This window comes from Neopsephotus bourkii, unplaced genomic scaffold (genome assembly GCF_033783945.1).
Source record: "Neopsephotus bourkii isolate Nb327-2 ecotype Australia unplaced genomic scaffold, CSIRO-AGI_Nbou_v1 NB_1189, whole genome shotgun sequence".
NCBI lineage: Eukaryota > Metazoa > Chordata > Aves > Psittaciformes > Psittacidae > Neopsephotus > Neopsephotus bourkii.
In genome coordinates this window covers 2,884,766-3,028,944 of record NW_026901674.1, presented here as the reverse complement: position 1 = coordinate 3,028,944, position 144,179 = coordinate 2,884,766, and the positions used below count along the sequence as shown (strand labels likewise).

Here is a 144,179-nt window from a genome sequence, read left to right as displayed (position 1 = left end):
ACCTGTTAGAATATAGCTTCCAATATCTTCATATAGTGGTTATTACTTGTACTTTTAAAAGTTCAGCAACTTTAATGAGATATCGTTTTTACAGCTGAGGCACTTCTCTTGATATTTGATGTGACATTAATGCATCAGGCAGACTGGGAGGATTGACAAGTGCCACATCAGAGCTCCAGTTTGACACAAACTTGGTGGAAAGTACTTTTTGTTTGGAAAGAAATTAGCACTTTATTTTTAGTTACTCAAAGCCACTTGTGAATTGCTGATTTTCTAACATTCCCTGTTATTCCGTATAACTGAGGATCCATTTTTGCTGGAAACCATGGATTTTTAAGAGCTGAGCATCGATTTCTTCATAGTTGCTAAATCAGTTGAATTCTTAGGTTTACTTTTAACTAGTGATGTATGGAGGCTGTGTTTTAGCAAGATGTGAAATTTCCAGGTTTGAAGTTTAGTAACAAATCAGATACTTTGGTTGAATTAATTTAACAGAATTAGCTTTCAAATCTACTGTAATGTACCCACCAAAACAATGATTGTGACCAGAGCTACTGCATTCTCCTATCCTATGAAGTTTCCTTCTCGCTCAGTCTTTGCCTGTGTCTGATGGTAACAGTGCATTGGAGGCTGCTTCTCTAGGACAAGATGAGTGAAACAGGGATTTTGAGAAGGTCTTCCCTGACCACCAATGCGGAAGTATGGCCTGGGAGCAAAAGACTTCCTGGGGTAGGTTTTTTTGGAAGCAAGGAAGAATCTTTATCTCAAACTGAATTCTTGAGGAATTCTGTTCTTTCTCAGCATAAGGATTGGATTCTTTCTCTAGGTCTTTGCATGGCTGGTAGGGCACTAATACAAGAATAACATCTGTGCCTACCTTTCCACCCTTCATCTTTGTGGCCAGTGTTTTGACATCTCTCCTGTATTGGCCTGGTATCGCGGCATCACTGCATGCTTAGCAATGCCAGTGCCTCAGCCAGGTTGGAAAGGGTGTGAGAGATGCCTCATCCTGCTGCTAAAATTTTGACAAGCAAAAAACAGTTACAAGGAACCTGGAACTTTTCTTCTTCATTCCACACCAAAAGCAGACCCTGGATTTGCTACTTCCGCAAGTAAGCTACAAAAATGATGGCATTTTGCTTAGTCCACAGTTAAGGAGTGGGTTGGCTGAGTTAGGATAGATTTACAGTAAGAATTTTACAGGCTTCCCTGGAGCTATCTGTTATGTGAAATAAAGGCACATTGATTCTTCAGCATCCAAACCTGGGGTAAGTGAAGTAAAAATGCAGTTCTGGTGTCCTCAACATACAAAGAACATGGAACTGTTGGAACAAGTCCAGAGGAGGCCATGAGAATGATCAGGGGCTGGAGCACCTCCCATATGAAGATAGGCTGAGAAAGTTGGGGCTGTTCACCCCGGAGAAGAGAAGGCTTCGTGGAGACCTCATAGCAGCCTTCCAGTATCTGAAGGGGGCCTATAGGGATGCCGGGGAGGGACTCTTCCTTAGGAACTGTAGTGATACAAGAAGGGGTAATGGGGTAAAACTTAAACAGGGGAAGTTTAGATTGGATATGAGCAAGCAGTTCTCTCCTGTGAGGGTGGTGAGGCACTGGAATGGGTTGCCCAGGGAAGCTGTGAGTGCCCCATCCCTGGCGATGTTCAAGGCCAGGTTGGACGAGGCCTTGGGTGACATGGTTTAGTGTGAGGTGTCCCTGCCCATGGCAGGGGCTTGGAACTGGATCTTAATGTCCTTTCCAACTAACTATTCTATGATTCTATGTTTCTAAAAATCAGACTCATTTGCATGCAGGGATTTGGTTGTCTGTGAATTCCCTCAACTCATTCTCTAATAAAGACATGTCATGTGGCTGTTTACAGCTACCAGCAAACAAAACAAGTTGCAAGATGGGGTCAGGCCCGGATTTGGAGTTTTGCAACATAGTCATACATTATTTTTCCTCAATTGGTTGCAGGAGCTGATTAGCATTGAATAAAACCATTTCCTGATTTGAAATTATACTCTGCTTGCATTATGATCTGTTTATGCTGTTGGCCATGCCATATTGTAATTGTTCACCCACAACTAGACGTGGCTTTGTTTTCTCCTTTATGCTCGCTGCAGATGCAGCTTCACAATGAGGTAGTCCGGGGTGCTCTCAGAGTCCTTGTTTCTGCTTAACATCTCAACAAGCAGAATTTGTTCCTGTAAACCCCTCAACGCTGACAGGCAAGCTGAGTTATGGAATTCACTACGTCCTAGCAGTGGTGCTGTCTAGTGACAAGGAATGCTGGCTGTCAGCTTTCCTTTGCAGCTAATTTCTTAAGAGGAACTGAAGCGTTACCTTATAAACAGCAAAAGCTGAAGTTGTGCGGAAAATAGGTTTCCATTTCTGCTCTTGTTCTATTTCACCTGTGAAAATATAAAAGTGCCCCAACTCTGAAAGAAGTGGGGGGAAAACACATGAGCAGGAATGAAGCCTGCCCATGCCACTAAGGTCATCACTTTTCTTCACTTCGTGTGCTTTACTGAAGCACTTAAAAAATATAGCATCTCCTGAAACTATAAAGAAGTTATACTGACAAGTGTAATAAAGCAGTTTTTGGCAGACACTGGCTTCTCTTTGTTTCTATTGAGGACAAAAACAGAACAGCATAATTTGTCCCTTTTCTTTAGTTGTTTCCATACTCCTAGTTATCTATGAGTAAGTTTGTGCTGTCAGCATTAACTTGAATCACAGTATTTGCAACCAGTTGGAAAAGTTATTTAGAACCTAAAAATGGGGATGAGCTGCTAACTGTCCATCTCTTCTTAGCAGGCATTAGTGAAACACCCCAATGACCTGTGGGCAACCCATTACTGGAACGGTGCATTAACTGCGGGCAGAAAACAAGCCTTGATCACAGAGAAGCACATGGAGCCTGGCTTTACAGTGCAGTTTTGCTCCCAGATTTATGGTGACTGTTTCTGGCTTCTTCCCAAAATGCAGCATTTTCTCTACCAGAAAATTTAGTGCACAATGCTTTTGCTCGCCAAGGTAAATCTCACAGTGAATATAAAGCCTCCAGTAAGGTAGGAAAATAATTTATGTAGAAGATAATGGGAATGGGTTAGTGAAGGCCAGGAATTGTAGCACATAAAAAAAATTTCTTTTGGATGAGAAATAAAAAGCAAACTGAAAACGGTAATGTGCATTTTGACCTTAGGAAACCCCTGCGTGAATGGCTAGAACAGAACAGTTCCTCACTTATAGTTTTCTTATTCAAAGTGATTCTTTGGGCAAGGAGTGCTTTACAGTGATTATAGGAGGATAAGGCGGACACAAAGCCTCCAGAGAATTTTGTGTCTTCACCCTTATTATGCAAGATGCTTTTCTATTATGGATGTTTGCTGTTACCATGGGATGCCTGGTTTAAACACAGATTAGCGGGGCTGTATTATGCTCAGCTAAAGCACCTCATGGAATACTGTTTTTCAGATCAAAGCATACCATCAGGTCATTCTCATCACCTCCCTATCTCTTCACCTCACAGCATCATTTATGTTATTCTCTGTATGTTACCTTTTCTTCCAGCACTGAAAACAAGTGGGATGTGTTAAGTACTCCTCCTTTAGTCCCCATCCACCCTCGTATGTGCATTATTGTTGGAGCTCACTGGAGTGTCTTGATTTTCTTCAGTTAGGCTGCCACTTTTTCCTCTTAGGCTGATAAGTTTCCATTATATGTGCAATCTCTGTTTTCATTACCAAACTGTGGTATTTTGCACTGTCATGTTTGGGTCAGTGGCTATGGGCTTGGGTCAATGATATGTCTTGGCTATGGGCTTTCCTGCGTAAAAGTGTCCCTTGTGCAGAGCTCCATCAACACCTTGATTTTTCTTTCTGACTTTTTTCTAACTGTCTCAAAATCTCAGCACTTCACTGGGTTTTTGTTAGCAGTGAACTCTATCTTGGGGTGATATTTAGATATATGCTTTGAGTTTCTTTCAGGTATACATCAAGCTGCTCACTAGTCTACATTTTTCACTAGTAGAAAATAAAATACCTCAGTTGAAGTGAAAGGAGGAAACTACGATGGAGACTGAAAACTGAATTCAGAAGTATTTTTTACAGGTAACCCAGTGCTCCCAGTCTTTCCCAATTCCACTCTCTGCAGGAACATTGCTTCTAATTAGAGCCTGACTCCAGAACGGAACACCTTATTTTTTACCTGTTCCCAATGCAGGCAATGTAGATAGACCCTGCCTTACAGGGCGCCAGTTTTGTACAGTCTGAACTCAAGTCCATACCAGCTGGCCCAGGATGGTGGTAAATCCAAACACATTAACGTTACAGAAAAGAGCCAGGCTGGCTAGGGAAGACTCATCATCTCAAGAAAACATTCAGATCCCAAGGATTGTGTTGTATTTCTCCTATGAGAGCCTGTTTAGGTCTTAGTGTCCTTACGGAATCACTTCCCAGCACTCCTCTGACCAGGGGCAGAAAGATCTGAGGCTGCCTACAACCAGGGTATAAAACACAAACAGCAAAGTCATTTTACTAAATAGACTATTATTGGAAAGCATGATTTCAGAGTGACAGGTATTTGTTTCAAATTCAGAGGTAGACGATAGCTTCAGTGAAAGAAGAAAATGCAAATGTCCTTAAATTAAAACAATTCCAGTCTTAAAGCCACTGGTCTAAACCATAAGCAACATGTTTTTGCTCAGCCTTTGTACCATGTAATGGTCCCCATCTTTCAGAGGCAGGACAAGGAGTAGTTGACACTTTTCATTGCTCGGGGAGCTGACATTGGTGTGCTTACAGATTTTTACACGTACTCCTGGCAGTCCTGGTATAGAGATTCTCTAATCCATTCCAAGCACATAATTATTCTGAGGAGCCTACTGAGGCTAGAAATGGAAAAGCCTAAGGTACAGAGGACCTGCTGGGCTGACATTACATGCCCAGCATGCAACCAGCATGGGAAGACCACAGCATTGTGGCCAGCACCAAGAGTCCCGTGGCTGCTGGCTGGAGCCCATTCATGTGCATCAGGTAAAGAACAGCCACAGCTGCTGCTCAAGAGAAGAAAATTACTTTAAGGGCTGCTTTATACGGTGTCAGCTTCTAAAGCCCATGTTTATTCAGCCCTGCTTGTAAAGTCCATGTATTGGCTGTGATGAGAAATGAATGTGCACTTGCAAAGACAGCCTTGTTTGTGGGAGGTGACTGTGTTAAATTAAGCAATCAATATTCATTTTATCCTTGGTAAATGTCTTGCTCTTCTCTGAGCAGTGAGAATGACTTTGGGAGGTGAGGTTTTTCCAAGTTCTTTTTCTCAAAAGCTTATAATCAAATCACTTTAAAAATCCCAACACTAATGGAAACAATTAAAAAAATCCCCTTTAAAAAAAAATATTTGCACTTCCTTGTATTAATATTCACAAACAGCTTCTGTTGTGTTTCCTATGGATTTATAAATGCATAGGTAATCCATAAGCAAAGGCAAAGATCCAGTGTTTACTTACAGAAGAAACTGGATCATCAATTTGTATCACTGTAAATCCTTCCAGTCCCTCCTGGTATTAGAGGGACCTCTTTGGAGGTCATGTATCTCCCTTGTGGTTTTATGCACTGCCCCAACAGATAGTAATCCACCATCCACAGCTGCTCTCCTTCCCTGCGCAGTTGAGTCATTTTAAACTAGGTTTCATAATGTGTGGTAGGAGCTGAAGATAATGGGAAGGGGACTCTAAGCCCACCATCCAAATGGTCTGTTTCCTATGAGGCAAAGGCCATGCTATGTGATTCCTAAAGGAAATACACAAGGCTGTGGGAATTCTTCTTTGCATATCTGCAGCTGCCCATCATCTCAGTATCTTGAATTTTAATTGCTATATTACTAAAGGCACATTCCCCTTGTTTTTCAACTCATAAAGAAAGCTGTATGTATCCAGATGTGTAAAAGTGAGGACATCATCATGTTTTATGAGAGGCAGTGGTGAAGCCTTATTTGGAGTTTCCTGTACAATGGGCAAAGAAGATGAATGTGAGAGGGAGCAGGAGCAGGAATATGGAGCTTGATTTATGGGTGAAGGCTAAAAGAGCTTTCCCCTTTGAGCACAACAAAATAATTTTTGTGAGGAAAACCAGCTCCTCCTTCTGGGCACATCCAGGTAAGATGAAACCAGTACAGAAAGCAGGGGACCAGAACATTAAGAGCAGGGCAGAAGAACAGGAAGAAAACGCCATGCCTGAAGGTGAAGGACTACAAGATTACTGATGTTTTCCTCTTGCTTTTCCATCAGAGACCATGACTTATGCTTATAACTTGTGTTGGAACATGCTTCTCAGGAGCAGGACTTGGCAGCTCCATCTTATCTTATCTAGGGGCTGTTCAGCCTGGAGAAGGTTGCATATAGACCTCATAGCAGCCTTCCAGTATCTGAAGGGGTCTATAGGGATACTGGGAGGGACTCTTCATTAGGGACTGTAGTGACAGAACAAGGGGTAATGGGTTAAAACTTAAACAGGGGAAGTTTAGATTGGATATAAGGCAGAAATTCTTTACTGTGAGGGTGGTGAGGCACTGGAATGGGTTGCGCAGGGAGGTTGTGAATGCTCCATCCCTAGTGGTGTTCAAGGCCAGGTTGGACGAAGCCTTGGGTGAGATGATTTAGTGTGAGGTGTCCCTGCCCATGGCAGGGGGTTGGAGCTGGATTATCTTAAGGTCCTTTCCAACCCATCCCATTCTATGATTCTATTCTATGATTCTATGATCATACCGCGCACTGGCTGTAGTCTTGAGCAGAGATCTGTAGGGTTAGTCAGGATATTTTCATTTATTCATGGCTGCACAGAGCTAAAATCAAGAAGTGCTGGTGCTAAACACGTTGAACCTCCCAGCTGCAAATTTTTGTTAGACAAGAGTGAAGAAAAAGGGGCTGAGAGAGATCATAAGCAAGGGAATCATGCTGAAAGAGAAAAGATGCTATCATATCCCATTTACTGTTACATGCCTATTCCTATTAATGTGTTTCTATTGCTTTCAGAGATCAAAGTAATCGTTACAGGGACTGGAGCAGAAAAACACTTAGCAAGACCTCATCTATATGCCACAGTTACAGCCATGCTTGTGTGGCAAAGCCACGTCTGCTTGTAAGGGCCTTCTTAGCAGTACGTTTTGGGGAAATCTAGGTAGTTTTCTCATATTGCTTCAGTGAGAGACTGAGAAAGAAATCTGTGCATATCCTGAGAACCAGTGAATGGAGCAGCGTCACCCAGAGGGTCTCTGTGACAGACTCCCAGCCAGTTTTGTGGAAGCATTACGGGCTATTAGAGTTTTCTGGAAGTGAAAAATCCCAGCCAACCACACCATGTTTCAGTGATCCCCATTAGGCTAGAAAGCATGTCACAGGAGTGCTCAGTAGAGTGATTCAGGCTAGGCAGGGTGATGTGTGATTAGTTGCCATCTTTACTCATATATAACATGTTGGGCATGAGCATAAGCTGCCTAGGTTCTACTTTCTCAATCTGGCATATTTTTGTTCATGGATATGGACAAGGACATCTGTCAGTTAACATCAGCCTTCACAGCTCCCAGAGCTGTCCTAATGATTGAGCTTTCTTCAGTGCACAAAACCCCCTCTTCCAGAGGGAAAGGGCCAGCAGACATTTTGTCAGGGTAATTAAATCCAACAGTGCTGCCAATGTTGCAGCAGTCAGAAATCACAAAAGAACCAGACTTGTGTATGCCTGGAGAATCACTGAAGTATTTTATGGCTTATCCAAACCTTCATAAGGAAGGAAAAAAAATCAAAGCAGGGGGCCAAAACATCTAAATCAAGGTGTTTTTTTCTGGCTGAATCTTTCTAACATCTTGGGTGTGAACCTGGTGGATGCTCTTTTCCCCATTAAAGTTGTGCTGAATGCAGTGAATTAGCTTATGGTACTCAGGGGCAGACTGAGGAAACTCCACAGAAAACTATTGGAAAATTCAAAGTCTCTTTGATGAGATGATGCTTAGTACACTTAAAGATGCTAGTGTTAAGTAGCAAAACACTGTCCTGAAGCAAAGGTGCTTTAATAAAGGAGAGAGAAGAGGCAAAGATGTTGATCCATGCCTCTCCTGTCAGCCTGTTTAATTAACGTTGAATTACTCAACTAAACTGTTGAGTAATCATCTCCAGTAAGTGATATGGAAATGAATATGCTTCAGCTAGATGAAATTCATTGACAAACATTAATATATTCTCATTACATGGCAGTGCTCTGACGGCTCTGTGTTTTCAAGTTTCCTTCCTTTCTTTTTCTATTCATACTGACAAAACTTTATTCCTGAACATCAAGTCTGGGTTCAACATTATAATAGCCCTAATCCTAATAAATATCAGTTTATGTTAGAGATAGGGTAGGTTTCTTAATTTTCTTTCTTTTATTGACTTTTTCCTCTGTCAGATGTGTTACTTATTTTGTATTTAAAAAATCATGTGCAAGATTCTGAAAATATATATTTTTTGGTTTTAACCCTAAATTTCAGATTGCAGCTCTTCTAAATTTTGGGTTGTATCTACATTTTCCAGCCATAAATACTATTTGGCATATTTTGTGAATCATTGAGACCAACTCCTATAAAACACTGAGACTTTTGGCATACATGAAAAAGTGCCAACATTTTATTTGTGGTTAAATACATTTGTACTTAATTTTGGTGCTCTCTTAGAAACAAATGAATTAGCTTCACAAAATTTTATTTCTTGAGTAAATTCTCAGAAGTAATTTGTGATGAGTTACTGTTTAAATCTGTGGAGCTGAACCTGGACCTTCTTCAATTTACTCAGTGGCTGTTTCTATAACTTAACTGCCAAATTGTATTAAACTCTGCTGATTTGGTGGTATCGGGCCATTTTTGGAGGGAGAGTGGTGTGTCCTTCTTTTAGTTTTCATTGAAAAACTTAAGATGAATTGCTAACGTTCATATTCATCCATGTTTTAATGGTAAGGAATTTATAAGTCTGCTTTGTTTTGATGTGAATTGCATGTTCTCAGAAGTGCTTCAAAAGAGGAGACTGGTCCAGAGAATATTTGGTTTATCCCTTTTTTCCAGGTGTCTGATTTTTAATGTTTGTAGAAGAAACAAGAATATCATTTTGTAGGATAGAAATGGGGATTCAAAAAGTCTTAATGTATGTATTTGTTTTCAGTGGCAATCACTCCTGGAGACTTTAGGGAGGATGTTACAAGGGGAAGTACTGGAAATCCCACATAATGACAAAGTGATAAAAACTAGATGTAGCATGGAGCTACCTTTATGTTTTCTATCATGGAATTTCACTGCAAAAAGCAAAGAGAAAACTGGCTTCAGTTACAACAGGGCAGAGAGAGATGTCAAGCATGGAAAATCCAAGTTTCTTTGAGATGAATGGAGGAAAATAATAGAAAAGATAAGTGAAACCTTTAAAAATCATAGGCATAAAAAAGTGCCCTTCAAATAGAAAATATTTAATCAGAATCTTCTGGAAATCTCTACAAGATTCCTAAGCAGACAGGGAGAAACTTTACAGCTATACCATACAAACTCCATGTGGTAATGTTTTATTGTCCTGCCTTATACCTACCCTTTCTCCATTCAGAACTGTGCAGTAATGGACTCAGTGCTATATAGGTAAAAAAGAAAAGCATACATATATATATATGTGTGTGCTCATGAGTATATATATTTATATATATATTTATATATATATGTGTGTGTATATAAAAATAAATATTTGAAATCCACATCACTAGAAATCACTTGCATCCATGGCCATAGCATCTACAGTCCCGTATCATATTTTCAGCATAAAAATAGTAGTTGCAGGGCCAAAGTTGACTCAGTGTATGTGTGTGTCTTTCAGGATGAACAGCAGCAAATGCCCAGCTAATAGGTCAAAGAAAGGACTTGGGTTTGCAGTGTTACAGCTATGCCTTTGATCAAATTCAGCTCCATTTATTCAGGTGTTGACAGCAGGCTCCTGCAAAAGTTTCAAGCTTCTTTATCTCTGTGTCAGTGCAGCAAGAAATGAAAAAGTCCTCAGACCTTTGCAAGCCCAACCCTTGGCAGGCCAATTAAATTAACTCTCTGCCTGGATGCATTGAAAATGTTTGCTGCAATTTCTTTTTATTGCATAAAACTTGATGAATTTTTCCAAGGTCATTATCTTCATCAAAACCAACCTGTTCTAATTAGACAAACTTCACTTCAAGTATGGTTGTTGTTCATTTGTTTCTGGTGCCATCTGCTTTTACTGCTACAATAGACGTTTCTGGGAAATTGAATATGGTAATGCTCTTTTTTTTACCTCCTGAGTAACACAATCTTATTTTAACGTGTCTCTGTCTGAAAAGCAGATCAAAATAAAGGAGAAAACAAACATGCAAGAAAAACGCATCTATCTTTCACTGCTGACCAGCTGCTCTGAACAGTTTGAACTTGTTTTATGTTTTATTTCCCAAGTATCTTGTAGCTGTATGAAAAACACCAAGTTCTCCATTTTTATTACTTCTGGGGGATAAAGGATCTACTGCCTGTGTACACTGTCAGCTTTCCTCTTTAGAATGATGAGGGTCAAATGGCCTTTATGAGAATGCAATTTAAGAGTGAAACTCTTCTCAGCTGCTTGCACTTGAATGCATATTCAAGCTGCTTCAGCTGAACGTAACATTTTTTGTGGAGTTTCATTTGAATTATTAAAAGAGGAAACTGTATTTTTCTGTTTTATACACAGGTATCAAAATGAAGCGGCACAGCTGAACTGTACTAACTTCCTGCAGCCAAAGTTATCAGAAGAATAATGTAACCTTTTAATATTATAAGGTTATTTTAACTCTGAGTAGATTTTGTGCTGTCTTCTTGCATGACAGTGAGCTCTTTGGATCATCATGGCCAGACTATTTTCCATGTTTGTGTCATCATTCTTATCCTTGTATCAAAAAGAAAACTGAATAAGGGCAAAATATCATTGGCTTATTAATATCCTAGTGTCAAAAGTTATGATCCATAATAGAAAAGAGGGCAGAGTGGCTATTTTGGAAACAGTTTCCTATATTCTAATGTGCAAGGTAACTCAAACTATGAAAGGGCAAGTAGGACTGTCTCACTTTCTGTCTGCAACATGGCAAAATGATTATATCTGAAGATTAGTTTTAAGAGAGGACTCAGCTGGCAGAAGTTGCATTGAGCAAAATAAACTGCAGCTTAGTCCAGTCAGGCTTAAGGACTTGGAAAACTAGCTTCTCAATCCTTCAGGCAGAATACATGCTGAAGATATCTCCCAATGGATGTTGAATGGCTGCCCAATCTGACCTCCTCTCAAGTCAAGATAGCCTATATAACCAATCAGGGTACATATATATGTATGGAAGTCACCTTACTGCAGCTGTATCTATTGCAATAGTCACGTTCACTTTTAGAGCTAGCATTAGTTGCCAAAAGCCTGAAATTCACAGATGAATAAACTAGTCCTTCCTCTCATGAAGAGGTTCCTCACAGCTCTACATCAAGATGTTCTAATGAGTGAGGTTGATGACTTGGTGTTGATTTTACCCTGCTGAAGATAGATGGGGAACAGCACTTCAGAGAGTCACTGAGCTCCCAGCTAGAATCAGGTATTTGTCAGCAAGTCCATAAACTTCTAAAAGTATTATACTTCTGTTAACTTTATCTGTTTGATAATGAACTTTTAAATATAGATAGCTCAAAACTTGATGACTACAGAGTGAAAATAACATGAAAGCACCATTCTCTCCCCCCCCCCCTTTGTAACAGCAAAAAGAAAATCATTATTTGGAAAGATGAAAATATACATAGCAGTGCCAAACATCAGACATTTTCTTTGCTCAAAGACCCATTAAATTTCGGTGTATGATGGTAACTTTACAACATTAATGAATTCCTTTGAGGAATGTACTTTTATCTCTCATAATAAATGCAGTCATTTGAATCTTTGAGTTCAGGGGTTGTTTTTATTCTTCACATTGTCTTTATAAAAAAGATCTTGGGATATTCTGTAGAATTAGAGGTTTGGCTTTCTTAGGTACGTAAAAATGCCAGCCATGTAGACTTTGAAATCCATGCTTGGTCACACAAATGGCTTGGTTTCAAAGATGATTCCGCTAGACATCTATGGCACCATGGTTTATATTTTAACCACTTTTAGCTAGATTACCAAAAATGCAATTCAACTAGTTTAAGAAACATTAGCCAAGATGTTTCAAGGGCTTTGCCTGCAGTATGCAAACAACTATGTCCGATTTCTCAAATCAGTTTCACAAATCGTGATGTCTTATTTTTCTCTAAACTGCCCCTGATTTAAAATACCCAGAGCCAAACTCTCAGATCTCACCCTTATATTTTGAACCTGAAACTGTATGGGTTTTGAAATCTTTGTGACTTCTCCCTCTAATTTTTGAGAGCCAGAACCAAGGTTCAGAGCAGCTGTATTCTGAAGGAATTGCTGTGATTTGTAATTCTTTTTTCTTTCTCAAATAAATCTTCTATGGTTTTGGTATAAACTTATCTCCTTTTCTTCTATCTATAGGAAGTCACATGCGGAATCCTATCTGTTCAGGTAACTTCTGGTTTTAGACTGAACTCATCTAATTTTAAAGCTAGCCATAGAATGTTTCAATTTAAGCAGGTTATTTTTAAGACAATTTACACTGCTGACCTAAACGTAAGTCCCTGATCCTGTACTGATATCTTCAAGAATACTGGACCCTACTTTAAGCCAGGTAAGTTCTTTGACAGTTTTAGGCAAATCATTTTTGTTGGTTTGATTTGGCTTTGTGTGTTTCCCACAAATCCTATACAATTATGTCATCTTTATACCTTCATGCCTTCCACTGGATGTGAATGCCCTAGTCTAGAAAGTTGGTACTGGGGCTAAATACAATGGTGTGTGTACCCAGCTGCTCTCTGCTCCAGGGTTAGGTTCCTCTCTTCCCTCATTCCCCAGTATGGCTGCATCTTCTTTTGAGAAAGCATAACTTCTCCATCTCTCACTCATCCTCACCACAGGAGCAGAGTTGGGATTTTTTAAGCAAATAGTGACAAAACAATTTTGTTCTGGTTGGTAGAATAAGGTATAGCAAGCTCAGGTTGCAAATAAATTCCTTTTGCTGTCACCTGGTGCAAAATCTTTTTGCATTTCAAACACTTGCACTCTTTTCTTACAGGGTCTCACTTTTTAGCGTAAATGGTATTACCAACATCCTGAAATCTTCCCTGTCTCTTCCATCAATTTCAACTTCTGACACAAATATCCATCAAAATAACTACATTAGTGTGTAGAGAAGAAGGGTGTCTTGCACATGTGCATGTGATCAAAATTACATGTCCTCACCAAGGGAAGATCTTGTCACCAAAAGGTTGAGTTGTTTTAAAGGAATTTAACTTAATTTTCTATAACTCTGTAATTTAATTTTCTGTAGCTCAGTTTCACAACTGCAAAATGGGAATGCAAAATGAAATTCTTGCTTTGTTTAAGCTGCTGTGTTCTTATTATTATGTGTTTGTATATCTAGATGCTGCTTTCATAGCAATTCTTTTCCTGTACTTTTGATGCTGAGCTTTGCAAACAGAAAACCAAATACAGGATTGGATATTCTGGAGTCATTCAAAACAGAATCTCTGGCACTAAAAGAAAATATATAGGGCCATAAAGTCAAAGTATTAATAACATGTCAATTTGCACCCTTCTATTTATGAAATAGAGGGTTTCAATAGTCATCCTTTTAGCTACTCATACTTTTCAGGAAATCCAGAGATAATTCTTACAAATTATAAGGTTTTGTCCAGGTTCTGGGCGGCCTCATGGGGAGGAGAAGATAAATGGGTAGCGAAAGCACATTTTGTGTTAGTATTAATAAAGATGATGTATTGTGCTAAAACATAAGAATCCCAGTCATGAGATCAGGACACGTTTGCACTAAGTAATCTCAAAGCCTGAAAGTTAACAAATTAGATGAGTTCCACAGCTGCAAAATGCACAAGCAATATCAATTGCTTGCTTTTTCTAAGCTACTGTGACTTGGTTATTCTGTATTTATATATCTAGATGCTGCCTTCATAGAACAACAAAAAAAACCAACTTGAAAAGCAGCAAGGTGGATCTGAAATTAGACTCTGTTTCCCTCAAGCAGCTCTTGAACTCAGCGCACAGATTTGCCTGTAACAGTTTATGAGGGCAGTAGAATAGATAAAGTATATTAAATATGGGATTAAAATCACTACATCATACTACCTCCTCCAGTATAAGCCATTTCTGCTTTACTAGTGGCATTTTGTTTAGCTAGAGGAAATCAGTCCTAGCAGGACAGTTCTGCACTAACTGATAATCTTGCACCTTTATAGTTACTGAAATGTTCTGGGTTTTGCCTCAGCACCAGTTTTCACCAACAGTGAGGAAAAAACCTGATTATATTACAACACCACCTCCCCCAAAGCAAAACAACCCAACAGCAGTCTTATGTTGATTGAACACATGTGAATGTGTTCGTGTTTCTGGCTGTTTTATGAAAGGCCACCCTGATCACCTCAAGGGTGCTGGACTTTGTCAAGTTGCTTCAGCGTGAGCTGTGCTAAACATCTCAGGAGCTGCTTGGTAACGCAGGAGCCTGTGATGATGATATTTGTGCAGAGCACAACGGGCGTTGTTAATTATTGCTTGGCAAGGCAATGCTGTTAGAACAAGCCAAGGGATTTTTCTGGCTTGGACTCTGATTTGAATTTGGCATTGGATGGTATTAAGCAGCAGTCTGCTGAAGTTTGCATTTAGTTTGGGGTGTGGGAGGTTGCTTGGTTTGTGGAATGTATTTCTTTTAAGTTTTTCCTCTCTGCCCTATTTCATACCTAAAACTTCACTCCTGTCTCTACGTTAATTTAACTCCACTTTCCTGCATAAGGAGTATTTGTAATCTTCTCAAAAGTGATGCATAATTTGTGAGACTTTGCAAAAGACCATGTTATTTCTATTAGCTTCTGTTGAACGAAGAGGGCAACACTACCATAATTTTGCTTACCTTATGGTAAAGCATTAAAACAAAAACTTATTGGCATAAATTTGTTATAATCTAAAGAGGAATCCCCCAGTCAGATTGACTGTCTATAACGTGGTGTTGGTAGTTCTGCTTTCAGGTTCATTCCTTTATTCAAAGATGAGTGGATGCTTCTAGTACCTGTAGCCACGTGAGGAAATCATGATGTAAATTAAGAATTAACACAATCTAATTTCCTAAGAAAAAATATCAAAGAGGCTTTGGGATCAGACAACAAAGGAGACAAGGGTTCATTTACCAACCATTTGCTGTTTAGCTCCACCACCATCCCTCCTCATCGATTTTCTTTCGTAGTAGCATACTCCTCATCATTGACAAGTCAATTCCAAATAGCAAATCCTCCTTTCCAAGCCTTACAGTCTGTCTTCCTCTTGGGCTTCAGAAATGCCTGCTCTGGTTTAATATGAGGAACTTGGAGCTTCTCCCTGACAGACCTGTCTGATTTGCTGATGATCTGGGATGCTTTCTCAATAACCAAAGAAAGATTAACACCCATTTTGACATATCTGATGAAATAAATCTGGGCTAAAGTTAAATGAGTTAGCTCTCAGCTTTCCCATTTCAAAGTCAACCATAAAAATGCTGTTTTCCTGCACTGCCAGTGACAGCCAATTTTCCCCAAATTTTTAGGTTAGGTTCTTTAATTCCATTTCCTAACAAAATGACAAAAATGCAAAAAAATAACAAATCTGCAGTTTATGTCAGATATAAAATCTTTAAATATTTTCTGAAGAATTTTCCTGAATCTGGAATATTAAAATAATAGTATCCAAATTTTGGATGTGGAGGAGCTTTTGCTTTTAAATGAATTTCTATTAAAATAGGTTCAATGGCAAACAAGTTATGTGTTTCTGGTGGTCATTTTTACACCTCAGTTTTTCATATAAATGTGGCTCCAGTTCAGGAAACCTCTAAAGCATAGCTCTGTTGGATCTGAGGTCGATGCAATAGCTGCTGTGTGTTTTGTGACAACCATTTAATATCAACATGTGCTTAGATGTGGAATTGTTTCATTTGCATGATCTGTTTGCTCCAGGGTAGCTCAGTATAGAGACGCATCTGAGCCACCAGTGTCAGAAACAGATGTGGACTGCTGAATAATTCACTTCCACCCTTAGCATGCCAAGTTTTAGGACACAAAGCTTCCAATTCTGAAGTATAAAGAAGGTGTGATGTATTTAGTTTAAAAAAGGACTCCATATTGGGTTCTTAAGGTGCATTTTGTGACTAGCAAGTTGCAAGAATGCAGAATTGAATGTTTTCCCAGGTGTACTCAGGGTTATCCTCAGATTAAATCACCATGTGGCTTCAGATGGGCATAAAGCAGAAGGATGGGTAGGGAATAAGTATACTACCCAGATGCCCCCTTTTTCAATAAAAAGCTGTGGTTTCCCATAGTGTGAATAAAGCAGTGCAGTGATTCTCTCAGCAGATCTGCATGACAGGCTTTTCATGAACACATTCCTTCTTTCGTCACTATAGATAGAGATCCTCTTCTCATTCTCTTGTTTTCCCCTGTAAACTCAGACGGGTTGTTCTTAGCATCATGAGGGAAGACCAGTAAGAAATAGCAGGGCTTGCTGCTAGCGGCTGGGTGAAGGACCATTCACATTCCCCACCATTCAACCGGGATGCCATCCAGAGCTTTCCCAAGTGCAACACTAACCCTGGTAGAGTGGTCACTGACCATTACAGGCATTTTCTTTCCCTGGACAAGCTGCAGTCTTCGGTAAGGTCGGTAATTTGGGCAATTGTTTCCACATCCTGATTATATAAGTTGGATTTTCAGTGTTAGAAAGCAATTGTCACACTGAAAGCCCTCATGACTGTCATTAGCAGACTTCCGAATGAAAAGATCATCTCAGACCTAAGCCTTCTTAAAGGCTGTAAATGCAGAGCACTCTTTCCAGCTCAAAAGAAAGAGCAATCAAGGCCCATTCTGTAGAAAAACCAGCTGTGAATTGCAAGAGTGGGTCAGAGTTAAACGATAGATCTTTACACGTCAAATTTTGGTTGTTCAAAATGATGGTGCAGGGTCTGACCAACCAAGCTGCATAGCAAGTAATGTCAGAGGACAGGTCATGGCTGATATTTGCTTTATCCAACATAACTGCAATAGAACACCCTCTGTTGTTCATGTGAGAAATCGAGTGGTGGTTGCGGTGGGGTGGAATCTGGTAGAGCACTCAGTGATGCAACTGGGAGCATGCACAGCAGATGGGATGATGGGACTCTTGGTACCAAACATGCTGGAATGCCTTGGGGGTTTTAAGATAGGATTTTAGTTCCTTCAAAGCCAGAGGACTTCATGAAGGGGAGAGAATTGCTTAAACTTACACCACATTGACTCTCAGTGTGGACAGAAAAATGCCACAACACTATATGTGCTATGAGAACTCAAACATTATTAGTACAACTGACTAATAGGAAAAACCTTAATTTTCCTGAAGATGATAATGCCTAAGAAGCAGGAATTAATTTTTAGATACATTTAGGTTTAGGAAACTTTTTCCCAAGCAAACGAGCAGGGCTGAGATATTTTGGAAGTGATTTATGGGCACAGAACACTTAGTCTTTGGTTAAAATCAAGAAAAAGCAGTTTTTCAATTCGCCATAGCAGTTCTGAGGAGATGTGACTTGCTCATTTGTCATGATTTGGCCTGACTAATGGAAACCCATGGCATTGCAGAGATTTAAATGAGAAATGTTAAAACTGGTCTGGATAAAAGTATGAATGGAAATGTTCATCTTTGAGAACTCCAGAAGAAACAATAAAGATTTAAAAGACTTATATGTATTAATAAATCTTGTCACATATCAGTGATACTGGCCAGACACTTCTGATGCACATAGAATAGAATATAATAGTTTTGAATAGAATAGAATAACAGCCTAGAATAGCACATGTTTGGGAGCTTGTGACTACAGGCATACAAGAGGAGTATGATAACTAAGTTTGAATTAAATAAACTAAATATTACCTTCAATTTCATGAGCTTTTGCAGTGAATTTCATTACATGAGTTTCCTACAGCACACAACAAATTAACAAGCTGTGGTTTAAAACAAAATAGGTGCTTTATTCCTGTATAGATTTGTTTGTGTATTAACAGTTAAATCCTCTTTGACCAGGCACCCACAGTCTTGGGTTTCCTGGGGTCAGATTATTTTACCTTTTTCTTTCATCTTTCCTATAAACTCCATCCTGGAAAACCTGCATGAAAAAAGTTTCGTCAAAATTGGTTTAATCTCTAGGAAAAAAATTCTGTCTGGCTCTAGTGCAAAATGTGACAAAAATAGAAACTACTTCTCACTGCTTTGCTTTTCCAAACAGAAATTGTCCATCATCTGTGCCAGTGAAAAAGATTTCTTATGGCGATCAGGAGCTGTCTGAAGCAGCAAACCAGAAGACATGATGTTCCAAACCATCGTGGCTGCAGAAGTCAACTTTCACCTCATGTAGTCCTGTGGAGCCGGCAGCAAAGTGGCTTCCACAGGAGCATCCGCCACAGGTTTGTCCTTGCTGAAAGCCAAAGGTGAGAGCCCTGAGTATATTCCCTTTTGCTTCTGTATTTGTTTCAGAAGAAATGTGGGTTCACTGCCTTCAATCTCTGAAGGACCAAAAGGGGGTTGCACTGAAGCAAGCACCGTTGTCACTGCCTTAAGAATAAAGAAATCTGGTGAGTACATGTTGTTTAATTCCCTGCCTCCTGCAAGTCAGAGGAGAGTACTGTTTTCTTGAATATGCCACAGCAGCTTAGCAGAATCAGCTAACATAAATGAAACAAAATAGTACAACTTTGGCGGTACCTGCTGTGGGCATAAGCAGGCATAAATAGCTATTAAAGAATTGCTGGTGTGGCTTCATGATCTGCTAGTGAGCTGGCTGATGGAAATCAGTCTGCACCAGTGGGGACCAGAGCCCTTCATTAGGGGGAAAGCATGAATATTCTGCTGGTGTAGACAGAGCCAGTAACAAAACAAGCATTAATGACAAGACAGTCCTGCCAGCAGGTGCCTTTCATTTCAGGCAGGCTACAAAATGGACTGGAATCAAATAAATATGATGGGAACACAGCCTCTGCAGAAGCCATTTCCCCCCCCCTCCCCAATTAATCTTTTTTAAACGACCAGTGATATAAAAATATCTCTGTGTATGGTGGAAGTGAGAGGAAGTGCTTTTAGCTTAGAGCTACAGCTCGCAGCAATATTTGACTCTAATAGAGCAGGGGAATTGCATGAGAAAGCTGTTGTAAACTGTTACCTGGCAGGAAACTGAGAAAAGTGGATCTGTGAAAAGAGATATTCCTTCTGCTGGGTTTTGGGGGAATCACAGACCCTTAATGAGCTGGAAGGACTATATGAGGATGATCTAAGTGCTGTGGATATTTAAAGATGTGGCAGAGCTGATGAAATGAAATATCACAGGGAGAGCCGTGTGCCTTTCCTCTTCAGCCCCAAAGGTTCATTGTGCACAGAGGTATGGACTGTAGCTCTCTGTGATGAGTGGTAGTGTACTGAAAGACAAAAACCACATCCTGGAAAATTAAAAAGTCCCGAGGCAGAGAGTCAGGAGGAAATTGAATCAGATAGAAGTGGCTGAGAGGGGATATCTGCTAAATAAAACAGCCTTCCAGAGATACCGACTGCGCCCTGGAGGGGCAGCCAGACACGGGTTAAGCACATGAGCTGTACATGTGACAACTGGTCAGTGATCTTTTTTATGGATATGAAATCGCACCGCGTTCAGTGTCAGGTTCTCTGGGCAGCTCACTTTAAAATCAATTCAAGTTAATCACAGATGTAGCTCCTTCTGGAGGCCTTGGTGCACTGACCCGCATATTTCCATCAGGAAACATCTGCCAATCTTGGTGTTGTGAAATAAACGGCCACAAAAATTGTCATAGGGGCATGACACCTTTACACTATCTGTGATAGCAAATACTAAACCAAATCTACTCTAAGTAAAAGTGAACTCCTTGTGATGCAGACACACGCTGGAGGACTCCAGATAACCTACTGAACTACATCGAAAGCAATATGGATTTGCCAGATTTCTCTTTAAAAGATTTGTAGTACTATCTTTTGTTCTCCTAATACATCTGCAGTGAGTGCTTCTGATGCCTTTGGAAAAGCAGGAAGCATGGGGGTAACTTAGACCTATATTTATGCGAGCTGGAAAATGTACTGCGTTAGGGTAAGAGCTTTTGGGTTCTGGCTACACAAGTACAGTGTGTGCACAGACAGCTGCATTTAGGATTTCATCTTTTTTTCCCTCTGAATTTCTTACAAAAGTCTCTGTATTTACCATAAAGAAATGTTTTCTCACTAGAGTACCTAATCCTGAAATAGAAACCCCTTTGCAGTTTTTGACATGCATTTTTGACATGCATTTTGACATGCATTCATGCCATTGTTTTGAGGACCAAATTGAAAGGAACTTGTTCCAAGCTACAGCAAAAGCGGAATTTCAGCCACAAACCCACTGCAGACCGTAGATTGTGCAAGGCTTAAAGTCAGTGCCTGAATCAAACCCCACCTGCAGTGAGTTAATGCTTTGCCATAGAGTATTTCTGTGCCATATCTGGTCACCTCCCTTTTTAACTTGCTGCAGACCCAGGCACATTAGCACAGGTTATTTGCCTTACACCAGTTTCCATGGCTGAGCTCACAGAGCTCATAACCCATGTCCAGGAAGGAGGTATAAAACCCCACAAAGCACATTTGGCACATTTGCCATGCAGAGTGCAGGAAACAGCTGCTATAAAAATGGGCAGCTGAAGTCAATAAGAACCCACCTGTGGCAAAGAGCATGCGGAATGGGAATATAAAGAGCTCTTCAAGAGGTAATAGTCTCACTTGAAAGAGACTGCTTGAAAGAGAAAGATTTATATAGGAAAAGTTCTTAGCTACATTTATTTGCTTATTTGGTTGGGTTTTTTGGTTTTTCTTGTGGTTCTTTTTTTTCTGTGTGTATTGCCTTTTTTTTCTTTTAATTAGAACATTTTAGGGTTCATTTATTTTTAAGTACATTCTTTTGTATAGTTTTAATATTATTGTTTATTTTTAAATCAGCACAATAGAATCATAGAATACTTAGGGTTGGAAAGGACCTTAAGATCATCCAGTTCCAACCCCCTGCCATGCATGGACAGGGACATCTCACACTAAACCATATTACCCAAGGCCTCTTCCAACCTGGCCTTGAACACTGCCAGGGATGGAACATTCACAACCTCCTTGGGCAACCCAGTCCAGTGCCTCACCACCCTTACAGGAAAGAATTTCCTCCTTATATCCAATCTAAACTTCCCCTGTTTAAGTTTGAACCCATTACCCCTTGTCCTATCACTACAGTCCCTGATGAAGAGTCCTTGCCCAGCATCCCTATAGGCCCCCTTCAGACACTGGAAGGCTGCTCTGAGGTCTCCACGCAGCCTTCTCTTCTCCAGGCTGAACAGCCCCAACTTTCTCACCTTGTCTTCATACAGGAGGTGCTCCAGTCCCCTGATCATCCTCGTGGCCTCCTCTGGACTTGTTCCAACAGTTCCATGTCCTTTTTATGTCGAGGACACCAGAACTGCACACAATATTCCAGGTGAGGTTTCACAAGAGCAGAGTAGAGGGGCAGGATCACCTGAGGATACAACAGTAGACCTGCTTCCTTTAACCCTGTATCTTACAACACAACTTTGATGTGGCAATAGAAAAAAAAATGTAAGTTTGTTTTAATTCCCTATATATACAGTGTAAAAGTAACAGGGATGGGATTTGTTTCTCTACTGAGTTCTGCATGTGTTAAAAGCATAACTTTTTTCCTTCAGTAGAATTTCAGTGGTTTTAATATTATGTGTTGATGCCAGCTTAAAAAACACTGCTCTTCTGCAACCCCTCATAGAGAATCTTGCCAGCTTTCTAAAGAAAAGTTCTGTTAGAGCTAAAGAAATTAAATTTTAGAAGCTAGTTATTAATTTTTAAATATTAGACTTGCGTAAGGACTGCGCAGGAAAAAAGAAATATTTTCTTTTATTCTTTATATAAATTCTATGGACTTGTAAAGAAATAATTTCGCGCTGCTTTTCCCCATACTCTTCACCTCACCACTTTTATCCTGGACACCCAGTGAGTTTCTATTTTCTTCAAGAAATTCTGACTTATCTTGTAACTTTTGGGTTGCTCATTATGTGTACGGATACTGCACAAGATTTAAGGCTGCAGCACCTGCATAAGATAAGATCCAAAGCTGTAGAGCAAACCAGGTTAAAGCTAAAGTGAAAGCCTGCACTTGCTCAGTGATGAATGATGCTCTTCTAAGAATCCTACGGAATGGAAAGTAGTGGAAAATCTTATTTTCTACTTGGGAAGGTAGCCCTAGTTAAGAATTTTTTTGTTATTATTTTTGTTTCCTTGCATGTTTTTTCCTTGGAGCAAAGTTAATGCATGGTTGTGGACGCTTCACGTTTTCAGGGTTACAAGGGTTTGAGTAAATTTAACCTTACCTGTTCCGCATCTGTGCAGATGTTTATAAAGTTCTTGACATGTCTTATTTGTGTACCTGTTACTATTTGATGTATGCTAAAAATCTTATTTTCCTCTGAGTATGAAGAGAATATTGGCAGCTCTAGATCTTGGATTTGATAGATTTGTTTCAGGTTGAACATAACTAGGAAATATTGTGTTATGTTGCACATCTTTTTATGAGTGGGCTCGGAAATCTCTTGGAAATAGGCAAAGAAGTGTCTGGTTTGGTTGGAGAATAGTTGTTCTGGTTATAAAGATGGAAGAAAAAGAAAAACCTTCTTGGAAACAAAGCTATTGGTGATCATAAAACTTTGGTCATATTGGTACATGCGCCTGTGAAGAGATTCTTTCTGAAATACATGCTATGTCAAGCAGTTTATCATTGCTTATATGTGGAGTGTATCTGTGAACCACCCGTTGAAGACATGCCTTACTTACAGAAATGTGGCCACTGTTAGCCTATCTCTTCCTATAAGATATTGTGAAATTCCCTCCATCAACATGCAGACAGCAGATTTATGCCTTATTCTGTGGTTTAGTATGTAAGATTCCATCAGACCCTTGTGTCTTCTTCTATATATCTCAATACCTTACTCTCATCCACAAGTTGGGGGGGGGGGTAAGAGAATACTCCTTGAACACTTGGGAGGAGTTGGATGTATCCCACTGCTTTCTCTGGGATGCTGCATCTCCTTTCTGAAAGGTAATCTGCCCCTGCCCCTCTATGGTACTTTTGAGCAGGATGCATGGTGAAATCTGCACAGAGCAGAGATGTGAGTCTGAGGCTTATTTCTATGTGAGAAACTGGTTTTGTTTAATCAGTGTTTGCTGGCACTGCCTAGTGAGGCTATTAAATACGGCTGACGTCTGCTGTGCTTAAATAGGGGATTGGAAAGTGAAGTAAATATTTTTAATTATATTTAATATTTGATTTAATGACTGACAGCTGCAGCAGCCCAAGCAAGTTTGTGTACAAGGAAAGAGCTAGCAAGTGCCTGGTAGAAACATAGTGGCACCAATGCTCTGAGCTGCCTCAAATCTCTACTATTCGGAATAATTCCCCAACACCAGAAAGAAAAATACCATGTTTGTTGGTCTTGGAGGTCTTCCTAATGCCTCAGAGCTCAGTGGGACTACTGGGGACTTCAAAATTCTGCCTCATTGTTAATGGTTTGGGTTTTGTTGTGTTAATGTGGGTTTGGGGGTGGGTTTTTTACTCCTAAACATATGCATTCTGCAATTTCTTTGCCATTGCACTTTTTACTGTATTAGGATAGGGAGAACAAGTCTTAGCTAATTCATTCATCAGCCTCCCCTCACCCTGGGCATTCTGTAGCTTATCAAAAGATGAAAACCCATTGCAAGACTTGTGATGGACATACTCGTACCTGGATGCAGTGTGGGCAGAGCTTCATCTCTTTTTCTTAGAGGAAGATAGGGGGAAAACTCCCACTTGTCCTTGCAGGAGGGCCCTGCTGCTCTCTCTTGTGGGATCCCTCCCTCTAAAGCTGGGGACCAGTGTCTGAAAGGGTACCTGAGGATATCCAGGATGTCCTTGACAGAGGCCACTCAGACTCAGTTAAGCAAATAAATACCTGCTCTTTAATGCTGTGTTATGTGCCCAAGAGTGTGTCTGTTTTTCCTGGATGTAACAGTTGGTGTAATAAAAGTCATTGCATTTTCCTGCAAACTTGCTGCTTTAGTATTCTAAGGGCATCTGAAGAGGAAAATAATAGTAAGAGTTGGCTCCTTATGTCTTTAATGCACATCTTCAGGCACTACACCAAGAAATGCAGCCGCCTCTTGCTTTACTCTTGGTATGCCTGTTTGAATAGAAATGACTGCAATTAACTCCAGGTTTCAAAATATCAACACATGGAAGTGTTTCTGTACCCTCTAAATGAGTGCTGCTGGAAGAACACAGACATTACAGGACGCTGAGATAATTCCCATTCACTAGGCAAATGAAAACATTAAGGAACTGAAAACAAATGGAAAACTAGATCTGTAAAATTATTTCAAGTAGGGGGAATCTTAAAGTAAAATGAAACCTTCACACTGAAATGCAAACAATTTGGCTTAATGGGGACAGCCTTATGTGATTAAAAACCAAGCCAAGACTTGCATTCATTATTGCATATGCTATTATGGTAGCACTGAGTGTATTTACCTTGAGTGCAGGCAAATGATGCTGAGAAACCAACCGGCTCCAAAGGGTTGCTGTGTTCACTTTGGAAATGTCAATTTTAGAGCTGCTGTAGGTTTGGATATGAAGAATCAATATATAGCTGAGCTGCCCTGTGGTGGGGGAATCAGCAGAGATCCCAACCTCTTTCATAGAGTCTTTGAGTCACAGTGCAGCTCTGGCTGGTCAGAAAGGAGCTCATGGTTGAATTTGCTTTGTCTTTTTTCCACTCCTCCTGGCGTTTTTCTGATAGGAGCCTCCAAATTGACCCTATGACTTCAGACACCGATCCCAGCTCTTCAGTGTGTCTCTTAGCTTACATAAGGCTGTAGGCTGAGGGGCTTGTGCAGAAATTACACCATCTGAGTAGAGCTCCCAGTGTCTTGAGCACCAAAATCCTAAATCCTGGCTGTGGCAGTCAGGAATAATTATAATAGAAAATGTAATAATAGCTATTACACAGTTTTGATTGTAACCAAAAACATTAGCACAGATGAAATGAATGAAATGAATGAAAACACCAGTAGGGGGCTGAGAGAACACAGTGTTGGCTTCTGTTATTGGATTTAATGGCTAACGCATTTAACTTCATTTTGTTTCTAATAAAATCTGTTTAAGGTTGTGTGCTACTCACGATTGGGCATAAGGATTCCCCTGGTGCAAGGCCAGGTATCAGTTAGAGGAGCATACAATCAGCTCTGCTGTTAATGGTCTGCCTAGAGTCACTGGCACAGGAGAGCTGGGAGAGCCGTACTTGAAAGGCAGCAGGTGATGGTTGGATTAGCCATTACTTAGAAGGAAAAGAAAATAACACAACTGAGCTACAGAAAGGATCCATTCTGTTTTCTCTTTGCATTCACTTTTGCAAGGGTAAAACTCACTGTGTTGACATCCTGGGTTTGACTTTGAAAAAAAATTAAGAAATAACTTATGGAAAGTAGTTTGCAAACATAAAACTAGCCCTGACCGTTGCCCCAAGCTTTTTCTTGTGACTTACAGAGCTCCTTCATCAACAGAAATACCTGAAATCTTTGACAAGTAGACCAATTCGGGTAAAATACTGGAATGAAGGATAGAAAAAAACCCCAAACACTCCATGAGCTCAGGTATCTGCTTCCCTTGGTCCACTTTTGAGCCTGCTCCTGATTCAGCATTCTCCCCAGTTGCCTCCTGGTGCTGATTTTCAGCAATGTCCTACAGACACTTCCATTTTCTTTCTCCCTGGGAAGTTTCTCTCTGTCCTGTGCGTGCTGATTTATCTGATCCAGCAATCAGCCAGGTTAATTAAGAGGAGTGCAGTGCCAGTCTGAGGCCACCTGATCTCATGGTGTAGTGCCTTAGATGTGAACCAATTTATCAACTGAGCCACCGTTGCCAGCAACCTTATTCTCATCAGTCACCTCTGAGACAAGTATACGGGACACCAATACTTAAAGAGGAGGGTTTTGGATGCAGTACAAGGGACTTGCACAATTTACCTTGCTCCAGTTGTTGGGGACAGCATGTGCCTGCAATGCTTGCACTGCACCATACCGAAAAAGCTAAACCTGAGTGCTTTTTCTGTTAAGAATTGTCTAATGTAATGATGGAGGAACTCAAGTGCCACCTGGGCCCAAGGCTCATAAAGGCTCCATATGTGTGTGACATGGATGGAGTCATCCAATAGTCCTGCCCGTGTCTTAAGGGCGCATCAGAGAGACCTGGGAATGCAATATAGAAAGTGCAGATCTGAATCCTTGTTCTGCCACTGGAACGCTGTGGCACCTTAACCAACTGCTTCCTCTGCTGGACACTGAAAATGGCCACCTTAATACTGTAATATTTTGAAAGGGTAAGTAATATGAAGGACTTCACTCTGTAAGGTCTAAGCAGAATAAAATGAATATCTATGAGAACTCAAGCTGCACTTTCATATCTTCATAAATAACGGCTTGCATTGATGCTCTTAATATAAAACAAAAAAAAAATAAGAGCAAAGTGGATTTATGTTTTATGTTAAGGGAAAAAGATCTGACTTAGGGCTCACTGTTTCAGTTTTGAAAACAATGGGAGAATTCGCTAAAGAAATCCTCAGCCAAACGGAAGTATCACAGAAATGTGACATTAGAGCTCAGTGTCATGTCTGAAATCATAAAATCATAGAATATTTAGGGTTGGAAAGGACCTTAAGATCATCCAGTTCCAACCCCCTCACCACCCTTACAGTAAAGAACTTCTTCCTTATGTCCACTCTAAACTTCCCCTGTTTAAGTTTGAACCCGTTATCCTTGTCCTATCACTGCAGTTCCTAATGAAGAGTCCCTCCCCAGCATCCTTATAGGCTCCAAATGCATGCGAGAAAGATTGACCAGGATGCTTGGTTAGCTGATAGCATTAAGCACATGATAAGTATGTTTACTGCATGGTAACTTTTATATCTTCACAAGAAATAAAAGGAAGGCTTTATTGTTCCATACTCCTTTGCAGCAGATATTGCTTATCAATAGTGCAGGTTTAAGCAGCACTGCCTGTGACTTGTATTAGATTCTGACAGACCTTTCAGGTAACCCTTGTACAGAGCAAGCAATGGCATCTCTGCAAGTCTTGCTCCCAAGCTGAGAATCAACAAAATGAGGAGTGGACAGTCAATATGGGGGATGGGCTCTTCATTTGGGACTGTAGTGATAGGACAAGGGGTAATGGGTTAAAACTTAAACAGGGGAAGTTCAGATTGGATGTAAGGAGGAAATTCTTTCCTGTTAGGATGGTGAGGCACTGGAATGGGTTGCCCTAGGAAGTTGTGAATGCTCCATCCCTGGCAGTGTTCAAGGCCAGGTTGGATGAGGCCTTGGGTAATATGGTTTAGAGTGAGGTGTCCCTGCCCATGGCAGGGAGGTTGGAACTTGATGATCTTAAGGTCCTTTCCAACCCTAACTATTCTATGATTCTATGATAATATGAGTCTCTGATTTGCCTAGCTTAAGCTGGGAACTCTGTAGCAGAGGTGCGTGGTGAAATAAGGGGGGGGAACGGACACGACACCAACCCAGTTCTTCATGACTTATTTAAACCTTTTCTGCAGTGTTTGTCATGGAAAGTTACTCTGAATACAGAGAAGAAAATGTTGTTCTTCTAGCCAAGTTAAGCAGATTAAATTTTAGGGTACGAAAATGCAGACCAAACACTTTCAGCCTCTTAAATGAAGCTGTGCTAACACGATTTTTTGGAGGCTAGGGGTTTGTATGCCATCTGCCCAGCCATTATCAACAGGCAGTGTTCTACATGCATCAAGAAAAAACTGAGTATTAAAGCATGAGATTTAGCCGGGGTAATCCTATTTGAACTTCTTTTAAAGTTCTAGTGTCCAATTCACATGCATAAGTTTGGGGAAAGTTCAGGGGTTTAACATCCACACAAATTGAAACAATCCTAAACCAGAAAAATGCAGTTTGCTTGTTTACAGCTCTGCAGCTAATCCTCTTAATCAACAGACTGCTCAGAAAAGTAGATGTTGTCAGTGCCTGGGTTTAACGAGTGGTCTTTCCTACAAGTGTCTCTCTCTTGCTGTAGATGTTGGGGATGCTCAACAGACCATCTAAAAGTCATGGTGTAGTTAGGACAACTGCACTTGAAAACGTTGGTAAAAGTGGCTGGCTCAAAGGCACGTAAAAATCTCATGGCAGAGAAGGGGAATAAGCACAGATTTCCAAGAGCTTTGCCTCCTGCTTTTGGGATAGAGTCCTTCCTCTTGAAATAAAAATGAACGGTCTGTATCCAAACTATTCACATCCTTTCTGTTTCCAGCCAAGTCTTGGTCAGTGTTTTTCACCAGTTATTTTTTACCTAAACCATTTTACTCTACCTTATTCTTCCGCATTTTAATGTCAAATCCTTTTTCCATCCTTTTTCACCATGCCAAAACCTCTTCTTTATCTGTCAGCCAATCACTTTTTCTGCTGTTCTCTCATACCCATCTCTATAGCTCAAAGACTGCACTCTTCTGTTATCCAATTCTCCACTTGCTGTTCTGATCTTCAATTTTTCCACACAGCTCCACCCTAAACTCAGTGTAATTTTCTAAATCACTGGTATTTATGACTAAAGCTCTAAATGTGCAGGTTTTAATTCCACCTCTTGCTGTTTTCCTCAATTAAATTTCATTCTCAGTGATGAAGAGGAAAGATGCCAAGTTTTATGGCAGTTCATGTCACCTACTAATTTGAACCTGCCAAGTGTAGCACCACATGTTGACATAGATGTACCCCTGGGAAAATATTTGTCTGCTTATGTACTGAAGAGAAGACAAACAATAATGAAACCTATACTGTTGTCAAAGAGCTGTCATGGAAGATCATCTATTAACTGTTTCCTTCCAGGACCTTCTGGAAAGCACTTTATTTTTTGCCAGAAAAAAACAACTAATGGGCTGCTGAATTGAAACCATTTCCTGATATCTGTACAGAAAGACCCTGATTACAAACATTCATATTCAAATATCACTATATTAAGGGCAACCATGTGAATGGAAAGTGCAATGAAGTATAAAAAAGTATCCAGATTGTTTTCTATTTTTTGACCTCTCCAACTAGCCAAAAGGTTCCTTATATTAACTTTTCCAAGCACACTGCTTAAGATAGTCATGAGTTGTGGTAGGAGATATAGGCAGGCCAGACAAGAAGAAAGGAATGTCAGGGTGCTTCTCCTGAGTATAAAGGTAATTTCGCGAGTTAGTCCAGCAAATATGAATGTTCAGAGCAGCTATTGAGGAAAAGCCATAAAATATCTGACTACACCAAAAGCTGCAGCAAAGGTTTCCTTTTCAATCAAAATAATTAGTAGCAAAAGAAAAGCCCCAAGCCATTGCAGCACAAAGTTTTTCATCTACCTTAATTACTTTCCATAAGGAAGACATTAGAAATCCAAATGGTCCTTGTCAGAGGGTTACAAAATGATGGTGCAAGAGCCCCAGGCAGTGACATGTGAATGGTTATTCAAACTCAGACTGATACAGTGAGACGGGGCTTTTTGTCTCAAGCGTTGTTCTTTGCTGTAGGTAGGTGTGTGCTGCTGGGTTTCACTCATGCACAGCCTTGGCACCTGCTTTCTGCAACAGGTAGGTTGTAATGAATTGGATTGGTACCTAAGAACTGAACCTCTCACTTTAAACAAAGTGCAAGCCCATCATCATTTCCAGAAGCTATATCTCAGAGAAAATGACCCATAGAAATACATATTCTGATGAGGAGAAAATCCATCAATTTTCTGAAAATCTCCAAGGTGGTTATGAGCATTATGTATGAAACATTGAACCTGGCTTGTTCAGTGCTGCTCAGAAAGGGAAAAGCTCTTTGTAATTCCCAGTGATCCAAACGTGCCTTTTTTCTGGAAAGCATATTTTACCGCATAATGACAAGGGGCCATGGGAATGGCTTCACTGCCACAGTCAGAGCACGTTGGAAGGGAAATCTTCCAAATGCAATTAAAATATACAAAGTTACTTAGAGTGAGTTTATAGCTTTTCAGAGCCAAGTAACTAAGGGACAACAGGGATGGGATATGATTACTTTACTGTGTTGCATCTAAATTGAGGAACTGTGGCTGTTCAAAGCAGAGGAGGGCAATGGAAGGGCGCAGGTTAGTAAGAAACTGGTAGCTAAATCAGAGAAAATAGTTTAACATGGACTTTCAAAACTGTCTGTGATGTCCCTTTTCATGGGGCTACCTGAGAGCGAAGCAGAGGCCAGAGGCAATCCTTGTGCCCCTATTTCCATGGGGCACTTACACACAAAAGTCAGGGAAGTGATATTTATTAGTCCGTTCTGTCTCCCTTGAAGAGTGAGGTTATAGCACAGAGAAAGCTGCTGCTTATCCATTTTAAGTTGTAGAAGTAGTTAAGGTTACAGAACTGCCCCCCCATGAACTATGAACAATGGGCTGGAGATGAGCTGAAATCTCTGAAGTCCAGAAGAGAATTCTCTTAGAGTAAATGAGCAATTGCAGGAAAATCCGTGGTACCTAGAGAATAAACAAACCAAAACCCTAATCACACATCTTGAAAGACTGTTTCTATAATGATGCTTGCAAGAGATTGAGAACCTAAAAGCTTAAACTCTGCCATCAAATCCTACTGTGACCTCTCTTTTCTTGATCTTTTTCCTGATAAAGAATGAAGTAACTTATATTTCCTACAAACAATACTTCAGACACATCCATCAGTTTATTGGCTTTGATGTACTTAAGTAAAAAAAGAAACAAAGAAGCACCCAGAAACCCTATTCATAATAAGCCTACAGCCATCTGTGGGTTATTTTTGTGTGCATTGCTAATGATTCTGTTTATTTAGTAGACCAAAATATCTCCTTGCAGAGAGTGCGCGTCTGTGTCTGAGGACTGTGAAGATGGCAAACAACTTCCCTGACACAGGATGCTGTACAAGCATCAACATAAAATATGTCTCTGGTTTATATCACTCTTTGGATCCATTGCACGTTGCAGCCATAAAGCAACTCATGCATTCTTACGCCACAAATTTTAACAAGTAAATGGATTATGAAATATTTATAGTTCTGAATCTATGTGCACCAGATTATAAAATCCTTTAGCAGAGCACTTCTATACCTGTCAATTTTGGCTCCTATCAGACCTCATGTTTAAATTGAAGATACACTGAAAATCTTCTCTATGTCAGGAATTAAACTGTATGAGCAGTGAGTGCTAATTAAAACACAGCTTCCTCCTTGTCTTGGTACTTCTATGACTCTCTACTTCAGGTTTAATATCTCTGCAGGCTGTTGCTCTGGGAAAGGACAAACTGCTGGGTTTAATTTCTTGAAGAATAGAAGTGAATAGTGGAAATAAGTAAATTTTAAATAAGCAAAGATGCTAGTTCAAAATATCTCTGTTTCCCACAGAGACAGATGCTGTGAACAGGAGCTGGTGTGAGGAAGTCAGCTACTTTGGGATTACCAGTGAGCTGGTTCTAAGGGAATGGAAAGTGGCAACACCTGAAAACAGATAAACAAATAGGAGAAATGACATCCTTGTAAAAGAGGAGTCTGTGATCAGGCTCCAGGAAACTGCTTCTATTGTGTTTGGCTTAGACATCTTCAGACTGAGATAGCAGGGAACCTTGATAGTAGTAAGTATGCTCCATCCTTTCATAAAACATAGTATAACATGCTCTGTTTCCCCACTCCATAGTTTTGATCTTTTATCTCTGCTTGATCACTTCTTGTTGGTTTATTTTCCAGTTCTCTTTATCAGTCTAATTTCCTCCCCAGGCTATTCTGGTCTGACATACACTGTTATTTCACCATCTCTTTTCACAGTCTTTCAAGTACATATGATTTCTGTTGTAATTTTAATCTCCTTTAGCAGCTATTTTTCCTTTCAAGTATCCCCTCTTCCTTCTTTAGTGAGACTTTTTTAATGGTCATTTTAAGGTTTTCAGTCCAGATCCCCATCCCTTTTCTTCTCTGCACTCTACCAAGCATTCTTTTGCCCTTTTGACTTTAATTTTTCTCACCCCCCAATTCTAGCATCTCCCTTTTCTTCCCCCTGCACTGTGTGATTAATTTTGGTTTGTCTACACCTAATCTCAGTACAATGAAAGAACTCCCATGTTCTTTCATTATGCATCATGACCATCTTAGGTAGAAATTGCATACAACAACCTAAAAGTTGTTTTGAATTCTGCCTTGTTTGTCTATACTCTGCCCTTATATTTAGCCTATGCCATGATTAACAAGGAAGATACCAAAGTATCCTTCAGCTAGGAAATAGTTCTCCTCATACTGTTAAATCATGTTTCACTTTTGTGTCTCTCAGCCTTATAGCTAATCATAGAGAGACACTTGTGTAGCAACTCCTTCAGGCTGTTTGTGAGATTAAGATTCTAAATTATCCTGGAGGGAGTTGAAGAAAGGTGAAACAAACTGGGAATTGTAGATAAATGTTCAAGTGTATTCCTCAAGAATACCTTTGTGATTAAAGGAAAAATGATGGTGAATGGTTATGCTACTCCCTACTGAATATGCTGTCCATAGAGCAGTGGCTGTTGTCTACATTACTTCACCAAGGTTTTTGACACTGCCTCCCATTACATCCTCCTAGGTAAACCTAGGAAGTGTGGATGCGTGGCCAGTGAGATGGACTGAGAACCGCCTGAATAGCAGAGCTTAGAGGGTTGTCATCAGTGGTGCAGAGTCTGGTTGGAGGCCTGTAGCTAGTGGTGCTCCCCAGAGGTCAGTACTGGGTCCAATCTTGTTCAACTTCCTCATCAATGAACTTGATGAAGGGACAGAGTGTAACCATCAGCTGGGTTGCTGTTGGTACAGAACTCAGAGAAGTGACTGGTACATCTGAAGACACTGCTGCCATTCAGCAGGACAGGCTAGAGAGCTGGGTGGAGAGGAGCCTGATGAAGTGCAACAAAGGTTAAGTGTGGTCAAGTGGACAAGTTAACCATGAGCCAGCAGCGTGTCCTTGTGGCCAAGGAGGACAATGGGATGCACTGAGAGGACTGTGGCCAGCAGGTAGAGGGAGGTGATCCTCCCCCTCTACTCTGCCTTAGTGGGGCTGGATCTGGAGTTCTGTATTCAGTTCTGGGCTGCCTAGTTCAAGAAAGACAAGGAACTGCTGGAGAGTGTCTATTGGAGGGACACAAAGACCCCTCAGAGGAAAGGCTGAGAGCGCTGGGCCTGTTTAGCCTGGAGAAGAGATGACTGAGAGTGGATCTGTGCAATGTGCTCTAGGTGAAGCTGTTTAGCATGGGGGATGGACTGGGTGATCTCCAGAGGTGCCTTCCAACCCCACCATTCTATGATTATGTGAAAGTACACCCCCCCAACAATTTTGAGGTTTAATTGTCAGAAAAGAAAGAAGGATTCTTATCCACTGGTTGACAGGCAATGTGTGTTGGTTTATTATGTGGTGCACAGCATAAGGATATTTGTCAAGGAAAGCAAATATAGCAGTTCTCATCACTATACAGTTGGTGCACAAGAGTCTTGATTTTAGTCAGAACTGAACAATGCAGAGCTGTACTTCCAGCACGATGTTCCCTGTTGAGGCTGATCTTCTGCTAAACCAATTCTCCCTGACTCACACTGTAACGCATCAATGTTTCACATTTCAGAGAGGTTAATGTACAGTAAATAGTCCAGAAAATTAGTAACAGTGGAAGAATCTCCACCAGCAAAATGGAAACTTTCTACAGTTGCTGCTCATTTATTTATGGGCAGGTCAATATTATAATTTGAGTTCAGGTCAGGAGTGAACTTTTGGAGCAACTCAAGAATTATCCCTCCCCTCACTGCTTTTAAGTTTGTCTTGTGGAGTGGTCTTGGAGTTCATAACTGGATCCTTTATGAATAAGAGAAATCAGAAGACGCATTCATACCACTAATAGATGTCCAGTTCATTGGACCAGACCAGTCTGAAGCACATAATGAAGTATGTAGAGTGAGAGCATCAGATCCTCAGACCAAACACTCTGTTCTGGTGACCATCTCCCACTTCACAATAATACTCACTGATGAAAACAGATCCTGTGCAAAAAAGGCGGCACTCAACCTGAATCAGATATGGAGATTACAAGTGAAAGGTGTTCGTTAGTCTTCCTGCTTTGGAGATCTGAATTTGCACGTGGTCGGTGTCTTGCATAACTTGTTGGGCGGCATGGGACAGTCATGTAAAGAGCAGTTTCCAGCAGAAGCTATTGCCTGAGCAGCATGGTTTTCTATACAAAATAGTGGCTGTGAACTCTCACAGGCTGGGCTTTAAGTCTCCATACTGTGTTATCATCTTAAGATATGCACTAGGCACAAGGCTTCATGCCTGTTCTTCATCTGACCTGTCCAGGTTGTGTGAGAGTGTGGAGCTTCCCCAAGGGACTTCGAACGTTCCCCTTTCAGTTATCTCAAAGGCTCAAGCAGGTGTGTCGTGTACTTCCTGTATCAGATGTGGGCAATAAGTAGCATTTGGCTCAGGAAAGGGCTCAAACTTCCATCTAAATGATTGCAGACACTCACCCAGGGAAGCTGTGAATGCTCCATCCCTGGCGGTGTTCAAGGCCAGGTTGGACAGAGCCTTGGGTGATATGGTTTAGTGTGAGGTGTCCCTGCCCATGGCAAGGGGGTTGGAACTGGATGATCTTAAGGTCCTTTCCAAGCCTAACTATTCTATGGTTCTAGACTCTCCAGTGAAGTCATTAACTAAAGTTGAAGGGCAAGAAGGTCCAAAGATGACAAAAATAGAGGCGCCTGTAAGTGCTTTCTTGACATTTCTATAAATTGCTATTTGTCCTTTGGGCTATATCTTTGACAAAACAATCTGACTTATTTCCAGGAGTTAGGCAAGAAGGACTGGTGGGGCCATCTGCTCACCCTTCCACAGCAAACTACAACAACCCCATGGCCTGCTCTGCCTTTGAGCTCTGCTGCCAGGAAGGTCGGCTGGCTATTGGGAATTGGCCAAAGCTTTGCAGACCTGACTGAAATGACAGCACATACATTGCTCTTGTGGTTGGGTTGGTACCTTTAAGTTCCCATCACAGCAGTTCTGGAGTTTTAAGAGTTAGTACCTGAAAAAGTCATTCTATGTGGAAACGGCTTTACAGCTACATAATCCCCCATGAATGTGTAATTCAGGGAATTGTATTATCAAAAATATACTAAATTTCATAATGATATGATGAAAGAGGAAGCTTAAGTAGTAAATTCCTATGGGTAGCCTGTTTTACATTCGGCACTTCAAAGCACAGTATATTAACGTATGTCTTGTGTGCTCCTGGGAGCTGCATAAATAATAACAATAATAGGTATTAAGGGAAGTTAGGGTAGTAAAGGTCATGTGTGTCTGAAATTAAAAGGTAATACATCAGCCTGTAGAGCAAGACAATGTGTAAAGGTTGAAAGATACATTGTTTTAAGAAAATTGCCCTGGAGGAAATGACAAAAATAAATCATTTGTGAATACAGCAGTGGTATTTATAATAAATCTTGTATGTAGGGAAGCTTGTAGCTGGCTAAAATGTTACAGTAGTCACAGTGTTTGGATCTAGCTTGAGACTGATGGAGTAAGGATGCCTGTAGCCAGTGCTCTGTGGTGTGGGTCCTGATTTCTGGATGCAGATGCTTATTATATTTTTTTTCCTGTTCACTAAATGAGGCTTTCTCAGCTCTTTTATGTATATTTACAAGCTTATGTCAAGTGCTCTAGAGTCAATGGAAGTGTTCAGTAAGCATCAGATGAGACTCACTTGTGAGTCCTCAACTGTATTTGGGCATTTGATTCTTAGTGGGGCTTATTCTGCAAACCAGATTTGGAAAATCAGTCTCATTTAAAACTGTTACTGCTTAACTTTCAGCTGAGACTCTAAAGTCCAACACTGTATGCTTACATAGGTCTCCTCAGGCAAGTTTTGCTGCCCTTACAGCCAGCAAGTCTGACTCCAGGCACAGCCGATGCTCTCACATACAGTACAGGCTTCCAAGCCCCGTTACATCAGCAACATAATAGGCTTTTGGATACCAAACACAACTATACTTACTGCTAGTTTGCTAGTGCTGTCAAAGCCATGTAAATAAATGAGCTCTGCAGTCAAGAACCAGAAGAAATTCAGAGCACCCTGTGCTTTATGAGCACTTCTAAGCCCACTCATCAGTATAGTGCTATTGACATCCACAACCCAGCAGACATGAAAGCACTTCTGTGAAAAGGTATAGCTGCAGGAACAAGGTTAATTGTCTCAGTTAAGCATCATGCTAATAGATACCACATTAGACTGGAAATGTATGTGTTTTGTCCCTTTCTGCTACATAATTCAATATGCAGTTCCTGTCACTTCTCAATGTCATTTGTTCAGCCCTTGCTGTCTGTATCAGTCCTGAATGCAAGTTCTTTATGTGGATGTCTTCAAAGATTGATTATGTTAGAAGTGTTGGGAGTTTTTTTTCCCCTCTCTGGAGGAAAAGAAACGTGCTGGTCAATGTTTCCTTCTGCAGTGAATATATATTGGGTGTTTCTGTTAAGCAGAATGCCACCAGAGATATTACTGGCATGAGCTTTGTTAATTAGAAAATGCATTGAATGTTGACCTGGTTGACAAATTCTATTGACTTCTAATGTGATCGAAAGCAAGAAATTTCATTAAGTACTAACAGTTAATGATTTGAATAATTGGCCTGAGAGAGGAAAAGAGATCAGTGTTGATACACAGAGAACTATGCTGGTACTAGCTCTGTAAAAATGCTGTGGGGAAGGTTCTTAGGTAACAGAAAACGTCCCTGTCTGCTTGTAACATGAAAATATTTTGGAATGTTCTGAATATTTTACTTTTAAATTTCAAATTTTGTTTGAACAGACAGGTCTGCGAGTCATGTTAGGAAATCCCAATTCCTTTTCCTTAGCTAGCTGTGGCTGTAACTCGCGCCAGGGAAGCTTTTAGATGTGAACTAAAACTACATGGAAACAATAAACTAGTAGAAGTGAAGGTGACAGATAACACTCCCAGGTTACCACAGGCTGTCAGTAATTAGTATGACTCCTATGAGTAAAACTCATAGCCCCAGCATCATGACTTTGTCCTTATAGGTGTTGTCCTGCTGTAAAATTGAGTTTGTGCAGCTCCATCCAGCTCACACATAGGTTTGTCCATTGCATGACTTGTCCTTGCCTGATCTCCATTCTCCTGCAGAATTTCACAAAGATGTTTCTTGCTGCAGTGTGGTCCTCGTGCCACAAAGGCCATCCTTGGCCACCAAGCTCTACACAGAATCTGGGGGTGAGCACAGAAGTACCTAGTCCAGAGCAAGATGCTGTGCAAGCAGATAGCTGCAGGGTCAGTGAACTTCCAGAGAGATTCCTGCTTGTTCATGGGGTGTCACATCTGGTTATGCACTAGGAAGTGCCACTGGTGAGAAAGTACAGAGAACTCAGGACTGGAAGCAGAATTACTTGATCATTTTATTTGTCCCTCTACATGATAGTTGGGTTGTATCACAGGAAAGATGGGATGGGTTTCTTTATCAGTAGCGGTTTAGGATTGTTTTATGGCAAATTCTCACTTACAGTCTAGTGTTCTTTATTAGCGATACACCTGTGTAGTTGTTCATACAAGAGCCATTCTGGAGAACTGAGATCCATAACTACCTCTGAGTAATTTTCTGCATGAATGACGTTGTGTAATTCATTATAGTTGCATGGGATATCGCTAAGAACCGGTCGGGATCTTCACAAGATTTACTTCTCTGCCTTAAACACTTGCATACTGAGCAGTGAACATTGATTTTGATATAACATCTCATTTTAGATTGTTCATCATCTTACACAATGTAATAATATGCTTATTGCAATCCCTTAACCTTTAAGTATATTTTCCACTGTCTTTGTCTAGTTTATTATTCTTTTTAATGATTTTATATATTACTGTTTTGCAGTCCCTGTATACTCAGAAATACACATCTAAAGAACATTTGTATTAGTTTAATCTGCCAAGCATAAAAAGCTGATTTAAAAAAATTGTGTTTATTACAGTCCAAAAGTCTTATCAGTTATTAAACCAATCTGAATACTTCTGCTTTACAGTGAAATCAACAGAGCTCAAGTTATGCTTTTATAACTCTATTAAATTGGAGGCTATTATTCTTGTGAAAAAAGGTATTAACTAAGGCAATTTGCAATGGAGTCCAAGAAGTAACTTTTGTGAGAAACTATAAATACAGGTTTCCAGGCTGAATAAAAAGGGAGCCAGTTTGGAAACGTTCAAAAATAAGGGACACACTGAGGTACCCAGGAGGCTGTGTAGACACCAGGCTCAAGCTTTGTCGTGCTGCTCTGCAGTGGGTGTCTCTCTGTGTGTGACTTTCCTTCTGCAGAGAAAGGAAAAAGGCCATCCAGCCTGGTGTTTCTGAAGAAGGTGAGAGGCCAGACTAACAGAACACACAGATATGCATACGGACTTCCCACTAAAATAGTAAACAAATCTCACTAGCTTCCTCTTTCCCAAAAGGTCTCTTAATTCCTCTTAATTCTATTCACTGTCCTTTTCAGATCGTGCTGCAGGAATTTTTCCACCTTCCTCCCATGTGTCCAAATACCTTCCCCTGCTTCCTCATATCCCCAGTTCCCTACCTTCTCTGAGACCAGCTTGTATGGTTGGTTTAGAGCTATGCCTTTGCCCAGCTGCCTCCCTGCCTCTTGGGACAAACAAGGGCTGATCTCCACCTTCCGTATCTCCATGGGGTTCTAACAAGGTCTCTGTACTCTCCAGCCACTGGATTTCCTGCTATTTCTTCTGTCACCTATTCAGACTTGAGTTTCCCTTTCCTTCTGTCTTGGCTTCTTGAGGACAGAGAGAAAATTTGGCCTATAAGTTTCAAGGAAATAATATAATAAAGGAAAGAGTCCAGAAGGCAAAGAGGTGGTAGCAGATAAAAAGAAATTAAAGAATGCCTTTAGGGACTAACTAGGAGTCTTGAGGAAACAGGCACCAAAGATCCAACTGGTCACCACCAAACTGTGGAGGAAAATCTTCTCTGTGGAAAAAAAGAAGGATTACATGAGGAACGATAATAGCTGTTACTTAGGCAAAAGCTGAATTTCTGCAGGAGGTGTGAGTGAGGATACATAGGGAGAAAAATGGGGTTTACCATCATCCTAAAGCTGAAAACAAGAACAGCAACATTCAGTGACCATATGTTAGAGGATTCATTACGTCTAATGTTCTTGAGACAAAATGTAGAATAGTTCATGTTCTTCATTCACCCCTGTAATTTGAAGCAATGGGAATAAGCTTCCTTTTCCAATATGTTCAGGCTGTGCTAAGAAAAGTTAATGATTCTGTAAAAGAATCTAGTAGAGCTGCATGATCACGTTTCGCTTAAGTATGGGAAATAACGAATCATGCTGCGAATGCATAAGGATAAGCAAATGCTGACCTACAATAAATCATCTTTCCAAACAGAATGCTTAGATAACAAGCATATGAATATACTAATATGGAGCCTACTATTTAATGGATAAATTTAGTTTGATTTTATGCAGGCCAAGGAAGAGGAATAAATATCTGCTACCAAATTCTAGGTCATTATTGCATCTTTCTCTGACATATACTTAGAGAAACTATGCACAGGAGTCAATGGCAACAGCCTGTTCTGCTTTGTTGGAAATGTCTAACAACTTTGCTGTGTGGCAGCTGAGCGCATCCTTTGGCTCACTGAACACACTGAGTCAATAAAAGCTGAGTAAGAGCTAAAACTGGTTTATATCGCTTGAGTGACTTTGTCTTAACAATTTATGTTTGCTCTCTCCTTGAACCATCCCAGGATTGTTATGTCTGAATTACTCAGTTACTCTTTAAAACATAAGTTAGTTCATGCAATTAAAGATCCCTTTCAAACAGTGAATGCATTCAAAGTACTCAGCCCATCTAAAAACCCATGCAGCTACTATTTTCAAGTGCTCTTAATTATTTGCTCTGTTCAGTGTCCTGTGACCCTTGTGAAGGATGTCAACAGTTCACTTTTGTGTGTCTTGAAAATATTTTACTTGTTTTAGTCTACCTAGCTCTAATAATTAACTCTTATCTACAGCATGCACTCAGGACATACAATCTGTAAGTGAAGTGTTTCATAGGAAACTGCCCTGGAATAAGCCGAGGCTGCAGCAAGTCCTATTTGGCAATGCGAAAAGATTCAGCCTAGGCCAGGCTGTTCTGCTGAGTGGGTAGATAGTGGGATGAGAAAACGATGAGGGGGGAGCTATAGTTTGATATAAAGTGACGTATTTTGTCTAGTTTGATGAGGAAGAGATAAGTGGAGGTTTGCTGGATTAGGAAGATCAGGAAAGCTTAAAGGAAGCTTTGGCAGAGAGTATTAAGAGGTTGGTAGCTGGGAGACTTGCAGACACTGAAGATGAGGTGGTTGCTCCTTGCCATGCTATAGGCTTGGTGGAGAATTGGGGTGATTGCTCCATCTCAGTCCCTGTAGCTTAGGTCACCTTGCCCCTTAGCTCTCTTTATTCAGAGGGAGCAGCTCTTTATTCAGCATCAGTGGAGCACATATAGCCTCTGGAAGGGGGCTGAGGAAAGCTAAGGGTTATGGTAGTGTGAATTTCTCATGTTTCTGGAGTGCACTAGCATTTTTCCATCCTGATTTACAGCCCTGGGGTGCTGTAAAAGCTCTGTGTTACCCTGGTGCATGTCTAAACACTCTGGAAATTGCTGACACTCAGCATCTCACAGAGTCCAGTCCTACTGCAGCTTGTAATGTCAACATGTGACTGGGGTGGGAACGTCCCTTCAAGCCTCAGGCTTTTAAAAGGATGAGGTGTACTACCATAAAACCGGTTATTTATCCAAGCACAGCACACTGGAAAAGCAATAAACTCCAGTTTTATTTTCACTGGATATTTTGGGAGAAGAAAATAGCCGAACAAAAATCAAACAGTTCTAGAAGTTACTGAAAGGAAACAAGTGATCTAAAATATATTCTTCTTGGGTTATTAAATTACAGTAAAAACATTAGTCCTGCACAGATCGTTACTTTATTATTAGCTTAACATCACCAGTTAATAAAGGCTTCCAAGGAACATTCATGCAGCTATCACATATTTTGTTAGGCTACACACACCCATGGATAACAGATGCAATCAAAATGCTGCCAAAACCATCATCTTGGCAACAAAGCTTTGTAAGTGTCTATCAGAGCTCCAACAGCATGGGTTTTTTGGTAGTGGTAAAAGGGTTTTAGCGTTATTTGTATAGATATTTGTTACCCATTAACCCTAATTTTGCCCATAGCATCAAGATAGGAAGTTTTCTGTCCTAAATGATTTACTGTTCTTGCAATACCACCCTGTCCCCTTACACACTTCAGGAAGGTGTACGTTTGACATATGCCACTGATAAGGAGGAGATGAGATGTATAGAAAAGGAGTAAGCATCTAAATGATGATAGTCCTCTAGCCAAATTATCATACTAACCTTAAAATCTTTTCCTTTTTATAACCTCTTGAGACTACAGTTTGTTTCAATGGCAGCTGTATCACATTTCAAGATATACTGTCCAGATTTAGCAGCTTTCTATCAATATGTTTTTAGCCAACAACTAAAGCATAGTTTAATCTTCTTATATTTGATTTTAGGCAGGTTAAAACTCTTAGTGGAAAAGATACGAATTAATTAAGCAGAGCTATCTTTATTTGCTCCTTGGGACTGCTTCAGTAGATATCAAAGAGCTCCTTTCATTATTTAAAGAAAGGGTAATCCCAATGAACCAGTTAACATTTACTCTGCTTGTTAACAGCACAGAATGGCACTGGTACAACGTACCTGGAAAACAGTGCCTGCTAGCTGCAGCTACTACTCGTCTGCTACCCTTTGAGCATGGTGAAGTCCCCTGACACGGACTGTATAAAGAAATGTTAGTGGTAGTAAATCCACTGCTAGTGGTCAGCAGAATAAAGAAAATGCTTAAGCACTAAAGAAGAATTTGCAACATTGCACCTTGGTTTGAATCTAAACTGCTTCAGAAATCCAAATCTGTTGTTTGGTTTTCAGAATGGACTTCTGAGTATTCAAATTGAGATGAAATTGCAGTGGGTACGAATTCAAGATATGTGCGCATCCCTCATGGGTTTTAGCCAGTGATTTGAATGACATTTTCACATGTTAATCTTTTTCCTGATGATGTCCCTTCTGCATGAAGTTAATGAGTTTGCATTGGTGTTTACGGATGATGTCCTGCAAATATATCATTCTACCCTTTAACAGCATTTGCAAACGTCTTCAGAAAATAAGTTTCCTGGAGACCACTTAGAGCCTGCTAGACATCATGGTACGAAATGAGAGGGTTTACATTCATACTCTTTGTATGCAAATTATTCTAAGTCACCATCTTAAAACTGAATCCTTGGTTGTTCAGTAAAAACACTAGCACTAAACAATATGAGTATGTGTCGTCTTCAGTTTGTAGAATACTTCTCCATCGGTGCTTCTAGCACAATGCTGAGACAGGACAGAATGGAGAAGCTAACATCAGTGTCTATATTCTCAATACGGTACCTTTCAGAAGGAACAGAATAGACTGGTTTGGAAAAACTTCAACCAAGCAATTTAATAAAGAAGCCTGTGCTGCTTGGGGATGTGCAACTGTTCTTTTGGTGAAAGGCTATGAAGCGTTCCTAGAGAATGGACAGATTTACTTGCTCATTGTTGCTCATCCCTTATAAAATAAAATGGAGTGTTTTGGAATTGGCAGGTTAGAGAGCTGTTCCTTGAACTGTACCATCTATCTGCAGGAGAGGAGATGGTGAGAGATGGGGGCTTCATACGTTCACTCCTATGTAGAGTGTGCATTACTGTTCACAGATAATTTATTATAGAATCATAGGATCACAGAATAGTTAGAAAGGACCTTAAGATCATCCAGTTCCAATCCCCCTGCCATGGGCAGGGACACCTCGCACTAAACCATATCACCCAAGGCCTCGTCCAACCTGGCCTTGAACACTGCCAGGGATGGAGCATTCACAACCTCCCTGGGCAATCTATTCCAGTGCCTCACCACCCTAACAGGAAAGAATTTCCTCCTTCTGTCCAATCTAAATTTCCCCTGTTTAAGTTTTAACCCATTACCCCTTGTCCTATCACTACAGTCCCTAACGAAGAGTCCATCCCCAGCATCCCTATAGGCCCCCTTCAGATACTGGAAGGCTGCTATGAGGTCTCCATGCAGCCTTCTCTTCTCCAGGCTGAACAGCCCCAACTTTCTCATCCTATCTTCATACAGGAGGTGCTCCAGTCCCCTGATCATCCTCGTGGCCTCCTCTGGACTTGTTCCAACAGTTCCATGTCCTTTTTATGTTTGCACAGAACTTGAATAAGAGAAACTGTAGGCTCTCACTGTTAACCTGCTCCATTGCTTTTTCAGTATTTACTGCTCTCAGTGCAGGAGTGGGGTCCTGGAGATGGAGGCCACTGGCTGCTTTGATCCTCAGAAGTGCCAGAGGACAAACTGCGAAGGCAGGCAGCCTAGAGTGGTTGTCATTAATTACCTACTGGCTGTGAATCTGTGGTCTGGTAGGGACAAGGAGAGGAACTCTTAGCCAGCTCACCTGAATTACCCCCTTGCAAATAATGTTCTGAGACTTCAGCAGGTCACTTCAAACAGAAAAAGAGGATTTTTTTTCTTGACATTCTAATTTATAATTAAATAAGTCTTTTCCTAATGTTCTTCCTGATTTAAATTGGCTCTTATGTCTTTAATGATGTGTGTGCCACATGGCCAGGACTACAGAATTGTGCTCTCCAGATTGGCAGATGCTTCTCATAATTAACCTAGTTTTTACCCAAAGAAGGAAGCCAACAGTTTTCAGAATTGTGTACTGAAGACCTATAAATAAACACCGTGTCAGGACAGTCTGTTTTCCAAAGGCAGTAAGCACAACCAGTATCTTTAAATGTGATGGAAAATTAGGTCACTTGAACTCAGGAATCAGGTGTGGATTTGAGTACCTAACTAAGCAAACCATCTTGAACAACTGCTCTTTCAGTTGGCAGCAAAGGGCAGACTGAAAGGGAACACAGCAACAGAATCACTTGAGTGTAGGTCGCAGCAGCACCACAGTCAGTGTGGGACCATGCTCCTCCTCACTTGTGAGGTTTGCTCATGCTGCAGATGGTGTCAGGGCTCACAGTCCTGAGCTACAGAAACTGTGAAGGTCTTACTGGAGACCTCTGAAATGAAAAGCAGCAATTCTGAATAGTTTCTTCCTCCAAGTTTTAAGTTTAGTAAATGACACAGACCAGGCACTAACACACTGCTATGAAGTTTATGCTTGATTTTGTTTGAAAATCGCAACAAAAAAGCATTGTGCACCAACGGAATTTCTATTAGCATATTAAAGCAAACTCAGTGAGCTATAGCAATGTATTTTGATTTAAGTCAACTTAGTTTCCTAACCAGAATTCTGTATTCTACCAACAATGTCTCTGAGTGGATTTTTATTGCAGGATTGCAACTGGGGAGCAACTACTCCTCAGGAATAGTAATAAATGCAAATGAAGAGCAAAACATCTCCAAGAATCTGGAAATGAGTTAGTTTTCTGAGATGATTAAAATGCACAGTAGGAATCTTAGTTTTATTTATTGGTTTTGGAGGAGTTTCAGAGAAGGGGCTTGCAAGGTTTTGGTGCTGGCTGTTGACAGTTCTTAGCACTTGCTATATTTTATTCCTCAATGTAACACTATTTCAGCAGTCTGAGGAGAGAACTGGGCTCTTGGAAGGAAACTGGGATGTTTCAACTGAATTAGCCACAGAGACATGTTGAGAGGCTTTTCAGCTCTGTGTGCAAGTTAAAATACTTTGCACAACATAAGTGAAGATAACAGCAGTTTCTGCAGTAGTGAGGATGCTCGTATACCTGGAGACAGTAAAGAGGGACATTTTGATAAACTAATCTGTAATTTAGAGCAAATGTCAGGATTTAAGTAAGTCTTGCCTAAAAATATAACGCAGTTGATGGCTTTTAGGAAATGATAAATACAAACATGAGTGCCAAGACTGCCATTTCACAGGGAATTCTTTTAGAAAAATAAACTTTGGGAACACTGAAAGCAATAGGAAAATTTCCATTCTCTCCCAGTCAAGGGGTAAATGATACAAGTTTCTTCTCTGTGTCACAACAGTGAAAAATCCATTTTTTTTACCTAAAGGGGGTTAGAGGACTGTACTGTTAGAGGACTTAACACCATAAGCCCTGCCTATAGAGAAGAGAATGGAGCTGGAGAGGATGTCTCACTGAACAAATATCCTTGAAAGAGATTTACTTTCTAGGCAAAAAAAAAAAAGAGTATTTTTAAAGACATCCCAAGCTTCCTAAGCTTGTGTTTCTTACAGCTTTCCAGTAGTACCTAGTGGTCCCTAATCGAGAAGGCTATAGATATCAAAGTGTCTATAAAGACTCTCCCAATCCCCAAAATGCTATTTGCCTGGCAGAGTTGAGGCATTTTCAGACACGTTCTGATGTGAAAATGTGATGGGTGACTTCTGGGGAAATGCACTGCAATTAATAATTGGGGGTTGGAACTAGATGATCTTGAATGTCCCTTCTAACCCAAACAGTCCTATGATTCTATGACTCATATTGGAGTCAAGCCTGGGGCAGCACCCTTTGCTCTCCTTCCCACTCTGAGGGAATGATTTAACATGATTTAGCAAGTGTCTTCACTTGTGTGAAGTTCATGAGGTGCTGTGGTTAAGAAAGATTGGGTTTCAGTTTTTGCACAAGCTGGAATCTTAAACTTACCATCCCTCAAACCCAAGCAATTTCTGTCTGCCCAAAATGCCACTATCGTTTCTCTTTTCCACTTTCACAATAATCATCTAATTTATACTTCATATCTAACTTGGCATTGTTGTATTCAATTTCAGCAAAGGAGCATAATTTTGCAGTATGTAAGCATCAATTCATCAAATTCTCTCTGGCTGAAAAGACTTATTATATACGCTTTTATTACAACAGTAAGAAAGAAATTGCAGGGTACCGTTGCAGTGAGCTGCAGCTTGTTTCCCCTGTCTAATAATTCTGGTAAGACAGTTTCTTCCTACAATTTCACTTCTTGCACCCTTTAGGGTCTGCAGAATTAAGGCATGTTTTTTAACCAACAGTAAGAACAAGTATGTTTTGGTGTTGGGTATAGATGGTACTATAATAAGTAACGTGTTTTCACCACTCTCTTTAAAAACACATTAGTTTTATTAGTCCAAATTGACTGAGAACCAAACTACTCAGCATGCCTCTGGAATTTGCAGCACATTGAAATATATCCTATCTATGACCTGAAAAGTTGATTGCCCTTTGATTAATCCCCTCAGTTTAGTTTTATACTGTTGATCAGTTTAGATGCATCTGTCACTCCCACCTTATCATTGATGAAGTCTTCTTACAAGCTGCTTGTGCAGCTAGTACTGCTATCCTAGTATTAGGCAATAGCAGGAGGTATATGAGTGGGATGACAAATGAACTCACATTTGCTGTGCTAGGGGCTAGAAGCCTGAAGCCCTTAAAGTCCATAGAGACACCTGGCAACTGTCAGAGACCTACCACTGATTACATTAGAAATTAGTAGGTCACATTTTGGTTATTATCTTTCATGCATTCTGGTGAATATATGAAATTATGCTAAGCCCAAAAAAGCGTGTCATGCTTCATGCTGGTTGCATCCTTTTTTTACAGCTAGACCAGACATTTTTATTAAACAGTCACTTTGCATATGCCTCAGATATAAAGTTAATTGTCAGAAGTTTGAAATTACTGGCATAACTTCTGACTTTTGGGAAACTTATGATAATAACAGGTGTTAATCTAAAAGTTATATTTTTCAGTGTAATGAAATGGAGAAATTGGTTGAGATTAATCAAAGATACACTTTAATCCAGAGGAGAGTCTTTACCATTAGTGCTTTGGGCAATATTAGAATGAGATTTTTCTATAACAGTTCATGCCCTGAAGGCTCTCTTAGCTACATTTCCATCATTTCATAGAAAACTCTTTTCTGAGGTGCTGAGAAGATAGATGTTTAGTTTGCATTCAGAACGGAGTCTGGAGTCTCCATCCTTATGACTATCTAACTATCCAGTCTTTAGCCTCAGGGCTAAGAAGTCCTGTGGCTTGAGAGTATACCAAAGCAAATCCTCTCATCCCACATGGACCTTAAACATGAGTTAGGAACAGGAGATATTTGGGGACTCTGGTACTTATTCCTAAAAGAAATCAGCTATTTCAAAGAGCCAGTTAAAAGGGACATTAACAACAGAGTTGTCTGTGGAACACAGAAAATGAACTGAAAATCGTGAATATAAAATTAACATTTTTGCAGCATGTGTTGTAAAGTATACAAACAGAATATATTTTTAAACACACCAAAAAGAAGAGACTTTTAATATCCAAACTTTCTAACTCTCAAGTGTTAAGAAATAGTAACAGATGGCTAGTCCAGAAAACAGAACTTCTGCCCAAACGATTTACACTGATTACACAGGAAAATAGTCAGTCACTTGCTGACTTTATGGGTAAAATATAGCAGGGGAAAACAACAGACATATTCAATCTAGCTTTTTGGAAACCTTTGATTTATCACTACTAGATGTGACTGAAACCTCATTCTTTAGTCCTTTCTCTGTTCCTTTTCTTTCCATTTCTACTTCACTTCCAATTTCTCGTCTTTCTTTCCCTACTCTCTGACGTCTGGAAAAGATGCGATATATAAAAACATGAGAGCAATAGAGCATAACAAAACCCAAGTCAAGCAAATTGTCAAGCTAATTTCTAAATCCTTTTTCTCAGCCATGAACTTGTGGGGATACATTTTTAATCTACTCAGAGCTGGTTGTTAATTGAAGATGTCATTGCCTTTGGGGACTCCAGGTGGTAGAAAGAAAACTCCAAGACTCATCACATGCTTCTAGATGGCTTTGAAAACATCCCTACAGTGACCAAATGGATTAAAATATGTAAAAATAGAATAGCTACAAGGGGGTTCAATTGTTTAATCAAAGAGATGAATAGGAATTACAAATGTATGAGCAACTGCCTCTGGGAAAGGCTACGGTATATATAGCAGAGTATTACATGCAGATATGCTGACAAAATCCACTTTCCAGTAAGAGATGGGTCATCTCACTGGTGCAATCCATATCTTCATAAAGGATGTAGGGTTGAACTTTTATATTGCTCTTTTCTAAAATGAAATCTACATTTTAAATCAGCTCATGCCACCTTAGTAATTAGTTCCAGTGTCTATTTGTGCCAGTCACTGCCACTGTGGTTTTTGTTAATTAAAACCCAGTCTTTGCAAGGGCAAATTAAAAATTTAAATGCCTTCAAGTTCCACACCAGTTGCTGATGTGGAAATTTGGAAGCTCTGTCTGAAAAGGCATAAAGGTTTTCACTGAAACAACTAATTTGTTGTACTGTTATATCGCTGTTGCGCTCCTTCAGCAGAATAACAAGGCTGAGGTTACTCAATACAATAAGGTTATTTAATATGATAAATATTAATATGGAGGCTGAATTTCAGTAAGCCATGAGCAAAGGAATCAAATGCCACCCCCAGGCAGCATCCCTTCCAATGAGACAATGATTGGCCAAATGCGTGCGGCAACACACAGTTTGTGCACAGCATCGACTTCACTCTCATGGTTTATGAAAAAAAACAGAAGAGCTAGAACAGCCTGTTTGCTTTCACGTGCCTTTTGCAGCTATTTCTTCTTATAGCACCTGCTTTCTTCACTGCTATTAAGAGAGAAAAGAATGGATTAAATTCCTCCTTGCAGTGAATCCACCGATGTGAGCTCACATTACAAAACTTCATTGTTTTCAAAGGCAGTGTTATGGCAAGCAGTGAGAAGGGGTTCTGTGTCACATTAAGGCTTTGTGAAAAAGCCAGAATTCTCATACTTTATTGATGAGTCTTTTCTTTTGACAGATGTGCTCTGTATCCCGGTAGCTGCAAGTGTCTTCAGTGTTACAAACACTGTTATGGGAAACACCTGGGCTGGTTACAGCTAAACAGTGATTTTCAAAGAAAAGTCAACAGGAAATCCACAATCTATCATTTAATGAGGCGTATTTGCCATGCAGCCTCCTACTGTTTGTGAATCTTTTTGAGGGAACATAGGGCATCAGACTGGGACAGCAGAGACTCACATTGTTCCTGGCTGTGCCACCAGTTTATTGGATGACTTGGATGAGCCTCTTCATCTTCCTCTGTTTTTCCTACAGCAAAATAAGCCTCATGATACTTCTTTCTTGCAGAAGGTGAGGAATGTCAAATGCACTATGACACATAAGGATCATTATTACAATTATAAGATAAATCTTTTCTCTTTAAAGCAGATGACCATTGCAATATCTTCCTGTGAACACCTTTGCCAGGTCACTAACACAGCAGCAAACACTTAACAAGCCTAATTGCCACTGCCGTTACCACAGTGAGGAATTGCAATTAGCCAAAGGAAAAGCTTTTAGAATCCAGGGTACCACTGAGTTTTGATCAGTAAAAGCTTCCTTTATGTAACTGAAAATCACAGCGTATGGGTAGCACAGTTTTTCTATTCCTGCTTCAGAGCTACTTACAGATAAACCCATCATCTTCCCACCCCCACATATTTACTAGTATTTTGTGATCTATCTGCAATCTGACAGTGTTGCCTCTTACTAAATCTTGTTGTAAACAAAAGAGTCTCAGACAGTGACTCACTGAACTGAACAGAACAGATACTGAAACATTGAAAATCAGATTGTTCTCAAGCTAATCAAAGACGTGAGAACTCATTTTGCCCAGTGGCCCTTCTGAGGACTGAGGAGATCAGCACGAAAGGTGCGGGGAGGAAGGCTGTTGACTGTTATGACTAATGTAGTTGAACTTGAAATGAAATGAGGAGTGCACTTAATTATACAATCCCAATGGTAATATCTGAAATAATCAGATTTCTATTTGTTTCTTATTCCTCCTTGCCACTATCCCTGCTTAACTTTTAATCTTGCTAAAATAACTGCTATTCTGTCCAACATTTAATGCATAAATAAGAATATGAAGAGGGCTGGAACAATGTAAATATGCACAGTGCCTGCATAATTAGTCTCATCTGCTGCAAAAAATACTTTCCTGTGAGTCATTGTCTCTTCCCTATTTTAAAACCTGGAAAATAAAGCAAAACTTAAAGAAATGGGATATCATTTAACAGGAAAAACGGCCACAGATTTTTTTATTATTTTCTTTGTAAATGAGAAATTATCCCTTGGTACATTATAGACCAAATTGATTTCAAGGCCAGATTGGACAGGGCCTTGAGCAACCTGGTCTAGTGGGAGGTTTCCCTGCCTGTGACAGAGGGATTAGAACTAGATGAAATTTAAGTTCCCTTCCAACCCAAGCCATTCCATGATTCTATGATTCTATTGATTAGACATGCTTGTCAATACCATGTAAAAATCAAGCCCTTGAGATTACTTGTGTTTAAATTGCTTTAAAAAAGACTACAAAATATTATGGACAACAAGATTATGATTGAAACAGGCTTTCTTCCCTAAAATTGTGTAAGAAATCATGACTGTTTGCCATGCAAGCCATCTGCATCTACCCAATCTGTTGACTTTAGATATCGATCAGCATTTCCACACACCCTGGAAAGTCAGGAGACTTAAAAGTCTTCTGGAATTTAAGATTGCATACTTAAAACAATTTTGACAAACACAAAACTTTATGGGTCTCTGTCTGCTTAATTTCTATATGTGCTCAACAACAGTGCATGTATAGCATGCACACAAGGTTCTTACATTCAAGCCAAATAAGAGAATTAACTTGTTATATGTTCTCTCTTTCTGGAAGGTTCCTCCTCTCCTGTAGATGGAAGATAAGCTACCTTGGCCACCTTTCCCCTTCCAGAGAGAAAGCAACTCTTGTTCTAGTGAAGAAATAATGGAGTGAACAGTCTTTGCACCTGATCTCTTTAACTGGTAACCTCAGCACCCATGGTTGGGTAAGTAAGCCTTGAAAGATTGATTGCTATGGACAGGAGGATTGCAGCTGAAAAAGGCCCTGCAAGGGCTCTCACATTTTATATTTAACAAAAAGCAATTTACTATTAGAAAGCCTTAAAAATTCAGAATACTCATATTTTTTGAAGCAAAAGCAACTTAAATGTAGACTGTGCTTTTAACCTGTTGAAATGTACGGCAGAAGTTTTAAGCAGTACACGTTAATGCTTTAAAGAGACATTCTACAGAAAATTAGGAACTTAGCTATAGGGTTTATGGGTTTATTGGAGAAATTATTTGTTAAGAGCTTAAGCATTTTTTGGTATCAAAACCAAGAATGTTTTGCAAACAACAGCACTCTGACTTCAACTCTCCTTTGATTTTAATATTGCATAACTCATGCTAAATATCTTTTCTCTATATATTTCCTCTGAAGCTTTGTGTCTGGTATTTGGTTCAGATTGATCTTCTATCTTAAAGTCAGGGATATTTTATTTCAAAGTCTGTGGAGAATAAGAAGCTAGAGAATTGTTTTATCATGGAAAACTCATCTACAATAATCCAATATATGAAAAACATCTGTATTCCCCAGTTATATTCAAAATATCGCAAAGAGACAAAGAGAAGGAACATGAAATTACAAGGATGAAGATGGAACAGGACTGATAAGCAGGGAAAAAGTGCCTGGGACTCACAGTTTTAGATCTCTTGATCTTGTCACTAATAAAGTGTCTATTTAGTTTATGTTAAAACTGAGTATCACATCTACTCTCACAGCAGAAGTTCCAAAATTGCTGGAAGAAACAGCTTGCAGAGGAATAGGAAATAAAATGAAGGAAGCCTTTCAAGAAGGCAGCTGCAGACTTAGCCTGTGAATCACAGAATCCCATATTGGTTTGGGTTGGAAAGGACCTTAAAGCTCACCCAGTACCAACTCCTTGTCATGGGCAGGGACACCTTCCACTAGACAAAAAAGACCCCCAACCCTCTCCAGGTTTCCTTCAGCCCCTTTAGGCACTGGAGCTGCTCTAAGGTCTCCCCTTCAGGAGCCTTCTCTTCTCCAGGCTGACCCAGCCCAGCTCTCTCAGCCTGGCTCCAGAGCAGGCCTGCTCCAGCCCTCACAGCATCTCTGTGGCTTCCTCTGGACTCACCCTAACAAGTTCCACATCCTTCAAAACTTGTCTTTATGATAGAGACGTGTTTCCAGAAGCTGAGCTCTGTCATGTGCATCAGCATTGCTTTGTGGTTGTCTTACAGTCCTTCGTCTTTCAAATTTCCCTGCTGTCTCTCATACAACACTTCAGTAGGAGCTTGGGTTCTGGAGATGGGCTTGCTGAGCTCTTAAGTGCGAAGTTCTAACCATGGACTAAGACATCAGCTTCATTTGGTAATGAAATGATAACTGAAAGGGACTCTTAGGCCGCAGAGAACTGGCTCCCTATTAAATAAGACTGATAGGCCCCTTGGCAGAGAAAGAACATTAGCATTTTTCTAGAATAGGGAATGAAACCCTCATTCTGATACTGCAATAATCTTTTTACTTTGTACAACAAAATAACTATACAACCAATCTTTGTTTAAAGCAGGACTGATGCTCTTTGTGTGGCCAGGAGCATGTTCAGAGAGAAATGCATGCCTTTGACTTTGAAGAATCAGGGCACTCCATTGGTCCCAAATTACATGTGAAAAAAAAATCATCCCTGGACTGGACAGAACTGATCATCTCCCTGCAGTATGCAGGAGGCACTAGGGTTCTTATATGTATGTCATTAATCTATCAAATATTGCTTAGATTAATGTGTGATGTGAGCAGATTTTTTTTCTTCTCAAATCCATCGAGCTTCCTTTCTTTCATGTTTTGTGCACATCGTCAAAGAGGAGAACAGATCAAGGTAGCCTCTGCTTCATAAAAGTATGTGCTAAATGCTTCATGTGTTAAACATTGCACTGCGAGCAGCATGCAGAAATGTAATTCTTTCCAGTGCTACCACAGTCACCTGCTGTTTGCATCTGCCACGCAATAAAGTTTTGAAGATGGGAACTTTGGTGTCATCAGATACTGTGCTTTTAGTACAGAAATAAGCCTCAAAACTTTCTGTTTTCCCCAAGTGAGCCCAATAAATATTCTTCTTCCAACATCCATCAACAGCACTAAGTCTTACAAAAGTAATTTGTCCTACACATAAGGCCTCAAGTATACTGATGCCACATGGTCACCAATGCAGATACTTACCAAATGATATGAATTCAGAATTAAGGAATCCTTAAATCCTTAAACTAAGTGAATTTTGGCAGTAGTAATCTTTTCAATTACTTCCTTCTCAAAGGAAGATATATACACATTATGTCCCTAGTAAAAAAATATTCTGGCTTTCCATATTGAAGCTCTTGTGAAAATCCTATTACAAGGGATCTGGGGAGGGCTTAGCATACTGAAGAACAGAAATATTTCATCTAAACTTGCCAGTCTGGCAAAGTTTGCAGACAAATGTATCACAAATTGAGACTAAACCAGACATAAGTGAACTGTGCATGTGTTTCATTAGGGAAAATATTCCCTTACCCCACAGAGGAAGAAAACCAGTCTTGCTTTGTATTCCACCTACTGTCGGCACTTTCATTATGCAGGCAAACAAGCTGGAAGCTGAACAGCCAGGTTCCTATGGTAGAGCCCTCAGGAGTGGGATGCTCCCTTGAGCCTGGCCAAGTGTGCAGCACAAACAGCACCTTCCCTAGTATGGAAGTACAGAAATTATCAACATAGATGCAAAATTTCAGCTGTAATTTTAATGAAAAAAGGTACTTTCATTATCACTTAGCACTGTCAGAATTGAAGATTTGGCTTAGAGTGAAAATTTTATTGTTTTATAAGACAAAAAAAGAGAAAATATTAGATAGAGACCTTTATTTCCAAGTATTGTTATTACTCTCACAATTTATGTCCCATTGAGAATGCCAGTCATCAAGTATATTATTGTAGTTATGGCCTGAGATAACTGGCTTCACAATGAATATATTCCTTCCTTCCTGGGTTCATGGGAGTCCCACTTTGGAGAGGAGAAGTGATGGAAATCTGAACTCATCCCCAGTATCTGCAGTACAGGAATAGAGCAACTCCTTTATGGCAGAGTTTCAAAGCAACAACCTGAAAATGTTTTGCAAAAAGAAAAGGAGGTAGAGATACATTTCCACAAAAAATGTAACAAAATCCCACTTAATGCCATAAATTCCACAGCCACGTTGCACTCTGGAAAAATCTGACCTCTTAAATTACCTTATGCAGTGTTGCTTTTTAAAGATTATTTCCGCATAAGTTTGTCTTGAAAAAGGAGGTGTTGGATGCTTCCAAATATTACTCGTGTGAAGAAATCACTCTGCGTTTGCGTGTTCCTGTATAAATTGCCCTGTAAATTGAAGTTCCCGCATGCGTTTCTTACAGCTCTGCTCTATGACCCGACAATGAGTAAAGTTAAAAAAGAAGAGAGAAACTCTCAAGTAGTTTATCTTTTCTGAACTGTTTCAGCACTGATTGGGTCACCTCAGGCAAGCTTAACGAGGTGTGGAAGAACACTCTGTATCCTTGTAGAAGTCCCAGAGATGTCTTACTCCTGCATTACATCGTAGTTCATCCTCGATCAGAGATCATATTTCTGAGGCATGAGACGCCTTTAACTGATCAAACTCCTACAAAGGCTCCCATGACAAGCCCTGAAGGCATGGGGGTTTTTGAGTTGTTTGGTTTGTGTGTGGTTTTGAGGGGGTTTTTGGTTGGTTGGTGTTTTTCAGTCTGCCTTTGCTTTTCTTCTGTGCTGAAGAGACAAAAGTCAGAAATAGAAAGGTAAATAAAATCAAGTACAGCAATACTGCTACAGTACGGAGGGCCTTAAATTCAATTTATCACATGGCTGAAGCCAGTCAAACTGTGTCTTGTATATATGAGAATGAACAGAAACAACAGCTATTATTATTTCCCTGACATCCACTGCATGTTGAGGGAACAATTTTACATTTTAAGGGATCTTCTTTATAGATCTGAACATTTTAGGATATCACTAACAAAGCAAAGACACAACTCTCTCCCCCCACTACTTTCAGTGAAGGGGAAAAAGATGAATACTACTGGTGCCACAGAATATAAACCAACATATACAGCTCAAACAGGACTGTGAAGGAATGCATTTTATTCCTAGCTGGTAAGGCAGGGGTCTGATCTCTGCTGCAATGTCAGTATTTCTCTAAAATGGACCCTTTAGAGAATGATTTTTCTCTATATGGATGCATGGTATTTGTCTGTTAATATATACAGTATCTCAGCCAAGTCATTTTCTCCCCTGCAGACATTCATAAGAACAGGACACTTTATATGTCAAATGTGATGGGCCTTGTGATTATTTTTACCTCTACATTACCTTTATCAGTGATCATAAAACTTGCTTTTTCAGCACTATTTCAGTGTCAGATCAAATAATTACTATACTTATGGGAAACACTTACATAAGCTCTTTAAAATCTGAAATCTTAACAGTAACACATCACCATAGGAAAAGTACTAAGACTCACTTGATTTTTTTCTTCAGTAACTTAATGCCACATGAGAAAGCAGTTTAAAGTGTGAAAAACAGCCATGGCAGCAGTCAGCCTTACTGAAGAGAAAGCCCTTGTGATCTGCCTTCGCTTCGCTGATCACACATTTTTCTCTTTCCTGCAGTTTCTAGACTCTAATCTAAACTAATTGCTATCAATATCCACTCCTTACATGAGTGATGTTTCTGCAGAGCTGCCTTCTACATGCTCTGATGAGGTGGAGGCCATCCAAACCACACAGCTTCCCACAGCCAGTGCCCATGCTTCTGGGCTGTTCACTACATTGGTTTGCTTTCAGGCCCTTTCCAGAGTCATTTCTCATCCCTTAACCAAATCTCAAAGGCCATTTGCTATTCCTTCCTTCCGGATGCACCGATGCTCTTACCCTGCAAGCCCAAGAGCCACAATATGTGAAGTAGCTTGTAAAGTATCATCAGTGAACCAGCATCAGAAGCTGATTTTTAAATCATTTTATTTAGTATCTAGATTCCAGCAGCTGTGTAGAAGTACTCTCACAAATCTGGGTATTTTATTATGCTGCCAATATAGAGATTGCACAGATCATAACTTTGTCCTGCCAGACTGCTGTGTGGTCTTCCAGTTCTTGCAGACTAGTTTGTATTGTTATCATTCTTTGCTTTATTTAAAGTGGAAAACAGACTAATCTCAAATCAAGCTGACCAGGAACCCTGGTGCACTTAGACCTCGTGTTGCAAAAAGCGCATCTTTTCTTCCTGCCTGTGATCAATTTATAATTACTCCAGATAAAAAGAAACCACAGAAAGCACAGCTAGAGGTAAGTCACAGGTATCACAGTGCCTAGCAAGAAGGAAAGCAAACTTTGTACAGATTATTCTCAGAATTTTCCTGGAACTTCTATTTTTTGCTTCTGTTTTTCTGCAAGGTTTTGGTCCTCCACCTAACACGTATCAGTAAATCAAAGAGATCGCAGCATTTTCCAGGATACTTTTCATAAAGGAGCAGTGAGGTTCAACAAAGAACCCCAATCCCATAGCAAACACTGTGTAACACTTTCATTTTATTAGGGGGGAAAAAAGAGAGCAATTACAAAGCTGCTACTGGGATTGAATATGTAATGCCCTATTAGAAACTACTACCTAAAGCCACTGACACCTCTCAGAGGAAATGGTGGGAATACATCCATAACTTGTAAAAGACTGATCAAAAGACTGGTGGTGAAGTAACCTTCATGGGGACTGGAGGCTCATCAAATGTGGTGAACAGCATCTGACTTTAATGTCACTGTTTGCTTGTTAATGCCATTTGTGTTTAAACAGGGACTTAATCTTTCACAGCCCATCTTAGCCTTTTATTTGATTCTTCAAATAGTATCTCATCAAGCCTTACGCATCCTCAGTATTGACAGAATTGATAAGCAGGAAAAGGTGTTTGGGGCTCACAGTTTTAGATCTGTTGATCCTGTCACTGAGAAACTGGCTGTTTAATTTGTGTTAAAACTCAATATAATACCTCTTCATAGTGCAGAAATTCCAAAATTGCTGGAAAAAAAACCCAACAGTTTGCAGGGGCATAATAACATTAAGGAAGCCTTTCGAGAGAAGCTGAAGACAACCTGTGAATCACAGAGTCATAGAATGATTTGGGTTGCAAAGGACCTTAAAGCTCACACAGCTACGATGCCCTGGCATGGGCAGGGACACCTTCCACTAGAGCAGCTTGCTCCAAGCTCCTGTGTCCAACCTGGCCTTGAACACTGCCAGGGATGGGGCAGCCACAGCTTACTTTGTCCTGTCCTCTCTTGCCCTTGCAAAAAGCCCTTCTCCAGATTCCCTGTCAGTCCCTTTAGGTACTGGAAGCTGCTCTAAGGTCTCCCCTTCAGGAGCCTTCTCTTCTCCAGGCTGACCCAGCCCAGCTCTCTCAGCCTGGCTCTAGAGCAGAGCTACTCCAGCCCTCGCAGCATCTCCATGGCCTCCTCTGGTCTCGCTCTAACAAGTTCCTACCTATCTTATGTCAGGGAGTTTTATTTTTCCCTTGAGCTTATAAGAAGCTCAAAGCTCCACAGTATCATTAGTCATAAACCAGACGAGACCACAGAATTCTTCTCCCATTTCAAGGAGGAGAGACATAATGGTTGAAGGAGGCTATTTGTTCCCACGTGCAGTTTGCACTGCCACATGTTGAACTATACACAATTATTTTGCACCATATTGTCATTTTCCATGGATGTCTTCCATCTGAACTTTTGAGGCAGGGTGATACTTTGGCATCAACTGTCAAAATTCACTGGACACCAGAATCAGGCAAGTCTTAAGAATGTCAAAACCATTGAATGAAAGTGAAATTAGAATAACTGAAAGTTTATGGTCTTATAAGAATACTTTTTTGCGCTGTATCCAACCCAAATACTGGTGTGTAGGATATATTATTTGCAGCAATTAATAGCACTTTACTGGATTTATATGGCTATTGTGGTTTCTGGACGTTTGTATTTCTGAATGTAGTTTTAAAAGAAAAAAAAGCACAACCCAAAACACTGATAATATGGATCAAAACATTTTCCACCCGTTTAATATGCAATATACATGAGGACAGTTTTATTTCTTAACATACACTTTTACCAAGTTCAATAAATTACTGCGTTCACATTTTCATTAGCTATAGTCATGGAGTTGCAGATGGCTCTTAAAAACCAGTCTTTGCTTCATTGTCCATGATTTTTTCATGAAGCATGTCTTCCTAGAGATTTCTTCCTCCTTAAACATTTATGTCATACCACACTGGGTTGTCAGGAACACTGATTGATTTATCAGTCTTCAGTATACTGCGTTGTTTCACTTAGGTTTCAAATCCCAGCTTCACCATGCTGCTACTCTTATACTAGGTCTTACAGTAAAATGCACTGATGCTGATAAATTACTTACTACCTACAAAAAATATTACTTTATGTAGATACCTCATAAAATAGGAAACAGATGCTTTCTCAGACTGCTAGGACATTTTTAAAGCTCTGAAATATCCCGAGCTTCTCTCCTTTTATCCATTCATTAGATCATTTAGCAGCATGGACAGCTATTGCACAGTGCTGGTCATCCCGGGCACAAACTCTCCTGCTTACGTACAGCAGATATGTGTGCACAGAAAGCTGAACTTTAGCAACAGTCACCACTAAGAAAGCTCAGAGGTATGTTAGTTGAAATTTTTATTTCCCTTCTTAGGGAAAAAACCTAGTATTTGAAGTCCAAATCGATCAAATTTGAGTGTGGGTATATAGGAGTAGCACTTGTTCCCTCTTTGTGAGTCATTAGACCTGTGTTTCAGATCTACTTCTGTTTATCTGATGCATTTCTCAGGAGCTTCTTCATACTGTAAGTGTACAGGATATTACAGGATTGATGGGTGCACTGTTTTTCTTTTGTCTTAACTATTTTCATGTAGGCTGCAGCTTAACTTGGAACTTCCGTAAATTCTGTGCATGAGACACCGTACAAATGCAGAGTAACAAACAAAACTCCCTCAAGACCTCATAAAATGAGTGGAGAAGTGGAAGAGAAAGTGCTTCCTTGTCTTGGGTGGGAAATGAGTCAAGAAGAAGGAGATCCTGATAAACTCACTCTTTCTGGGTGTTGTTTAATGCATGGGGACTGCATGGGTCAGCATTAGATAAGGTGACATGATTTAGAGGTTGGCAAGTTCACAGTAGAACCAGACTGCGCTCTCAGTGCCATTCATTAGCCCTCTCTTTGTTTTATTTACAACTTCTCTGATGCTGTATTTCAAAGTATTTAACAAACTGCTACGACAGTCAAGGTTGATGCAGCAGTAATCTACCTGTTCAAGATGATTCCAGTTAACTATGTAATGGCACCAATGCTTGGAAGAGGTGTTGTCTGGATAACAGAATAATCCTCTCTCCTTTTTATGAAAGCTTTAAATCTTTTATGATTCATTTCATCCCTCACTCAGAGGATTAAGCCACCCTAACACTGTGGTCCAGCATCATTAAACTGCATGGTTCCGACTCCTAAATACTTTTTGAGTTTTCCTTTGCAACAGACTATCGAAAACCAGACAGAAGAGGAGAATACATATGTCCACATTTAAAAGAGTTAGAGGACTCGTGTTTTTTTCTTACACACAAGTTCTCCAGCAACCATAGGCAGCAGGAGTCACATAGAACCACGAGCAATACAACAGTAGGAAGCTCATCCTATTCTCTGCTCAACCTGCTCTTCTCATGTTGACCACGTGCCTGCTTTTGTTCCAGGTCTTCTCAGACACTTACTGAGCTGCACAGTAAGAACAGATACCAATGGGGTGAGATTTCTGCCCCCTAAACGGCTAAAAGTTTTGACAGAGGCTGCCAGCATCAGGCTTACCAGACACAAGAGGAGCAATACTGCTCGGGGGACTGTTCTCTTAACAGATCAGTGCCATTTCCTGAAATCACACCTGAAACCCATAGAATTAAATTTAATGAAGATTCTCTTTAACAATAGGAGACTGCAAACCTACCCAGATGTGAATTTGGTAACAGTGATGTATTTCAGGGAGGTGTGTGAACGCTCAGCAGCAGAAGTATTCAAAGAAAGGATGTGAAAGGGCCAGAGTCTCTCAGTGACTGCGATAGAGCAGTACGGATACTTGAGGTTAGCATGAAAGCAAAAAGAAATGAAACAAAACTGGCACCACAGAAATTAATTTGCAAATAAAAACAACTTGCTTCATATTTTATAATTTTTGGAGCCTTAGAAAAATGCTTAAGGAAATTATTTTTGGAGGAAAACAACAAGCTGTTTGGTAAGTTTTTCTTTTGATAACACTTAGTCAAAACAAAGTGAGACTGCAGGCAGTCATCAGAACTCACTCCACAGTTTGCTCCACTGCCTTTGGAAGTTTACATTTACACGTCCAGCAAGTTCAGTGGAACTGGGTTAGACCACACATGCTCCCTTGGAGGAGAGTCTCTGGATAATTTTTGAGCTTTTGAGCTGAAAGCTTTTGGGAAGGGTGACAAGTATTTGAGCCAGTGGTCAAAAACCATATGGCTTTGCATAAAACTGATAGGGCTGTAGGGACCAAATATTTCCCACTCTGAAATTCATATCTTGATTTTACTTTTATGTTAATTTTTGGCAGAACTCTTAAATCCCAGAAATAGAGTATCTATCATCAATACCTTTATTTTTTATTTTTTTTTCCTGAAAATACAAATATTCCCATTAGGATTACAAAATTGGTCTGTGATTAAATGAATCTTGACTTCAGATCATTCCCTTTCCAGAAAAAAAACCCAAAACCAAACCCCACTAGCTTGATTTTAAATATCAAAGGTATCCCCACTAATACTCAAAACAAGAAAGGGCACACTGCATTCCACCTGCATTCAAGGGTGCTTTGGGATGTTTCCATGCCCCTTCTTTGGTGCAGCTTTAGATACATGTGAAGTCTTTTGTTGCACAGCATGCTTTGCTGAATAAGGATGTGATTGCTCATGCTGCTTTGTTCAAGAAGAGTGCTTCTCTGAAAGAGGACCTAATTCTCTGCTGATTCTGAATGGAGACCTCTCATTTGTCTTGAGGAAAAAAAGACAACAGTGCCGTATCAGGTCAAGAGATGAGGCACATGACTTTCTTGAACAGTCTGTGATGTGACACAGCTGGAATGTACCTGCCTTTACACTTGGAGATCTCAAGCTGAAGGTGCAGAAGGGCAGGCTTAAGATGCTCATCTTATGATCATATGAAATGGCAGATGCTCTGCCATTTGAGGAGGTTCCACTTGTGGGGGCAGAGGACATGGAATGAGCTGGGGGTGTACAGGGTACACACATCGCTGTGTACGTATTACCATGGTACCTCTATGAATTTCTTTCTAATGTCTAATCTACATCTCTGTCAGCTTGAAGTCATTCCCCCTTGGCCTTGTCTCAAGCCCCTCTCCAGGTTTCCTGCATCCCCTTTAGGCACTGGAGCTGCTCTAAGGTCTCCCCTTCAGGAGCCTTCTCTTCTCCAGGCTGCCCCAGCCCAGCTCTCTCAGCCTGGCGCCAGAGCAGAGCTGCTCCAGCCCTCGCAGCATCCCCATGGCCTCCTCTGGACTCGCTCCAACAGCTCCACGCCCCTCTTGTGTTTACTATTTAAAGCCAACGCGCACAACCGGGTGACTGTCCTGGGGTCCCCTGGAGGCTCAGGGGGCGGCTAACATCCGGAAGCCCCAGCACGGAGCTAGAGGCGGCCCGAAGCAGGCGGCCGCCGCACTGGGTGTGCCCTGCCCGGGGCAGGGTGGTGCCGCGGCCTACTTCAGGCTCTCGGAGCCGCGGCGGCCGTGCTCGGCCCCGGAACTGCCGTTCCTGAGCCGCGGGGCCCCGGCGGACCCCGGCGCACGGACCGGGGGCACAGCCGAGGCGGCGCTTCCTGCGCGGCGGCCCTGGGTAGGGCCGAGGTGCTCTCGGCTACAGTCTGCCCCCGCCGGGCCCGGCGCTCCCCGGCTTCGCCATGCAGCGCTTTACGGTCAACATCAAGCTGCCGGCGCGGACCCTGACGGGCGCCCTCAGCCCGCCGAACAGGGGCGCGGCGGACTGGTGAGGGTCCGGGCCCTGGGCGGGCTCGGGACGGGAGAGGGATGGCTGGGGTGTCCCGAGCCGCCCCGCGGCTCGCTCGCCTCAGCAGCTGCTGGGCTCCGCTCTCCGGTGCCTGCCTGGCTCTGGCTCTGCCTATTCCCGCTGCCCGGCAGCGGCGGGTCGCGCTTTGAATGTGCCGTTCGTGCAGCCGCAGGTCCGGAGGCTCAGCCTACGGCGGGGGCTGTGGCTGGTGGCCAGCTCTGGAGCAAGAGCAAAGCCGTGGCCGTGGATGAGCATCGGCCGGTCCCTTCTGCCAGCGACACTTGTTTCCTGGGCAGAGGGCTTGGTGGTGCAACGACCTGCAGAGATCAGAGCAGCTGCTTCTGGTTTCTGTTCCTGTTATTTGTGAGGCTTGATGTAAAGCCTGTACATATATTGGTTTATGCATTCATTGCTCTGAACAGTGAGTTCACCTAGCTGGCCATTATCCTAGTACTCCTGAGTCTTTAAGGAGAGAAAATGATTCTATCATTCTATAAAATGAATGAGCTGAACCAAGTGATTTTTAAAACCTGCTTCCTTTAGGTTTGTCTGCATTGCTTGTGAACATTGAAGGCTCTGAAGTGCTTAGTTTGAACTTGTTTTTCACTTTTGACGGTTCCCACTTGGTTGCTCTTTGCTGTAGCTGTATAATTGCCATTGGTGACCTAAGTAACCTCTCCTGAAGTCGGACGGGCCTCAGCAGATTTCCACTGTTACTGTAATCATTGTTTGCATGCTCCCTTTTTTCTCTTTAAGAAAAAATAAATATACAATTAATTATATAATTGCAAATATATTGCTTACCTACATGTTTATAAAATCTGGAAATGCACTTCATGACTTTATACGTCATGTCTTAAATGTACACAGAGGTTTATTGTAGATGGACACAAAGAGATGCTTTGTAGTGGGTTAGGGGTCCATCAGCAGACAGTGAACAGTGTAGCTATGTCATTTTATAGTGCTTTTCAGTTTTATGTTATTAAAGAATTGTTACTGTTTGATGTTTTGTGTCTAGTAGCATGCATTCAATTTACAAAACAAGGAAAAACGCCTCATTCTTGTTGTGAAGTGATTTTTGTTCTTTGCTTGTTTGATGCTGATATGTGCTTTTCTAGGGGCTGGCAAGGTTTGATTGCATATGGATGTCATTCTCTTGTGCTGGTAGTTGATGCCAATACCGCTCAGACTTTACAGGTTTTGGAAAGACACAAAGCTAGTGTTGTCAAGGTGAGATGTATGTGTTTTAAGGTATATTACTTGATTCTGGTGTATCTGTTATCTTTCCAAATCAGCGCAAATGCTTGATATCATATTGCACTTATTTTCACATAAAATTTGGTGTAAATTACCTGTATTTTGCATGGTTTATTTTACAGCTAAATCAAACCATACATGCTGAAATTTGAGCTGAGGTTGGCAATATATATTTATAGAAGGTGTAGAATATATAGAAACATTTTGTGGTGTTATAGAACACAAATGCTTCTAAGAAAGCTCTTAACATGGCGAAAATTCAAAGGAACATTGCAAAATATCAGGTGAATATCTTTGCAGATGTCTTTGCAGATCTTTCATGCTGCGGTAACCATTTGACTGGGAAGTTATTTTAAAGTTTTTATGTCTTTTTTTTCACTGTGTTTTAACTGTTCTTACCTATAGAAAAGGAACATTAGTAGACAAAACCAAATGTATGCCAAGTGTAGGGTAATTGTATTTTCCATTGAAGGTCCATGACTTGAAATTGCAAAGTTGGACTTGTGGTCAAGTGTAGAATAGGGTGTGTGTCTTTGATACATCATTTGAGTGTGAAGAATGGCAGATTCAGTCAAGGTTTAGAGGACTGCTTGACTGGCAGATGTAATGCTAGATAGTCCATGGCCCAAATGCTATATTAGAAAGCAGGCAGTAATTTAAGAGGAAAAATAGATTTTTAGACAGGGCTGTTTTGGTTGGTTTTGTAGTAAAAATTTGAACGTGCCTTCTGGAAATTGCACACTATTTTTTTCCCATATGTGATTTCCTTTAAATGGACCATGTTTGTATAGATACACTAATAGAGCAGATATGGCAGCTCTAGTATTTTAAAATTAAACACACCTATATTTTATTGGGGTTTGATAATGTATTGCATTGTGAGCCATCATGTTCTGATGATGACTTGTTCACTGAAGAGCTTCAGCTTTTTTGTGGGGTGATTTTGAAGTTGCAGTATATTCAGCAGTTACACAGCCGGTGGTGTTTATGTACTTCTATGTAGTATAATATATTTCTGTGTTACAGAGTCGAGCTAAAGTGTGTGCTTTTATAATAGTAAGTAAAGTGTTCAAATCCTGAAAGAAGATGTTGGGTACAGCAAAACTGCTTCAGATCCATTCATGATTTTGGCCAAGAGCCATACACATAATGAGATTGTAGCTTTAAAAATGGCTGTAAAGTTCAGGAATTAGTTTTGCTTGATTAGAGGGAATTTTGAAACTGACTGGCAAAAAAGGAAAGTAGAAGTTTTTAACAGGTTAGGTTTCAAAATAGATACTTTATGTTGTTTTTTGAGACTGGTGTACTGTGACATGTTTAAAAATGATACTAAAATGTCACAAAAGACTGAAAACTCTTTTCCTCCAGCATATCTATATATGTGCCCAAATCTTTCTGGGAGGTTTGAGGATTCTCAGGTTTGCCTGAACATCACTTTCAACTGAGAGCTTGTGCCACTCTTAGGAATAGTGTCTGTGGTGACAAATGTTAGGCAACTTGTCTGACTCACAGTAAGGAGAGGTTATTTCTCTTGTTATCTCAGAGCAAAGGTGTGTACACGACAGCAACCACAGAGTCAGCATCACTCTAAATCAATACCTTTGCTTGCCTTTTAGCAGCTTGTTTGGGGAAGCATACCCTTAGACTCTGTTGTCTTCAAGCTGCCTTTTAAAGTGAATAAATCAATTCCAGTGTCTGTAGTTGTGTAAAAGAAATAGAAAATGTGTTATGGAGGTGGCAGCTGTAATGATGACTCTGCTTTGAAATTTTCACTTAGCTTAAATAACAAGTTGCAGCAAAATTAGGTTTTGATCCATGTAGTGATAGCATTTTAATGTGCTTCAGTTACATTCATTAGCTTTGAGCAATAACATCATCTCAGTAGGAAACCAAATGCTAAAGTCCAAATAGTTTTTATATAACTTATAAGATAGATTTTCAAAGCCACTATCTGATACTTTATTAACAGAAAGAGACTGTAAGAAGATGACTAATTTATGGGAAAGAATGAAAGAATCTATGGTACTTTAAGAAATAGGCGTTATGTGAGAAAACATGAGGCCATGACCATTGCAGAGCCCAGATATTTCTGGGGAATTTTCCTCAATTCCTAACTTTTTTTTTTCCTAAAGAGTTTGTAAATGCTAAAAGCATAAATAAGCTGAAGGGGATCTCTAAGAAGTCTGTTGTATATCTGAATTAAACTCTTTGTGGTAGAGATTCACACCTACAAAGTCTGGCTACATGACATCTTGCCAAAACCCGATGCTTCAGTTGTGAAAATACCAAACCACACCACTCTTTGCAATAAAAAAGCAATTGTTTCACAATCCTTCTGCAGCCCATTTAAGTATTTTTCTTTAAATATTTCCTGGCCTTTGGCTGTCATAGCTGTGTCTGGAATAGTTAATAGTTTCACTGAAAATTGTTCCATATTAGGTATCTCTCTGCTCTTAAGGTGTTACTGATGACTTCTCATGGAGTAGATTATATCAGATTTTTTTGTACTTGAGAGAGTGCTTTTACAAAAGAAAAATTAATTACAGAAGGAATTTTTTGAGCTAGAACAAGAAATGAGAGGATTGAAATTGTGTTTGATAGGGATAATAGGGCTTCATAAATTAGGTGTGAAAATTAAACAGGAACCAGAGATTACTTTTTTAATGTCCAGTGCTGCAGTAGTTTGAAGTCAGGGTCAGCAGGCAGTGACCAATACAACATGAAAATAATTTCTTGTAGCAGACACTCAGGCAGTGTGTGGGGACTTCATTGAAGCAGTGCTACTGAAATGAGAAAAGAGGGTTTACAACGCGGGTGTGCCACATGAGCTCTGAGACTGATTGTGCGAAGATCTCCTTTGTGTTATTCAGAACTTCAGGTGACAGCTTCTCCCGTGGGAAATTCTGTTTTCCAGGCTTGGAAATTGCTTCTAACTAATATATATTTAACTCGGGAATAAATAGCTTTGTCGGTTCTACAATTACTTTTTTTAGTAGCTACATGCAGGTAGCCTCATGGGTAATTTTTGTTGAACAGCAGGGAAGCAGGAATTGCAAAGCTGAAATTTGCAGGTAGAGGACAGTCTCCCAAGATTTTTTTTGTTATTCTGATAGAAACATGCTTTGGGTTTATAGCCGGAGCTCTCTGAAGAGTGCTGCTTGTGCATGTGTAATGTTTGTTTAACTTACTCAGCTAGGCATTTGAGATCCATCCTGGTCACACCTCTGAGAAGGGATAGCACAGAGGTGGCTGCAGTGCTCTGAATACTTGTACAAACCTAATTTATGTTGCAAAGGTAGTGGTGCCTAATGATAACTCTGTTTCCATGGTTTTAATGCCATGCTTTCAGTATCTGCAAAAAGCCTTGTGTTTGCCGTCACCCTTTCTCTGTCAGGTACTGTGACAGCACACACCTAGCTAACTACAGTGTCATTTTTGTAGTAAATAAATTCCTATTAGCTTAGCATTTATGTTTCTTTATTCTGTCAGTGTCTTCAGTCCCTCTTACGGATGGAAGTTCACCTTATACCAGGTAGCAAAACAAATCCATATTGAATAGATAGGGAAGAACTCAGTGTTCTCTCTCTATAATCTTGGGAGACTCATAGACAGAATGTTTCAAGTTGCAAGACACGTAGTTTTTGTAAGTATTGCCAACTTGCAAGCCCCTGCAGCTTGAAATCCCAAACCAGAAAGTGGTATGTGGAAGAAGTCAGAGGTGGAAACATGGCGAAAAGGACCAAAAAGATAGCAAGTATCAGCAATAGCTTGACATGGGACAATGCATAGATGAAAGGCTAACCTCCCTTCCTCCCCTGTACTGTAATATATTTGGCAGATTAGGAAAATGGCACATTTTAGGATGTATATAAAAGTTAGATGGTAAGTTTTCAACTGTAATTTGTTTGGAAATCAGTGGGTTTGTAATTTTGGGAAAATTTATGGATGCCCACAGAACCTTAAATATTGCCATTTAGTTTCTTATCTATGTTAAACTTTTTATATACATAGCATATATTTATGGATTGTTGTAGATAACATCAGGACTAAAGATTATAGATTTGTGTAATATCAACCTTGCAGTCATGCCGCACAGTTGTGATGCACCTTAAATTTGCACAACTGATGGTAGCTTAATGGTATTCTTATTGGCATAAAGATGCTATTAATGTTAACTATTACTGTTTTTTGATTGAGTTTATGATTTGTTTATCCATCTGAAGAATATATAGTATGCTGTCTTGTTATACGGTTGCCTCCTTTGACCAATTTTTATCTGTATCTTTAGGTTAAATGGGCTAAAGAAAATTACCATCACAATATCGGCTCTCCATATTCTTTACGTTTAGCTTCTGCTGATGTTACTGGAAAAATAATTGTATGGGATGTGGCAACAGGAACAGCTCGTTGTGAAATACAAGAACATGCAAAACCAATTCAAGGTAACGATAATGCATGATGTTTGTGTAGACGTTACTTTATGGAGCATCTGGTATGAATCAGTCACCTAGGTTTTGTAAACTATGCTCGCTTCTGCCATTGAATTTTATTGTTGAGATTACTGGCCTTCTGTGTGTTTGCTTACTCGTGTAGATGTAAGATTTACAGTCTCCCAGAAGGATGCTCTGAGATTGAATTAGCTGTAGTAATACTTTCCAAGATCTGACAAGAAGTTAGAATCTATTTTTATCTATGTTATTGATTGAAATAATCATATTTACAGTGTCAGGTACATCTTTCTGCTTTTGAATAGGGATGTAGTGCAGTTTGCATCGCACCTGATTGTTAATGCCACCTGTAGTGGTGCAGTATTTTAAGAGTATTACATTGCTGCAAGTTAAGAGTTTTGATTATGCGCGTATACTTTGACGACTTTTTAGCTAGGTCATTATATAGCTACTTTTGATCAAATATACTAGTATGATAACATACATTTTCAGTATTACTAGGGAAAGAACAGGTTTTTGAGTGTCTGTGCAGTTGTCAGATTCATAGCAGCAGGGAGGCTTTTCTATGCATAACAATATTAAGATGTGAAAAGTGAAATGGAGAAAGAATGAGATACTGTGGAATGTTTAGATCAGAAGAGAGTTGTAAATAAGATAGGTTTTGCATCATGTTGGAGTTGGTAGTATGCAGTCTCCAAACTGAGTATGACAAATTTGAATTAGGTTTCAAGCGTAGGCAAATGATAGCCCAGTGCAGTGAAAAATACCCAGTAAACTCTACCCAAACTGTTCTGGGCAGTTGGATTCTTGAAGATTCTTTATCCTGTGACCAGAAAAAAAAAAAAACCAAAAAAGCTGTGATCTCATTCAGGAATTTCAGAAGTCTCTGGGGAAAGTAAAAAACAAAAGCAAACCCCCAAAACAATCCCACAAAAAACACCAAGCCAACAAAAAAGCCTGGAGAAAACAGCTATGCATTTATGATGATGTAAGCTTTAGAAGATTTATGTTTTCTTGTGCTCAAGGCAGGAATGTCTAGAAGCCTGGCATAGAGGTCAGTACTATCTTAATTGGTCTGATGAAGGACAGAGGGCAGAAAATGTAGCCACTGGCCATGTCTAACACGATTAAGATAATATATTGGAAGGGAATAATTGTCTTTGTCAGCCATCAAATGCTCCCTTTCATTAGTTAGCATCTTGTGCTGCATCAATGAAAAAGTGGAGGTAATGGTTAGAACTCAGAAAGGGGAATCAAAATATCTAGACTTCATTCCTTGGTGCATCAACAGTCAATATAATTTTTACTTCTGCTTTAATAGATAGGTGCAATTTGTAGTTGATAGTAGTACTCTCCTACTATTGTACAGCTCAGGGTTTTGGTTCTAATTACAGTATCACAGTATGTTAGAGATTGGAAGGGACCTCAAAAGATCATCTAGTCCAGTCCCCCTGCCGGAGCAGGAACACCTAGATAAGGTTACACAGGAACGTGTCCAGGCGGGTTTTGAATGTCTCCAAAGAAGGAGATTCCACAACCTCCCTGGGCAGCCTGTTCCAGTGTTCCGTCACCCTCACTGAGAAGTTTCTTCTCAGGTTTAAGTGGAACCTCTTGTGCTCCAATTTGTACCCATTACCCCTTGTCCTTTCATTGTTTGCCACTGAGAAGAGCCTGGCTCCATCCTCGTGACACTCCCCCTTTATATATTTATATACACTAATAAGGTCACCCCTTAATCTCCTCTTCTCCAAACTATAGAGACCCAGCTCCCTCAGTCTTTCCTCATAAGGGAGATGCTCCACTCCCTTAATCATCTTAGTTGCCCTGCGCTGGACTCTCTCCAGCAGGTCCCTGTCCTTCTTAAACTGAGGGGCCCAGAACTGGACACAATATTCCAGATGAGGTCTCACCAGGGCAGAGTAGAGGGGAAGGAGGACCTCTCTCGACCTACTAACCACCCCCCTTCTAATACAACCCAGGATGCCATTGGCCTTCTTGGCCACAAGGGCACAGTGTCGGCTCATGGTCACCCTGTCGTCCACCAGGACCCCCAGGTCCCTCTCCCCTACACTGCTCTCTAACAGGTCGTTCCCCAGCCTATACTGGAACCTGGGGTTGTTCCTGCCCAGATGCAGGACTCTACACTTTCCCTTGTTATATTTCATCAAGTTATTCCCCGCCCAGCTCTCCAGCCTGTCCAGGTCCCTCTGGATGGCAGCACAAATTACTTGCGGTAGACACTTTTTGGTCTATTGGAATGACTCAGAATAGAGCTGACCAGGAGCTGGCTGGAGCACTGGAACCTGATTAGCTTTGTGGCTGTGCTGCTCTGGCTGGTTTGCTTCTAGTACCTGGGCTGGTGCTGCCAGTGGACCACTTCCAGCATTGAACTGGCTCATTCAGCATGAGCTGGGAGGGATAACTCTGGAATTACAGCAACAGCTATGTGCTCTGCTGCATGTTCTGCATTTCTGTTTATTGCTGCTGCTGTCCATGCTAGTACTATGTCTGCAAATTATTTCTGAAGTGAAATTTAGAGCAATTCCTCCCCCCCAAGAAACTGCCATAATGAGTTTCTAAGGATAATTCACAGTTTATTTGGACTGTTTTAAAAAACCTGTGTTTTATTTTGAATTCTTATATATGAAAGCTCTCTTATGAAACCAGGTTGTTTGGTTTTTGTTACTGTTCTATTTTAACAAATCATGTGAAGGTAGATACAATATTGTAAGTCTGATAGTGGGACACTGAATAATTATTCTGTTGACTGCAGTTAATTTCATTAGGTTGATTTCTTTTTCTGTGTGTTATAAGTTGCATTTTATTTACTCCTGACACCAAATCACTGAATGTTTGGTGGAGTTTTGACTGTGTAGTTTGCAGATTTCTCCATGTTTTCAGACCCAATGAAGTCTTTCCAGTCTGTTGGGTGAGAAACAAAGTTAATAAGCAGCAGAATTAAAATTCTGTTGTCCTCAGTCCCTAATTTGATTAAGCAATAAGCTCAGACAAAAGCTTCTTTTCCTTTCCATCTGTTTCTGAGGCCTCTGGCTTTGTATGAGTCTGTCGAAAATGGTTCAAATAGAGACTGAGCACCAGAGTGATCTGCTGGTTCTCTGTGTTACTTGCAACAGCTTAGTAGGATAACAGCTGGAGCCTTGCTGTTTTCGTAAGAGTGGTGCATCAGTGTAAGACACTCTTCTTTATTTGATGCAAACTCTGCACTTAGATGAGAAGGAGTTAACCTTTTGTTAACTTGCACTGTAACTGATGAGGACACACATGGCTAGATTTATTTATTTTCCTCTGAAAAGCACTTAGCAGTGCTCCGAAAAAGCGGAATTGATAGAAAAAGAGCTGAGGAAGGAAGGGTTTTTTTGTGACATCTTGATATAAAGGAACATGCTGTGGAGAAGTTGTGTCTTGGTGAGGTCATGCTGTGAGTGGTAGGAGCTGGACTGTCTGCCCAACCCAGTCTGTTGTCTAAAACACCGCCCCATGGAGCATGTAGGTAGCTCTAATACAGCTCCTTTCAAGTAAGTTAGGCATCTCTGTCTTCTTATTGATAGAAAACATAGTGTTTTATATCCATTTACTTTGACTGTTTAAATGATGATTGGCAAGCATATCTCTTCAGACTAATCCAGCATTTAAGAACCATACTCATCTTCTTGATTATGTGTTAGTTGCATTTCACTCTTGAACTTCAGACTCTCTGTTTTAAAAGTATCTGAAGTGGAGAAGACATCTGTTTCCAGGTCCAGTACTGATACAATCGCAAGTATTAATTGGGATGGTGTTATGGTTCATGGTGTCATCCCAAGTATTAATTGAGATGGTGTGTAGTTCTCTTCATTCTGACTCTTCAGTGATTCCATTGTGTGTATGTACAGTATGGTATGTTGTTTCATATAGAAATTCACTGTCCAAAAAAAATCTGAATTCTTTAAATAGGCTGTGGATTGTGTACATGTGTAACCCTGTTTATTGCTGCTTGTTAAAAACATATATTCAGGACATAAAAGGAACTTTATTTTTACAACTGTGAAATAGAAGCATCTTGTTACTAATAAATCACTGTTAATTTCTTGAACAACAAGGTACTGTAGAAGAAGAGTAGTTTTAAAATAGAACTTTTATTGGAAATTCATTTCACTGTTGTTCCTTGTGTCTTTTGGCAGATATGCAGTGGTTGTGGAATCAGGATGCATCCAGAGATTTACTGCTTGCAGTTCATCCACCAAACTATATTGTACTGTGGAATGCAGACACAGGCACCAAACTCTGGAAGAAAAGTTATGCTGAAAATATCCTGTCTTTTTCATTTGACCCCTTTGATCCATCGCATTTGGCTTGTAAGTTTATATGTATAAAATAGAGTGACTTGAATATGTGTGACCAGGAAAAATGTTAAGCTAAAATGCTAAGATTGAGATTAAAAATAATAAATTGGAGAGGATGAAGTCATAAATGGCAAGAAGTCTCAAAACAAAGATGGGAAATTTTGGCCAGTGTGGAATCTTCTAAAATGAGATGCTGTTTTGTGAGGGAAGAGCACAAGTAGTCATCAGTAGAGAAGTTAAAGATTGAAAAGAAATGTTTGAGACTATAGGAAAGAAGGTGTAAAGGGTGTAGACAGGGAGCTGGAGGAAGCCAGATAGAGACAGTCCCATTATACTGGCATACAAAACTATAAAAGAATGGATGCTGAGTGAGCTGAGTAGACCAAGAATAAATGTTGCTTTCAACAGAAAGAACTTTCTTTTTTTCTTAAGGAATACAGTGTGAGCATCAGTTTCAGAAGCAGTTCAGATGTCAAGGGAGATGTAGTGCACATTTATTCAAATTTTAGCAGAAAGAAACTAAGAGAAATAAGAGTCACTGTTTTAATCTTTAATTTAGCTTCCACACTCATGATCTGTAATGAAACTGCCGTTTTCAGGCTTTGTAGTTGTATTGGTTTATATCTGCTGTACCACTCAACCTTCCATAAACATGTGGCTACATCTTTACAGCTTAGCTGAATCTTTATACTGTAGCATAAATAATGTGATTCTTTGAACACGCTCTGCTCGAGAACACAAAATGATGACAGAGCTAACATGGGCAGATGACAGAGGTAACTTCTGTTTGCATTGTGAAGCTTAAAGAAAAATAGTTGATGAGAGTGAATAATTGTTCCAAACAACCAAGAGGTTTGTGCTAGTAAGACCCATGGTATTTTTTTTAGTGTAGACTTAATATTGAAAAGTTGGGATTTATGGATATTAATTCTAATGGACCATTTGCTGCTCTTTTGAGTAGAAAGTTCCAGTCGTCTAGAATTCTGAGTTTTCTACCTAATACAGTATTATTAAGCTATTAACATTTCTCCCCACCAAAATTTCATTAAAATGGAAACCCATAATCAAATTGGAGATTGCATTTTGCTATATTGAGAATTGTTTTTCTTGGTACAGTGCTCACCAGCGAAGGAATAGTCTTCATCTCTGACTTCTCACCTTCCAAAGCTCCTGCCAGCTCAGGGAAGAAAGTTTACATCTCTAGTCCCCATTCCAGTCCTTCTCACAAGCTGGCTGCTGCTACAGGGGCCAAAAAGGCCCTCGATAAAGTAAAAATCTTAATCAGTAATGAAAAACCAAGGTAGGTTGCAAGTATTTCTCCTCAGATAATGTATTGTATGCCTGTATATTTTATAGCTATTACTAAATTAAAGCCTGTAAGGTAAATAGTTTAAAAAAGAGAATTTTGGGGGGGGCTAGGCTGATAAATGGATATCCTAGATGATGAATTATTTAAGAATACAACATTGACAGTCATTCATCCAGTTCTGTTGTAAAACCAGCCATATCATCCCAGCATGTTTTATATAAGTTAATGTTCTGTCTTTGCTAACACATTTTCATGCATTATAGATTCAGAAAGATCTTTCTTACAGGGGGAAAAAAGGATGAAAATGGGCTCATAGAATTTATTTCAACTGTGGAATGTGAAGGGGTGTAGTGACAGAGTAAAAATTATGAAAGTATTGATACCTGGGAAAAGTTGTCATTCTGGTGTTGTACATGGTAGTGCAGTAGGAGGCAATAGATTGGATATAAGGAGGAAGTTAGTTCTTCACTGTAAGGGTGGTGAGGCACTGGAATGGGTTGCCCAGGGAAGTTGTGAATGCTCCATCCCTGGCAGCGTTCAAGGCCAGGTTGGACAGAGCCTTGGGTGCCATGGTTTAGTGTGAGGTGTCCCTGCCCATGGCAGGGGGGTTGGAACTGGGTGATCTTAAGGTCCTTTCCAACCCTAACTATTCTATGATTCTATGATTCTATAATAGTGTTTATTTTCTTGTTAGAACTTCTCTAGGCCACACCTGTGTGGTGTAACCTTTTTTCCTTTTGTATTTTATATTTGAATAATAAAAGTATTTCTCTAACCTCAAGTAAATGTGAGAACAAACTAACCAGACTGTAGTATCAGTTAGCATCTGACAACTAAATTTGCACTCTGCTTTAATAAGGTGTTTAAATTGCAAACTTGGGAGATGATGATACCCCCTCTAGTCATTATTTAAGAAACTGTGATTTTTATATAGTGTTAATAGGCATGATCTTGTCGTACTGTGTTCCATAATGCCTGATTTGCACTACATTGGGCAGACCACCTGATTTGCAGATACTGAAACAGCATATATGCTGCTGCAGTCCTATGTACACTATGTAATAACAGTAAATTGACAGAGATGCTGTTTTTGCATTCTCCTCATTGCAAATTTAAGTTGTGTAAAAATATTGCCAAAGGTATGATAATCTTTTTTTCCCTTCTTTTCTATCTGGAACACCTGAAAAGACTAGAATGGGGAAAAAGGGAAGAAAAATTGTAGCAGCAGTGATTTATATGAGTTTAGATAAACTTTGAGGAAACAGAAGATTGTTAGGAAAGTGATTGGAGACAAAAGGGGATTCAGATGCCTGAAGCGAGGACTGAGATGCAAGAAGTGTGTAAGGCAGGCTTAGTCTGTGTTGGAAGATGAGATTAAAACCAAGCACAGCCTCTCAAAAGGGATGATATTAAATGAGTTCAGAAGCTTTGAAAACTGTACACAGTATGCGGATGATTTTCTTCAGTGTGGCTTAAGTACAGCTCACTGGTAGCATGTACCTAATGAATCTTGCAGCCAGTTTTCTGTTAACATAACGGTGAACTTTTCTGCTCTTTTGCTGCTTCCTCTGAGTTTTGAAGACTGTTATTTTTAATAGAATATTCAGTTCATTTCAAAACAAAACTTTTAAATACTGTACATACACAGTAAATACTGTTCTAGTATTTAAAGGGTGGTTACAAAGATGGAGACTCTTTTTGCAATGAGTCGCATGGAAAAGAGGTATAATGGGCACAAGTTACTGCTGGGAGATTCCAGCTGGACACAAGAGGAGAATTTTTCACGATGAGAATAACCAGCCATTGGAATAATCTCCCCAGGAAAGTGGTGGACTCCCCAGTGTTACATACTGTTAAGATTTGTCTGGGACATTTAGTCCAGGTCATGCTTTGCCTAGAAAGTTGAGCCAGATGATCCCTGAGGTCCCTTCCAACCTGCAGTTCTGTGATTCTGATATGCATAATAATATAAAAGTTGAAGTATACAGTATGTTTAAGGGTAATTTCCCATGAATATCAGTAAATGTCATGGCAGCTGGCACTGTTCATAACTGAATTGCTCTCTGACATGTGCGGGAGTTTGAGATTGTTCCATTTGAATCACATACTATTTTAAAAATTACTCTATAATCTTATTTAGACAAAAGTCTCTTGACAGTGTCTTGTCTTTTGAAGGTCAGTGATGCTTTGCACTGCTGTAGCAGTTACACACAAATATGCACTTGCCTACTGATGGAAATAGGGAATACTCCAAAAAATGTACCTGCAAGAAAATGTATACTGTTAATTTTATTTTGAACTTGAAGTATTTATTGACACGACTTGATTAAATTTTATATCTGATGTTTTCCAGTGCTGAATCTGTAACACTTAATGACTGTCTTCAGTTGTCGTATCTGCCTTCCAAAAGAAACTACATGCTGTTATTGTATCCCAGAGAAATTCTGATTCTTGACTTGGAGGTGAATCAGACAGTGGGTGTGATTGCAATTGAAAGAACAGGAGTGCCTTTCTTACAGGTAATGAAAATTTGGTTGGTTTCTGCCATTGTAAAAGTTTATTAAGATCATATGTAAGTTTGTGATTTATTTAGAAGTTAGCTGATAGGGGAAAAAATGTTCTTGGAACTGTTTAGTTTTCTGATGTCTGCAGCAAACCTGCTTCATTTTGTGGTGTTAAAAGTTACCAGTGTGGAAACACTGCTGTGGAAAAAGGACTTTTCATTCTCTGGTGATTAAGCTTCTTACATGCAAATACTAGTTCTCTGATCATCTGCCTTTGCTTAGTTAGACAGGTATGTCTAGTCTGAGGTCTTATTGAAGCATTTTCATTCTTTCGGAGTCATGAATTCTGATACTAAAAAGTGATAGCTAAAAAGAATATGTATGAGTGCATCATTGTTTAAAGAAAACAAAACCCCAAACCAGCAAGCAATTAAAACAAAACCTTTCAATAAATTTCTCAAATTAGTTGACTTTCTTAGTCACAAGTACTATAGCTAAAGAAATTCCTTGAAGTGATGCTTTAATGGTAACATTTTTAGTGACTTCCTAATACATCAAGAATTGCATGTTCATTTGCAAGTGTACTTTGCAAAGGATAAAACATTGATACCATGATATAATGTACTATCTCTTTACCTAGGTAATTCCTTGCTTTCAGCGTGATGGGTTATTTTGCTTACATGAAAATGGTTGTATAACTTTAAGAGTTCGCAGATCTAACTGCAGTATAACTGGAACTCCAAATGAAGAGCCAGGTAACTTTTGTGTCAAAAATGTCCAGAAATGAACTTTGAGGCATTCTGTTTAATACTTTAACACCAGTGTTTGCCATCATGCCTCGTACAGAATAGTGAATTACAGCCCTTCTAGTGTTCTTGACTTTTCTGACATTTAGTGCACAATATGCAATACTAATATCCTGAAAATAAATACTTTATTTATGAAGTGGCATAAGAGTCACATATACAAGAAAGTTTTACATAAAAGATGGTTAGTATGTTCATTTTCTCTTTAAGAAAGAGCATTTTTCAGGCAAACACAAGGCTTTAGAAGTCATTTTCTCAATTGAAAGAACCGGTTATAGAACTGAGACATAAGAATATATTTAGATTAAATTATTAAACCTTTGTCTCTTTTATGAAATCTTACTAAGAGTGACCTTTTAAATATAATGGAGGAGACTGGAGAAAAGAAAGGAAAATACATTTCTGTAAATGTAAATATAATTTTGTTATAGTTTGTTTGGTTTATTTTGGTTTATTTTGGTTTTAGGCTGTTTGGCAATTTCTAGTGAGCTACATTACTTACTTCCAGGTTTACCAGTAAATCAAATTATTTACTTTCCTTTGGATTGTGGAGAGCAGATGTGCTTTTTACCCAGATATCAAACAGCAATTTTCACGAGATTTGTGTGGAATAAGGTATTTTCATTACAAAGTTACATTTTAGAGAACTCAGAGCTGTGTTGTGTACAGCAAGATGAGCAGTGTGTAGTTTTTGATTGTTTTTCCTGACTGTTGCACAGGGAGCATGTGGATTTCAACCAAATAGCTCAGTCATGCTGCACATTTACCTCTGTTGATTGATCATATCCTGTGTTTTCCACTCTAATTGTTTGTCCTCTGTGGGACATTGATGTTACAGATCCAGACCCAGTTCAGGAGCTGATTTATGATTTAAGAAGTCAGTGTGATGCAATCAGGGTAACAAAAACAGTTCGACCCTTCAGTATGGTGTGTTGCCCAGTGAATGAGAATTCTGCAGCTCTCATAGTCAGTGATGGCAGGGTAATGATCTGGGAATTAAAATCCAGTATTGCTGGCAGAAATGTGCGTAACAGGTAATGGGATTTATTTTTCTTATCAAACCTTCCATCTGTTACATTTGCAATATTTAAATTCTAAAAACAAGTAATTTCCTTGTGTAGCAACATGCACATAAATGAAAGGAAAAGGAAGAAAATGCATCATCCACATAGGTTAGATCCCTTGCTTTGGGACAGTGAAGGAACAGTATTTACTTTTCTTTCTTTAGAAAATTATTCCATACTAAGTGGTTGGAGTAAGGGAGATGAAAGAATGAATCTTCATTATTTTGGGGAAACATTTGGCTTTCTTCAGGCTATATAATTTTCCTCAGGAATGGATCCCTCACTTCCCAGTCACATGAAAGGGCTTCAAAATGAGTGTGGGAAGGACTACATTTTTAGTAAGGGAAAGGTGTGATTTGTGTGAAAGGCTAGATTTGTGTGAATTTGACACAGAGCAACATGAGGCACAACAGGTGGCTGGAATATGATGGTACAAACAATGTTTTTATATACAAAGCCTTCAGAATTTTAGATTTTGAGCAGTCTCAAAAACTGCTATATAAAGTGCTATGGTTCTTTTGAGCTTTCAGTGTATTAAGGTCATTTTGCTGCAAGAAACCCTTAAAGTACTGTAGAATAAAACAACTTATTACCATAAAAGAAATACAGAATTCTTAGAACACTTTTAAATGTCAGTAGTACCAGATTTTCAACATGGATTCTTTTGTTGCTCATAAGTGTTTAAATGTTTTTATTCTTGGTGTTCTCAAAAATGCTGTCAGATGAATTCTATATGATGCATATCCAAGAGAGCTGTTCAGGATCCATATGTTGCTGGGGTTTACTTATTGTATTATAGACTCATTTCTAAAACATTGATCTTTGTCATAATTATATAACCAGGAAAAATGTGCTGTTAATAATAATAGAAGAAGAACCACTGAGCCTAGAGGATTCTGGATATGGTTGCACTGTACTGAAAAGTAAAGCATGTTTCTGGCTGGCACAGAGTCTTTAATGGATTTTGAAGATGTCTTCCTCCATTAGCTCTTTACCCTGCTGGATTTGATGGTCTTAATTAAAATTTGAACTCAGTCTGTTTAAGTGAGATTTTTATGTACAGCTATGTGCAGTCAGTAGTCTTTGGTCTTTGCATATGGCATACACCTGCCATCAGCTCAGCAGGATATGATTGCTAAGGCTGCAAAGGGCACTTTGAGCCCCTTCTAGATGGAGGTTGCACTGGGACCTAGTGACAGTCACTGGGGCAAAATATAACACAAAACTCTGATGCATCGATACAAGACTAAATGCAGTTACTGAAGTTTCTGCTGTAGCTTTGTATACGCAGAAGCAATTGTGTTTCAGATGTTTAGGTGAAAGGCTTTGCTTCATTTATGGGTTTTGTCATCTGGAACTTATCTAAGGAGTTTATCTAGGTTAACAAAGAACCTTCCCCAAGTTTGGGAATTTGTTCTTAAATGTCGAAATATTTTATGGTCGGTGCTTAGCTGTATTCATTGACATAGCTCTACATATTAATGCACAATGTATTTTAAAGCCTCCATTCAATGCTTGCTTCAGAAGTGATACATCTGTGTGTTTTTCTGTTCCTTAAAAATATCTCTGTAAGGAAGATGAAAGTTGTTTTGAGTTTTATACATTTTTCTGTGCATTATGTCCTGGTAGAGTTGTTCATGGAAGTTGGAGGTGGGAATAATCTCAGAATATTCTGCATGTAAGAAGTGGCAGAAATACTGAAAGAACAGCCTGGGGTTAAAACAGAATTGAGGAACTAAGTCAACAGTCAATCCAGTTTGTATTAGGAACATGTTTTCATTTCTTTTACAGCAGTTCAAGTGCATCACCTTTGTATTCCCCAGTCTCGTTCTGTGGGATTCCTGTAGGAGCATTCCAAAATAAACTTCCAGACCTCTCATTAGACAGCATGATTGGTAAGAGTTTCTTTCACTAATATTATTGTTACTCATTTTTAGGATTTTTAATTCATTGTACATCTTAGCATACTGTCCTGGGTTCAGCAGTAGCAGTCATTTTTCTTAGTAGCTGGTGCAGTGCTGTGGTTTTGACTTTCAGCCTCAGAACAGCGCTGATAACACCAATGGTTTTAGTTGTTGCTCAGTAATGTTTACTCTGACCAAGGACATTCTGAGCCTCATGCTCTGCCAGGGAGGAGGAGAAGCCAGGAGGAACAGGGGCAGGACAGCTGACCCAAACTAACTAAAGAGGTATTCCATACTGCAGCACGTCATACACAGGATGTTAAACTGGGGGCAGTTACCCAGAAGGGCGAGTTTGCTGCCGGGGTCAGGCTGTGAATCAGTCGACGGGTGGTGAGCATATAACCCTTGTTATTTCCCTTATCATTATTATTATTGGTGGTAGCAGCAGTGATTTGTGTTATACCTTAGTTACTGACTGCTCTTATCTCAACTCCAATTCTTCTCCCCATCCCTCCGGGAGCCGGAGGAGGAAGGGGGGGAAGTGAGTGAGCAGCCTCGTGGTTCTGGGTTGCTGGCTCAAACCACGACACTTACTTAAGAACTGTATATGTCAGAATTATTTTGTGTGCAATCTAAATAGTAATTCAGAAAGAAAGTAATTCCGGATCTCTAATAAAATGATCAAATGAAGATTTTTCAGCAATTTATATTGAAGACCAATGTTCAAAGTACATGTTCTCTGAGGGGGGGAAAATGTAATTTTAAATGGAATTTGGCCAAAACTCTTTCATTTTTTGGAAGTAACCTTAAATGGATGAAGACAATTTATTTGATGCATCCCATTTTTGTGAAATCTAGATAGCAGCTAGCACTTCAATGTTGAGAAATGCTCTCTAAAGATGGCTGTGTTGTGAACCTGATTTTCAGTGGAAAAGTAAAATTGTGCTTGCAGTTACAAAGGTGCAGATTTGGAAATGCTCTTGGTAAGAGCTGTCCGTATTATCTGGTGCAGGCAGCATACCACTGGGGAGGTTCTTTTGCACTTTATCTCATAAGTTTAAAGATGACATTTTTTTGTCTTATGTGCATTTCCTGAATTCATTGACATAGCAGCTATTGTTATTTTGGTATTACATCACTCAGTCTGGTACAACTGACTGCAGAAGATATACAGCAGTGGGATTACATCATTTTCATACCCATATTAGAATCATAGAATAGTTTGGGTTGGAAAGGACCTTAAGGATCCAGTTCCAACCCCCCTGCCATGGACAGAGACACCTCACACTAAACCATCTCACCCAAGGCTCTGTCCAACCTGGCCTCAAACACTGCCAGGGATGGAGCATTCACAACGTCCCTGGGCAGCCCATTCCAGTGCCTCACCACCCTCCCAGGAAAGAACTTCTTCCTTATATCCAGTCTGAACTTCCCCTGTTTAATTAATTAATAATTTAATGTAATGAATTAATATTATTGTATCTGAGAAAACTCAGTATGCTTCTAGTCGTAGACTGCACTCAGTTTTTACTGTTTGGAGTTATATCTCCCTACATCTTTGAATTGGTCTAATAGTTTTCAAGTATTTGCAACTAACTTCCTTCTTAGTGTTAGGAAAGAAAGTATTAGAGAAATCAGCAGTGCAAGCTTCCAAAAAGTTCGATCATACAGAGTTTACCAGATAGGAATGCATCTTTAAATAAACACTGTTACACTGCTGGTTTATATGTTACATTATTTGTAAGATTTATTTTATAAACTCTCGTGTCTGATAACTTCCCATACCTTCTCCGATGAAAATTTAATACTAAGAAGAGCTTTAATTTTTAAGCAGGGCAAAGCACAATTGCTGGAGAAGAACAGTTAAAGAGTCCTTATCTGCAAGAAGTACACCTCAAATTTCTGCTGACTGGACTTCTGTCAGGACTGCCTCTGCCTCCCTTTGCTATCCGCATGTGCCCACCTCTTACAACAAAAAACATCAAACAGTATGAGCCAATCCTTGCTGTTGGTAAGCACCTTGTGTAGGTTATTTATTGCTCTAAAAAAAAGTTATTCTGTATTAAATACAAATATAGTTACTCATACATAAAAAAATAATATCTAGGTTTTGATCCTGTGTAACTAATGCTAGACAGTGACCTTTGTATTACTTTGCATCCATGATAGTTTTCAGATTCTTTTCTTCCTGCCTTGGGTTTAGGTAATGCTACCTGAAAAACTGCAATATGTTTGCAAGTTTGTGTTTATCCTTTCATTTATTATGATCTTGGTCTGTTGATGCACTTAACTTTTTGCACCCTACTGTCACCTTAATCTAAACATCAAGAGATACACACTTCTACCGCACTGCGTTCATAGAATAAATGAACTTATTTTTGTTCTGATACATGTACCTAAAAGTACACTTAAAGCATTTAATTTTTCTTGAATTAATCTATTCTGCCTTACTACAAATTTGGTTAAACTTATCTAGATATTAGAATACTTGCTTGTAAGCACCTGATTTAAATAGGGAGAACTCTGAGATCTAAGATATTTTGGGGGATGTCTAAGTAAAGTCTCTGCCTGTTGCAAGTCAGACTTGGGAGATTCTCATTATTAAGGTTGCGTGTACTATAGAGTCTTCCTAGTTTTTTTTGATGGGATGAAGGGGGTATTGCAGAGGTGAACGTTATGCAGGAGCTTACAAAGAGGATCTCCCTCCAGTAATGAAAACATTATAATAATTCATATATTTCTGCTCAGTTTTCATAATATCAAGTTTGCTGATGACACTAAGCTGGGAGGGGTGGCCGACACGCCAGAAGGCTGTGCTGCCATCCAGCGAGACCTGGACAGGCTGGAGAGTTGGGTGGGGAATAACTTGATGAAATATAACAAGGGAAAGTGTAGAGTCCTGTATCTGGGCAGGAACAACCCCAGGTTCCAGTATAGACTGGGGAACGACCTGTTAGAGAGCAGTGTAGGGGAGAGGGACCTGGGGGTCCTGGTGGACGACAGGGTGACCATGAGCCGACACTGTGCCCTTGTGGCCAAGAAGGCCAATGGCATCCTGGGGTGTATTAGAAGGGGGGTGGTTAGTAGGTCGAGAGAGGTCCTTCTTCCCCTCTACTCAGCCCTGGTGAGACCTCATCTGGAATATTGTGTCCAGTTCTGGGCCCCTCAGTTTAAGAAGGACAGGGACCTGCTGGAGAGAGTCCAGCGCAGGGCAACTAAGATGATTAAGGGAGTAGAGCATCTCCCTTATGAGGAAAGACTGAGGGAGCTGGGTCTCTATAGTCTGGAGAAGAGGAGACTGAGGGGTGACCTTATTAGTGTATATAAATATATAAAGGGGGAGTGTCACAAGGATGGAGCCAGGCTCTTCTCAGTGGCAAACAGTTGACAAGGGGCAATGGGTACAAACTGGAACACAAGAGGTTCCACTTAAACTTGAGAAGAAACTTCTTCTCAGTGAGGGTGACGGAACACTGGAACAGGCTGCCCAGGGAGGTTGTGGAGTCTCCTTCTTTGGAGTCATTCAAAACCCGCCTGGACACGTTCCTGTGTAACCTTATCTAGGTGTTCCTGCTCCGGCAGGGGGATTGGACTAGATGATCTTTTGAGGTCCCTTCCAATCTCTAACATACTGTGATACTGTGATAATACTTCCATTATTACAGAGCTTGGAACTACCAATGTAGGCAAGGTATCATTACATGATGTTACTAAAATGTAACTTTTGATTTTACATAAGCTATAGCTGTTAAAAAATATGAAGCATAAAGATTAGGAAACTAATAGGTAGGTATAAAATACATTTACAGCAAAGTCTGCAGCATTCTAGACTTAAAGTACCTTAATGGATCTTTAGGTATCCATTATTGTATTAATAAAGTTGATCTGATTATAAAGAAAAAAGAGAACAAGGCTTCCCATTGTCTAACAGATAATTGTAACTTCAGTGTTTCAGAAGGTTTTTGATCTAATTGAAGCTAATAGCTACCAAGTTATTGATTTGTAATTTGAAAGAGGTCATTATTTCACGGATGAGAAAGCAGAATTGCTTTAATGATTTGGTAACATGTACCCATGATTCTCCACTGGGATTACAGTAAGATAACAGTTAATACTCTTCCTTAAGTCATTTACTTACCTCGAGTAATCAAAACAAAAAGAAACATTCTTTTCTCCTGCAACTGGGTATGTTGTGAAAATGTAAGAAGAATGAAAAGTTTTTGTACAAGCTCTACAAATATATTCGGGGAAATGTCTTGGTCCAAGAAATAAATTCAGGAAAATGTCTTGTTCACTGAAGTATGGAAGGGAAGAATAAAATGGGTGTGTATATCTATTTTTTATAGGTACAAGTAATGGGTCTGTCCTGGTGTTTCATCTTACAAGTGGACTCTTACACAAAGAGTTAAGCATCCACTCCTGTGAAGTCAAGTAAGACCTTAATTTTAATTCCTATTATAATCCTCCTGGGAGATAAATAGTAAAACATGTAACTAATGCTGTACCAGCAATGTGGGTGGGTGTCTTACTTCATTGTTGATGATCAAGAAAATTGAGTATTCAGTAGTCTACCCTAACAGTATTTTTGCTATGTATAAGGAGTTAATCAGAGTGAATATTGCCTTGAACTAAATATTTTAATTGTATGTGTGCCTGCTGATCTAGGATGCATACCAACTAATTCCACTTTCTTTAGTGCATTGTAGTACAAAGAAGCCTTTTTAGGACAAGAAACTGTGATAAAGTGTCTTATTTATGTAATTGTTGTGACTCTCAGATTGTGTCCTCTGAAGTAATTCTGGTTTGTACACTAAGGTTTATTTCCTTTGCCTCCTTGGGACTGAAATTGCTGTTGAGGCACTTTTAGTCCTAACTGCAGTAAAAAGAATTTTAGCGTTAAAAGATTTTAAAGACCAAATACAGGACTCGGTATTTATCCAGCCTAAGTAGGTACAGAGTAAGTTGTAAAGTTTCTGGACTGTGTACACAATGGCATAATTCTTGGGATAACTAGTGGCAAACATACTCAAGATGGTGCTTGCTAGATACATATTTCTAGACAATTTAAGCATTGAAAATAAGATATTTATTTTTAATAGTAATATTAGTAAAAATTCCTAGCAAAGTTGTGGTATGAAGCCTTCGTCATATTAGGATCTTTATTATCCTGTTCATTCTCTCAAAAGTTAAGACAAGTAGAGGTGACTGAGGATAGATAACACTAAGAGTTCATTATGGAAACCTGCTTTGAAGCTAGTGCAGAAACATGTAAGTATATTTATCTTTGTGGTGCGATAGCACTGTAAGAATAGAATTCCCCTTTCTGTTCAAAACCATATTAGTTTTCTGGTTTCATACCATTAACTACTTAAAGAATTCTTTTCATTTTATCTTCTATTACCCAGAACAAGAGCACACACCTTTAAGGTGATTATAAAATCAGAGTAATTTAAGATGGGGAGACAGGAGGAAATATGCTTTTGAAGACATATTTCTTTAGCTTTCATTTAGGCTTTGTATGTTATTGAAGTCTTGTCAGTTTGGGCTTTTCAGTTTGTAAAGGATTTGCAACACTTGAAAAACTTCAAGAATCCATTGTCTTTCTAGCAGCTGTCCTCGCTCAAGTGGTATTTGTAGAACAAAGTTAAAATGACTGTGAATGTTATTTAGCCATAAGCTCTTATCTGGGCGAGTGTTTAATCATTGGTTTTCATTTCCTCAGTCCCACTCTAAATGGTCTGAGTGACTTTCCACATCATTTTTACAAGTTTAAGGGAATGCTTTAAGCAATGCAGAATAAGGCACAGGGATTTGGGAGGGGTTTAATTAATATTCGTGGAGTGGAACAGTTTTTCTTTCAGTGGGAATTCTTGCTTTACGTGTGCAGACAGATTAGTTAATGCCTCTGTTTCAATTTTGTCTGAAAATACACCTCCAGGGAACACCATTATTTTAGTATGTAATTGGGAATACCCTGAAATTGTAACTCAAGGCCAGCAGAATTTTTAGTGCTCTATAGTTTGAGAATGTGATAAAACTAAGGTCTTTGGAACAGCAACTGTCCTTTATGTATCAGCTGCGCTAAAATAATGGCCATTGAGTTGTCTAGGTACTAGCAGTTGTGACATTTTTCAGTGATTAAAGTGCTCTTCTATAGAAGCTACATATTCAGTGAAAGTGAACTAGAAGCTGCATTGCAGGTACTCTATTTGCATGTCTTGAATTGCCTCATTGTTTTTGCTTATTCTCAGAGATACCTGTGACTGGGGCAGTGCTTCTCATTCTTTTTCACTGAAACTCAGCAAGTTCAAGGTTGCAACAGCTTTAATTTTTGAAATTAAAATCTCACTGACTGCAACAAGAATGTGTATGGCCTGCAGGCAAAACTTGCAGATCACTGCATTACGCCCAAATTTTAGCACTTTCAGCTGGTTTAGCAGTTTTGTTTAAGCTGACTCCCCTTTGGAAGACTGCTTTGCAAACATTCATCACATCTTCAGGAAGCTTTCCTCACATAAAGGAAGATGAATGAAAACTATTTGCCACCTCTGTCATACAGTGTTCCTGTGCTGGATTTATTTCTGTGCATTAGTAAATACATGTTAACTGGCAAGTGTAAGCAGCGTTGCAATGAAATCCTGTGTAATCAGAATTGAATTCTCAAGTTGCCATTACAGGCTGTATATTGATCTCAAAAGTAGCATATTCAGCACTTAATTGTAATTTCTTTCTTAACCATCCTCTTCTTAAAAAGGAAAAACTAGTTCCATTGCTGATGTTCATTTTTGGCACGTAGAACGTACAAATACTTGAGAAAGTAGAAAGAAAATTCTTTTTTAAATACTAAAATTTGAGGGTGAGTGTATTTTCTGATAATATGATTGAGATTTTAATACAGTTTGCTTTTAGATAAGGTATTATTTCCACTCTTCCCTTTTTCTTAGAAATCTTGTAACTGGTTTGATTAGCAGCTGACTTGACACAGAGTCACAACAATCCATTCCTAACTAGAAGAGTAATTTGTGTTTTTATCTGCTTCAGTACACTCAGCACAATTTGTTTGCACTGGAATCATTAATCAAAGCTGAATCTTACCCTTGAAATAACTGAGACAAGTTGAGTAAAGAATCCCTGAATTTGAGCAACCTGGTCTAGAGGAGGTTGTCACTAGAACTAGATGATCTTGAAGGTCCCTTCCAACCCAAACCATTCTAGGATTCTGTGATAATTTCAGGTTTTAAAAGAGTGGCTGCAGTCTGAAGAGTAATTTACAGCTGAATGTAACCCTTAATTCTAGTAGACAAAGATGTCTTTTATGAGGAAATTTTGCAAATTGGGATATTTCAATAGGGAAGACATTACTTGTTTCCTTCATTAAAACTTGAACCACTATCTTGAGATTCTTCATTTACATGTATGACAATAAAAAAAATGCGTATTGTTTCAGGTGTCAGCAGTTAGCTAAGCTAAGGTTTCCTTTTACTTATGAGTATCTTGTGTTTCTGTAGATTTTTATTGGTATTGACAGACTGCCTGGTAGCAGCAAAGAAAAAGGACTTGTCCTGTTCAATCTGAGCTGATGAAAGAAGTATAGAAAATGCCTCAAGTCTTGGAACGAGAATGGTGACTACTGCTGGCAATAACAATGCTTAGGAGTATTCTGTGCCTTTTCCAAAAAATCATGGTAGAATAATAGATAAAAATAGGTGTCAGAACTGATATTTCTTCCATTCCAGAAAGCTCCTTGTATTTAAGACCCTTTGGAGGCTTGCAGTGTCACACATTACTGCACTTAGATTTCTATTCAGTTATTCCTATAATGTTTCGATGAATAATTGAATACTTCTCATTTTGACTGAAATTATTCAATAACTTAAAACTTGATATATTCAGTAATTCAGTTGAACTTTCATAGGTCCTGGTTGGAAAAAGGACCGGGTCCTAAATTTTTAAGTTTACTTGAGGATAGGGGAGAATAATGGGAATAAAGCTTCTATTTTCTTAAAACTTGAACTAAAAAAAAGATAAATATGGCCATAACATACATGTGCAAAATATTATGGGGGTGTTTTTTGCTTTCACACGTCTAAATTGCATTTAGGGATCTTCTACTTAATACGACATGAGTTGGATTTACTGACAGTCGTACCTACTGTTATTTATCTTTCTCATATTTCATATATGTTTGTGCAAGAGAGACCATGACTCTTTCAGTTGATATAACAGAAGACTTGTCCTGGAAGTAGTTAAGTAATCTATGTTTGAAGGATTGGAGAAAAACCTAAATCCATTTATCCATTAAAATGAACGTTTTGGGAGGCCATATGTATGTATTAGAACAATCTCAATTTTTGTTCAAATCAGTTCCTTGATGTATTTCGCAGATAAACCACTCAGCCATTTATGCTGGCACAAAGTGTGTGTGGGCAATGGGGAGGGAGGACTATCTGCTTTTGGAACAGTACCACCTAGTGCTGCTTCCCATTCTTTTGTGGCCTGTGGTATATTTTAAGAATTTGATTAGAATCCATATGTGCTGACAGAATGTTTTTAACTTTACATCCTTGCCAGGCTTCAAGGTAATTTGGTTTTTGGCTGCCTTGGCATCATCTAAACCAACAAAAAATATTACCATGTTTTCAGTTCTCTCCTGAAAGCCTTTCAGATCTGTTCAGTGCTTCTCTTTTTTGCTAATCAGTTGTTTTTCCTCTCTCTGAACTGAAAGAGTCAAGTCTACGCACACCGCTATCCATATGAATATTTTTCTGTGTGTTGGCAAATTCAAGTTCCTTGATAGTTCTCATTTGGTAAACTACTGATTTAATCAGAGCAGTGCTTTTAATCTGCTCTGGTGCTGAGCATCTGTGAGGGAGTTTTGCAAAAGTTTCCAGTGTTTTTCTCACTGAAATTTTTCTTCCAACCAAACAAGTGTAGTCTGAAAAGAAAGATCTTTAATTTAATTTGCTAACTTCATATTTACATCATAGTTGTAAATGCACAGCTTCTTTTTATGCTTAAACATAGTGTTCCATAAACTGTAAAAAATTACTTCCATGCTGTTTTCAAATTGAAGAATATACATGAAAAAATCTACTGTACTTCAGTCCAGATATTTGCTAAGCCATCTGAATACTTTGGCTCATATGCTCCATGTACTTTTTTGATGACAGGGGAATTGAGTGGATAAGCTTGACTGGGTTTATTTCCTTCGCCACATCAACACCTAACAATCTGGGGCTAGTAAGGAATGAGCTGCAGCTCGTGGACCTACCAACAGGTTAGTACTTCCTGAGAAATCTGTTCAAGAAGCTGACAGATTTGCTGGGGAGTGACAAACATAAGTTCTTACTGCCCTTTTTTTCCCTTCTGTTGTCATGACAAAATAATAAAGAGGAGTTTTAACTTGTTCTGCTCCTCTGTCTTTGTGAAGCCACGTAATATGTTCCATCTGGTTCTCTACGACAAGCCTGAAACAACACCTTTGCAAAAATGCCTGTGGCTTGCATTATTAAAACAATAAATATGTGTCTGCAGGAGGCTTAGAAGCATTCACACAGTACAGTGGTGTGTTTTGTTCACAGAACGCGTGTGTTTTCAAATGTGTTTTGTCACAGTCTCAACCCATAGTTTCATGTGCGTCTGTAATGGTGTTGAACTATTTATTGTGGTTTGTATCAGCAATAGATAGTTAATTAACTTTAATGAGTAGCATAAAGTGGGGTTTTTTTAATCGGGTTTGTTTAAGCTTATGTTAGGCCAGGCATATGGCCAGAATTTGAGTGTGTGTATTAATGTAAAAAGCGTATTTTAGTAATAACATGATAATTTTAGAAGATTTGGAAGGGTTAAAAAATAAATAACTTTGATAGCAAAGTTAACAGGTGGTGGGTGTTTTTTCAGCTATTCTGGCCTTAAAATGAATGACAGATATATTTATGATTGAACTCAAGAGCACAATACTAGGAGGTATAATTTGGGAGATTAGACAGCCCAAAATAGGAAGCATTGAATGATTTTAAATTATTTCTGAATGTGAAAACCTGGAGCCATTTGATTTCTAATGAAGTGCCTGAATCTTGTAACACTTGGGCTAATTCTAAATTGCTTTATGTAGCAAAAAGTGAATTTGTAATTTTTTTTAAGCTTATAAAAAAGACCCAGTTTCTTCACTTCCAGGGTGCTGCACAAAGAGACTGTTCTTCTAACACGACAGTATTGATGCTTTTTTTCTGTATAATGTCTTTTGTTCATTTGTTTAAAATCAAACAAAAAAAGATCTGTACTTTGTAAAATTGATCTCCTGTAAAATGGGATTTTGATTTTTTTCCCTCAGCTTGTAAATTAGTATTCAAATATTTATAAATATGAGTGATAAAAGGTTCCATAGTTCCTTAGGCAACCAAGTTTCAAGTAAATGTGAATATCTGAGATCTTATGCATATGCTTTAAAGCATATGCTTTGCTTTGCTTAGGAAATGTTACATTTCCTCTTTCAAAGCTTACCAGAAAGGCATGACTACTTAACTCTTTGTTGGTTCTTCTATCACTATTTAGCCCAACTTTCTATTTGAGGGCTAGGAAAACTGTGCTGACTTGTATTTACTTCATAAACATGTTGACAAAACTCTCATTTATGTTTCTGAATTAAAATAAAGAAGAAAAATCCTAAAATTATTCATCATTAATGAAGAAGATAGAGCTGGGAGTTTTTCTGTAGCCGGGCCTCTGACATGAGAGCTCTAACCAGCATCGCTGATAACTAGATGTATTCACAGAATTGGTGTAAGATAAGTAATTTACCTATGATCAGCCACAAGAGTGGCTAAAGTTTGAAAACCTGACATTTTGTTGAAAGTTAAGGTGAACGAAACTTGCACAGGAGATGCTGTGATACCCTGGTGTTTGTAGGTTAGTTATTTTAATGATATGTATATCATCTTTAATTCTGCAACCCATTGTACAAGTGGGTGAAAATTCTCTTGGGGATAAGATTATAATGTCTTAGGGTTGATTCTTTTAGCTGGAAAGAGAGAATGGTTCTGCTAAATGTAGAATGAGTCCTTCACCATGGAAATGCTTTCAGACATAGTTTATGGCAGAGTTCATTTCTCTTACAAAACTTGAAATGTATGCATGAATTTCTACCTTGGGGATTTGGAGTGGATCTCATTGGCTTTGACTGCAAAATTACAACTCTTTCTACATATTTATGTAATGCTGATGATGCATCAGTTTCAGTGCTCTGGAAGTGAGTGAGGTTGTAAGAGTTTATGTGATATTTAGTTCTTCGAAATGCAGTAAAGGTTCAGCAATCACAAGAGTAATATACAACAGGTTACTTGGAGATATTCTTGTTTAGTTTGTAAGCTATTTCTATTTACAAACAAAATAGTTAATAAACTAGTTTAGTAACTCTTTCTGTTTTCTCCCATGTTATTTTTGTGTTCCAGGCAGGAGCATTGCATTTCGTGGGGAGCGAGGTAATGATGAGCCAGCTATTGAGATGATAAAGGTGTCTCATTTGAAGTAAGTACATTAGCATTGTGAAGTTTATAGATTTTACTGCATGAAGATCCTCATGACTTAATAGACATAATAGAAATTCCAGGAAAAAAACACTCCAGAGAGCACAGAAAAATGTACAAAGCATAAAGAGAAAAATACTTTAGCATATTAGTTCAAAGTGCAAAAGCTGTAATGTTTGTGTGATTGACTTTCTCACTTCAGGATCCAAACACACTGCAAGATCAGTCATTAATATTCTAGGGTTTTTAAGAATTGGGTTCACTGAACAGACCTTTTGTTAATCTTAGGAAGAATAAAAGTGCTGAACAGTTTTTGTCAGTTATGATTGTTATGACTTAATTCTCTTTTCTCTAACTTAAGGCGTGCTTAAAACTGTAAGATTGGCATTAAAGGTGGGATGATTTTTGCTGTATTCATCAATTTTTCTAACTACCTATTTCACACCTTTATAATAATTGTCTACTGGAAAACCAGATGTGAGGTATTGTTCTTTGAGGAATCAGCTGATAAATGACCACATTGTTTGCATCAAGTCCTGCTTATGTTTGAGATAAGTCCTGTGACAGTAGACGCTGGTCTTGATTGTATCAAAAGTAGTAACATAGTACTCTGAGATTGCTTTCCTGTGTAAATGAAATTAAAAGTGTCGAGTTTAATACAGCACTGTCTCTAAATTTTAAAAGTGAATGCTTTTTTCTTTACAGTGGAGGGAAAAAATAATGTTCTCTAAGCGTGCACAGGAATAGTTTTGGTAGTATGTATGCGAACCAGAACTGGAGGAGTTCAACCATAAAATGGTCTTATTAATGCATTAAAAATTAAGAACTGCTGTGGGCATAGTTGATGAGACTAGACTTAACTGAGAACAAGAAAGGATAGTTCATTTCAATGGAGACTAATGCAGTTATGAAGGGTAGACATAGCTGCAGAGCCTCTGTATTCTCAAGTTAAACATGAAAAGTGGTAGACTGAAAGTGGTGTACTCATCTAGCTCCACAGATGAGTGGTCTGAAGACATAACTGTCAAGTGGTTTAGTGCAAGAGGATTTTATGTTCATTTATCACTGGATTAGAGAAATGGCATGTGTCTGGATCAGATTAAAAATCTGTCCAACCTACAGTCTTAGCATGTCTTTCTGATACCTTGTGCAGTCATCAACTTGGCTGACTATGGCTAAATTTGAAGAGCTGCTGCTTTCTCTGAATGCATTCTCTGGTCTCCTTTACAGTAACTGAGCAGCACCACATGACAGAAATTTCTGATTCTTCTAGCTTTGAAAGAGGACTCATCTTCAGGCACTCTTTTGCACCTCAGCAACACAATGAAATTACAACCTTCAGAGCAGGGTTTCAGCCAAATTACAGTTTCCTTAGTTTTAGAGGGTTTCCACAGTGGTGCTATGAACAACACGTGTGAAGTGAAATGCTCCAATTGATATGGAATGGTTAATATTGATGTAATAAATTCTTACCTGTTTTAGGCAGTATCTAGCTGTGGTATTTAAAGACAAGCCACTGGAGATCTGGGATGTCAGAACATGCACTCTGCTCAGAGAAATGTCTAAAAACTTCCCAATAGCGACTGCTTTGGTAAGGAATAAAATCTGTTACTGTTTGTTAAATGTAGTATGTTGAGATAGTATCAAAACCTCTGAACAGCTTTGCAGCAAAATATTATTGTATTTGTAGCATACAGGTAAGTGCTTTCATCCTTCCATTTTAGTCTGTCATCAAATAAGAGGGAATTACAAAACAGGTACTGGTGGAAAAAGCAAGTCTGCTCCTTTGGGTGATGGAAGGAGGGATTATGGAAAGACAGTCTTCATTGAAATCATTCAAATTAACAGAAAAATCCCTGTAAATTTGGGGAGTAAACATTTGTCTTTCCCATTCTTTTTTTCACAGGAGTGGTCACCTTCTCACAACCTAAAAAGCCTGAGGAAGAAGCAGTTAGCAGCCCGTGAGGCCATGGCCCGGCAGACGGTTGCATCAGATACTGAGGTTAGCAGCGTGGAATCTTCTGTGATCAGGTATTTCTCATGCTAGTATGATATTCTGCATCGCTTGTTTTTCCACCATGTGCCACTGCTCTACAGAACAAAATATTTTGGAAGTGATTCTCAAGTGCATACCACAGGGCAACTTAATAGGCCTCCTTAATAGGCCGGATCTTTGATGTATTGCTGGATGAGAGAAATAGAGTACCTGGTTTTCAGGTGCAGCAGTCCGGAAGTCACCTGATGCTTGAAGTAAAACAATGAAAAGTTGCCTATGAAAGTTTCCACAAGTGTATAAAGGAGTTAGCTGTTGCTCCTGGATAAATTGTTTTGAAGGATACATTCATTTTTGTGCTGCCTCTGTGCATTAGTTATGGAGAATTTGCTTTGCAATTCTAATTTCAAGAAAGAAATACTTGTGTCTCATGGTGTTCTCTTTAAAGCTTATTACAGGAAGCCGAAAGTAAATCAGAGCTGAGCCAGAAAATTTCTGCCAGAGAGCACTTTGTGTTTACAGGTGCTGATTGGCAGGTTTATCATCTCACAGTAGAAGGAAACTCAGTAAAAGACAGTGCAAGAATTCCTCCTGATGTGAGTTCAAATTTCCTGTATTCTTGATGCTTTAATTTCTTTTTTGTATCTGTTATTGCCAGAAAAAAATCAGGAATACGCCTTGTAGTGACAAGTAGGCATTAATGCAGTGTTTGAAATATGTAATTAAAATTCCAACTTCAAAAGCCATATCAATTCTGGTTTTGCAATCTTAATTTTTCTTTTGAAAATACTGTTGAAATCAGTGAATTGATTCATTGAGCACCTCTCGTATGAAGATAGGCTGAGAAAGTTGGGGCTGTCCAGCCTGGAGAAGAGAAGGCTCTGTGGAGACCTCATAGCAGCCTTCCAGTATCTGAAGGGGGCATATAGGGATGCTGGGGATGGACTCTTCATTAGGGACTGTAGTGATAGGACAAGGGGTAACGGGTTAAAACTTAAACAGGGGAAGTTTAGATTGGATATGAGCAAGTTCTCTCCTGTGAGGGTGTTGAGGCACTGGAATGGGTTGCCCAGGGAGGTTGTGAATGCTCCATCCCTGGCAGTGTTCAAGGCCAGGCTGGACAGAGCCTTGGGTGAGATAGTTTAGTGTGAGGTGTCCCTGCCCATGGCAGGGGATTGGAACTGGATGATCTTAATGTCCTTTCCAACCCTAACTATTCTATGATTCTGTTTTGTCATTCTATGCATTTTTTTTTAGAGTTTAGAATCTTCATAGGCCCTGACTTGCTTTCTGAATAAATTACTCAACCTATTTTTAATAATTTTAATAAAGCATATACAAAAGCTTGAATAACAAAGAGGATGTTATTGAAGCATGACTGTGTTCTGTTAATGGATTTTTATCTTGCATCATAAGGACTTGAGTGGGCCGGAGCATTCTTTTCTGAATTTTAAGTTGGCTTTTATTTTCTTAGTTATTCTGAAGAATAGTTTTTCTTTCAGTTGTTTTTGAAGGCTTTGATAAATTGAACTTACAAATAGGAATTCTTTTCTTTTTGTTTTCTTTTTTACTCTGTGCTGGTATTGTGATAAATGAGGTCTGTCATTTTGGTCTTTCCTTGCAACAAGAGATAAAGAACTGATTTCCATTGCTTTAAATCCAAAATTTCTTACAAGGAAATGTCTTCTGAAGCAAATATGAGTGACGTGATAAATGCTTATATTTGATAGAATTTGGTCTTTCCCGTCATAAAATATTTAAAAAAAGAAATGTTTGTTCCTATGTTTGGCTCCATTAATCACAAGATGTTGTTCTGCTTCTTAAATATTTTCAGGGAAGTATGGGTAGCATTACATGTATTGCCTGGAAAGGAGATACCCTGGTTCTTGGAGATGTTGATGGAAACTTAAACTTCTGGGATTTAAAAGCTAGAGTATCCAGGTATGAATGCAAGTTAAGTCTGACAAACGTGAAATAACGTGTCTTAGAATGTTTCTCCCCACCTTCATTTTTTACTTCACTGTAGGAGGTCACCTATAGTGCTTGAAGGGAAAAATGCAAGTATTCTGAAATACAGTTTCAGAAAATGCCTGCTGTGATACAGTTCTCTGCACTTCATCTTTCGTGTTTTCAATTGGAGTAGCTTTTTATCAGTGTTTTTCAAATAGATATTTTATGTTAAATCTGCAATGGCTTCTGATAAAACATTGAGTATTATAACATTTATTTAAAGCATTTAACTGTTAAGTTTTTATCATTTGGATAGCCATTTATGTGTGTGTATAGATAGATAGATTTTTCTCCTTCTTAATCTGTGCGATATCAGGATCTGCAACATTCATGGGAAGGACTTAACTACCCACAATATTAGGTATAGGGTGATTGATACTAATTTTTGTGCTTTCCTTTTCTTAGGGGGATTCCTACACACCGAAGCTGGGTGAAAAAGATCCGTTTTGCCCCAGGCAAAGGAAATCAAAAACTTCTTGCAATGTACAATGATGGAGCAGAAATTTGGGATTCCAAAGAGGTGAGTGTCTCTTCTTTTGGTATGGGCTTCTTCGCAAAATGCACATACTACTGAAAATCAGGGCACGTCAGTGGTTAAGTTTTAATTAGTCCTGATCTCTTGCTGACAATTGTGTGGTAAATTTGTATGGCTTTTAGTTCCTATAAAGCATTTTTAAGCTGGCATCAGTGAAAAGTTCCTTTCACACATAAAGCCGACAGTGTCTCTGAGATACTTTTTGTCATTCTTCTGTAATGTTTTTGAGGTAGACATTGAAAATCTAAGGGCAATCCTCAATATTAGGATTTAATTTATGGACAAGAATATTTTTACTCCGGGTTTCTTAACTTTTCTGCATAGTCAACAGTATGGATCTGTCATTGCATGGATTTAATTTGGCAGTGGATACCAGGAAGCAACTTGTTAATTAACATTGACTACCTTCTTCCTCAGAAATTCTGTAATAATGTTCACATACCTTCTGTGTTTGCTTCATATGCCTTTCGAGGGATTATAGTACCATGGGGCAGGAAAGGTAATTGTACTGGTTTAACTTAGCCTCCCAGAGTAAATTCTGGACATGAGGGTATGAAATGGGAATTTATGTTTTTTTTCTGTTCACTTTGCAATGGGCACCAGCTCCGAACTTACTTTGACGCTTAATTTGAACAACGTGAAACTCTCTCTGATGATCAGAATTGGACAGCAGATACAACCAACACCTGTGAATTATGTAGGCACAATAGAATGTTATCACATGAAACATTTAAATAGTTTTGGTAGCATTGGATTCTCCCCCTGTAGCTGTTCCCTCTCTTTTTCTGGGACAAGGAAGAGTTTCCTATGTGAAAGCATTTAAATTAATTCATGTTTTCAGCCAAAAATCTTTCAGAATATCTATAGAAATATTTTACTATTTTCCGTGTAATCATATCCTGAGAACTTCATGTTTGCCTATGACCAGTTACCCATATTTCCACATTTTTCTCTATCACAACTGAGAGTAATCATGCTCTAGTGCTGTTGGACTTTCAATCTCTTAAATCCATGCTTTCCCCTAGAGTAAGTGAAACAAAACAGCAGAATGTTGAGTGCAGCAGAGGCTTCATAAATATTGCCTTATATTAATAATTATAATGTTTGGTGATGCTACAGAGGGGTTACAAAATGTCTAACTACTGACCTGTGGTTAAAAGTGCAGTTTGGAACATTTTGCTTCTCCGGTTTGTTTGTGGACAATAAATCATCCTATTCCCATAATGTTATGTTAATAGTATGTCAAAATGTATTTCTGGACAAGCTCATTATTTATATGTTTGTGAAGAGCATGATTTAATTAATGAGACACTCACTTTTGCCTTGATGCATGTTGATCAGGGACTGGAATGGAAGAGTTTAACCAGTTTACCATGGCAATGTTACGTCAGACAAAACACGATTGATACAAAAACCACAATAGGCAGCTGTACAGCTGTGCTCAAAAGGATCTTTTCTCAGCTATCAGTTGGGAAGTATTGTTTCAGGGCAACCATATGCCCTACTCCAAGGTTTCTGAATATCCCTACTCTTCAGAAAAGATCAGCATTAAAATGACTTATGACTAACTTCACCTTTTACTGCAAATTCTGTGGTGTGCATTATGGGCGTGTGGCAGAGTCTTACACTGCGTGATGGAAAGCCTACTAAAAATGAAAAATAACTTTTCAAGGTACAAATGGTGAGCAGTTTAAGGAGTGGAAGGAACGTCAATTTCCGAATCTTGGATGTGGACTGGTGCACTTCAGACAAAGTGGTCTTGGCATCAGATGATGGGTGCATTCGAGTTTTAGACTTGTCCATGAAACCGTCATGTTTTAGAATGGATGAACAGGACTTAATAGGTATGTTGATTTCTTCCTGGCTGTTGACTGCTAGATACTTCACTTTGAAAGTGAACCATAAAAGTGTTCAGAGAATTGTCACATCTAGAGGATTAGGTGTCCCCATAGTAGGTTCTTCATAGATGCAGATAAATTTTTTAGGCTTAGGTCATACGGGTGTGTTTTTCATGCGTATTTAAGCTCCTGAATAAACTATACTTTTTAGTGTCTTAGTTGCAATATAAGGTAACAAAATAAGAGGGGTTTTGTACAAATTTCTATCAAGTTGACCAAAAAATCCTGGATACATCAATTGAGTATCAGTACCTACGTTGCTTAAATTCATCACATGATTTTGAAAGATTTCGTAACATGTGAAAATGTCTTTTTGAATATTCCCAGAGATCAAAGGCAGTTTGTAGACTGATCTATTATTTTTCAAAGTAGATTTTCCCACTGAACTCTAAAACATCTGTATTGAGGCTGTTTGACTTTTTTTGGCTGTATCTTTAAGAAGGGAATTTAAATATTGAACTATTTAAATTGCTAGCTAAGCTACATTTTTTATTACTGATGTTCCAAATAACTGCCTTTATTTTGGTCTTTTTTATTCAATCCTGCCTTCACTCATACAATTTCCCTAACATAAGACATATGTAATAAAGACATATGTAATAAAGACACATGTAATAAAATTACAGTGTTGGGGGGCTGTGGTGTGGATTGTTTGAGGAAACACATAGTTTATCACAGCAATTTTTACTATCAAATGAATTCTGTAATATTAAGCTATAAAAATTAATGTTCTAAAGCCAAGCACACTGAAATTGGGATATGCCAGGGTTTAAGGCTGCCGTGATTTAGCTGTCCTGCCTCTATACCATGGTAACCTCTTAATTACAAAATCACAATGAAAAGATTCCTGTATCATTCAGTGCATATGAAGTACAGGGAATTGCTGAATATTTAATAGTATAGCTGGTTGATACTTGTTTTTCTACTAAGTTAGTAGGGTAATGTTTACTGTGCTTATCATCCAGACCTTGTACTGAATAGACTTACTGCCTTAAAGTTGTATGATTAGCATACAACTGTGTAGCACAGTTAGTGCTATGATTTTAATGTTATTTCTTTACTAATATAGACATGTATTAACCTTCACACCATTCTTATCAGATGGTGGGCATTTATCCTTGTATAATGCTGTAGAAACTACAATTGTAAACTAGAACATGCATTGTGGTGGGTTTTGGTATAGCTGTGCTTACTCTTCAGCATGTCCTTGTAGTAGCAATAATCATTGTATACAGCTCTACTTAAATGTATTCCAGGAATCTGGCTAAGCTTAATATGGAATGCCGTGAAACTCTCATTTGGGCATGGTTGATAACCCTCTACCTTCAATGAAATGTTTTTGCTTGTGTGTAAAGATAATCTTTTATGTCTAGTAAGCCATGCTGTGTGTATGAAAACACTGGGATTTACGAGTTTCTTCTGGTGCTCAAAAACAAGGTGGTACATTTTATGGTTACTGAACAGAGTGTTATTGCACATTAGCTGCTCAACAATGAATCTTTTCCTTTTATTTCAGAACCTGCTTGGTGCCCCTATCTGCTTGTTCCAAGGGCTTCATTAGCTTTAAAAGCATTCTTGTTGCATCAGCCGTGGGATGAGAAATATTCTCTAGATATTATAAACACGTAAGAAGAAATATGTATCTATACGTAAAATGTTACTGTTGTTTCTAAGCCTACATCTTTTGTTAGTCTTTCTGTGCAAGTAATTGTTAGACCTAAGTTTCCTCACTCTTTGAGACAGTCAAGAAAATAACAGCTTCAGTATTTATTACTAAAAATAATTAAAAGAAAGAGCTTTAAGGTGAAGTGTTTTATTTATTCTGACTTTCAATAGAACTTGGCTATTGAAAATTGCTCTCTAAGCTGCTGGTAAGATTTTTGCGTAGGCCTGGCTTTACTTTTAGGGAGCTGTGCTTACATCATAGCTTGAGCACCTTTTTGTATCCTTTATTGTGTTTTTATACCATTGGTATCAATGGGTTTGGCATTGGCATTTTCATAAAATTCAAGGTTCATGAATAGAAGTGGTGAATGAAAGATTGGTGGCACTGACTGAAGTTGAGAGAAAGCAAACCAAGTTTTCACTGCTATTTTGGAACCAGTAACTAGACAAAGAATCTTGAATGAATGGCTTCCCCTAAGAATATGGAAAGGTTATTTCCATGTATGTGCTTGTGTTTTTCTACTACCAGTAATACTTTTTAATTTCAGATAATTCTGTCATTTTTGGTAATATAGGAAACCTGCTTACTTCTTATCTTTTTTTCTTTTATATCCAGTGATTATCCAGAGAATGAAAATATTAAAAACCTCCTTCAAGAGCAGTTGAATTCGTTGTCCAAGTAAGAATTTTCCTTATTAATATTTGAGTAAGCTAGGGAATTCAGGGAAGGCAAAACCCCTGAATTTGTGGCAGTTAACAACTTAATGTAGAAAAAGTGCTTTTTGCCTCTCTAAAGATAACCTTGAGTAGTGACAGCTTTTATTTTAAACACAGTTAAGTTTTATTTTTATGTAGTTCTTCAAGGTGGTGCTTTATTCATTTTATTGAGGATATTAATTTTTTATTTCTTTTTTCTAATTAAAAATACGCCCTAATACAATCTGAACAATATATTTTTTTTAAATACACAAACTATCTCAAAATAGCTTGTTAAATACTGATTCAACACTCAAAATGCATTGTTCTAAATATATGTCAAGTGTGATGGAAATCAATATTGAATTTTTAACATGGACTTACCATAGTAGTGGCTGACAAGAACAGTTTCAAAGACACTGATTAGGGTTAGTATAAAGGTTGTAACTGACCTCTGAGCATTCATAATTCTATGGCAGTACTTCTCAGTGATGTTTGGTTCTTTGATATTGGTCCAGACTTCATTGGACACTGGTGCTTATATACGCCAAGGTTTGTTATGATATTTAAGCTCTGAGGAAGAAAATACAAACAATTGTAAAAATCCTTTATTGGAGATATACTTCCAAGGTAATTTTTTTGCAGACTGTTCTGCTTACATGGAAAACAGATTTTTATATTCCATTTAAACTATGAAAAGTTTGGGTTGAATGTGGCTTTCAGCAACCTGCTCTAGTGGCTGGTGGCCCTGCCCATGGCAGGGGGTTGGAACTGGGTGAGCTTTAAGGTCCCTTCCAACCCAAACCAGTCTGGGGTTCTGTGATTCTATGATATTTAAAGAAAATAAATAGAAAGTTTTCCATTTTCCTTGTGTTCTTTTATTTAGTAGGATGCAAAAGATAACTTTGCATATTTTTATTCAACCTGAAACATGTAGAAAACCTGAATTCATGTACATGGATCTCAGGGACTGTGGCAGTGCAAAGTTGCAAAATTATTTGTAATTGAATTAATTGTGTAATTTGTAGAATCACTGCAGACTAATTTATTGCTTTGTGTACACCCTTGTGGTCGCTCCCTTTATTACATGAATAATGGGTTCCTGATGGACTTACTGTATTTAAACTGAGTGACATGTCTCTTGAGATCAGTTATATTTCAGATTACGTATACTTCCTTGTGTTGTTTTGATAGATGCACTTTTCCTTTCATAAAAGAAATTGTGTATTTTTGGGTTTGATTTTTGTTTCAATATATATTGGTGATACATCCTACATCCTATTTCTGTTCAAAACCAACCAATAACAAAAACTTACACAGCATTTTACAGGTTGTTCATGGCCTTCTATTTATCTCTTTTTTGCAGTGACATAAAGAAACTTTTGCTTGATCCAGATTTTACTCTCTTGCAAAGATGCCTCCTAGTTGCCAGGTAATAAAGATTCAGATAACTATATCGAATGTTTCCTAATAAGTCTTGATCCTATTAATGTATGTAAATGTGTTGATGGGTAAGTACTCAACTAACTCTCTTTTAACTCAATCTAATTCCTAAACCACTTACCCCTGTATTAAGAGTGTTTTCAGGGCTGAAAATGGCAGTGTTATCTTACTGAAGCAGTTTTGGTTTACTTGCTGCATGCAGAGAACTTCCTTGTATCTCGGCAGTAATTTCACAAATGCGGTTCTCCTGCCTACATTGCATTTAGTTTTACAATGCCCAAAAATGTAATTCAGAACTTCACAACATGCAATAGGATGTTTGCAGACAGGTGAAGGCCTGGTTTTTATTTCAGATGTGTTTGTTCTCTGTTGTTCTGCATAAACTGTGGCTTATTCTAGTCTGTCTGTATTCAGGGATGTTTTTCAGACTTAATCACTGATATCCTCTTTCAATTACAGGAAAGTTGCTAAGTGTAAAATATTAATAAAATATCAATTTCCACATACTTATATGTTGAACATTCACTGAGTTTAATTGCTATTGTAACAATCTTCTGCATAGCCTCTTACTTACCTAGCTTGCTGACTGTCATTCCCTAATCTTATCTTGTAGTTTGTCCCATTGATAATGCAGAGTACTTGTGGTGTACACAAGAATGAACAGTCCTTGTAGGAAGATGTTTTAACTGTATAATATTTTTATGTGACATACAAAAAATACAAGCATATTGCATGTCCTGATTTGCATCTTTTCAGACTGTATGGGGATGAATCTGAACTGCATTTCTGGACTGTTGCTGCCCACTATCTGCACAGCTTATCCCAAGAAAAGCCAGCAAAACAAATAGACACAGCTATCCTTCAAGAACAGTTGGTCAATCCCTTGGATATATGCTATGACATACTGTGTGAAAATCACTACTTCCAGGTATTTTGAGGAATTAGAAAATACATGTAATGTCATTGGCACAATAAATGCTCAACATTGAAATCTTACTTACTAGCTTTTCTCTGTATGTATTTCACTGTTATTAATAACATACCACTCTGGGTTAAATCACTCCTCGTTATTTAAAATTAAAGGGTGTTCTAAAAACTCTCAAAATACTTCCATATTTTGTAAATGCTTTGTTTTTATTTATTTCTTATGGTAATCTTACATTTCAAATATTTTTCCTTCTTCATGCAGAAATTTCAACTGGAAAGGGTGAATCTCCAGGAAGTGAAGAGATCGACATATGATCATACCAGGAAATGTGCTGATCAACTTCTTCTCTTGGGCCAGGTTTGTGGGTAATATTTGAATTTTTTATTCTTCTTCTCTGTCCATTTTATGTACTTGCCCTGTTCAAGTAAAGCTTTGTCTAATTCATATGTACTGTTTCATACTTTCATTCACCCAGTGCACATTTTTTGCTGTCTTAATGTGTTACTGCACTGCAGACTCTGTAGTGACACAGTGTATTTGTTGTTACCTGCTTCAAGACTATTCCTTTTTCATGGGAACCCTAAAAAAGTCCTTTTAGGTAACAAAGGATAAAGCTAGGGTTTTGGCAGATCTGCACTAAGCAGTGAGACACTGTACAGAGCTGCTCACTGACACCCTGCACAGTATAGCTCATGAGCTATTCCCTACAAGTGCAGGTGTGCTGCATCCATTTTCAAAAATAGCCTTGGTATTGCTGGCTTGAACTTAATTGATTTCTATGTCACATTGCATTTGAGCATGTCAACACATGTTGCCAGTACAAGATGCCAGAAATACTTACTCTGTAGATAGTAAGTTTAAAATGCCAGTTTCTTGAACTTCTAAAATGCCAGCTTATTGAATCACTGGATTTTAATATGTATTTAATGGGGCTTGTCATTATTTCTGTAATTATCTAAGCCTTCAGTTTGACTGGCCTCACCAAAATGACCTCTCTAGAAGTTAGGCACCTCATTTTAGCAACAGGCAGAGGTGACATGCCTGTAGTGATCCATTCCATTTGGAGACAGGTGTCTGCAGGCAATGTAATGAGCCCCACTGAGTAGGTGCTCAGCTGTATGTTAGCTGTAACTAACATTTTAAATGGACAAATTCTACCTTTGTTTTAAAATAGCAGGGATTGAAACAGTCCTTGAGATCCTGGCCAGTTTCTGCATCTTTACAGTTTTATTTCTTCTCTGCCTATTTTAAATGCTTCTCCTCTTTTTATAACTCTGCAAAAGTATATGTAAGCAAGGAAATAAATATTCCCTTCTAGAAATGTTGATCTGTGATTAAGCATTATATTCATGATGGGGTTTTAAATGTTATCCTACTGCATATATTTAATTGAAATAGAATCCTAATTATTACTATTCTGGTAGATATTTTTGCACTCCAATTTAGAATAACTTTCATTGGTATTTGTTCCATGTCTTTAAAAGGGTAAATATATTAAGTCTTTAACCAAAGTAAATATGTTGTGGTCGAAGTTACATTTTTGTTTCTCTTGTCAGACTGACAGAGCAGTGCAACTGCTGTTAGAAACAAGTTCAGAGAATGCACATTATTACTGCGATTCACTCAAAGCTTGTTTGGTCACAACTGTCACCTCATCAGGTCCATCTCAAAGTACCATTAAACTGGTAGCAACCAACATGATAGCCAATGGAAAGCTTGCAGGTAAAAGTCAACTTTAATTTTCCATTTGCTTATAAACCAGTAATTCTGATCATTATTTAAGGCTTATAATCTGGTGAGGCACTGGAATGGGTTGCCCAAGGAGGCTGTGAATGCTCCATCCCTGGCAGTGTTCAAGGCCAGGTTGGATGAGGCCTTGGGTGATATGGTTTAGAGCGAGGTGTCCCTGGCCATGGCAGGGGGGTTGGAACTTGATGATCTTAAGGTCCTTTCCAACCCTAACTATTCTATGATTCTATAATGGAGATGGGAGAGAAGGAAGTTGTCCTGTTGTAATAGATCTTATATGTTGCATATGTAATAGTATGTACTACCTGGAGTAGTTAACACAAAAATAATCACTAATTTAGTTGTAAAGTTCAACTTGTTTCGATTAATTTTCATTGGAAAGCATATTTCCAGAGTAATTCTCTTAGGAATTGTTTGCACAAAAAGAGGCCAAGCCCATAGAACCATGTATTTTTACATTTTCCTAATTAAAGAATTAATTAGAAATTGGCTTCTTATTACTGAAGTTTAAATATGGAGTTAGTTTCCTTTCCAGTTCAGAATTTGTTTCAAAAAGTGTGTCTACTTGCACATACAGCTTAATTTTGCTTAATTGAAGAGATGTTCACCATATGATGATTGACTGAAATACTCAAAAGACATGCAGGGAAAATACAACTGCCTGTACTTGCATGAAAAAAATATTCTGTGGACGTGTAACAGTTCACTGTTAATAATTACACTGTGAGCAACATTAAAATAAAGGATTAGCTGTGAAATCTGTTTATAAGATTTGCAAACACCATTATCTCTTTATGATGATAAATCCAGTGAACCCTTTGTCATTTGTATTTAGGACAAAGATAAAGGAGAGATTTTTGAGGTCTTTCTAAGCCCTGTAGCCCAGAAAAAAAGATATAAAAACTGTCAGCCAGCTTATATGTAGAACTGGATGGTAGGAATTAGGGGTTTTCAACATCTTCATATGCTAAGAAGTATATAGTGATCATTTTCTGGGAAGGAATGATCTGCTCACACTTACATTGCAACTCTTTTTTTCCTTTAACTTATTGTATAGTGTACTTTTTATCTTCCAGAGGGTGTACAGCTACTGTGTCTGATTGATAAGGCTGCTGATGCCTGTCGTTACTTGCAAACTTATGGCGAATGGAATCGTGCAGCATGGCTTGCAAAGGTCTGCAATTTCCTCATTTTCAGTTTGCTAACAGGAATGACCTACTTAGTATATATAGGTGTGAAGGCTGATGAGGATGCTGAAGTTCTCCAAAGTTAGAAGGCTAAATACCAATTTGAAATATCATCATCAGTTCTTTCCATGTGTTAAGCTATTAAAAACCAATCCATTCAGTTAAGTGTTGGCAGGTTCATCGTCAGCCTTTTGGCTACAGAAGTCTGCCTTGGTTGTCCAAATGGTAGGATTGGGGCCTAATAATGGTTGGAATACTCAATTTTCTATTTTTTGAGGAGTGGTTTATGAAGTTGCATACAGCTGCAGCAGTACAGAATTACTGATAAAGTACAAAAAGTCCCCATTCCTGGAAGTGAATAAATGATTTGGCAGTGACATGCTGAGCTCCAGCTAGCCTGTGTGCTAACTTTAAAGTTAGCACCAACCACATAAATTTGCATCAATTTCTGTTTTGCTATGCAGACATTATTACGGTAAAAGTATCTAGAAACAGGATCAGTTTTCCAAATTAAAATGGACAGGAGTCAGTAAGCATGATCTGTAATTAAAGTTTCTGTTATGTTCCCTGCAGAAAGTGTGGAAAAAGTCATGCTCAGATTTTGTAAATCAGTGAATCCTGCTCTTAAGAGAACAAAACATACTTCAGTCTTCAGTATAGGATAAGGATTTCCAGCTTCTTGATGCTTGGGCATTTAGAAAAGCCTTGTGGTGAAGATAGTGTTAATCACATGTAAATGTGGAGTGACCTGAGTGGAGTATTTTTATTCCTATATATTTCTAATTTTCCTTTATATTAGATTAATTCAAGGGATAAGTGTACTTTTGAAAACAAAGCTGGTTCACTTCAGATGCTTTTACTTCTGCCCAAAGTATTTCACTGAAAACACTGAAACAGAAGCAGAATGCTGTCTTTAGTTAGCAACTGAGAATTCATCACTGGCTTTCCCATCTTACAAAGGTTCGTCTGAACTCAGAGGAGTGTGCTGATGTGTTAAAGCGCTGGGTAGATCATCTTTGCTCTCCACAAGTCAACCAGAAGTCCAAAGCCATTCTTGTCCTGTTGTCACTTGGATGCTTTACAAAAGTTGCAGAGATGCTGCACAGGTAAAGATGAAACAGTGCATTCTGTATTTTCCCTTGTCCAAAGTTGTTATTTAAGCATTTATAACATGGGGAGGAAGGGGGTCTGCAGTTTCTGACATTTGTTTCTATTTTACCATGTTTTTCTTTAATGAACTCAGCAGTGCATCATTTCTGTGTGCTGGAACTGATGTTTCTGTTGCAATTTCAGGAAATAACACTGGCATTTAAATTTACTGCAGGCTTTAGGTTTACTAGCACCCCACTGACCAAGCAGTAACAATTTATAATAGCTATGATTATTTTTGAGTTGAGACTTGATCTTTCTAAGTTTTGCATTAAATGTCAGTTCCTTAAGTGCAGGGAGGAGGAGGAGATGTAAGAACTTGGGGAGAGGGCAGTGCCAGACTAGCGGGTGCAGGAGGAACATAAGGCAGGGCATGGGAACAGTATGACCTGTTCCTATATACAGCCTGGGAGCAGCATAGCAGCATTCACTAACATGAGGAAAGCATTCAGCACTGTCCTGATGTAGTGAAACCTTAAGGACTGTGAAGCATGAAGGTGCAAAGTACAGCAGCGTTAGAAAATGAGAACAGTGCATTCTGTGAGAGTCTGAATGTATGCCCTAGTGGTGGCTAAATGGTGATACTGTCTAACCATGGTGATGATCAGAAGCCTGTTCAGGTCTCAGTGCAGAAGAGGTTTGCCACTACACACCTAGGTGCAAAGTTTTAGGAAGCATGTGTGCCAAGTGTTTTGATGCAATGCCTTGGAATACTTTTCTGTTTTGTGTCCTAACAAATTATTCTCTCTTTTTTTTTTTTGCCATTTACCAGTATGAGATACTTTGATAGAGCAGCTTTATTTGTGGAAGCTTGTCTGAAGTACGGGGCATTTGAAGTTAATGATGATACAAATATCCTTTTTTGGAGAATTCTGTTTTTGCATCTCTGTATTCATACACACTGAGTAGGCGTGTGCCAATGTTAGATGAATTCACCTGCACAGGAACAGGAGTTCCTACTTTTATTTTCCAGGTTATGCAGTTTGAAGCAAGTGTGAGGAAAGAAGTGAGAAGGAGTCACTTGCATAAACTGATAACGTTCCCTCCTCCTGATGCTTTGTGAGGCCTGTGGCACTGGAAAACAAACTAAAAGTTAAAAAATCAATCATAAGAGAGAAAAGAATGGATGATAAAATGTTCTTTGCAAAGCTTTGAAATTACTCTATTACTGCAGCCTGTGTAGTGAAATCATAGAATCACGGAATGGTTTGGGTTGGAAGGAACCTTAAGATCATCCAGTTCCAACCTCCTGGCATGGGAGGGGTGCCTCGCACCAGACCAGGTCACCCTCTGGTCCAGCCTTGCCTTGAACACTGCCGCTGATCTGTTCATTTATCTTTTAAACACTGTATCTCAGATGAAACATAATCCCTTAATTGAACCCCTACATCAACATAGTATTGTAGGGATTGAAGTCCTTCGTGGAGGAGTCAGTTCTGAGGCAGTGTAAACAAAGATCAAGATCAGATGAACTGAAAATGTCATAAGTATTTTTAAAAGTATCTGAAGTATCACTACAGTCTGCACATCCATCCTGGTGTTCTGGAAGCTGGACAGTTGCTCTAACATTTATATTGTATGCAGTAAATAATAATGCATGTGTAAATAATACCTGGTAGGATTTTATAGAGTCATCACTGCTATCAACTCGTAAATAAAAGAAACCACTAATAAGTCATTTAGATAACTCCAGATCTAATTAACACCTGTAGTGTGTAGTATGACCTTGTAGTCCTAGTATGGCCTTCTTCATTCCTTTTGCAAGTTATGACATCTTGTTATGGCAGGTAGTTATGGATATCTGAAATATATCTGGTTTAATTTATAGCACTCTGCATATTGCCTGATAAATTCTAATATACATTCAGTAATAGAATTTAAAGCACCTTTTTGTCTTTATTTGTGCTGTAAAACATTGGATTAGCACAATCGGTAGCAATGCTCAGCATTTTGAGCTGGGGGAAGATAAGGAGTGAGAAGAAGAAAAACAAATACAGAGTTTTTTTCATTTTGCTGCTAATTTGTGTTTTCCTTAATGCTTCATTTACATAAATTGATCCATGCTGTGTATGCGGATTATGCCAGAAGTTTGAAGCTGCTGGGCTTTAAGCAGGGAGCTCTTCTCTTTGCCTCAAAAGCAGGGGAAAGTGGTAAAGAGTTACTGACTGAGCTCAAACAGCCTAAAGAAGTGACACAAGAGTAAGAAATTCATGTTCCTGGCAGAGATCTGGGTTGTCTGTCAGACTGAGATTCTGCTGTGTGAAAGCACACTTTTCTCCCGGATCACTGTAATAACTGGTATGTGTGATTTGAGCAAATATTGTTAGATGTGGGTGGAGGTGAGATCAAGGACTGTTTCATGTTCATTTTTGTGTTGAAATTGTCTTCACTTTCACGAGAGGGGAAAGGAGCCCATGATAAAATTATACAAGAATATTTCCAACTTTTTCAACTCTAGCAGAAATCAAATTGAAAAATGTGCTGAAAGAGTTCTATACATGTGTAAAAGTCTCGTCCATTTAAGTCTAAAAATCAAATCTTTCTGGTTCTTTACTGCTGTTGTATTTATATGTATAAATGAGTCAATCTGTACTATAAAAATATAAATATATTTAAAGACACAGTTCTTTCCTGGAACATCGTGTTTGCTCAATCTAACTTTCCTGTTTAAAATTACTGTTATGTTCAATCAGTTCAATGTTTGTAATTTTTGTAACTGTAATGGTATCTTTAACAGGTTTACTTATGGAACATTCCAAAACTCCATGAAACATCCTGTTTTTTCAATTAAAGTGTTGTTATATTCTGTGTTATTCTCAAATGTGCACTCCCTGAACTCTTTAGGGACTAAATTCTGCCTTGTATTGAGTGGTGGATGGGAGAAGATCCTACTTCAAAAGCAAGGTAGGGGCCTGCAGAGTATTCAGGAGACTTAACGCTCTCTCCATGGTTAGTTGTTCTGTTTCTTACTTGAATGTGTGAGTAACCATAGGTAAAAAAGCCCAAAGGCTGGCTTCTTAATTAGTTACTTTTTATGCTAACATTCTTATGGTCCAGATACTTAAGGATTAACACCAATAATGTATTTTTCTCATTTTTGTGCCAGTATTTAGGTATTCTTTTGCATTATTGTTTCTTATGTGAATGCTGATGTTAAATCCCCCTTGTAAATTGAAGACTCTGGCCTGGGAAAATCTGTCTTGGCTAAAAAATAAACCTGTTTTTTTTTAAACCAAGTTGTTGGAGCCACTGAAGTTTAGCATGCAGTAGTGAAGAGTTGTATCATGTAAAAGGTCTTTCATTTGGGTATAATTCATGCATTGTCTACTTAAAGTCATAGTGCATTGGGTTCTCCTTGTGTTCAAGTATTTGTGGATATGTATTCTACAGTCCTTCCTAGAGGAGCACCACCATCAGGACATCTCTAACTCCATAAGCCTTTTAGTTCATATCTAAAATAGCATTTCTGATAGAAGTTGAAGTTAGGCTTTTCAGTAATGATGCCTTTTATACAAACTGAAAATGGGAGTTTCATCACTCTAAGCATAAAAGTGTTTTAACTGCAGTGTATCTTCTTTTTGCCACATCTTACGTATACCATAAAATCCTTTCTGTTCCATACAGTATGGACAACACTTACGTAGTGACTTTAGCTTGGACAAATAAGTCTACAATGAAGTTTGCCTTAAGTATCAACTGGTGAGTGGCAGAGTAGAGCAAAATTAATTGTCACTAATAGTGTCCTAAATTCTGTCTCACTACTACAGCATTCCTCAATTCCTCCTCTTTTTATTGATAGCAGTACTTATGGGCAAGGTTACTACATAGTTAATGTAAGCACACAAAACTTGTTCTTTGAGAGAGATCACATAGAATTGTTTGTCAATGGGTCTCTGGAAAAAAAATCTGCTTTAATATATGGTTGAGTTTATAAATGTTTTTAAGCACATTGCAAAGGCCTTTTAATACTGAATGTTTCTATAAACTTACGTGTGAAGCTTGTAGAATATTGTGTGGCATTCCCAAATGAAGCCTTTGTGATGAATACAGTGTAAAAGTGATTGAAAAGTTGATTTGGATAATAATGCAGTCACACTAAACTAATAAAAACCCTTGAAAATCTCTGTGTGTCTCGATTTACTATAAAAATGTCATCTGTTGCACTGGGATTGAGCGCTCATTTTGTAATTGTTGTTATTTTGCCTTCAGGACTGGAACAATGCTCAGAGCTGGTTTTAGTACATAGAGTTATTATCCTTTATACACACTAGTCACATTTTCTCTGTTAGTACCAATGCAACATTGGGTTTGAGGAGTATTAATTCCCAAGCTTAACTAGCAAACATAAAAGGTCAAATCAGAGCAGGACATTGTCTGCACTTCCTGATTTTTAAAAGCAAGGAAATAAGTAAGGAAAGTAATTTCCTTTCTGTTTTCATGCTACCCCACGGGCAGTAATACAAGACTTTTCCTTCTTTCTCAGCTGCTGCCAGCAAGCATTGCACATCCTGGTTTTGTCTGGGCAGTGTTCAAGGCCAGGTTGGACACAGGAGCTTGGAGCAAGCTGCTCTAGTGGAAGGTGTTCCTGCCTGTGGCAGGGGTTGGAACTGGATGAGCTTGAAGGTCTCTTCCAACCCAAACTGTTCTATGATTCTCAAATATATGAAATGTATTCAGCAATGCTCACTGTCAGCAAAGTCTTGCTTTTCTCCTTAGTTCGTGCAATGTTCCTCGTGGCTCTTCAGATGCTTTTGTCACTTTGGTTTAGAAGTTGTTTAAAAAAATACAAGTAACTGTCTATGTATAATTGGCTTGTAGTGAGTGAAATGTGAGAAGTTTCTCACTTGTATGTTTGAAGGACAAGCATGAGAGTTTGGAGCATTTAAAGTAAGTGAACCAAATGAATTTTTAAAAGTCTTCAATAAATATCATTTTAACTCCTTCAGATCCCTTAGAAAATTCCTTCCTCAAACCACTGTGAATAGTTCAAGTGCAGTGGAAGTTTATAATTGTCTTTTCCAGGTTTTGCATTTTAAAGCTGCTGTCAACAGTGAAGTCTGTAAAGCAGCCATAATTCTGGGCCTGTGTTTGACCATTCTTGGCAATGAAGAAATGGTAGAATTGGGTTTTCAAGCCAACGTATAGAGTTTCTGTATCCACTTGTCCTTCAACATGGGTCTTACATTAATTAAGCTTAATGTTTGATTGTTGGAGCAGATTACTCAGTAGCTATTTGAAGATTCATTTGCAAAAGGCTTGGATATTTGTCCATAAATAAGGAGGGGTTTGGACATTGCGGTTGTTTAGGTGAAGAGCTTCTAGATGGAAAACATCTAAACAACCTAACTGGCAATGGTCATCCCTTTCATTATATCACATGCATCATTCTGGACTTGTATGGCTGACAAAATACCATGCATACAATTAAGATTTCCAGGGATGGAAAAGTTGTCTTCATTTCAGTGAAGCATTCTGAAATCTGTACCTCTGTGTGAAGCTCATTCAGTCCTACAGATGTGTACTTTCTAGATCTGTGTGCTCACATTCAACTAGCGGTTTTACAACCTGAGAGAAGCTTTTGGTAAATATTCTCATGGGACTCTTGTGGTAGTACCTAATCTTAAGAACAGGGTTATTCCTTTCAATTCCTGATGTGATTCTTAAAGAAGGTTAAGACCAAATAACCTGAGTTTTATGACCATGAATTTTACTTGTTCTAGCTGTAATTAAAAGACTCGAAAATAGTCTAGCAGCTTAATTTTGATATAAGCAAGCCCTAATGAGAGTTTTAATTAAAGCATGATGCGCCTCGCAATAAAGGCAATATCTGAATTAATTGTATTGAATAACAGTGTCCAAAATTTCCTAATTTGGATCAATTTTTGCAGTACTTCTCAAAAAATTGTTATATATTGTGTGTGCGTACATATGTTTATACGTACGTGTACATGCATGCATATACGCATGCATTTACTTGATTCCAGGGGAATAATCTATGGAAAATGACAAAATGAATTACTTGATTGCAGTGTAAAACTGAGTAGTACTGTGTTATAAATTTATACTTCCATTAAAATGCAAACAGATTGCTAATTTAGAGACTTTGCAAGCAGATAGGGGCATATATTTTGCATCAAGAGAACCTGGTCCGGCATGTTGGTGTCTTCAGTGTCTGAGTAAATCTAAGAGATGATGCTTTGCAGCAGTTGACCCTAGCGACAGAAAACGATGATCACAGATTCTTTCAGGGGAAGTGGGTTGGGTTTGCAAAATATATCTGAATATATATATATATATATATCTGAAAAGGCATCAAGCAAATATATCTGAAATAGAGCATCTAGATTATTTTTAATTATTTCTAAAAATTCTGGAATTTCTTTGTGTTTAACTTGTTTGTTTTAAGATTTAAATAGCTTTTTAGCTTTGGCAAAACTGGAAGAAAAATGTGTATGCTCAGAGAAGGGAACCAACTAACAGACTCAAAATGCAATTGCAGAAGGTAAGTGGTGCCCCCCTATGTCTGCTGGAGGAAGGGAAGCTTAAGTTTTGTTTCAGCCTTGAAAATCTTAGATAAGCAGTTACATTCTTCAAGGGTGGTGAGGCGCTGGAATGGGTTGCCCGGGGAAGTTGTGAATGCTCCATCCCTGGCAGTGTTCAAGGCCAGGTTGGACAGAGCCTTGGGTGATATGGTTTAGTGTGAGGTGTCCCTGACCATGGCAGGGGGGTTGGAACTTGATGATCTTAAGGTCCTTTCCAACCCTAACTATTCTATGATCCTGTGATACTCAGTTTGTTTCCATGGAATTAATTGAATTTATTGGTCCCCTTTCCTAACATAAACTTCCTCCACCTTCCTACTTTCTCCTTTTTAAGTATTAATGCAACAGCGGCAGGAGGAGGGATCACGGATGATGGGAGTTTGTGATTACACATTATAGAGCAGCTTATGAGCAGGCCAGCAATGTTACAAGTAAATCGAGGTTGTCTGTTAGACTCCAGACTCAGGAGGTGGCAAAGGGAAGGATGTTTAAACCATACTCAGTGGTTTCCTTTCTGCGAATCTGACCCGTAAGTTGAAAATACTTTCTTACCCCATGTCATTGTCACCACTGCTTCATTTAGCAAATACTGCCTGGAGTTCAGTGCGGTTCCCACTGACAAACTCCAGTTCAGTGACTGCTTTCCAGAGGGTTACTGAGCAATAGTATAATACAGTGTTCAAGCCAGATGACAACAGCTGCTTTAAAAACACCCTAGTGTGTTGTCATTACTTTTCACCCTAGTGTAGGAGTAGGTAATAGGGTTATATTAGACGTCTCTATTTCCCATTTCACTTGCTGTCTCAAAAAGCAATAGGCAACAAATGTCATTTGCAAAAGGAAGTTTGTCTGCACTTCTTTTTATGAGTGGTCGTTTTCTTTCAGGCACTGGTCTCCTTTTGGTGACCCTTTGAAGATGTTTTTCTCAGTATTGCTTGTGAATGAAACCTTACAGTAGCTTGTAAGAAGCTGTCATAGGTATTAACTAAATAAAAAGAACCATGCACAGCATATGTCTTTACAAATCACAGTTCCTTAGTAGTATAATGCATAACATTCATGGTTCCCTCTTGGTGAAGTTTCTAGCCTTTCACTGGGATGCTTTTTTACCACTGATGGCTGCAGGATCTGGAGTGTCACTGATACAAAGGCAAAGGTTACTGTATTTCTACATGCCTGTCTTTTCTGAGTGTATTTTTCAGTTGTCATCTCCAGGGTTGTTCCAGTTCCTAATGGGAAGACTTGCAGATTCTCTTCTTCATTCAGGTTTGGCATCCCGAACTGCAGTCTGAACAGGAGGTGTGGACTGGTTCCCTTGGAGAGCCTGTAGAACATGGTCCCTGTGTTATCTGGGAGTCCACAACTTTTCAAGCAGTTTTCACCACAAAGTGCAGTACAGCACATCCAACTTTGGAGACATAATACCAGTTTAATGCTACTGTTAAACTTGCTGTAATATTACCTCATTTCAGCACATTTGCAAATACTCGGGGGTTCGGGCTCTGTATCTCTTGTCTGGATTTACTGTTCAATTCTTTTCTCTTGACTGAGCTCTACCATTATCTCGTGTTACGAAGAGCTAGCAAGATTGCTGCTGCAGGTGTCATTTTCCAAGAACCCCAGCTTTGATCACATCACCGTGTTCTCGTGTTCCTTATTCACTGTGTCAAAAAGTTGGTCTTATCTTAGAATCACAGAATCAGAGAATAGTTCGGGTTGGAAAGGACCTTAAGATCATCTGGTTCCAGCTCCCCTGCCATGGGCAGGGACACCTCACACTTCCAGCCTCAGTTCTCAGGACCCCACCTCTGAAGACTTGTTTTGATTTTTGTGGGGTTTTCTCTTGTTTTTTTAGTTTCTTTTCCTTCCTCCCTTCCTTCCTTCTCTCCTTTATTTACAGAGAAGATGGTTTTCAGATGAAGAGCAAAATACGAAGTTATGCACAGATGAGTGGCAGCAAAAGTACCCTGGCTTGGAATAGGCTGTTCTCTTTTAGTTCTGCCTCTGTGCTACTCTCCCATTTTTGCCTTTTTCCCCTGCTAGTGAGCCATGATACTGAAGCACAGAAATTGCAGCAGTAAATTAAACAAAACAACCACCTCCTAAGCCAAGTTGGAGCTATGGCATGGTGCTATGGCAATAGAAGCGCTAGTCCATGCTGGGGAAATGAAGAAGGGGAGGAGGAGATGCAAACCTGGTTATACCAGGAGCACCACTGGCTCCTTTGCCTTTCTCCCCACCTTGGTTTACTCTGTTGCTGCTAAAGAAGCTTCTCTGCCATTACCACAGTGTTTAGTTCTGTACATACAAGAGAGGGTATTCCAGTACTTGTGACCTATAAAACACAAGGCTTCTCAGATCACACTGACTTACTCCATCAGTCATGTTCCACACTGTCCATTGCATCGTACATTTGCAAGTTTTCTCATCATCTGAGCTAAAAGAAACTCTTTTCATCCTTTTTAGTCAGAACAGATTTTATACAACCTTCTAGAGCAATTTTCTTGATGAACTTCATTGTGCACTACTTGGTGGTTCGGTAAGCAGCCACCTTTCTGTCGCAGAGGAGAATGGCCCTGGGAACAAGATGATATGTATGAAAGCAATGGACATAGTGTTTGGAGAGCAACTGGGCTCTCTGGGGATGGAAAATACAAGTCATTAAATAATAAGTTAAGTTTTCCACTTTAAGAGAATTTGCCTGAGAAAATACTTGCAAAGAAGGTGCTTTAAATTAGTTTGAGAGGGGCATCTTGGGCACTGGTACACAGCTATGAATACAGTAGCTTTACACTCCTTTTTGCACAGGGTTTCCACTCCTTGTCCTGCCAGAGGAAGTATCTTTGAAACCAGAGAATTACCCATGTCAAGAGCCATATGAACATTTTTTCATATTTTGGGAATAATCTGATCTTTCGTCCTAATCAGAAGCACCTTTACAACTTCTGAATTAGTTTTGGCCTTTGCCAACTGAAAACAAAGTCAGAAAGTCTTTTCTTGGCCTCTCGGGATGGCAAGGCATGTTTTCTCTTATTAAAGAGGTCAGTGCCGTTTGACCTTCTCTTGCTACTTACTGGTTGCTCTGCTCCCTACACTGGGGCCAAAGACAAACAGGGCTGAGCTGTGTTTTGGCTGGAGTGAGGAACCTTGGCAGAGCTGACCTGGTTGGAAGGGTTTCAACCTAATGCTGAAGCCATGTGCTGAAGAAAGGTTTCTCTGAGCATCCACACCTCTGGATGGATGCTGACCAAGAGCACCCTGATGTTACTCTGCAGTTTCTCCTGAAAGAGTTGAGATAAGCCAGTGCTCCTGGTTATGAGTTATATGAATTAGTCTTTGTCCTTGACTGATAGAATTCCCTCAAAAGCATTTCCTCTTCTGTTCTTAATTCTTTGAATAATCCAGCATATCTTTACAGTGCTTTGGCTATATCTAATGTCTTTTTCAGGAAGAAAGGAGTGTGCACTGTCCATCCTCTCAGCTAGGAGCTGGGTGATTGCACAAACACAGGGCTAAGGCAGTCCCTGGTGAGCTAGGTCAGTAAATGGTGTGCTCCGTGCCCATGTTCGCTTCCTTTGCACCTATGCTCTTCTTGCTGTTGTGTTGCTACTTGTAGGGCACAGCCACAGGAGAGGCTGAACAGGCTGGAAAATAATGGGGTTTGTTTGTTTAAAGGTCTTTGTGAGGTTTTTAGGTTAACATTTTGCTAGATCAGTTCCTTGCTTACACAGAGAACTCTGTTCCTTGCACAGAGAGGTGAATTCAGGTGCGAGGATCTGACATTTGGATCTTCAGATTGCTTGTGCAGAACATGAAGCCAGGCTTTTGCTTTGAAGCCTCTGGGGAGAAAGAAATATGTGAGGGGTTTGGTTTTGATTTTGAATGACAAAATTTGACTGGCAGCATCTGTATTTGAAGTTACCGACACGATCATTTGCATTGGAGGTAGCACACATCAGGTGTTGATGTGTACCGTCAGTAGCTGGAGAATGTTAAGTCATTAAAAAGAAGAAAATATGACTCCAAAATACAAGCAACCCCCTCCAACTAAAACCAAACCAAAACCCAAGTCATGAAGCTGCAAATATCCAGGTCTCTTCTATCGTGCCATGTTCTCATTTCAGTAATTCCTTGCATCTGAAATACTAATTGGTATCTACAGTAACTGAAGTGCTGTATCTTGACTTGTAGTAGTTTGCACCCACCACCATGCAGAACAACTGCCTAATCTGGAGTACTTGTTTCTGTGTTTCTCGATTCCCAATGACCCAAAAGTTTTATTTCCATGACCATTTTGCAAATCATCACCATTTACTTCCTGCTTTTTGTATCCTGCACAACTGAATAGGAGTTGTCGCATGCAAAAAATACTGTACAAAGCAGCGAATTCTTCCTACATTTGGGAAAAGAAGGCAGGAGTAGCCATTTTTCCAAACTGGAACAAAATGGAGTGTTTTCTTTCTCCCTTCCCTCTAGAAAAATAGTTCTTACATACTTATCAAGCCAAGGAGACTTTCCTTTGTGACTGTTCCTTCCAGTTCTATTCTGTGGTTTACCTCAGCATCTGCTTTCTTTTTCCACTCCACAAAGTTAAACCTGCTTTTGATTAAAAGCAAGCTGAAAGGCAGATTAATGCATTGCAAGAAAAAGCAACCTTGCTAATATGAAAACAGAGCAGGAAGGTAATTTGTCAGTGGTCTCCTGGTCCTGATGTTTTCTGGTAGCAGCTTTTTTCTCACACTAGGACTAAGCCAATGTGTAGGGGGCTTTATTATTATTCTGTGCCACAAGCATCCCATCAAAAAGCCAAGGCACATTCTTCCAACTGAACTGAAATCTTCTGTTTATCTTTTCTGACTGCTTTGCAGGCAAATTCCTCAGCCCCAGCATTATTTGAGAAGTACATTTTTCTCTTTCCCGTTCCACCACATTTTCATTTCTGAACGGTTAAAATGTTTGTGTTTTTGTGAAATTCCAGTACTTTGTGATAATATCTTCTGGTATGATACATGATATGGTGTGATACTATTATATACTTGTGTTATATATATCTTATGCTATACGCTGTGATAATAACCTATGATATTTCAACAAGGGGTAGTGGCTTTAGGCTGTCTGAGGGGAGACTGAGATGAGCTCTTAGGCAGAAGCTCTTCCCTGTGAGGGTGCTGAGGTGCTGGCACAGGGTGCCCAGAGAAGCTGTGGCTGCCCCATCCCTGGCAGTGTTCAAGGCCAGGTTGGACACAGGGACTTGGAGCAAGCTGCTCTAGTGGAAGGTGTCCCTGCCCATGGCAGGGGCTGGAACAGGATGAGCTTTAAGGTCCCTTCCAACACAAACCAATCTGGGGTTCTATAATACTTCAACTTTCAAACCCAATAGGTAGTGTGAAAGCATGCTTAAAAATTACCCCAAGCAGATCTCCTGGGCAATCTAGTTCTTAGTGATTGCCCAGCTTTTATTCAAAGAAATGCTGAATGAGTTAAATAATAACAGAAAAGGCAGACAGAACGAAAACGAAAAGCGCAGTACGTAGGGTGCAGGTCAGTGAGTGAAGAAATGCTGAGAATGGAGGGGAGAAATGAAGATCAGGCTTTGCAGGATTGGAGAGAAGTGCGCAGATCCTGTATGGAGAATAATATGGATGGGTTTCTGTAACCTGAGTAAGCCACAGATCTCATCTTCTACCACCTGGAGGCAATGGGGAGGCTGAGCTACTTGATTTCTGAGCCATAGCTGGAGAATCTCCCAGGTGGGGAATGGCACTGGTCTGTGCTTCAGCCTGACTCTGTGGCTGCGGTAGAAAGCCAAGGCAGAAAACGAGCTACTCTGCTGCTCATGAGAGCAACAGAGCATTTACCTCCTTGTATACACACTAGAGATAAGTTTACCACTTTTGAACTTGTTTTTCTCTTGCTAGATATCTCCCTAGCAGAGCCTTCAAGTACACATCAATACCTGCATGTATTTATTCTTAGTACTTACTGTTGTTGTCACTATTATTATTGTTATTAATGACTTTCTTCCTTACTCCATTCAGTCAGCTGTCCTGACCGCTTTGCCTCTTCAACATCAGTTTTCCCCTAAACCTGAAACTCCTGCCCCATCCCTTCGGGGTTTAGATAAATCACCATGAACAGCCTAGATGAACGTGGCTTATCCATTCAGATCCTCGAAGGAGAGTTTCCAGCTCCTGCAGGAGAGGGCAGCAGAGATCAGCAAATGGAGAGGCTTGGGGAGCCCATGCGCTTTGCAATAAGGTGACCCGAAGGGTTGGGGTTTTGATTTCCTTATGTTCAGTCCTTAAAAAGTGGCAGCTCCAAGGCACCAGCCAAGCAGGAGCAATCCCGGTTATGGATTTTAGTGTCGTTTTATAAATAACTGCAGGCTGTGTGGAAAGGAAAGAAGGAAATTCAGAGTATCCAGTTTGAAGGCAGTTAAGAAGGAGAATCATAGAATCATAGAATAGTTAGGGTTGGAAAGGACCTTAAGATCATCCAGTTCCAACCCCCCTGCCATGGGCAGGGACACCTCACACTAAGCCATGTCACCCAAGGCTCTGTCCAATCTGGCCTTGAACACCGCCAGGGATGGAATTAGGAATTATGAAGTAGGAATTAGGGTTGTTATTAAACACAAGGCCACACCTCACCTGAAATCTGTTTTGATTTGGCAAGTCAGAAATGCTTGAAAATGCATTACTAGAAATGATTTGAAACATCGTTTTGCATCTAATGCAGGAAGGGCATGGTTTGCTTTAAACTTCAGCAGCTTGTAGTGGTCAAGTCTAGTTCAGCTTATTTCTGTGTTGTTTATTTCCAATAAAGGGGAGATTTGCTTTCTAGAACATGCTGAAAGCAGATCTGGTGCACACAGAAATTGCAGCTAAGTGAATCCTATGTTCAAGTGACAAACATAAACCGCTTCTGCATCTACCTGGAGGATGAGGGGATGCTTATGCCAATAATTGCTAGTGAAGCGCTGGCAGCGTTACTGCGTACCAGCAGAGATCACACTTGGTAGGAAGAAGAAAGGAGCAGGGAAAATGTACGACAGGAAAAGTTCTCTCTGATGGTTTTCAAACATCTCTATCTCATCCCTTGCTGGAATGGGTGTTTCTGGTGAGCAGTGAATTGTTGTCTGTGAATCTGAGTATGATTTTAGCATATGTAAGTAAACTGAGAAGTACCATGAGCACAGCCAACCAGAGGCACTGGTGTGTTTTGGACAAACAGATATGATAGAATAATCTTTGATCATTGTTATTAAACCTTATTAACTCTTCATCACACACTGAATACTCCTGTTGGCTTCAGGGCATCCCCTTTAGAGGAAACCAGTTTGAACTATGTCATGGTGCTCACAGTCCTGCATGAAAGAGTTCTGCACCCAGAGCAGTTTTAGTTCAGCAGGAACCAATTCCTGCATTTTTCATCTGTAATAGGACAGTTGTGGGGATTTTTTGGTAAAAACATCTAATATTTGTAACTAGTGACAAGAGCATGTGGCAGTGCCGATTATTGAGGTCCAGCTCTACAAAAGCATGGTTTTCTTTGAACCCTGTGTGTATGCCCTCTGGAGATTTAGGTGGGTGACAAGTAAAGCAAAGCATCTCACTCCTTCAGCTAACATGGTCAGAAGTGGTAGGAAAACAAGGGGAACGATGAATCTGATGTTGAAAGGACTGTCACCTTTACCCTGATAGCACTTCCAAGGCACTTGTGCCATCCATGCCATGACCTCTCCAGAACCCGTCCATTTCCTTGCCCTTTTCCTATTGCAGGCTCATGACTTAGATGGGTTTGGGGATCATGGATGGTATATTTGTGCCTTGCACATCATTCACATCATTTCTCAGAGAAGATCATAGCTTACCAGGAAGAAAATGCCCTGAAAAACCTGAAGACACAAACTGTTGCAGTGTCTACAGAAGGGTTTGCAGCCAACATGAAGGTAAATATTGCCTGATGCTTTCTTCAGATAAAGATGATTTTACGGAACAAAGAATTCTAGTTTAAAGTGCAGACCTGCTCGTGCTCACGCCCTGGATCGAGGGATTTAAGGAAAGATTATATACAAGGAGCTCATATTCCGTATTGAATTGTCTGCCTCCCAGCTCCAACTCACTCTGGGGTCCTGCTTGGTGTTTGCCCAAGGGACCAGAGGAAGGCACTGTGTAAGAGCATCCCTTGTCTGAGGGAGGGCTGGTTTCTGTGGCTGTTGGCTGGAGCTGGCCCCATGGGGTGGGAGGAAAGGTGCCCCTTTGACCCATGGATTTGGGCATGGATTTGTCTTGGCTCTTGGGAGGTTTGGACTTGCTAAACCAGGAGTTTGAGGAGGTAGTAAGATGCTCTGAGTACTGAGTGTTGCTGAGTCTTTTACTTGCACGTCTAGTCTGAAGCCAGCTCAGAGAGAGAGCAGTTGCACCTCAGGAGAGTGATAAATCGCTTACATAAATCACGATGATGCAAACACTGGCAATGTCAGGGGAGCTCCCTCCCAAAGGCAATTCTGGGTCCATTGGTGCATTCTGTGCTTCTCTCTCCTGTTATAGGATGTCTGAGGAATGAATTTCCCTCTCCCAGCAGCAAAGTTGGGCCATTGCATCAGTTCCCGTTATCTGTGCTTACAGGTCTGGCTGGTTTTGGCATTTATCCCCATATGAATCAGGAATACCTGCTCTGAATGAGTCTGTTTTGCTTTATGTTTAAAATGCCTGTTTCTCATGGCTTCTTGCTCTGGTGGGGAGAACTTCTAAAGAGGCTTTTTGGTGGCTTTATTCACGGGTAAGTATAAATGTCACAGTTCATTCTGGAAAGGCCAGAAGGCTCACAAAGACAAGCAGCCTGGTTAAAAAACAGTGTACTGAGACCTTCACAAAACCAATTAAACTAAGTTTGAACTCCATATCTAACGCTTGATACATGGACACTTGAACACTGTGTCTAATGCATGCATACGTTGAATGGGACTACAAGTTGGGTCTTTGCAGAACAGCCCCAGTGGTGAAACACTGGGGGAGCTGGGGTTAGCAGAGGAGGGGCTGCCTGCAGATAAGGGCATCAGGGTAGTTCCCCAGCATCAGCAGTGGTATGAAATGGAAGCTATGGAATGGGTTTGCCTCCTGATTTTGCCTCTCTGTCTCTAAGCCTATGTCAGAGCAAGTTGAAGCAACTTCTCTAGAGCTTAAAATAACTTTTGTCTTAGTTCTCCAGCCCTCATCGTGATGGATATTCAGAACTGGGCTGGTAATTGAACATCTTGTCTCTTTAGGCAGCCTTCTGACAAGGTCTCTGCATGGAAGATGTATGCAGTTTTTTGTGGTGCAGTGCCACTATGTGATGCTTTGCATTATAAAGTCATGGGAATGACTACCAGATCCTGGACCCACCCAGATACCCTGGTGTAATATTCAGGATACTGAAAGTCAGCAAAATGGAAAAACAAAAGAAAAAAAGAAAAAAAGGGAAGAAAAATCTTCTAATATTTCTATCCTGCATGGATTTCTGGTGTTACTAGAGTAAGAACATTTTTCACAGTACCTAAATATAACATTCAGAAGGCTGCCTCTCTGTACACATCTGTCTTCCAAATACAAAATTAAACTTGATGAGCAAAAAAAAAAAAGGAAAAAGCCCCAATTGTTTTGTTTTGAAATCTCAGCAATGACATAGGTTTGTAGAGATGTTTGGGTAGGTATGCAGTTGTTAAAAACATTTAAAATGCATCAACAAAATTATCCATGATAAGTATATCCCTTTGCCATATAAAGTTTTCAGTGAAAACTTATGTCAAAGCCATCTTTATCATAGAATCATAGAATAGTTAGGGTTGGAAAGGACCTTAAGATCATCCAGTTCCAAGCCCCCTGCCATGGGCAGGGACACCTCACACTAAACCATATCACCCAAGGCCTCGTCCAGCCTGGCCTTGAACACTGCCAGGGATGGAGCATTCACAACCTCCCTGGGCAACCCATTCCAGTGCCTCACCACCCTAACAGTAAAGAACTTCTTCCTTATATCTAACCAGAACTTACCCTTTTTAGGTTTTAACCCATCACCCCTTGTCCTGTCACTACAGTCTAAGGTCCTTGTAAGTAATCAGTAGGAAAGAACTATTGCACATGGACAATGGTTCATGCAATCAGTATCTAAGGACTAAGTAGTCAGTAGGAAACAACCATCATGCATGGATTGGAGTGTTTTCCTGGGACAGCTGCTGGTACTTTGTGCAATACCAATGGACTCCATCCTTCAGGGGCTTGCAGCAGTATTGCTATTGTGGAAAAGAGCACTGTGGAGATCTTTGCAAGTGTATTTATTTGTTGGTCCAAAGCTTCTTAGCCAGAACATAGAGAATGACAAAGTGATTTCAGATACATTCAACCTTGCTTATATTAAAAAGCACATGTCTTTTCCCCACTAGTACAAACCAAACCCAACATTTATGAAGCACGGCTGCAGCAGGGACTGAACATTGCTTTGCTCCAAGAGTTGCTGTCATCCTTGGGTAAGTGCCAAGCTAAGCATGACTGGAGCAAAAGACAGTGACAGTTTTAATGTTGTGTATCTCAAAAACTATTCTAGCTGGAAAGAATGGAGGAATCCCAATGCAGATCTTCACTTGTTTTCTTTATATTATAGCATTTCATGTGCCACGAGTGAGAAATAAGTAATTTCAGTTTTAATCACCTGTATTTCTGACAGCTTTTCAAGACCCAGTTTGTTGCTGTTCATTTATTTTACCCACTGGTTTCTTACTTCTAAGAGGAGCTAACTTTCTGCTAACAAATCTTCCCCGTCCTTTTCCTGTTTCAGTGTCTTCTAAATGATAACATGTTTTAACAGAGGAATGACTTATGCTGAAAGGTTCAATTCCTTCCAAAATCTTTCCTTCTTTTCCCATCTTTGTAGGGTTTCACCCTTGCCAGCTCTTGTCTCAAGTTCTATGCTGCTTACGTAGGTAACTTTTGAAGATGGGTTTCTTGTCAGTGACTCTGTGGCGGAGGGTTTTATGGCAGTAATTATGTGTTGGGATGAGTTTTGTTGGGATGAAAGGTTTCAATTAATGTTCTTTTGGGTTTGCCTTTTTAAAAATGCTGCTGATTCGTTTTGTCTTCCAAACTTTTAATTAGTTAAAACTTTGCTCAGTTTTCTTTGAGCAGCATTGTTACAGGTTCCCTGCGGGAGTCCAGTGCAGGACTCAGTAATAAAGCTGAGCGAAGAGTTAATTGCTTGCACTCAATCCCATCCTATTGTCTGTCCTCTGACTCAATAGCTAAAATCCTCAAAATGACATAGATGATGGGAACAGTTGCATTCATACAAGGTGAATAATCTCCAGGAGACCTTTTCAGATTCACAGTGATGCATCTTCAGGATGTAACTGAGCATAGCTTTTCTGAAGCCAGTTGTATACCAGCTGAGGATCTGCCCAAAGATTTCTGATGTAACACGCCTTCACTGGATTCATTCATGCAAAGTTCTTCACAGAGAGAAGAAAAACAAAGACCAGCAAAGCGAGTTCATATTTGCTTTGTAGAAAAGAGTTGGATTCTTTTCTGCAACTTTGGCAGGTTCTGATTCAGCTCTGGCAGTAATTATTCAGGGAAAAGAGGGATTCTGTATGTGAGAGAAAATACACATAATTCCCAGGGAGTCTTGACAGTCTATGAAATAAACTGATTTCTGACATCTCTGGACAGTGGGAAAGGATAGAAATGAAGTTCATGTCTGATATGCATGAATTCCTAAGGTAGAAAAGCCAGCTTGTCTTCCAAGGTGCCATGTGATTCTGCACCTGCCCCATAGTTGTTGGTTAGGCAGGAGGCCATCACTCAGATGCCTTCTCCAGATTGAGAGTTTCATTTAAAATTACATCTTCTGCTAAGAAGCCCACGTGCTGTATTTGAACGTTGAATTAGTCCAGTTTCAGCTTCTAGCCATCCATCATGAAGTAGACCTGAGGGCGTTTCTGTATGTCAGAGCTGGAGAGCTGCTGGGTGTCAGCCAGGTCTGAGCCCCAGCACAAGGCTGATGGCTCCTTCATGCTGCACTATTGGGGTTCCTCAGCTCCCAACTCAAAGCAGGCTTGCTTTCTGCTGTTCCATCATGTTGGCACAGTGAGATGTATACATGCCTCACAGTTTTCACTGCTGTCTCCCTCTGGTTCCACAGTTTAATCATTGCCCACTGAAGTTCTCAAACGACAAAGGGCTGTTTTCTAAGATAATGCAAGTGGTCAAATTCAGCATCTCTGGTGCCTTTGTGTAACATGGTTATTCTATTTCTCTCAAAGACCCCTGCTGAAGCACTGCATGTGAGTTTCACCAAATGGCTTGCTGATCTCCTTCCCACTTAGAAGCATCATTTTACCAATGCCTGTCTGAGAGCTGAACGCAGATTTTACTGTGATCAGGTTTCAGTTTCTGAAAATCATTTCTGAACTTCCCAGCGGTAGTGATTCCTTCAGCAAAGGCTTTCATCAAGCAGTCTTTTGTAATGTCAGGCAAGTTACTTGCCCAAAGCAGAAAAATCAAGCCATGGATATGCTAAAAATATTTCCTATGCTGCTAATTGATGGAAGGTATCGCCCTAATGTGTCATTAGTTGCACATTCCGGTGATATTTCTAGACATAAATCATAGTTTGATCCCTTTCTTTTTTCAGTGGGCTTCAGTGGTTATAAAGTAAGCTAAATTCAGGCCTATAACATTGCTCTCTGTTTCTGTGTGGTCTCCTAGAATGATGATTAGAAGCAGGGAGCCTTCATTGCTTCTTCTGTGAGGTAGCAAATTAGCTGCATGTTCAACACTGCTGGTCATGGAATAAAACAGACTTTCCAGTGGCAGTTGTGACTGACATCTATAAGGAATGTGACCCACTTCAAATATTGTTTACAGACCGCTTAATAGAGAGTCCAAAATGCATCTGGCAAGACGGGGCAAGGACTCACTTTGTTCCTTACTATCAAGTGAAAACCAGAGCGCGAATTCAAATTGAGTGGAAACACTGTAGAATCATTAGTGTTTGTTGATGGATTTGTTTGTTGGTTTGGGTTTTTTTAAAGCAGAAGCTGTCATCTCTTCCTGCCAGTAACCATCATCACTTATTAGCGATCATATTTTCATGTCATATTTTCATGTTATACATCAAGCAGAATCTTTTTACCATGACCATCTTCCAAATTAAACTTTAAGATTCCAGGAAAATTGCAACAAATGTTTTAACTCAGTCATATGTGAAGCTAATGGAAGGGGAAAGCTGCTCTTTACTAAGCCTTCACTCCAGAATTATACCCTATTGCAAGAGGAAACAGAAATAATCTCTCCTGCCAGGGGTGTCCATAACGTACTGTGAGGTTTCCCAGTTATTACAGTAGCTGCAATACTGAGGGATGATGTTTGCCATCCACAGGTGTTTGATTTACAGTGTTGTTTTATACTTCATCTAAGTTTAAATATGAGGAGTATGCCTGCAGCATACTAAGAGTTTTGAAGAAGTCTATTCAGTGTAAAAAGTGGTTTTTCCATTGCAGTTTGCTAAGGAACCACAGATTTCTTTACCATCTTCTAAAAATAATTTATTACCTCTTACATTATGCCCTGGAAAGTAGTCATAACTTCTGATCAGTCTATGAGCCAGCATTTCTGTTGACAGAGGTTTGATCCTGTTACCCAGATAAGGAAGTCATCTTTCCTGTCACCAAACTTCACTTGGATCTGGTCAGAAGGTGACAGCTGAAGAAAATGCTCTCCCTAGAAAATGTTGAAATGAAGAAAATGTTTTTCACTAGAAAATGCAGTTTGTTTGGGCCAAAATTTTCATGGCGAAGTCTCAGGTTCCAAAACCAGACCTTATGGATAGGATTGTCATGGCTAAGATGGAACTTGGTCAAAGGAGGGCATCAGTTTCAGATCAGCAGCCCAGAGGTTAAACATACCTGTGAGCACCTGAACACCAAGTGCGTAGCTGGCTACCAAGGTACTAAATCTCTAGAAGTGTTTACTCTCCCATTGCATTTCAGAGGGGGAGAGGCAAAAATCCACAGATCACCTTTGTTTTTCCAAACTACTGCAGAATGCATTCCTCTCATCCTCTCACTCCTAATTCAATATGCCCTCCCTGACCTCTTTCTCCTCCCTCTTCCATTTCCTTCAACAGCCTCTCTGCAGCTGGGATGGAGACTCAGTCTTAAACCCTATTACATCTTTGCTGACTCAGTATCTTTCAAAAGGCCTTTGCAATGTCTGCTTATGATCATGCAATAAGGTAACCAGATGAGCAGACTTTGAGCCAGCACTGGGACATGAAGTTAAAGTAGGGAGTACAAGGCATTAGCCAATACTATTCTCATCATCTCCAAAAGTTTCCTCTGAAGTGGTTTATTCATATTCCAAACTGGATGAAGCCAAAAAGGGAGCGCTAGCTTTAAGGCATACACAATGTATACTTAATGAAAGGAAGCTTTCAAGAGAGGAATGTGTGAGCTAATGCAATCCTAGAGCAAGAGTAACTCATGCTTCAACAAGTTGTATGCATTTTTATGTCTGTAGCTGATAACTTGCCCCTACTTGTCAATGTTGACAATATCTTACTAAATGAATGCTCAGCTCTTAGTGGTCAAGAGATACAATGAACGACTTCTAAGCTGTCAGGGAATAGGTTTCCTCACATGTATGCATTAGCGAGGTAGCATGTAAACATGTCTAGTAGCACAAGGTGAGTTTGAGTACAAGCTCTGGTTGGATGGTATATACATGACAGAAAAAAAAATCAGAATAAAAAAGAGATGTATTTCAACTAAAAATGAGAGAAAAACCCTCAGAACATGTGCTAACATCCTTGTAATTTAACATCTTCAAGTAAAGATTGCTAAGGGAGATGGTGGAATCTATACCAGGTAAGGTTTGTTTTTAAGGAAACCAAGGTACACATATGCTAAGGACAGCACTGGTTGATTGTCCAAAGGCAGAAGTTTAAGTGACTGCCTTCTCATGGTCTCCTACACTCTAGTTTTCTGTCTGCATAACATATTTTTGCTGCATGTGTAAATTACATTCTCCAGTTTAGCTTAACAGACGTTGCCTCTTGAGTTTCACTTGGTATTCAGGTACTCCAATGTGTTCAGCCGTAAACTCCTCCACAGAGATCAAACACTTGAATTACCTAAGCTTTGTTAAGAGGGAAAAAGTATGATTCTGAGCTATTGGAGAGTTCAGGAGGTGACAAACATTTCCTGCTTCTATAAATGGTATGCTTGAAAATAAAGTGTTTCATTACAATGGTCACTTGGAAGCTGCAGCTGGCAGCTCTCACTTTGGGGGAAAAATGGTTATGGGTTTGACAGTAGCAAAATGTCGGTGTTTGATGTGTGAGATTGCTGACAGTATTCATAAAGGGGTAATTCTGTTTTAAACTGGGCTTTCTTTAATGTCAGCACGCTTATTGAAGAAAATATTAAGGCAAAAATGAAAATGCTCTTAGAAAAACCTTAGTTTGAGAGCAGATGGAAGACAAGGAAAGGAGAATGACTATTTAACACTTCAGGGTTATTCAGGCTGGAAGGGACCTCAGGGGAGCTCTAGTCCAACCCCCTGCTCCAGGCACGATCAGCTCTGGGATCACACCAGGTTGTGCAGGGCTTCCTGAAATCTGGTCTTGGAAACTTCTAAGGCTGCAGACCTCATAGCCTCTTGGGGTAACATGCTCCAGTGCCTTGTGAGTGAAGGCTTTTCTATCAGTGTGTTAAACCACTTGAATCTAGATATTAAAAATCATAGAATCATAGAATAGTTAGGGTTGGAAAGGACCTTAAGATCATCAAATTCCAACGCCCCTGCCATGAGCAGGGACACCTCGCTCTAAACCATATTACCCAAGGCCTCGTCCAACCTGGCCTTGAACACTGCCAGGGATGGAACATTCACAGCCTCCTTGGGCAACCCATTCCAGTGCCTCACCACCCTAACAAGAAAGAATTTCCTCCTTATATCCAATCTAAACTTCCTCTGTTTCAGTTTTAACCCATTACTCCTTGTCCTATCACTACAGTCCCTAATGAAGAGTCCCTCCCCAGCATCCTTATAGGCCCCCTTCAGATACTGGAAGGCTGCTATGAGGTCTCCACGCAGCCTTCTCTTCAGGCTGAACAGCCCCAACTTTCTCAGCCTATCTTCATACAGGAGGTGCTCCAGTCCCCTGATCATCCTCGTGGCCTCCTCTGGACTTGTTCCAACAGATCCATGTCCTTTTTATGTTGAGGACACCAGAACTGCACACAATACTCCAAGTATGATACAGATGTGACACTAGCGCCCTTTGAGGCACTTCTCTGTGAAAAGACAGCCACATACACCACTGGTCTTTGGAGGCAGAGCTTTATTACTGAACCTCTCTATTTTGGGAGGGTATCCAATCTGTTCTTATGGAGCTATTCCAATCAATGTAAGATATCCATCCCTGGCAGTGTTCAAGGCCAGGTTGGATAGAGCCTTGGGTGGCATGGTTTAGTGTGAGGTGTCCCTGCCCATGGCAGGGGGTTGGAACTGGATCTTAAGGTCCTTTCCAACCCTAACTATTCTATGATTCTATGATTTCTAGGAGGTAAAGTGAACCTGTTGGTTGGGCCTTGTTGGAAGACAGCAGACAGGAATTCTTGCTGGTGTTTTGCTTTGCAGTGTTTCACTTTGGGTCTTACATGTCAGAGGTGCTCTACTACTGCCTGTAACATGGAGACCATCAGGTAGGGTAGGAAAAGGGAGTAGCTGATTCATGGTGCCAGATGGAGCTTTTGCAGTGTAGTCCCTGTCTAGACTCAAGGAGCTTTTCCAGGGGCTTCAGGTGCCTTCACCATTTGCAGAACACTTGATCAGGGTTTCAGAGGCTTTAATTCTGTGCTTTTGTGAGCTCCTAGATGTGAGTTTTCAGGTTAGGTTGTGAACCTCACCGTCCAGTCTGCACAGGGAACAACAGAGGAGAATTTTGCTATTGGTTTCACCTCCTGTGCTCATTCAAAGATGAACTGAAAGGACAGAAACTGCACTCAAGTTTCAACTTTAAACACTGAATATAGTTGAAGAGCAGCAAAAGCATGCACTGGAGTAGCAGGCTATAGAGCTGAAGTGTTTGGCACAGAGGTATGTGTAGTTTCAGTATGACTCCTCACACACTCCAGTTTAAGCATCTGTTTAACTATTTGGCTGACCAAAGCCAAGAACTCTGAATATTGTATTAAACACATCTCATGTTAATACCTGTTAAAGTATGTATGTATTATTAATATTGGATGCCTGGAAGTAATTTGAGTTCTGTTGATCAGCCCCCAGGGTTTTCATTTTCATTTATTCTTCTGTCAGGATTCAGCTTAATAGATGAATACAAATATCGATGTTTGCTGTCATTGGGAATGTAGGAGGTAGGAATTTTGAGTCTATTTACTTGTTGATACTGACCTCTTTTGTGGCTTTCAAAACGGCATGTATGTATCCAAAATACGATTTGCTTTTTAACACCTACCAGTTATTAAGCTCTAAGCTATTGATTACTTTAAGGAGAAGGTATTTTTAATGTAAAGTGTCACAATGTGGTGGTGTATTTTGATGCCGTCTTCTATGTGTAGTATGTACAAATTTTTATTATTTTTATTTTAGTGATCATTATAATTTTTTATTCCTATATTTATTATTTTTTATTATTTTATTCTACAAAAATGACATTTGAAGAAAGACTATTGAAAAATTTAACTATTTACCAAGGTAATAGCTGTGTTTGTGATTGTTTTTTATCTTTAAAGTTTTACTATCTTAGAGTGGAGATGGATGTTTTAAAAGCTGGTTTTCGTATCAAATGTCATTGTAATTGGAAAATTGTAATTTGAAAGCATTTAAGGGAATAACAGCAGGCTCTAAAGATGTGTAACCAAGTGAGTGGTCTTTACCTTCACAATCCTGTTACTACAGATGAGACTCCTCATATGAGTGATGGTTAAAGACTGGACTCAGAGTAAATACTTGATTTAGTGGGATAAAATTCCGAGTGCTTTGGAATGTTATTCAAAATGCTTTAAAGCCTATTTATAATTTACTGGAAATGTTTGCTGTTCCCAGCTTATTTTTCATTATGATGTATGCTTACTCTAGCTTCTAATAGCCCAGTGTATAACAGATATTTTACACTCATTCAGAACACTTTCAGGTTAAAAACCCAAAGTTTAGAACATATTCTTTAAACAAAACAAAACTCAAAAATTCAGTCTTTTTGAATTGCCTTTATCGTAAAGGAAAGTCTGAGATCCAAAGATAAAATGTAAAACAAAAATACTGAAGTTCAGTCTGAGCCATGAAATGGATCCTGATATATTTGTGTCTATATCTCCAAGAAATCATTTTGAAGACCCTTATGGCAAAATCTAGGGGGAAATTTGCATACTTAAGATGACATGTCACTGGAATTCAGACACCTGTAACTAGAAAGTGATCCAGATGGTTTTGTTTTGTCTCTTGTGTCTTGCCCAGGCTTTGAAAATGAAGTGCCCATCACCTGGCCTGTCTGCCTCCATGGAGATCTTGCCTCCTCCCAGGATGGTACTGTGTTGCTATAGCTGTGGATGCTGTCACTAATGCTCATCTTTTCCACGGCTAGCTCATGACTACAGTATCAGCTGAGAGGTGGGTGAGCTGGTCTTTCTTGCCTCCACAGTTCTTAGTTCTCCCAAAATCGTGCAGATCACTCCAGGCTCTTGGCTATTCTGTGTTGAGGTATTGCCCGTCTCTCTTGTTGAAGCTGAATTACTGTGCAGACAGAAACATAAGCCTTATAGAAGGCAGTCAGGCTTGTAGCCAAGGAGAATTTGGGGGATAGTTGTTTGCTCCCCATCACTGTTGTTTCTGTCAGGTGAAGTCATAGAATCATAGAATAGGGACACCTTCCAATAGAGCAGCTTGCTCCAAGCCCCTGTGTTCAACCTGGCCTTGAACACTGCCAGGGATGGGGCAGCCACAGCTTCTCTGGGCACCCTGTGCCAGCGCCTCAGCACCCTCACAGGGAAGAGCTTCTGCCTAAGAGCTCAGCTCACTCTCCCCTCTGGCAGGTTCAAGCCATTCCCCTTGGCCTGTCCCTACAGGCCCTTGACCAAAGCCCCTCTCCATGTTTCCTGGAACTCCTTTGAGCACTGAAGCTGTTCTAAGGTCTCTTTAGTATCTATGCGTATGATTAATGTACTTGGGATATTTCTGCTTTTAACTGGACTGAACCTGAGGTTACATATATTTCAAACAGACTTTTCAAACAAAAGAGGAGACTGATGTGGGGGTGAAGGCACAGAATTGGGCCCTTTACCTTACAGAAGCCTCCAGAGATTTATTTTACTTTGACTGTGATGGTGAAAACAAATTCATTGCTCATGCAGGTAGAGATCTTGTCAGACAAGCCTTAGCAGAAAGCATATTTACATTCAAACTATGAACCCTTAAGAGTGGAGGCTTATAAGGCCGTTGCTGACAGTGTTTAGCATTGCAGTAGAGTTCATGGCAGCATGGTTGGTTAAAATGTTCTTGTTTTCAAGGCAAAGATTTGGATCTTTTTTACACAGTAATGTCTTGCAAATAGAGGGAAAACATTTCTTATGATGAGTCATGAAAGTGCTTTAAAAATGCTATCAAGATTTAAGGCATAATGTAGGTCCTATAAATCTCTGCTGCATTCTTTCCCCAGGAATGACTGACTTTTATGAAAACTAGCGATTGTAAATCAAGAACCTAAATAAGAGGGTTTTTTGACATGTAAATATAGCTTATACATTAGCTGAGCCCTGACTTGACTGCCTGCTGCTTCCAGGGAGGCACAAAAAGGTGTTTATTCTCTTGAGCAAGTTTTGCCTTGTAAAAGCTGGTAAGCAAAAATATAGCTTGCAGTTCCTCTGGGGACAAACTTAGTTCCTCATGAGTTAGGAAGGGGATTTGCTTGCTCTCTCAGTCCTGCTTCTCTGCCTCCCTGTTCACTCACCTATCTCTTGTTTAGGATCGTGTGTGTGCTCTGAGGAGGTGGCATTACTTCTGAAAGCACTCCTGAATCTCTCTAAACACAGACGGTAACTAGAAGGATAAACCTCCCACCCATGCAAGCGAGCACACTCGGGCACACACGTACACTCATGCACACACCCTTTCCACTGTACACAGCAGTGTTTGCTCTGAAGTTGTTATAAGAAGCTGCTTCCACGCCAAACTGCCTTTCAAAAGCCATTAAATGTCCTTAGGAAGTGCCAGCAGCCTTCCTTTTTATCACAGATATATTTGACCATTTGCATCTTTGGCCTCTGCTTCATTTGGTTTTGCCTCGTAGCCTTGTCTCCACGCTGTAACTCACACGGTGCAATCTTGCACAGTGAATACTCCCCTGCTCCTCCAGCTGCTTATCTGAGCAGAGAGCAGACCTGGCGCTCTCACAGCAGCCAGCTTACTTAACCTTATCTGCTTTACGCTTCTATATTTAAACAAGGAGGGCTCTTTGTCGCTGAACTAATATAAAACATAACTTGACTAGATGCCTGACTTTTAAAGAAAGGGCATCTATCACTTTTATGTGGCATTTCAAAGCAGAAGGCATTTAATAATGCTGGAAGACAAAGAAGGGAGTCTGTCTCAATGTACAACTAGTTGTCTAATGATTAACTTCTCTTAATACCTAATCGGTTTATGGTAGACAAAAGAACACAACACAGTGCTGTGGCACAGTTTAGCATTGTGTTAAGGAGTTTGCTGTCTAAAGTGATACAAAACCGTACACAGTTGGTGTACAAGAGTATGTGATACACCTAAAAAAATACAGGCAAACAATACTCAAAAGCCTTAAAAGCAGGAGGTCAAGGAGGACAGTCTCTTCTCCCAAGTAACAAGTGATAGGACAAGAGGTAACAGCCTCAAACTGCACCAGTGGAGGTTTAGACTGGAGATTAGGAGCAATTTCTTCCCCAAAGGGTGCTCAGGCATTGGAACAGGCTGCCCAGGGTAGTGCTGGAGTCACTGTCCCTGCAAGTGATCAGAAACTCTTTAGATGAGCCCCTCAGTGCCATGGGTTAGTGGTGGCCTTGACAGTGCTGGGGAATGGTTGGACTTGATGATCTTCCAGGTCTTTCTCAACCTGGCTGATTCTATGATTCTGTGAACCAAGTGAGCCACCACACTGCAGGAAGGAGAAGTGGATGCATTCCATGAGGTCCTTGTGCTCCAGAGATGTTTACAGCAGGCTGTGCAACCTCCCTGGCCTCCCATCTCAAGACCCTGCTTGTCCCAACACCACTGCAGACCCACTGGAGAGCTCCTGCTACCCAGAGCAGGGATAGTCCAGCAGTTGCCAGTGCTGCCTGAAAGGAAAAAGGCTGCTTTTGCCCCTGCCCCACTGGCATGACGCACTGCCTGTGTGGGGAACTTCTACACTGAGAATACAATGTGTGTTTAATACCTTTTTGACATGACTCTCTAAGCCAGCCTTATTGCTGATACTTCCTTGCATATGTGCTAATTTGTATAGGGTGATAGGCTCTTTCCTTTCCATTCCTGCTTTGTGCAGAGCTAAGAACTTTATTTATGTTCTCTCTACCAGCTACAGAAGTTGCAGATAAACTCACCTTCAGCTATCTAAGGTTGGTTTGGGTAACTCCTTCCTCATATGAGGAAAAGAAACCTGTTCAAGGTTTTTACATAAGGAAAAAAACTCAGGCATTTTGCAGTTGTAGTCTTAAAGTACATCACACAAAACTGGGGGGGGGGGGGGGGGAACCTAGGAAATTATTACCGTGGGTCTGACTTTTTAATTTATGGTGATTTTATCCTTTTCTTCTAAGAAGAAAAGTTAACACAAAGCAGCTCTCCCATTGTCTCTATTTACACAAAATAGAAATAGAAATGACTTCTTTTTTCTTCTGGCAAAAGTCCTTTCTTTTTTTCTGAGTTTTACAGCTTGATTGTTGTGCCATACATGTCTGTAAGTGTAATAGCATGGAATAGTGCCCATTTCATTACTATCCTACTGCATTTGTCTGTATTTGTGAGAAGAACTTGCTGAATCTGTTTCACACTCAGCTTAAAAGAGAGAGGCAAAGTGTTCATTCTCCTTCTTCAGAGGAAAAATACCTTCATATGCCCAGTTGCTTTTTACGAGAGCATACTGCAAACAAGGAAGAACAGTGTTGTGTCTTGCCAAAGTATTTCCAGTTAGTTGAAAGACACCGTGCTGGTTTCTCATGAGGATGCTCATTTTTAACTGGATATTCAAAGGTATTTTCAACTGAAATTACTTAAAACTGAGGTTGTTGTGGTAAAAAGTATTTGTTGTCAACTCCAAAGAACTGCACACAGTAACTTTGTGCCTGCAGATTATAATAGCAGTAGTACTCATGATACACCTTACGATATAGTCATGATCCCACAAATTCAGTATGCACAAAAACCAAAATGAAAACCTTGAGCGGAGTGCCCTTGGGTAGCAATCACTTAGTGGTGATTGGAATGGGTGTTCCTTTGATAGATGCCATTGTGCGCCTCCTGAGATCTGTTCACATCCCAAGCGCACTGCATGGGTCACCCCAAAGGGCAGTTTGGACATACCCACCGTGGTTTTCCTGGGAGAGAGTCCCAGCTGTGTGCAGTCCCTGCTGCCATCTGAAGCTGAAGCTTGGCTCTGACCTCCTTACGTTTTGGCCTAAACCTCGTAAGAGGTGTGTGAACTTTCATGAACCCAGGCAGTGCTCAGGACACAGGGCTCTGATTATTAAACACTTTTTCAATGTCTGTAATGACTTTCACCCAAAGACCTTAGGACACTTGAATGCACTCATGATTAACTGCACACCCTGCACTCTGTCCCAGTAGAAAACACCTGGGAAAGCCATGTCAGCTCTGGATATATATACTTTCTCAACATGAGGACATGGTAGAAAGGGACCTGGACTGAAATCTCCTTTAAAATACCTCAGACATCCCAGCAGTTCTGCTTTTCAGCTCTACATGTTGAGCAGCCCTTTTCTATAGTGTGATTTAAACCATGCTTTCAAAAAACCACTTCCAAACTTTGGAAAAATACAGATGCCATATAGATCTATGCAATATACAACCAAATCTTGATGATTATACAGTGAGATGTAGGGCAGTCCCAGGTATAGAGTACTGGTGTATGAGTTGAAGACTTGATTTCCAGCATTTTCTTTTCCCATTACAGGATTTTTGTGGGAGAGAAGAAAACAGTTCTGCCTCTCTGTCTCATGCATATTGCTATTGCTTTATTGAACTGTCATTGTGCCTGAAACAAAGAAACTTTCCTACTGCAGTATATCACGTAGAAGAATGCACTCAAGAGTGAGATCTGTCCCAGTGTCAGGGTAGTGGTGGCCGGGTAGGTGTCATAGATAACCCATGTTCAATCACTTCTATTGATTTGCATGGCCATCTCATCAGAGAGCCGGTACTGCTTACATAGCCTGCATTAGCTCCCTTGCCTTGCTCTAGGGACTTTCTGCAACACAGAGAAGTCCTTGCCAACCTTTTGAACACCAAAGCTGTATCAGTCTCTCCCCCATACAGGTGGTGTTTAGAGGGAGTATGGTTTGCTTTTCTTTTTCCTTTACGGTTTCTTTTCAAAGCTGCATCTCTCCTACAACCCAAACTGCAGGTGAGTTTGTTGTCTGTGTGACTGGGTTTTGTGTCTTTGAAGACATCTGAAGATAAATATCAGCACTGTTCCCTAAAATCTGTCTACCTCCTCTCAGTCTTTCAGACTAAGCATAAAACCACAGAGTTGCACAGCCAAAGACTTCTGCCAGCTTTCCTACGTGGCTGGGATTTTATAGCGATATCACACATAAGTGTGACTGACAATTCATAAAACCCCAGAAGTCTTAGGTGGAAAAGACTGTTAGGTCACCAGCTCCACTTCCCTCCCAGGGTGGGATATGCTGCAGGTGTTTCTGTGCTAAGACTTACAGAAGGGCTGTGCCAGTGGTGGTTGTCCTTGATGACTGAGCATTAGACTAAATCCTGGTAGTTCTGAGCACTAACTTCTTACAGCAGTGGAGGTCCCAATAGTTCAGGTCTCCTCCAATTTGGTACATCACGGTTTGAAACATGATGTTCTGTGATCTTTTGTCGGGAAGGGTAGAGGATAATAAAGCACGTGGACATGACATGGTCTAGCATGAGGTGCCCCTACCCATGGCAGGGGATTGCAACAAGATGACCTTAAGGGCCTTGTAACTGAAACCGTTCTATGAGTCTATGGCATAATTTCTACAGCTGTACCCACTCAGCATGATAACTTAGTCTGGCCTTGCCTGTTTTAAGTTGGGGAAATTTCCTTTTGCTACAGGGTGGTTCATTCACAGTTGAGTTTGCTCTTTCCCTCCTGAATAGTTTCATGCTGTGCAAATCACTGTGGTCTTTTATTATGATATTTTCTGCAAAGGATGTTTCAAGCTATTGATTTCTAGCTACATATTACAACATCTTGCTTGAACTTGTAGAAGCATGTCCTCTTTTAGTACTTTTATTTTTTCTTAAGGAAGAATGAAATTCTTTTACTATTTTACAAGACTCTCAACGTATCTGACACAAAGAAAATAGATTTACAGCAAATAGTAACTCAGTTTATACCACAATATAGAATCCTGTTTACTCTCTGATTGCCCATCAAATGTTGACATTAACTAGCAGATATGCCACTTCCATGCCAGGGTTTCATTCTTGGAACATGAGATCAGGCTGATTCTGTGAAAATAAATAGTAAAGAAAACATGCTCATTAAAGTGCTCAGCTCATAAAGGCCCCGTGCTAGGAAACCTGGGCAGCTGCTGCCACCCCCACTGAGGCTTGCTCAGCTCTCGCTTTCCGAGATCTGCATTACAGTTGTGTTTTTGCAGGTAGCCAACATGATCCCGTTTCTGTTTAGAGTTGCATGACTTCAGTTTCCAGTCTCCCCACAGCGCTGTGTTCTGAATGAGCTCTTTTCTCAATGCTGCAAGTATCAGTTCTTTTACTATTTTTCAGCTGCTTCCGTTTCATGATAACCTGGCACTTCCTTGGCTTGTTTTGGTACAAAGCACGAGGCTTGTTTTTTTAGTATTGTTTCCTTCTCTTTCTGAGCTTCCTCAAGTTCCAAACATGACCTTACAGTTAGGTCCATCATGTTGTGTGCCTACTCTTCCTTTGCAGCTGGACAGAAGTTAAACATGGAGCATGCTGCCCTTGCCTGATCTTCAGAAGTTGTTAGGATATGAGAAACTAATGTGTTAATAGGACACTGTCAGTCTTTACCTTGAGCTGACACTCTTGGCTATATAGCAAAGACTGGTGCTAGGTGAGTAAAGAGTAGTAATCAACTGCAGCCTTTGACTTTAGGTGGGGACAGTAACAGCCAAGTTAAACTAGCCTTTGGGTATCACTTTTGACTGTGTTAAGTCTAATGTAGTGGACCCAGCTGCCGCTTCACCTTCCCCTTAGTAGCTACTGAGGACTTCTGCCCCACGGCCATGTAGTAAATACCATATAATAGAAACTCAGACTGGTTTGCTTTTTAAGGTACCTCAAAGCTCATTCAGTTCCAGCCCCCTGCAACAGGCAGAGAGAGCTTCCACTAGAGCAGGTTGCTCCAAGACCTGTCCAACCTGGCCTTGAACACTGCCAGGGATGGGGCACCTAATGAGTTTTAAATTTTGTATTACTAGATCCTCTATGGGCAGAAGCTCCATAAATCCAGTGTGCTGTGCCTGTGTATGCACTCCATCCTTTCTTTGAAGACTTCCCAAATGTAGAAGTTCCCTTCCAGGAGCTTCCCTTCAGGTAGACCCTCCTTGCTTTCAGTGATGCTCTGTGACTGTTGTGTGAACCAGCTCCTTTCAGGACCAGGTGCTGATGAAAGACTAGATGATTACAGGTAAGTGAGTAAATATCTAATATGAAGTAAAAGGAGAGGGAAATCCTTCTCCCTAGGGTCACATTTAGAGATGAATAGGGAGTTCTGGGTTGAGAAGTTAGGGAGAGAAATTGTTTTTGTTTCAGGTGGAACTCTTGTTGGAGAGGAAGTGTTGAAATGAGATAGATTTGGGGTTAAGAAAGTTTCTATGCTCAAGTAAGTGGTAGCTGAGAAATTACTTTAAATAATTTCAGTAAAACTAGTGAGCAGGAAAATTAATTTCCTTTCAGACTGATGTGATGGAAAGGCAAAGCCTTGGGTTACAGCTCAGACAAAAAGAAAAGGTAAACGCTTTACACTGAATTCCTTGTGAGTTTCATGATTTTACAGCCATCTTTGAAATGTATAGTATAGGTGCACTGGTTTGAAGTACAAGCTCACCTTGCCTGACCTCCCATAAAACACAGGCCTTTGAATCTGACCCTGTAATTTCTGCATCAGGCACCTCTCTCTCTGAGCTATAACATGTCTCTTAGATATCCATCTAGTCTTGACTGGAGGACTGCAAATAAAGGGAATCCGTCACATCCTTAGGTAGCTGTGTTTAAATCACAAAGATAAGCCTGTACATCTAAGGCTTTCCCTGAAGACAAGACAGCAACAAGAATTTGCTGAAGAGGCCAACACTCATGGGAGGGGAAGAGGCTGCAGGTCCACTTTCATAAAGCAGAGAAATGGGGGAAATGGAAATTGTTGCTCTAGTTCCAAGGCAAGCTAAGTGTAACATCATTCTGCAGGGGACTTACTGTGAAATGTATTCTTCATAAAGTTAAAGGGCTTTGAAAGATCAATGGACTTCAGTTTATTTGTTTTCAAGGCTGATTGGTTGGTGACTAGGCATTAATGCTATAGTGAGAACAAGTTAACTCTGGGAAAAGAAGGTGATGCTAACTGTGGAAATGATTCTATTTGCTTTTGTAGTGTCTGATTACAGGTCATCTTTTTCTGTACCAGTTGTTTCAAAAAGCATTTTGAATATATTTCACTTATGGTTTCTGTGTTTGGAGAGCCAGATTTGGTGTCTCTACCAAAGACTTTGGTGAAATATAAGCCCAATTTAAAAAGAACAAAGTGACATTTTGTGACATTACAGGGAATATTTTTATTTCATGACCTCCAAATGATGTTGCTCTCCAGTAATGATATACATGAACCCATTTCAGTTTTGTTGTTCTTTCTATCAATCAGTATTTGCCTAAAACTATATTCATAGTTTCTCAAACCTGAGCATGAAGTTTCAACTGGACTGATTTCAGTATCGCATACAGACAATATACTTACTATATTATTTAAGTGATAGGGTTTTAACCAAATTTGAACAAAAGTGCCAACAAATCAACCATCCGATGGCCCTATCTCTTTTTAATATGGGCCTTTGGATACATTCTTAACATATTAGGGATGTTTTCTGTCTTTCTGTGCCGTTTTTCCCTTCTTATCTACTAAATCTTTACTGTAAGCCTCTAATAGTCTTATATTTTTGCTTCATTCTTTTCCCATCTTCCACTTTCTTTAATACAGGCCTCCTGTTCCTAGTGCCCGTCAATGAAGCTAAATCCCAGACAAAAATAATCAGCCTGGGTGCAGGTGGAGCTGGGTGGCAGCAGCTCAAAGCAGAAGGTCCTTTCTGAGAAATGGACCTCAGCTGGTGTCCATCATTGCTCCTTTCGTGGAACACTGTTGCTCTGTTTTCGCTGCATTTCACTGAGAAGGGTTCCTGTACAGTGTGTGCTCATTCTGTGAAACAAACAATGGGTGCCTCACTTAGAAATAGCAATAGGATTTTCTCTCAGGGACACGTGTGTAAAAATGTGCCCTTTTCAATGAAACCACCACCTTTGGATGCCTAATTTTACTTTGTAGTCAAGCAGCGTTAACTTGTGTATTTCCCATTCAATTTTTTCATGTCTTTTCTTTGTTGTTTCATCAGTGAGATCTGTGGACTTTAAAGCAAAGTATTTAAATCACCAGGCTTTAGAGTGAAGTTAGTTCCATCTTCTCTTACCAGATTTGTTTTACCTAGGTTAGCCTTCCCACTGATAGTTCTTTAGTTTCTTTTTCTAATTACAGGCATGTAAATTAGATTTTGCAGTATTTAAGATGACCCAGGTAATACCTAGGTTATATTGTTCCGTGTGTTTCTCTGTCCATCTGTGTTTGCTTTCATGCTATAGAAGGAGCCATTCCATATTTTTGTGTATCTTAAGACAGAATGACCAGTATTGTTCAGAAATGGCAGCACAAGTGTCTGAAATCTATACTGGTTAATTTAAGTACAGCAGTATAATGTACATGAAAGACATAAAGAAGCCTTTCTTAGATTCAGGAAAGTGTCTTTCAAGGTTAGCAAGATTCCTCTCCTGTGAAAGCTACTCAAACAAGCACTAAAGTGTTGTTTCTTTCCCCTCATAGGAGTGTCTTAAGAAGCGGAGCAAGTGGGTCGTCATCATGTCAAGAGCCCTGGGTTATGAACGCTGCCTTTCATTTGCTTGAACAGGTAAACCCATGGCCATGCAGAACATTTGGAGCAATGTTGTCTCACCAGCTGTAAGAAATGAGGTAACATGTTTATGGCTGAAGGTGTCAAGTGTGTGGTTCCGTAGCTCAAATCTTTATGCAGTGCATTTTTTCCCTGTGTCCCTCCAAACTTTCATTAACAATGATACAGAAAAGTTTGTTGAGGAGCTAGAATGCGCTGGATTTGTTTAAGGGCAATTATTTCAAATGCAGTCGGCCTGTACTTTGTGGGTAAAAGAACAGTTTTTAAAGCTTTTAAATAAGGGACCAAGAGAATGTATCTTATCATTAAAACTCTTGCTATGCCTGAGGTAAAAAAAATGAAAATAGAAGAAAGATGAAAACTGATTGGGTACCTGTGTCGTAAAGACCAAGGCATCTAAAGGGAAAAGGATGAATAAGAAAGTTTGGAAAGTAGAGTGTCATTCATTAATCTATCATCACCATGCATCATTTCTTTTGGACTTTCTGTAGAGAAATTATATAGGATGATATCTGAGGATATACAAAATACTAAAATGCATAGGAAAGTTTACCTTTCAGATATATACTGTAATTAGGTATACATATTTAGTTAGTAGCCTAGTTTAAGGAATATGGACTAGACCCATGAGTCCGTGGTAGCTGCCTACACTAATTTAGCTCTATTGAAAGAATTTTGTCTGCTTAGAGTTGCTCATATGCAACTCTTCTGAAGCTTCTATTATTACTACTACAATACTGGGAATCATAAAAGACTTCTTAGGAAATTTAGGACTCCTATACATAACACACCAGTATATTAAAAGTCATCATTCTTAGGTCTCACTGCTGCTTAGAATTAACCATACTGGAAGCAAATCAAATACCTTTTTTTTTTGCACAGAATAGCAGGAATGTGCTCCACAGAGCATTTGGGTACAAAGATGTACACTTCAAGGAATCTATTGTACCGAAAATATAAAGAGCTTCCTTTTTTAGCAGGCAATGAGGAAGAAAGCATGTAGATTACTGTCCTATGGAAACTTTAGAGAATTGCTCTTCAAGGTCAGAAGCATGCTGGTAGATTTCTACAGTTACCAGTGCTATTTTCTGTGCAAAACTTTTCTGTGCAAAAACTTTCTAGACTTCACAGTAGAAAGAGGATTTATTGCATCAGCCCTTAACTGTTTAAAAGTCAGGATCCTGTACCAAGCTGTCTAGTTTAGGCAAAGGAAAGAAGTAGCAACTCTTCCCACCTGTTTGTTGATGGCTGGCTGAAGAGGGGGTGGATAGCCAAGTCCTCATTAATCTCTTTTCATGCATGAGAGGCAGAGGACCCACGATGTTGTTAGGCAGAGCATTGGAAATATGAAGTAAAATGTTTATTTTCCAAAAGCAATTAGGTGCTAGTGAGGTCCTGCCTGTTTTGGGCACTGCTTCTAAAGGAACTGGCTGGAATTTGGCAAGTGCTGGGCTATCCAGTGAATGACGATACTAAAACATAAAAGCATCGAATTTGGAAGACAGCATCCAAATAACTCCCAGTGGTTTCTAAACCTTAGCTTGAAAAAAAACCCAACAACCTTGTGCTTCTTCTTTAACGAAATTATCGAAGTGAAGTACATTAATACTGTGCAATGTAATCCTCTGACTTTCAGGTCCCTTCCAGACCACTCATAAGTCCAACTTAGTAACTCATGTTAAGAATCGGAATTGATCAGTATAGAGTCTCCATTGACACTAGGCTAGATGTATTTTGGGTCTGTTTTCCTATACCCTGCTTTGATTACTTGTTTAATTTTGATTGCTTCGCAGGATATCAATTATTATGGAAGCAAAATGAAATGAAATCAAAATTTTTCCAAAAGGTCATAGGAAGCATGGGCTCATAGCATAGGAAACCTTACTAAATTCAAGTCAACTATCCAGCTTGTGACCGCAGAAGTGTTTTAGGAACTTTTCTTTCATTTGTCTTAATTTTATGTATCATGGGGTGCTTAATAAGATACCATGTGTAATGCTGAAGTGACCTGCTTCTACTTTACAAGTGCAATTACCTAAAGACAAGCTGGGTTTTGTGCAGTTTTCTGCTGGGACATTGAGGAGACGGCAGGTGGTAAAGCAGTTGGTGCCAACTATTACAGCACTGCCCTTCTGGAAAGTGAGGTTGAGGTGAAAAATGTGACCACATCCCTGGGTCACCTTTCCCCTCTGAGCCTCCCACTCTGGAGGGAAACCTCGCTGTTCAAAGGCTCGCATTGTACCCATGGCCTTTCTGAATAACATAAAACACACTCTGGTTCGGTGTGGGTGG

The 144,179-nt window shown here is 39.6% G+C and overlaps 1 protein-coding gene and 1 long non-coding RNA gene across 5 annotated transcripts; one reads left to right on the top strand and one right to left on the bottom strand.

Annotated features, from left to right (window-relative positions):
• Positions 1-61,167: 61,167 nt before the first annotated feature.
• Positions 61,168-61,589, bottom strand: LOC133218125 (uncharacterized). Its single transcript, XR_009727058.1, has 2 exons — positions 61,540-61,589; positions 61,168-61,444 (listed from the first exon to the last, which is right to left on the bottom strand). It is a non-coding gene; the product is annotated as an uncharacterized LOC133218125 (long non-coding RNA).
• A 747-nt stretch (positions 61,590-62,336) lies between these two features.
• WDR11 (WD repeat domain 11) lies at positions 62,337-109,497 on the top strand. Of its 4 annotated transcripts, none has more exons than XM_061364200.1 (29): positions 62,337-62,449; positions 63,589-63,700; positions 68,016-68,169; positions 72,357-72,530; positions 73,635-73,818; positions 76,181-76,346; positions 76,972-77,086; positions 77,976-78,171; positions 79,996-80,096; positions 81,940-82,116; positions 84,452-84,536; positions 89,276-89,382; positions 91,556-91,631; positions 93,113-93,221; positions 93,537-93,661; positions 94,072-94,219; positions 95,458-95,564; positions 96,039-96,153; positions 97,841-98,012; positions 99,583-99,691; positions 100,348-100,410; positions 101,794-101,859; positions 102,627-102,798; positions 103,060-103,155; positions 104,355-104,520; positions 105,624-105,721; positions 106,695-106,840; positions 107,656-107,738; positions 108,935-109,497. In XM_061364200.1, exons 1-29 carry the CDS (start codon positions 62,364-62,366, stop codon positions 109,084-109,086), a joined length of 3,660 nt encoding a protein of 1,219 aa, XP_061220184.1. In that variant the 5' UTR covers positions 62,337-62,363; the 3' UTR covers positions 109,087-109,497. The 4 variants fall into 4 exon arrangements, with proteins under 4 accessions (XP_061220184.1, XP_061220183.1, XP_061220182.1 ...); XM_061364199.1 differs by having other exon boundaries at positions 81,937-82,116; XM_061364198.1 differs by having other exon boundaries at positions 79,993-80,096.
• The last annotated feature ends 34,682 nt before the right edge of the window (positions 109,498-144,179 follow it).

What these genes read in the sequence shown, in the direction of transcription:
- WDR11 (XM_061364197.1), top strand. Translation starts at nt 62,364, where the DNA reads ATGCAGCGCTTTACGGTCAACATCAAGCTGCCGGCGCGGACCCTGACG. An exon ending in AACTCCAAATGAAGAGCCAG is followed by an intron (nt 77,087 to 77,975) that starts GTAACTTTTGTG and finishes TTGATGTTACAG; the next exon opens with ATCCAGACCCAGTTCAGGAG. An exon ending in AGTTAATGATGATACAAATA is followed by an intron (nt 107,739 to 108,934) that starts TCCTTTTTTGGA and finishes TTCATTTACATA; the next exon opens with AATTGATCCATGCTGTGTAT.